We start from the raw sequence: 142,558 nt of genomic DNA on the forward strand, positions 1-142,558 counted from the left end.
CCTGCTTCAGATTTTGTGTCTCCCTCTCTCTCTGTCCCTCCCCCACTTGTGCTCTGTCTCTGTCAAAAATAAACAAACATTAAAAAAAAATTAAAAAAAAAAAAAAAAAGACAACGGGCAGGTAAAATACTTCACAAATGATCCAGCTAGGCCCACTGCCTGCGGCTTCAAGATTTTAATTTTCATTGGGGTGCCTGGGTGGCTCAGTCGGTTAAGCATCCGACTCCCAGTTTCAGCTCAGGTCATGATCTCACAGCTTGTGGGTTCGAGCCCCGCAATGGGCTCCGTGCTGGTCGTGTATACACAGCCACATATATACACCAATCAATGAATCCGTTTATACTACCTACAAACAGATCTTGGTAACCACAAGAATGCACTGTATTACACAAGTCATCAGTGGGGAAAGGGAAATTCATTTCATCAAATTTGGAGTTGGGAAAATCAATTCAGATCAAATCATAACATATACCCAAAGGTCAAATGGACTAAAAATCAACAGGTCAATACCACAAAACACTTATGGGCCTTTCCAATACAAAAATAAAATGAAACAATCTGTATTTTACATCCAGAACCCTACACCAAATCTTCCATTCCAACTAGGAACAAAGCCCTTTCCTCTAGAAGACTTTGCAAAAACTACCTCCAAATCACCATACTCGGGAAGTTTCTGCAGGATGTGCCCCACCAAAACTACTGTATAACCAATGCCATCAGAAAGAATGCATAGGAGCCAGGAAACAAGAGTCTCTATATCAAGGAGCGGCAAAGGGATACCCACAGATGTCACTTGCAAGCTAGCCCAGGGCGGCCAGTCTAATTGAAGCAGAGGACAAAGAGCACAGGGAGAGATGATTCCAGGAAAAATGAAAAACAGCTACGTGAGTAACTGGCAAATATTAATAGGCATGTGACACAACTCAGGCATTTAGAAATCATTAGTAATAGTCCATTTTTATGAAATATCCAGAATAGACAAATCATCCGTAGAGACGGGAAGCAGACAGGTGGTCGCCAGGGACTGGGGCAGAGGGGAGAAAGGGGAATGACTGCTCAACGGATATGGGGTTTCCTCAGGGGTGATAAAAATGTTCTGGAACCAGACAGTGGTGATGGTTGCACCGATGAGTTAATGTACAAAATGCCACTGAGCCGCACACATTAAAATGGTTAAAATGAAGTTTATGTTGGATTTTACTACACTAAGACAGAAAAAACATAGAGCCAATTAAGCAATAAGGACAATTATTAACTCCAGGAAAAACAAAAGTACGCACGACTTTAAGACAGGATTTATTGCCTTTTGCAGTCACAATTACATCATGACTACAGACTTAACCAAATGCTGTGCTATCAACAGAAACGAGGAATGGGGGGAATGAGAAGAGCTGATAAGAAGTTAATCCTAGGGGGCCTGGATGGCTCAGTTAGTAGAGCAGGCAACTCCTGATCTTGGGGTTGTGGGTTCGAGCCTCATGTTGGGTGTAGAGATGACTTAATAAAATCGTAAAAAATAAAAAAGTTATTCCTCACCTATTACACTGAGAACTCTGCAGACAACATCTCAAATGATTTACTGAAAAACAGCAGGAGGATCTTATTACTTAGGAAATGAGGTGGTCAGCAACCCTAGAAAATGTACAGGAGGTCATTCTGGTAAATTGGGGGGCATTTCAGGAAGTAAGAGGAACAGCCTGTGTTTCAAGCATTCTAGGTTCATTAAATTTTTAACTGTGTACAAGTATTCTTTTAAAAAAAAAAAAAAGCTTTTAAAAAAAGAAAAAGCAGAGGAAAAATTTATAACCTAACTTTCTCCCATCCAAGTACTAACCAGGCCCGACCCTGCTTAGCTTCTGAGATCAGACGAGATCGAGTGCATTCAGGGTGGTATGGCTGTAGACTATAACCTAACTTTCTACACTTAAATTGTTAAAACTATAAGAGATCAACAGATGTGGGGCACCTGGCTGGCTCAGGTGGCACAGCATGTGACTCTTGATCTCCGAGTTGTTAAGTTCAAGCCCCACGTTGTTTGTAGAGAGTACTGAAAAATAAAATCTTTAAAAAAGAAACCAAGTGGGTGCCTGGATGAGTCAGTCAGTTAAATGTCTGACTCTTGATTCTGGCTCAGGTCATGATCTCACCGTTTTGAGTTCGAGCACCACATTGGGCTCCGCACTGAGCGTGGAGCCCACTTGGGATTTTCACTCTCTCTCTCCCCCCGTCTCCAAGTAAATAAATAAAGATTTTTTTTTTTTTTAAATCAATAATTTGATTGCATGAAAAGTCCAAAACTTCAGTGCATCAGAATGTGTGAACATTTTCTGGAACTGAAAACTAAATGTCCTGGTACTTAATCTCATCATATATCCTCGTAAAAACCCATTAAGGTCAACAAACAGCAGGGAAAAAAAACAAACATGAGCAGTTACGTTCAAGAGGGGATAAATAGGAAAAGGGGAGAAAGCACAGTCATCACTGCAAATGTCTACACCTAGCACGCAGATATAATAACGTTACAGTGAAGGCAACAGGAGACAGATTTGTGAGTGTTAGGGAAGGGCAGAAGGGCAAGGAGGCACACCCCTCAGCCCCTTCAGCATTCCCAGGGACAACAAATGCCACCAAGAATGATCTGTGGTTACACAATAGGGAAGAGAGGAGTGAAAAAATTGCACCACATTGCCTTTGAGAAAACTGCCCCATCACCACCGCGTGTGGTCTTCATCACGAGTGCACCCCTCCCCAAAGGGAAGCCAGAACAATCGAGCATCCCGACGCCTGCCGGTGGAAACACAAGAGTCAGGATCGTAGGATCAGCCGTCGGGATGCTCTCTCCCCGGCCTGGAGAAGTACAGCAACACGCCAAGAAACAGGGTTCACGGCAGAGTGGGAGCTGGCACGCTAACCCCACCTCCTGTGTCCACACACAGGCGGGTGGGGAACCGGCAGTGCCACTACAGTAGCAGATGCAAGCAGTCATGAGGGGCTCCGTGGAAACGGTGATCACGAAACGCTGCAGGATTGCTAGCACCTGAAAAAATATGACCGTAACAACACACACGGATGGACACCTCCACTTGCTTGCGCCTGGGTGGCTCACTCGGTTAAACATCCGACTCTGGATTTCAGCTCAGGGCATGATCTCACAGTCTGTGGGGTCAAGCCCCACATCGGGCTCTGGGCTCCTAGTGCAGAGCCTGCTTGGGATTCTCTCTCCCTCTCTGCCCCTCCTCCTGCTTGCTCTCTCAAACATTAAAAAAAAAAAAAAGAAACACTAATAACCAACTTTTATTTCTTAGGTCAGTAAAAAAGAACAAAGGGGGCCAATTTAAGTGCAAATTTTTTTTTAATAAGCATTGTGACAAAAACATTTCCTTGTAACTGCTAGAAACATTATGTAGAAAAATTATGAATTGGTTTCAAAAAAAGCTTTCAGAATTCGTTTTACTCGGCTTCTACACCTAAGACGAGTGCCGCCAGTCACCCCAGCATGCTAGGAAATCGGCCACCATGTCATGGCTTTAACAGATACACAGGAGGATGGAGAGCCTCCTGAAATTCCTAACAGAAATTATAAACGTAAAAAACGTTAAGTGAAAACACTGATACAGCTTGTAATTTAGAACATTTGTTTAAAAATAATATGCTGGAAAAACCCAAGATATAAGAAAATATTTCAATCAAAAAATCACCTTGCAGAATTTTACAAAATAATAATGGCCCGTCAGTATATGATTCCTAAAAGTTTACCTCCCTACCTGCATGAGCCTTTGTTACTATTTCTTTTGTAATTTTAGGCACTATTGATTTTCCACTGAAGAACATGAACTGTCCACCTCTTTGATATACCCCTGACTTCTTCCGGCCAACAAGCTCTCAAGAGGTACACATCATCAGCATTTTGCTTAATACTCAAGGTTGACAACAGCGTGCATTGGTGAACACCAGTCACAGCTATGCCATCGGACATATTACGAATACCTTTCCCACCCTGATAAATTTATAACTGTCTGGTTTTCTCATTTGCTTATTACTTCTCTGGGTCATAACCCATTCTTTGCCAGTTGTCCAAATCTGTCCATACATCCTGATGCATCAAATTATCTACAAATGTTATCTTCTTGGAAGGCTTCCGCCCAGGTCCAAACTGGCAAGAGAGTACAGACTGCCAAGACGACAGGAGACCTTCAAGAGCCAACACGGACTCAACAGGAAACCTTGGGATGACCCACTCCAAAGACTCAGCTTCCTGAGAGGAGGAGGCAGATTCTCAGCCACAAACGAGTGAACGTTCCTCAGGTCACTACTACCACAGGCTGCCACACACACTGTAGTCATTCTCCCGGAACAAATCCAAGGGCAAGTGCACAAACATAATAGCTAAAGTCAACGGTCTAATGTTGCGTAAGAAACCCAGCACACTTTCATTAGACACAGGCACAGCCCTTGGCGGGTACAGGTTCTACGGCAGGAGCAAAACCTAGGTCCACCATGCACAGCTCTTTTGTGGGGACACAAGTGGACATGAGCAAGGCAAGCGGTAATGGCGATGAATAACGCTTAGTCGTTTCACACAAAGCAAGGCATTCCCCACGGATATTGCACTGTGCTCCTCGACATGCACGAACATCAACACACTCCCTTCAAACACCACTCTTCCCCGCACATGCTCAAGGGTAAGGTGAATCAATACTTACTACAGAAATCTTTACTCACACTCAGCCTACCAAGAAGACTTCCTTTTTCTTCTCCATTCTGTGTTTTTCCAAATTCCTACTATAGCATCTACTAGTTTCTTCTAAATTATAATATAAAATTTTTTTTAAAGCATGAACTACTAGCAACATAAAAATTCACCCAATCTGTCACTAAATATGGCTCATGTTGTGACATCTGTATTTTTATTTGTTTAAAGATAAGTCTCTTGACTTAGTTGGGGCCTCAGGGCTAAGAGATTAGCCAAGCATATTCAAAATAATGCATTTATTTATTCAGGGCAAATCTTAATTTTTCTTTGTCTTCAGAAAAAAGAGTTGCGAGAATGCCTGTGAGCTGTGATGTGATGCGATGTGATGTGAGCTGTGATGATTTACTGTCACCTTTACTGAAACTTGATTCCTTGAGCTAGAGGAAGGTCCTTACTGTAGTTGATGGTGCTAGAGGGGAAAAAAATATTAACAAATTACAAAAAGAGTAGTACACACATAATATAGACTATTTTATGCCATTAAGAAAATTTAGCCTATCTGTATATATTACAAGGTGAGATGTCCAAGATACAAGTTGGTGAAGAAAAACAAAATTAGGACAAAGTTAGTATAGATCCAGTGTTGGGGGAAAAAAAAAAGAGGGAGAGAAACACATTTGGGAAAACACCTATCAAACATGTTATTCATAGTCTTCAGGGCACAAGAATATGGGGAATATAATTTTCTTCGTTTATCTCTCAATAACTTGTACTGAACTAGAAGGAAAAACATAGATATTCTCATTCCAACAGAAATAAAATACAATGCAATATTTTAGAAAATAAATATCTTGCCTAGTAATTATATACCTAGATTTTCTCCTGAGAGGAACAATATCCCTATTAAATGGGTCCCGGGGCTCCTGGTGGCTCAGTCAGTCAGGCGTCCAACCCTTGGTTTCAGCTCAGGTCATGATCTCATGGCTTGTGGGTTCAAGCCCCGTGTCGGACTCTGTGCGGACAGCTCAGAGCCTAGAGCCTGGAGCCTGCTTTGGATTCTGTGTCTCCCTCTCTCTCTCTCTCTGCCCCTCCCCTATTCATGCTCCGTCTCTCTCTCAAAAATAAACAAACACTAAAAAACTTTTAAAGATAGTTATAGCCTTAGAAAGAAAGAAAGAAAGAAAGAAAGAAAGAGAAAGAAAGAACCAAAACTAAGTGAAGCAAACCAAAATTAAGTGAAGCTGTGCACAGAACAGGAAGTAGAAGAGCTTTTAATTTTAAAAGAGCATTCCAATCAACAGCTCGAAGCCCAAACCCATCCTCCCAAAGCCTGGTCTTACCAAGTAGATCTTCTCATGTACTGTTTCCAGGCATCGCTACCAGACTCGCGGCCGCCGCCAGTGTGCTTTTCTCCTCCTAGAGAAACACACAAGAAACTTGTATCTCTTGAGCAGTTTGTCTTTACTGGCTCCTACTCAGCAGCACAGAAAGATACCAAAAGAAGACCAGAGCTACCCAACCAGTGAGTTTACATTTAGCTCAGAGTATCTCCTCTACAAACAAAAAAGAGATCAAATAAACCAAATAAACAGGAAGAAAGAACTAGAAGGGGGGCGGGGGGGGAGGAATAAAGAGGAAACAAATTTGCCAAGAAGCAAAAGAAAACCAACCTTACCATGAGACAATGTGTTAAAATCGGAAACCTCTAGATGGTAGAAATAAAATTTTATTTTCTCATTTATGCTTAGCTATACATTATTATCTACAATATACATACTCTGCTTTTATAATATTTTAAATGCTATGGTAATATCCTTAGATTATAAGAAGTTAATGATTCCATACAAGAAAAGGATACTATGTAAAAGTGTGCCATCAAATCACAAGACATTAGGTCTTGATGTTGTGTTTAGTAATAGATACTAAATACTATACAGATACTAAACAGAGGAGAAAATAGTTAACAGAAGAGCTAAGAGAAAAATCTGAGGGGGCACCTGGCTGGCTCAGTCAGAAGAGCCTAAGACTCGTGATCTCGGGGTGGTAGGTTCAAGCCCCACACTGGATGTAGAGATTACTTAAAAAAAACAAACAAACAAACTCTGAGGTTATCTCCCATATGAAAAAACAAACAAACAAACAAACAAAAAGATGAAAAATAGGAGGAAAAAGATAACAAAATTAGACAAGTCTTCAAGAGCTAGTATTCAAGTAATAGTTCTAGTAATTAGCAAGAGAAAAATTGGGGTGCCTGGCTGGCTCAGTCAGTAAAGCTTGCGACCCCTGATCTTGGGGTTGTAAACTCAAGCCTCACGTTAGCTGTAGAGATTACTTAAAAATAAAATCTTTAAAAAAAAAAAAAAAAAAGGAAGGGAAAATAATTGTCAAAGAAACATTATCAAAACAAAACTAGTCAAAACTCCCCAGTACTGAAAATGAGCCCCAATATTCTAATGCTCATCACTGGCCCACGGCCAAGAAAATTTTTTACAGTGGTCTCCACCGACATAAAAAGTAGACCCCGAATTTTGTGATATGGGAAAAAAAAGAAAAGAGATCAGAAACCAAAGTGGACTGGGCTTTCCAACCACAATACCAAAAACCATAATGCCCATGGATAACAACGTCACAAATGTGAAGAAACATTACTGCCAACTACACAGGAAACGCACGGCTTGTGATCTTGCTGCATCTGGGAACCTGGCTGCTATACCTTTCCCAACACTATAAAACTTTCCCTAAAAGATACAAGTGTCTCACTGGGCCTCACCTATTTTCATACAACGGGGTTTATGTTAAACACCTGCTTTCCTTCAGGGAGTCTGGAATTTTGGTATAGGGAAAGGTTGGTATTTCGGAAAGGGTGCCTAGATGACCAGCCCCCAGTAAACGCTGTGGGCAATGAATCTCTAATGAGCTTTCCTGGTAGATGACATTTTAGGTATTTTGTCACAATCCACTGCTGGAAGAATTAAGCACATCCTGTGTTGACTCTGAGAGAGAGAGCACTCTTAGAAGCTTGGTTGGTTCCTCTGGTCTCCCCTTAATCTCTCCTGGCATGATAATGTCATGCCACACACACAGAGAAGGAGGGTTAAGAAGGTTCATCTATCCTAACAGAGGGTCAACACATAATGTCTAAAATTGAGGAAGAGTAAGCAGTTAAAACACTACTTTGACGCCTGGCTGGGTCAGCTGGTAGAGTATGTGACTCTGGATCTCAGGTTCAAGAGTTCAAGCCCCAAGATGGGTGGAGAGAGCGCTTAAAATAAATAAATAAAAATTAGGGGCACCTGGATGGCTCAGTTGATTGAGCATCTGACTTCAGCTCGGGTCATGATCTCAAGGTTGTTGAGTTCGAGCCCAATGTCGAACTTGCTGCTATCAGTACACAACGCGCTTTGGATCCTCTCTCTCCCTCTCTCTCTACCCCTCCCCCCTCCCGCTCTCTCAATCAAAAAAAAAAAAATTGATTAAAAATAAATAAAAACTTTTTTTTTAATTGAAGTAAATTCAAAGGTAAATTTATGTTTGGTTTTTTTCCCTCCAGTAATAATCTCAAAGTAGTTGCCTCTGGTAATGAAGGAGGAAAAGTGGGAGAACAGCTTTTTCCATCTAAAAATTAACTGTGGAGGGGAACCTGGGTGGCTCAGTTGGTTAAGCATCTGATTCTTGATCTCGACTCAGATCATGAGCTCAAGGTTCACGAGATCGAACCCATCTCAGGCTCTGTGCTGACAGCATGGGGCATGCTTGGGATTCTCTTTCTCAAAATAAATAAACGTTAAAACAAACAAAAAACTCAAGACTTAGAAAATACAAGCAGAACGCAGTGAAAAAACCAATTTAGGATTTTATCTAAAATAAAAGATAACATTGGACACTTAGCACACTGCTTAGCAATTAAAAACCAGAATTTTTCATGTGAAACTTGCTGGCTTATGCCTAAAGCCAAGGGTTCTTAATGCTGTCGGGGTCATGGACCATTTCCCCCCAAAAGAGATGCCATTTCAAGGGGTCACATATCTTAAGGGCCCTGGCTCTAATGGGATACTGCATTGGAGAAAAAAGTCAGACCCTGGACAAGAACTCTGCACATGACACATAAGCTCTCTCAAGCATGTAAGACCAGGTTCTTACCGAGTTCTATTATTCCAGTTTCTTAGTCAAACTTTTCTAAAAGCTACTACTGTTTTTCTTGTGCTCTCTTGATTGTGTCCCCACCCCAAATTCCCATACTGGAAGACGGAACTTCCAATACTTAGAATGTGGCTGTGTTTGACAAGAGAACCTTTAAGGAGGTAATTAAGGTTAAATGAGGTCATAAGGAAAAAAACCCATGAAGCCATAAAGGTGGGCCCCTAAAACAACAGGACTGGTGTCCTCAGAAAAAAGGAGGAGATAGCAGTGATACATGTGCCTCCACAGAGAAACAGCCACGTAAGGCCCACAAGCCAGGAAAGAGGCTTCAGGAGAAACCAACACTGCCGAAACCTTGACCTTGGTTGGACTCACAGCCTTCAAAACTGTGAGAAAATAAATTTCTGTTGTTTAAGCCACCCAGTCCATGGTATTTTGTTATGGCAACGCCAACATCTAATATACTGCCCCCAACGTGGAAAAGGATTCTTTACATACCAAATGCACCTCCAATTTCTGCCCCACTCGTTGGGATATTGACGTTTACAATGCCACAGTCTGATCCTTTCGGCCTGTGTGTAAAAAGGGAAGCATGGTTGAGAGCAACCCATTAGGAAATTAAGAAACAAAACAAACAACGGCTGTCTGGGGGGGCTCAGTCGGTTAAGTAGCCGACTTCAGCTCAGGTCATGATCTCCCAGTCCATGGGTTCAAGCCCCATATTGGACTCTGTGTTGACAGCCCAAAGCCTGGAGCATGCTTTGAATTCTGTGTCTCCCTCTCTCTCTGCACTTTCTCTGCTCAAGCTCTGTCTCTCTCGCTCTCTCTCAAAAATAAATAAACACTAAAAAATTAAAAAAAAAAAAAAAAAGAAGAAGAAACCCAACAAACAAAAAATACAAACCTCTAAGACTCTAGATGCTCAAATACTTATTTCAACTAGGATGGCTTCACTTTCTTTTTTATAAGTCCATTCACGAGACAAATTAGACTTACATAAGTTTTCAAAATAGACAAAGTTATACCCAAGCCAGCGGAAGATTCTGCCCAAATCCTTGGTAAAGATGCTACTTGAAAGTCCCTGTTTTACTTCATTATTCCATGCAAACACTTCTTCTTCACTCTAAGAGGACAGACAGTGGAATGATACAGAATCCAGGTCCAAGCTCACAATGGTACATTCATAAGACGTGTAACTTTAGTGCACAAAAGTAAACTAAACATTAACCTACTAATTCCGTTTCTCTGATACACAGCTTTGTGTGTTTTTCCCTTAATTGTGCTCTGAGAAACAGAGGAGTACATGCTTCCATTCAAGCTACTATGTAAGAATTAATTTACAGAGCTCCAATTATGCACAACCCACAGATCTAACTGCTTACAGTACACTTAGTTATTTAATCCTCATCCGATGATACAGGTTTTATATTATCCACGGTCTAAAGATTAGGCAAGAGACACTAAATAATTTGCTCAAGAATTTAGTCACACACACACACACTATAAAACATGAAATTATACCTCTAGTGACATCATGTAAACCAGTGATAAACCATTTAAGTTTTTTAAACATCATCTAACTATAAAAAGACACAATTCTCATTATTTTTTAACTGTTAATTACGGCACATTCCAATCTTGATTCAATCTCTTGGGATTACAGAGAGTGGACCTGGGAGGGGTGGCGGTCAGTTTTTGTCTAACCTTAGCCGAGAAGGGCATAGGTGCCTGTCTTTTATTCCCCACAGGCAGTTTTTTTTGCAGAGTAACTACCTAAAGCCTCCCTATAGGCTAACAGTGAAATTTCACATACTTTCATTGTCTTTACTCTTCTCATTTGTTTTTTCAACATTAAACTAGAGAAAAAGCAAACAGAATCCATTTTTACCTTGAATTTAAAGACATAAAGGATCGGAGCAAACGTTTCTGTGTGGGCAATGGACGCGTCGTGGGCCAGACCTGTCACAATGGTTGGTTCTACGTAATTTCCAGGGCGATCCATAACCTTCAGTAGAGAAGTAAAATCACAAGAATGAAAGCATTTTGTTTTCTGCTACTTTGGGTCATCAGATACAACCTTTGCCGTACTTGTGGAGGAAAATTTAAAAAAAAACAGACAAACACCATTTACAGGTGCATTATTTCCCAAAAATAACGTCATCACGAATGAAAACGTTCTCTGCCTCCTATCGCTCCTAAGTTAGTCAGTCAGATAAAAATAGAAAAAAGAAGGATGAGGTTACACTGAAACACCACTGTTACAGGTGGCTTTTTAAAAAACCTATACAATGTAAAAATACATCATCTATACTATCTGTGTTTTAAGACTGTAATGTGAGGGGTCCCTGGGTGGCTCAGGTATTTAAATGTCTGACCCTTGATTTCAGCTCAGATCATGACCTCACAGTTTGTGGGTTCGAGCCCCACACTGGGTTCTATGCTGACAGCATGAAACCTGCTTGGGATTCTCTCTCCCTCTCTCTCTCTCTCAAAATAAATGAATAAACATTAAAAAAAATTACAATAAATAAATAAATAAAGACAGTACTGTGTCCACCATCCCCAAATTCCTATACTGAAGCTTTAACTGGTACAGTGTGACTGAATTTGGAGACAGAACATCTATTTATTCATTTTTGAATGTTTTTTCTGAGAGAGAGAGAGAGAGAGAGAGAGAGAGAGAGAGAGAAAGCACGTGCGCGCACATGACTGGGGAGGAAGACAAAGAATCCAAAGCAGGCTCCAGGATCTGAGCTGTCAGCACAGAGCCTGACACAGGGCTCATTCCCACAAACTGCAAGATCATGACCTGAGCCAAAGTCCAACGCTTAACTGCCTGAGCCACCCAGGCACCCCTGGAAACAGAATCTCTACGCAAGTAATTAAAGTTCAAATGAGGTCACATGTGAGGGGCCCTAATCAGCCAGAACTGACATCCCTACAAGAGGAAGAGATACCAGAAACACAAAGGAAAAGCCATGTGAGCACACCAATATGGTGGCCATCTGCATGCCAAGAACACAGGCCTCACCAGAAACTCTGCCAGGACCTTGATTTTAGACTCAGCCCCCACAACTGTGTCAATTTCTGTCATTTAAATGACCCAGTCTGCCCTAGCAAACCAATATATACTGTACAAAAATCAAAAGCCCCAAGAGTATACTGTAGACACTCTCCTAACCAACCTCCATGGAACCAAATTACTAGTTCATGTCCAGTTAACTAATGCTTGCATTCGTTCTGTAAAATACTCTTGATGCCCATGGTTGGGTGGTCTAGACTCCACTGTGTTTGTATTATTCTTTGAGCTGTGTGTTTTCCAAGAGTCAATTGTATCAACTCCCAATCCCATGCATGGCAGCAGTATCTATTACTGTAACACCACATTGCATTACATAACTTACGTACATGTTACACAAAGAAAAAAAAAGTAACACGAGTAACAAAAAATACACAAATATACAAACACACCTCTATTTAACAAGGCATGTGTGTGTGTGTGTGTGTGTGTGTGTGTGTGTGTGTGCTCTGCTGTCAGCAGGGCCCGCTTCTGATCCTCTGTCCCCTCCTCTCTCTGCCCCTCCCCAGCTTGCACTCTCTCTCTCTCTCTCTCTCGCTCTCGCTCTCTCTCTCTCTCTCTCGCTCTCTCTCGAAAATAAGCAAACATGTAATGGGGTGCCTTGGTGGTTCAGTCAGTTAAGTGTCTGGCTTCAGCTCAGCTCGTGAACTTATGATTCATGAGTTCAAGCCCTGCATCGGGCTCTCTGCTGTCAGTGTGGAGCCTACTTCAGATCCTCTGTCTTCCTCTCTCTGTCCTTCCTCACTCCCGGGAACATGTGACTTACTTGCTCCCTCTCAAAAAATAAACATTAACAAAAAAATTTTATTTTTTATGTTTTTAAATGTTTTATTTATTGAGAGCAAGTGAGCAAGAGAGACAAAGTGTGAGTGGGGGAGGGGCAGAGAGACAGGGAGACACAGAATCAAAAGGAGGCTCCAAGGCTCCAAGCTGTCAGCACAGAGCCCGACACAGAGCTCAAACCCACAAACCATGAGATCATGACCTGAGCCACCCAGGTGCCTCTAACAAAAAAATTTTTTAATAAACATTTAAAAAAAAACAGAGGTATCAGTTCCCAAATACTAGGATACATATTTTTAACAGAGCTTTGTATTGTGCTATGAAAACCTTCTACCCTGTGTTTGTTGTTCTACACATGTCGCTGCGTGTCCCGACAGACGTTTCAAAGCTCTATGGGAAATGCAAAGTTGAAAGTTCCATGGGAAACGTGAGTTCAGAACTCGGCACCACTACAGTGACCATCATCAGGGCTAAGATTTATGTGATACAAAAATGGGAGTACACCATCAGTGGAAAAAAGAAACCCCGGAGTCAACCCAGTGACTAGACCAACACACTGCCCAACCAAACGGTCAACCAGTTATTTTTGTCGCCTTTATACCAAATTGCCTTATAACCGATTGGTTATCCAACAGTAACGTTTGTGGTGGAAACGCTTGCAGCCAAGAGATCTACAGCGAAACTGCTTCATATCCTTTGATTTCCTGCCTTAACTGACTTTTAAAAGTAACCACTAAATACAGATTCTGATTGCTCTGAATACAAAGTCTTGTACTGTCCCATGGAAAGGTCTCCCTTCCATACAAATTCCCAGGGACTCAATTCAACAGCCATCACGACTCGGAGTTTCTTGTGTGTCCTTCCAGAAGTGTTCCGTGCCTTTTATGCTGTCACTCATTGAAACACCTATTTCCCCCTTATGAAAAGATGGAGAAGGCAAAGTCAGTAGTTGGGGGACCCTCCGCCATCTGCGCAGAGCCCTGCTCATGCTGAAAGGAAAGGAAGCAAACGTCTGTCACTACTGAGCTGGGCTGTCATTACCTTGCCACCATAGACCACAGTGCCACCTTCTTTCTTTGCTTCTTCCACTGCTCCAAGAAACATGCTCACTGACTGTTTGGTGTGGAGTGGCCCGTAGAGGACATTAGCTGCAGAGAAAAAGGAATGTGTGTCATTTCACCCCAAAAGGCATCATTACTGTTAGAAAACCTTTCCCAGTGAACAGCCCCACCCCTTCAGACAGCCTCTCAGTGTAGACAAGGAGTCAGCAAACTCTTCTGGTAAAAGGCTAGACAGGAAATAGTCAACGTTCTGCATGACACAGGCCGTCTCTGCCACAGTAGTCACAGAAGACACTTAAACCAGGGGGTGGGACTGTGTCCTGCTTAAAGTTTCTCTACATAAGCAGGTAATGAAATCTGCCAATCCCTGGGTTAAAGGAATGGCTATCAATTAATCAGAGCGCCGCACCAAAAATATACGATCCGTTTATTCACGACCATGAGATCATGCTCTAAGAAGTTCACAGGCTCAGGAGCTGGTGTGGAACGGAACAGGGAAAAATAGATGCAGCCCTATATGGCTGCTGGAATCCAAACCATTAAAAGTGGCCAGGGGACAGAGGAAGAAGGGAGATCTAGGGAGGCCTCAGGGGAATCTTAGAGCACCAGTTACGGGAAAAGCGGGCTGAAGAGGACTCCAGCGGAAAGAGTAGCAGAACGGAGCGTGGACACTGGGAGCTCTACAAGAAAGATGGGAAAGCTGGAGCTCAGGGAGCAAGGGAGGAAATGGTACACAGCCAGTCAGGGGGTGGGCAGGGGAGGAGGCAGAGGTCACGTCATGAGAGACTGTGAGCCTGATCCAGAGAGACTTGGAAGGGATCCAGGTTTCAGCAGAAGAGCCATTAGAAGTCACTGGAGTGTATGAAGCAGGAAAATGAATTATTTCATCTAATTACATGTTTTAAAAAACCATTCTGGCTTCTCTGGAAGGCAGAAGTGGAAGCAGGCAGGTCAGGGAGGGCACACTCTTGCAGCCTTCCATGAGAATGGTGGTGGCTTGCACAAGGGTCATAAGAGTGCAGAGAGGGGCGCCTGGGTGGCTCGGTCAGGTCTGATCTCAGTAGTATCACTTTGGGTCAGGTCATGATCTCACAATTTGGGGGTTCGAGCCCCACATCTGGCTCTGTGCTGACGGCTTGGAGCCTGGAGCCGGCTTCTGATTCTGTGTCTCCCTCTCTCTGCACCTCCCCTGCTCGCACTCTGTCTCTCTCCGACTCTCAAAAACTAAATAAATGCTAATAAAAGAAAAAAAATTTTTTTTAAAAAGAGTGCAGAGAGAAGAAGCTCGTCAAAGTCATCCCATCTGAACATCATCTCCGAGACTCACCCACCAGCCTACATCAAGCACCCAGGATCCTAAGCTAGGAGCAGACTTGATGCCCCACGTGCCCGATAACCTGCTTCATATGCCCTCAGGCCTCAGAAAAGAAAAAACAAAAAGTCTGAGATAGAAACACTGGTAACACCAACTGTCAAAAAGGAATACCTTTGAAATCAACCAGATACTCACAGTCCCAAGGGTTCCCCACACGGATTTGTGCATAGGCCTTTTTAAGTCTATTTACAACTTCATCATGGATGCTCTCATGTAAAAACTAAGCGATAAAAGAAACATTCAAGGGAAGATTCAAATAAACACATAAATTTGTCAACAATGTGCGATTTTTATTAACAGTACTAATTTATAGTTCATACTAGTTCTTAGACACTGTGATCTCTGAAAACAAAAGCAAACAGAAGTATACGTTCTTTAATTATTTAATTCCTACTTTTAATAACTACATTAAGATAATAAATTTCCACTCGGCAGATGTTAAACAGAAATCATAAGCCTTGTCTTTACCAAGTTTCTAAGGACCTGTCTGGCCAAGCTTCACACAGCAATTATGCCTGTTTTTACTCTAAAGCATTCAACATCTTAATTACCAGAGAACCTCAAGTGTATCTGTCCCAGTTGTGGTGAACACATATTGGCAGCTGTTTGGTCTGCCTTGGTGTGGCTGTTGTGTAATAGCATGCTCTCGGCGGATTAGGTCTCCAGAGGGAGGACTCAACCAGGAGGACCGCCTTTGGACTCACACTAGGTAGGATGTGAGCTCCAAGCTTTGTTCCCACTGACAGGGGTGAACTGGTCCAGCCATCCATTCTCTGGGTCGGTTTTCATGTAGCAAATGGATTGGCAGTCATGGAGAGGTCCACAGTACTGGAATGGGTTTTTCTACACATCACTGTCCCTATGAAAACCAATCTGGGCAATGACTAATAGCATCCTTTAATGTTTAACACTACATGTAAAGCATGGACTTGTATACTTGCTCCAAGACACAAAGGAAAAGTAAAACTTAGCTGAATATACAAAGGCTTGACTTCCATGTCATTTCACATTTCACATATCATTAAAATTATAATCTTTTGGACGACCTGTTTCCTTCTTAGCATTAGTGTAATAAAGGTCTAAAGTAAATTCAACAAATTGTAAACATTCTATGAATATCGTATCTCAGATGTTTTTGGAGAACAACTATAGAAAAACAAAGGAAAGACAGATCTCCAACTGTTATAAAATAGAGAAAAAATGAGTATGAAAAGTTACAGAAAAAGTAGGCTTAATTTCCAGACCCGTTTTATTCTAATTTGGATTATGTTAACCTTGTAAAGAATTGGTTCATACTGAGGCTAAGAGTAAAAACACAAAGCCAGTTTCTCTGTAATTTAAATGTACAACTGTTTGAAATTTTTAATTACAAGAGGAAAACTCAACAATAATAATTTTTAAAATGTCAAATGTAGCCACACTTTGTACCTAATCAAAACTTGCTTGGTTGTAGTACTGAGTTTTCAGGACCATGAGAGCCATGAAAATCAGGCTGATACCCCACACAAAACCGAAATCCAGCTCAAATATAAGTACAGACATTAAACTTCCCAAACCCCATACGCTGATGCTAAATCACATCTCCCTCTGTGCACTTAATAATAATGTGTCCTATATATGTGTGCACAGACTATACATTCATCCAGAGACAACCCACCTTTGCTTTTCAATAAACCATGTCACATCAAGTCTAGAAATGTAAGACCAGACTTATGGGCCCCAAATTAGTATCTTTATGTTTTACTGAAGTGTTTTTATAACGAAGCCAAGGCTCTATATCCTTTAGCGAATAATTTTCGAACTCTTCAAACTTATAGCTGATTTTATTCTCCAAGTGACATTGGACTTTGTCCATATTGTTTGAGGTCTCCGTCCCCAGTCCAGCTCCACCACTTGTAGCTTGGGCACAATCCCTGGTTGATCAGCCTTGAGCACACAAGAGTGTATCAGGGCCACAGATGTGTTGTGTCTACAGGAACACACTTTTCCAGCAATACTTGTACACCACTTCCTAACAGCGCAACGTGTAACCAAGTGGGTTGTGAAGACAATGTCACGTGCCCAACCCGACACACTCACCAGGCGCCGTGCAGTGGTACATCTCTGGCCCGCTGTCCCCACGGCTGCGAAGAGAGCCGACGGAACGACCAAGCTGAGGTCTGCATCCTCAAAAGCTTGGAGAAACAAAACACACACCTGTCAGTGTCGCCATGTAGACGGGCTAACCGGTCGACCAGATGATGCCATCAGAAAGCTCAGGAAGAGAGTGTGTCAGCATTACCCCAGTGATGTAAGCATGTTCACACCACGAAGCCTCCATTAAGGCAGAATAACGAGCTCTATGGTCTTTACCTCAGTACAGTTGTCAGAGGAGATTAATAATGGTAGGCACCTGACAGGATTTTTGTGGGGCTTAAAGGAAATAAACTCATATGAAACAGCTGAGCACAGTCCCTGCAACTACCCAGGGCTCACTAAATGCTATTTGCAAATGAACACTCTCTAGATAAGAAGTCCAACCCGAACAAACCCATCGCCACATGCTTTTTAAACTTCTGGTGTTCACCACAACAATATAGGCATCTACACATGGTAACAAGGGCAATATACAAATTACCAGGTTTTGCCTTCTTATCACAAAGTCCATGCTTCTATTAAATCTCAATCCATCGATGTGCATTATCCACAAAAGGCTGATAACCTATTTTGTGCCCGACAACTGAAAATGAGAATTGGGTAAACTCCAAGCCTATGGGTTAAGTGATAAAATGCTTTAAGGAAGTGATCCTTCCCAATAAAAAAGCACTCAACCAAGATCTTGCTATAGACAAACTAATTTTTTAATATATAAAGGAATCAACAAGTCATGTAAGAGTTACTTACTTTAGAAAAACATGTGGCCAGTTTTCAGAAAGCAGAAGGAAAAACAAGAAATCATGACAAGCTACAAAGGCTCAGACACAGGCTCGAAGCCCCAGGTAACATTTCCCAGCATGAACACCTGTCCTTCCTAGTTATCTCTGCCTTCAAACCTTTGTGTCGTATCTCACAAGTGAAACTCTGAAACCTAAAATTAGGTCTTAGACGCACACAACAGAGGAGGGAAGAAAGTGTCCACCCAAGTTCTGTATGGTCACCATGGCTACCGAAGCTATTCTCAACAGCAAACAAATAAAGGGCGGCCTTACCAATGATGGCATTGTTTCCTCCAAGTTCTAACAAACTTCTCCCTTTAAAAATACACAAACACACGTTAATGCCCATTTCAGTACTTAGCGCACACTGACAGATGGCCTCAAATCACAGCCTATCTCAACTGTGTTTTCTTTTTTTTAAGTTTATTTAATTTGAGAGACAGAGAGAGAGAGACAGAGAGAGAGAGAGACAGAGAGAGAGAGAAGGGGAAGGGCAGAAAGACAGAGAGGGAGAGAGAGCATCCCAAGCAGGCTCCGTGATGTCAGCACAGAGCCTGGCGCGGGGCTCAATCTCACGAAACACAAGATCATGACCTGAGCCGAAACCAAGAGTTGGACACTTAACAGACTGAGCCACCCAGGCACCCGAGTTTATTTTCTGATTTAAACTGTAGCATAAGGGGGCACGTGGATGGCTCAGTCGGTTAACGTCTGACGTCAGCTAAGGTCATGGTTTCATGGTTCGTGAGTTTGAGCCCCACATCGGACACTCCACTTTCAGCGAGGAACCGCTATGGATTCCCTCCCTCCCTCTCAGCCCCTCACCCACTTGATCACTCTCTCTCAAAAATAAAAAACATGAAAAAAATTTTTTTAAACTCTATCATAAGGATTGCAATGATGTCAAATTTCTTGATTTTAATAACCTTATCATACATAGTTATATGGCACAGTGTCCTTCTTAAGAAATACACCAACACAATGTCTTCACCTTTCCCCAAAGGTTAAGAAACAACATGCACCCACAGTTTATGTGTGTGCGTGCTGCCAGAGAGAAAGAAAGTGATAAAACAAATGGGGAAACAAGTAAGTAGTGGGTGAATTTTGTTCAAGGGTATACAGGAATTTCTTGTGTTAGTCATGTAACTTTTCTCTAAATGTGAAATTATATCCCCTCCCCAACTCCACAAACATTTAGTGTAAAACGGAGCAGTCATTGTGGAAGACTGTGTAACTTTCCAAGAAATGAATCACAGGATTACCATATGCCTATCAATCCACTTCTGGGTACCTAACCAATTGAAGTGAAAACAGGAACTTGAACAGGTAAGAGGAGACCTATGCTCAGAGCTGCGCTGTTCGTAACAGCCACAAGGTGGAGACAAAAATAAAAACAAAAAACAGGAGCTACAAGGTAGCAGCAGCCCAAGTGTCTATCAATAAGTGCCCGAATCAGGGCGCCTTCGTGGCTCGGTCAGTTAAGCATCTAACTTCAGCTCAGGTCATCATCTTATGGTTTGCGAGTTTGAGCCCCACATCAGACTTGTGCCGATGGTTCGGAGCCTGGAGCCTGCTTTGGATTCTGTGTCTCCCTCTCTGTCTGCCCCTCCCCCTGCTCACGCTCTGTCTCTCTCTCCCTCAAAAATAAATAAACATTTAAAAAAAATTTTTTTAAATGAATGAATGAATCAACCAAATGTGGTAAATACATACAAGGGAATAACCTTCCGCCCTAAAAAGGAAGAAAATTCTGACACACGTTGCAACCTTTAAGACATGCTATGCCAGTCACAAAAGGACAAATATTGGGTGGTGATTCTACTTATAGGAGGTTCTTAGAAGAGTCAAATCCAGAAAAGAAAGAAAGGAGAATGATGGTTGCCAAGGGCTGGAAGAAGGCAGAAATACAGAGGTGGTTTTTAATGGGGATGATGTTGGGAAAACAAAAAAGGTCTGGAGATGGATGATGGTGATGGTTGCACAACAATGAACATGTACTTAATGCCATAGAAGTATACACTTAAAATGGTTAAAATGATACATTTTATATTATATACATAATACAAAATATATGTACATATATGTTTCTACACACACACAAACACACACATATTTTTTTACAATAAAAAAAGTTAAAAAATTATGTGCTCAGATGGCTCAGTCAGTTATGCATCCAACTCTTGATTTTGGCTCAGGTCATGATCTCACAGTTCATAGCATCAAGCCCCACATCGGGGTCTGCACTGATAGTGTGGAGCCTGCTTGAGATTCTCTCCTCCTCTGTCTCTGCCCCTACCCGGCTCATGCTGGCTCACTCTCTCTCTCACTCCCTCTCAAACTAAAGAAACTTTAAAACAAGTATGTGCTCACTGCAGGAAAAAATGTTTTAATCAGAAAGTATCAAACAGGCGAAAAGTCATGGCTCGTAAGCATAATGAAATCTCTCCTCATAATTGGGTATAGGGCCTTCAAATCTCTTCAATGTTCATTTCTATTTACTTGAGATTGTACAAACTAATTTGCTCTTACACCTTTTACCTAAGTTAAGAGCTGTTTAAAAAAAATCACTGCACAGTACTTCACCATGACGGCAGACTAAATTTTACTTAGCTACTGCTCTAGTGTTGGATATATTGGTTAATTTTTTTAATGTTTATTATTTATTTCTGAGATGGGGGAGGGGCAGAGAGAGAGAGGGACACAGAGAATCTCAAGCAGGCTCTGCGCTGTCTTCGAGGAGCCCGATTTGGGCTCGAACTCACAAACCCTGAGATCATGACCTGAGCCGAAATCAAGAACCAGAGGCTTAGCCAACTAACCACTCAGGCACCCCTGGATTGTGTTTTATATTGCTGAATTTTAATAGTCCTTTATTTATTCTAGATACCAATATGTTATCAGATAAAGGATTTGCAAATACCCTCTCCGATTCTGTAGGTTGTTCTGTCCATCTTTTTGATAGTACCCTTTGAAACACGAAAGTTTTTTTTTTTATTTTATTTTTTTAATTTTTTTTTATTGTTTATTTATTTTTGAGACACAGAGAGACACAGCATGAGTGGCGGAGGGGCAGAGAGAGAGGGAGACACAGAATCAGAGTCCAGACTCTGAGCTGTCAGCACAGAGCCCGACACGGGGCTCAAACTCACAAACCGTGAGATCATGACCTGAGCTGAAGTCGGTCGCTCAACTGACTGAGCCACCCAGGCGCCCCTGAAGCACGAAAGTTTTATTTTTGATGAAGTCTATCTAATGTTGGTTATGTTTTAAGGGTCATATCCTAGAAACCACTGCCTAATCCAAAGTCATAAAAACCTATTCCTATGTTTTCTTCTAAGAGTTTGATAGTTCTGGCTCTCACATTCAGGTCTTTGATACATTAGGAGTTAATTTTTGTGTACAAGAAGAGGTGGGGTCTACTTTCATATGTACATACTTGGATATCTAGTTGTCCCAGCACCATTTGTTAAAAAGACTAGTTTTTCCCTCCACTGAAATGTCCTGGCACCCTTATCAAAAATCAGTTAACCGTAACTCGAAGGGCTTATTTCTGGACTGTTATTCCACTCATTTTTATGTCTATCCTGATGCCAGTACATAGTCTTGAATTTTTTATATGGAATTTTTTATACTCAGTTGCAGTATTAGGACATATGGGTCCCCCTTTGGTATTTTTCAAGACTGTTTGGCTGCTTGGGGTCCTTTGCATTTCATCTGAATTTTAGGATCAGCCTGTCAATTCTGCAAAGAAGCTAGCTGACATTTGGAAAGGGATTGCAATGAATCTGTAGATTACTTGGACAGTATTGATCTTAGGCTACAATAATACTAAGGTTCCCAAACAGTAAAAATGGGATGTCTTTACATTGACTTAGGTGTTCTTTAATTACTTTCAATGATACTCTGTAGTAATTCCTGTGTGAAAGACTCCAACTTCCTTTGTTGTATTTATTATTTTTTAAAGATTTTATTTTTAAGTAATCACGTCCAATGTGGGGCCTGAACCCACAACCCTGAGATCAAGAGCTGCATGCTCTACTAACTGAGACAGCCAGGAGCCCCTGTTGAATTTATTCTTAAGTATTTTATTCTTTTTGACACTAGTGTAAATGTCTTCAGAATTTCATTTTGAGAATGCTTATGGTCAAAGTAAAGGAATGCAAGTGATCTTTGTATTGTATCTTGTATCCTGTAACCTTGCTGACCTTAGTTATTAGCTCTACTGGCTTGTAAACTTGCTGTTTAAAAGCAATGCCTTTGGCAGGCACCTGGGGGCTCAGTTAAGTGTTAGACTGTGGATTTCAGCTCAGGTCTTTTCTCACAGTTGGTGGGATCAAGCTCCGTGTTGGGCTCTGGGCTGACAGCATAGAGCCTGCTTGAGATTCTCTTTCTCTCTCTTTCTCAAAATAAATGTATGAATTTTAAAAAAATAAATAAATAAGCAAACAATGAAATGAAATGAAATGAAATGAAATGAAATGAAATGAAATGAAATGAAATGAAATGAAATGAAACGAAACGAAACGAAACGAAACGAAACGAAACGAAACGAAACGAAACAAAACGAAATGAAAACCAATGCCTGTGGGGGCACCTGGCTGGCTCAGTTTGGTAGAGCATGGGACTCTTGATCTTGGGTTTGTGAGTTCAAGCCCCACACTGTGGGTAGAGATTACTTTAAAAAATTAAATCTTTTTAATAAATAAATAATAAAACTGCCTTAATGAGCCATAAAGCATACAAGGCTGTGTGTATAAAACCCTTTTCAGTCATATATACGTAAAATGTAAACAAGAACAGATTTAAGTCTTCCGTTCCATACTTATTCTAGGTCCTGTACTCCCTGGCCCTGCTTGGAGCGTGAATTTTCTGTTTTTAATTTGCCAAACACTTCTGATAGAAATAAAGAAATGTATTTGATAGGATTTCACTATGGTAATTTAGGGGGAAAATGAAATCCTTCTGAAAATTATGCTATTAAATTTGCAATCTCCCCATTAATAGCTGTATCCCTCTGTTACCTGGATATTCAAATAAACATGGCTGCTGTCCCTTCAGAAGGGATCAGGGAGGAAAAACCCAACTTTTAGATTTCATATCCATCCCTGATGGAACTGCAATCCTCATTAAAAGGCAACACTTACCAAACCTCTCCTGCACCATAAGGGCCACCTGTTTTCCCACCTGTGTGCTCCCGGTGAAGGACAGCAGGTTCACCCGTTCATCTTTGGCCATTGCAGTGCTGCAGGGGAATAAACACAGTCACCCAAGGCAGAGAAACCCACCAACAGTGGCACCTGCTAGAACCAGGTCAGAACATTTCCTCATCATGAAAAGACACTCACTCAAAGATACAAATATGTCTATCCCAAGGATGCAAAGGAAAGTTTTCATGAAAATGAACTAGATGTTCACAGGCAGAGCCATACAGCACAATAGGCTAACCTGGTCAGGGAGCTCTCTGTAAACTGAAATCACCTTGAGGACATTGTTAAGGATGAAAGTCCTTCCTATACATTATGACCTTAGCACTTCCTTGATTAACATCCCAGTTATTCTGCAGACCCCTCAACTACTAATTCCTTTAAGAATTAAAAATGTGAAGGTTGCAGGAAAGCATCCTAAGTATCTCTCATGAAATCTCACTTAATAAAGACTGTGCTAGGATTTCCAGTTACCCCTAAGAAATATAAATCAGATACTATCGATCTGATCCACCTGGCTCCTGGTTCAGAGCTTCAAAGGACTCAGTATGGACCATGCAGGGTAGCCAGAGCATCAGACTTATGTTAAGGCTGGAACAGCTTGATGAGATTATGCATGGAGACTTCCCCAGGTTCAGCCCAGCAAACGTGAGCACGGATATGGATACTCAAAGTGGCTGTTACTAAATGCATGACTGCAAACACTACTCTATCTGAGCTAGCTCAAGACCAACGTGAAGGACTGATGTCCAAAGAAGAGGGGCGCCTGGGTGACACAGTTGGCTAAGCGTCCAACTCTTGAGTTTAACTCAGGTTACGATCTCATGGTTCATGGGTTCAACACCCACATCGGCCCTGCCCTGACAGTGCGGACCCTGCTTGGGAATCTGTCTCCCTCTCTCTCTGCTCCTCCCCCACTCATGATTCTTCTCTCTCTCTCAAAAATAAACATTAAAAAAAAAACAAAGTACAAAGCGCAAAAAAGACTAGGTCAAAGGATATATTATTCATTTTATAAATGACATTTAGATATTATTTCACTATCCACTCTATATGTGAAAGTTGTATTCTCTAACACGTTCCCATTTTTATAAAAAAGGACTGATTCATTCATTCATTCATTCAGTCAGTCAGTCATTCATTTTGAGACTGACCAGTAGGTGGAGTAGTATGGTAACAGTGATGGATGGAGATCAACATTTTAACCACACCAGTGTGGGCTGTGAGGCCTGACTCCTATGAAACCACACTTAATTAAAGTCTAATCCAGGGGCACCTGGCTGGCTCAGTGGGCAGAGCATGGGACTCTTGATCTTGGAGTTGTGAGTTCGAACCCCACGTTGGACATAAAGATTACTTAAATATAAAATCTTAAAATAAATACATAAACAAAGTCTAAGCCAGTAGTAACAACTTCAACTTCCATCATTGTTCAGGGCAATCAGAGTCAGTTCCCAGCTTAAAAACAGGCTCTGATGTTATGCTGAGTTAAAGAAACCAGACACAAAAGGCCACATGTTATATGATTCCATCTACATGAAATGTCCCAAACAGGCCCAACTATAGAGATAGAAAGTACAGGAGTGGTTGCCAGGGGGAAGAGGGAAGATGGTAAGTGAGTGCTAATACGTACAAAGTTCCTTCCTGGTGAAATGAAAATGTTCTCAAATAAGATAATGGTAATGGTTGCAAAACACTGTGAATATTCTAAAAACCACTCAACTATACCTTTCTAAAGAGAGAATTTCATGGTATGTGAATTATATAGCAATTTTCTTAAAACAATACATTTTTAAAATGAGGCTCTATTCCCAGGGGCCCCTTTTTTCGTTCAGCTCAAGAACCTAGACAATAGGATATGGGGGGAGGAATACACCAGACTCCAATTCCACAGCTTTGCTTTGTAAGCACCTTTATAAATCAAGTGTCAGGAAGCCATAGATGTCCCAATGTTCCAGCAGTTTCTTATTTTAGGCTGTAAACATCTTACACAAGTAGCTCTGGGTAATTAAAAAAAATAATTCTTACTCTTCTTCCAACAAAGACTAATGAAGACAAAGCCCAATAAGGTACGTAATAATAATAATTCCAAAAAACCACTCACACCTCCTCAGCTTTACTGGGTTTCATTATTGTAATAAAGATGATTCTGGATCACCTGGGTGGCTCAGTCAGCTAAGGGTCTGACTTCGGCTAAGGTCATGATCTCACAGATCATGAGTTTGAGGCCCGCGTCGGGCTCTGTACTGACAGCTCAGAGCCTGGAGCCTGCTTCGGATTCTGTGTCTCGCTCTCTCTCTCCCTGCTCCTCCCCCACTGGCATTCTGTGTCCCTCAAAAATAAATAAAGATTAAAAAAACTTTAAAAAAAAAGATGATTCGGATCAATCAACCCAGAGTCCTTCAACAGAAAAAGACGCAGGGCCCGTTGACCTACCCTATATCTGCTCCACCACAGGTCAAGGAACAAATAGCACCAGGCAGTTTGTTGTCTTCTAGAACCTTGGCTATTATCCTAAAAAAGGAAAAAGGAATTACTAAGAAAGAAAACAATTTCTAAGGGTTTTTCTAAAACTAGGAATAATTTCCAACTGCGTGACTTTCCTTTTCCAACTTTCTCCCTCACTCTGACCCCAAACATGCAGGCCTGCATTTCACCTCACATATTACAGATGAGGTTTTCCAACACTTAAAGGCAGAACTCTTCTCCCCCTAAAATCTTTAGAAGAAAAAAAAACATACAAAATAAATAAAAGATACAATGCAATGGTCAGGTAGTTCAACTGCTCACTGTTTTCTAACATTTTTCGGCCAAACTAGGAACACATATCTAGCTTAAGACGACAGAGCGATCACAGGACGTTTGTTTTTGGTTTTTGTTTTTGTCTCTTGCCACAAATCCATCAAAATGATGGCAAAGAAATAAAAAGATGCTTGGGATTCTGTGTCTCCCTCTCTCTTGCCCCTACGGTGTTCATGCTATGACTCTCACTCTCTCCTTCAAAAATAAACGCTTAAAAAATTTTAAAAAATAAAGAAAGAAAAAGGAAGAAAGGTAGTCCCCATCAGCAAATGACATCCCAACACATCTGTGCAAAGCGACAGCCAGCCAGAGAAGTGGTAAAGGAGGAAACTGAAAGAGGCCCCCAAAGCTAGTGTAGTTGCTGAGGAGGTACAGCAGAGGGAGCTACACCTGCCAACAGAACCTCAACAAGTTCACGACTAGTCTCCACTGGCTTCACACCAAATCCTTTACTAAAGAAATATCAGCACCCTCCAGACTAAAGCACTGTGGGCTAGCAGTTTTCTAACACTGAATAATACAACTTATTCTATGAATCAAAATGATAACTACAGTTCCATACACCTTAAATCTGATGAGGAGTTGTAAAAAATGGTAATTCTGGTTTCTCTTTCATTCATTTTGAGCTTCCTGAATACAGCCAAGACTATTCATCAATCCTCCTAACCTTCTGGCTACTTTCTAATTTCTAATTTGTTTAAATTTTTTTTTAAAAATCCAAATTAAAAAAACAAACACTTCCATAAAAAAAGGGACTGCTGTTAAACATAAATTCTTTAACTGTCCCCGAAGCTGTCCTTTATAGTGGTTTTCTTTTTTCCTGCCCACCAAGGATCATACATGCAGTTGTAATGTCTGAACCTAGATTTCAGGTCGTACAATTTCTTCCACAGACTCAGGGTATATACACTGTCTGCAGAAGGAGGCGGATTGTTTTTGAAGGGTCAGGATTTTGCTCTGTGTCTGTGGGTTTACAAAACCCTTTTCCCTATTGCATGAGCCTCTGACTTTGGGTTACGTCTCTCGTTCTGTTGCCCAGGTGACCTGGTCAATGTCAGGGCGTCACCAGTGCTACAGACACACAGCATGACTTACGATAGAAACGACCCCTGACTGGTGAACTCCATCTGGACTGGCATAAAAACGTGAGAACTGTAAACGGGAACCTCAGGCTTTCTGCTCTTCCCTGAGCACAGGGACTTTTGTAACTTCATGTCCCTTATGGGTACCTGAAAGCTGTGCCTATGGAATTTTTCTAAGACATTCTGCTTCTTGTGAGTCAGCAGGCTTGTAAGTCAGAGCAACCCCCACACCTTTCCAAAGCAGATCTCACCTCCGTACTCCTGCATAAAATGTTACAAAGACACAGAATAAAGAGAAATACTGGATGCTGTCCCTCCTGGCAAACTATGACCTTTCCTACATCTTTATGAATAGAAAAAGGGACAACGCGTAGCCAGTGTTCATCTAGGAATCTGAACGTTTAGCTGATTCTACAGCACCTTTAGTTAACTCCAGCAAAATCTAGCATCATTTTATTTACTGTCTTCTCTAACAGAATCGGCTAACATTCTCAATTACCTAAAATATCACCCACACTCCCATAGGAACATTTCAAATCCTTCAAACTATTTAGAGCAAATAAATGAGATCAAAGGAGCAATCACATAGAACATGTGAAACTATTATCAAAATAAATATTTTAAACCAGCTGATGGGGCATCTGGGTGCTCAGTCGGTTAAGTGTCCCACTCTTGATTACAGCTCAGGTCATGATCTCATGGTCGGGCCCTGTGTTGCCAGTGCAGAGCCTGCTTGGGATTCTCTCTCCCTCTCTCTCCCCCAAAATAAAAAAATGAACTTGAAAAAAAAAAAAAAAGCTGCCTAATAACAATCGGGAAGTCTGTTCACTCTGTCGACATTAACTGTTTTGGGTTTGTTTTTCAAGGTTTACTTTTAAAAACTGCCCAGGAATCTCATATTTATACATGTGATTTGTCTCATGTGTCGTGCAGATTAGAGTTGTCTTTGATACTTAATTATAATTTAAGTATAATTATAATCATAAATTTTAATTATTATAAATAAGTCAGTAGTTATTTAATTGTTAAATTTAATTATCTTGCCTTGGAGGATAGAGTTTCCTCAATATTATGTATTCCTTTCAAGTAAATACTAACACATACTACTCTCTCTTTCAGCCCACGTGTCAATTCCTAAGCCACTGTTCCTCGATGGACTTCTAACCTCAAGGACCCTCTTCCATAAAGATTCCACAGGCTTTCTACCAGCAATTCTTAAATCAGAGAAAGAAGACCATGCAGCCAAAGGAACAGCAAGAACGGTCACCACTCTACACGGGAAGACATCCCGTTCTATACAGACTCTAAATGCCACAAGGATAAACCAGTAATACTGATTTTATGACCTAATCAGAGTTGTCAAGTTCTCTAAAATGATTAAAAAAATTCTTGTCACCAAAAGATGAAATACATTTTAGATAGTGTCAGAAGAGTCAATAGAACAGTATAATAACCATTTCTTTGTTTTGCCAACCACCTATTAAACAAAAGCCAGGAAACTATCACCTGGGTAAAAATCAAAACCATGAACATGTTTAGAAGTTACTAAACACAGTCCGTAAATTGTAAGGATAGTTCCTTTCCACTGGATTTGGTGTTATTTCCCAAAAGACATAAAAGTTTTGAAGAGCCCAATTTCAATACTTTTATCAATATCTGCTTGTTTCCAAAGAGTTCAATTACATGGCTCTGCAAGAGCTCCATATACCGTAAAATGATGTAAAAGTTATTACAGGGGCAGCTGGATGCCTCAGTCAGTCAAGAAGCCGACTTCAGCTCAGGTCATGAACTGCCCATTGTGAGTTCAGGCCCTGTATTGGGCTCTGTGCTGTTAGCATGGAGTCTCCTTAGGATCCTTGGTCTCCCTGTCTCTCTGCCCCTCCCTTGCTAGATCCCCCCTCTCCCCACCTCGTACCCCTCCCCCCCACCGCCGCCTCTCTCTCTCTCCTTCTCAAACATTAAAAAAAAAAAAAATCTGATTACAAGCCAAGGAGAAAAAAAGGTTACCCAAGTTCCATGCTTAATAAATATGACCCTTCCACACTGGATTAAAAGCCAGTGCCTACCGATCACCTTTTCCGATTATTCGATACTCAGGAAAAGAAAGCCACACATACTTACTTTGTGACAGCTACACTAATGAGGGAAGTTGTTGGAGCTCCTTTCCTTGAGAGGATCAAAAAAAAAAAAAAAAAGCAACTTAATTTGGTGGAAATCATAAATACCTTTTATTGTCAAGCAGAAACAAGTCTTTCTGAGAAGTTCTGTCCAATTAAACCACAGAGCCTAATAAGTGATATCAACATTTGTCCTTGAGCTTTGCGTCTTTGGGAGCTCAGGTACTATAAAACTTTGAAAAACATAAAAATGGCACCAAGCAATTTTGAACCTGCTTGCTGCACTGATCACGGGAACTGTTACATTAACCTCTGTCAATGACGGAAATGGAAATCTATCAACATGAACTTTACAAGTTCCTTAGAAGGCTCAAGGGGCTGGAAAAAAACCACATGACTAGTCCTTATGGATTAAAACACTAAAAGGCATGGGTCCCTTTGGCAACATGGTGCCAAATCATCAATCTCCCACTGATGCCTGGCCTTTGTAGAGAGTCTGTGAAAGCATTCAACCGAACACAACATTAACGTAAGTTAATTACCAGTGGAACAGATGCCAAATGGGCAAAGACAACTGTCCTGGCTTTCCTAATCTAACTTCTCCCATTCAACACAGAAGTTAAAAACAAGCAACTGTTTTGTCATCTACAAAATACAGACATTCTCCCAACTAACATCTACTATCCCATATTTTCCAGAGAGGTAAAAGTTAATGTATCAATGGGCACAATGGTCAAGGGCTGCAGAATCACTTGGGAATTCAGTATGAAATTTTTACTGAATGGGAAAAAAGTCAAGTTTCACAAAGAGGATTGGGACTCTCCCCAAGTTCTTTTTTCTCCAACTTTCTAACTGGGTTTTCTATTTGCAGAATGTGGTATAAAGAATATATCCAGTCTTGGGTGCCTGAGTGGCTCAGTTGGTTAAGCGTCCAACTTCGGCTCAGGTCATGACATCACAGTTCGTGCGTTCAAGCCCCGCGCTGGGCTCTGTGCTGACAGCTCAGAGTCTGGAGCCTGCTCTGGATTCTGTCTCCCTCTTTGTCTGCCCCTCCTCACCCCCCATGCTGTCTTTCTCTCTCAAAAATAAATAAATGTTTAAAAAAAAAAAGAAAGGAAAGAAAAAGAACGAAGAAAGTAAGCAGGTCTTACCAAAGGCAGACATTCCCACAGATCATGGCAATGGCATTGTTCCAGCCATACACTGCCACAGGGAAGTTGAACGCAGTGATGATACCAACCAGGCCTACAGGATTCCACTGTTCAATGAGGGCATGGCCAGGTCCTGAGGACAGGGAAGGAGTGGACCGTGCTTAAGCATACTGATTTAATGCACGTGATGGTAATAATAACAAAGCCTGAAACCATTCATTTTCAGAACTAAGGTGCACGAGACCAAGAGGGGATTCCAGGTATCTCGCAGTGGTTCACTTTACACAGCTAATCGGCATACCATAAAAGCTGCTATTACCGCACTACCTTATAAACTATAAGGATACCATTATGCCTCTGAAGCTCACAGGAACTCCGTGTGGATCGGGGCAGCATCAGCACCATCCAGGAGACGAGGAAAGCTCAAAGAGGTGATGAGAGGTGCCCTGGGTGAGGTGAATGCAAAGGGCAGAACACAGGAGTTGTGACTCCTATTCTTTATATTGCCTGTAAAGCCCTTGGCCAGCCTCTCCATATGAAGACAACGACACTCACAAGGAACAAGAACAGTTCTAAGAATTACATACGCGTTAAATGAATGACCAGCACAAGGCTTCACATTCATACAGAAAAATGGGAACTACAAAGACACCATGTGTTCGCTATATACAAATTTTACATGTAACATCACCCACCGCCCCACAAAGGGCCTATTTTTTTTTAATGTTTACTTATTTATTTAAAGTTTACTTATTTATTTTTGAGAGAAAGCGTGAGCAGGGGAGGGACAGAGAGGGAAGAAGAGAGAGGGAGACAGAGAATCCCAAGCAGGCTCCACACTGTCAGCACAGAGCCCAAGGCTAGGCAGGGCTCAAACTCCCACAAAACATGAGATCATGACCCAAACCAAAAGCAAGAGTTGAACCAACTGAGCCACCCAGGCGCCTCAAAGGGCCTATTTTAATCAAAGGCAGATGGAGCAGTGAACTGGAGCAAAGAGGTGGACAGTTCACAAATGGAGTTAAAACCACACACCGACTGGAAGGTGATGCTCCCAGCCGTCCATCTTTCTGGCCACACTCACCCTGTGGGAACAGGGTGCCCAGGCGCTGCTGCCCTCCCTTTCCTCGACACACCTCAATCCTCCTCCCCTCCCTGAGATGATGTGCTGACACACTCTTCCTGGCAGGGCCTGCCTCCTCCTCTCCTGCCCTCCCCTCTTTGTCCTTCCCCCCACAGAGGCCAGTGCAGCCCTGATCACCTCCCTCCCCTGCTTACAACTCTGTGGTATCTGGATCACTACCGTAACTGCCCTCAGGACAAAGTCCGAATTCTTCAACAGGACAAGTGCCTTCCCGGGGCTCCCTCTCCACCCTGCCTCCCCGCTCAGATGGTGCCTGCAAGCTGTGTGCAACCAAGGCAGTTGCCCAAATAAGCCACATTCTCCCAGCTTTTTTTTTTTTTTTAATTTTTTTTTATTTTTGAGACAGAGAGAGACAGAGCATGAGCAGGGGAAGGGCAGAGAGAGGGGGAGACACAGAATCCGAAGCGGGCTCCAGGCTCTAAGCTGTCAGCACAGAGCCCCACGAGGGGCTCGAACCCACGAACCGTGAGATCATGACCTGAGCTAAAGTCAGACGCTCGACCAACTGAGCCACCCAGGCACCCCTCTCCCAGCTTATTTCATGTGGGCTTTGGCCCAGCGTTAAGACCATCCTGCCCCGCCCCTCTCACCCCTGAGGCCTTGCCTTGGATTACTGTCTCCCAGGGGCCTTTCCTGACCCCCGCAAGGCTGGCTCAGGGCCCCACCCTCCCCTGCACCCCACCACAGGACTTACCATGCTGTTACACTCCTCCCATTACTTGTCCATTACTTGCCTCCCACTCTAAAACATGAAGAATCTTCAACCTTATAAATTCCTTTAGGGCAAGGACAACGCCTTATTGATCAAGTATCACCTATCAGTTCACCTGGCACCTGCTAGACACTCAGTAAGCATCTACTACATCAATGAAGTCAAAGTTACCTGCAAAGCCTCTGTAGAGGTGAATAAATCTACTCTCCTCAAATATGTGTAAAACAACTGAAAAAGGTTTTAATTGGTGAGGCAGACATCTCAGCAGGTATAAATCAAAGAAGTTCCTGTTTGCAGATGTATATTTCTCCAAACTGGAAATTTACTAACTTTTCAAACTAGAAAAGCCTATTAAAAATCATCAATAAGGGGCACCTGGGTGGCTCAGTCAGCTAAGCATCCAATTCTTGGCTTTGTCTCAGGTCATGATCTCACAGTTCCTAAGGTTGAGCCCCATGTCGGGCTCTGCACTGTAAGCACAGAACATGCTTGGGATTCTCTGTCTCCTGCTCTCTCTGCCCCTCTCCTGCTCGTGCTTGCTCGCTCTCGCTCTCTCCCTCTCAAAGTAAACAAACAAACATAAAAAGAAAAAGAAACAGGGGTGCCTGGGTGGCTCAGCTGGTTAAGTGTCTAACTCTTGATTTCAGCTCAGGTCATGATCTCACACTTCATGAGTTTGAGCCCTGTGCTTGGGATTCTCTCTCTCCCTCTCTCTCTGCCCCTCTCCCACTCCCCACATCTCTCTCTCAAAACTTATAAATAAATATTTAAAAGAAACAAAGGAAAGACAGGGAGGGAGGAAGGACGACAATAGCAGCCATCAGTAATTCTGCTACACACAGACAACCACTAGGACTGCTTTGGCCAACTTCATTCCCAGGTACTTTCTACACAGACGGGCAGTCACCTGTTTCGCTCCATCAACAATGCAAACTTTCCAAATCACATAAACCCTTATCCTCACTGTTGAAACCTCCTCAGAGTACAAGGTCAGTCATTGCAACATAGTCATTTTCAGCAAAAAACTGAAAAAATACCCCACGTATCCATTATTTGGGAACTGGCTAAAATAATTAGTGTCCTGACAACCAACAGACTAATAAAAAAAGATGAAGGAAGTCCCCTCCTGGAATGATAAGCAACAATCTCTGAGACACCTTAAGTAAAAAGTAAGTATAGAACATATAGCTTGGTCATGTTTGTGTGCCAAAAGACACATATTTGCCCACCCAAAAACAAAAGCTCTAAAAAGATATACAAGAAACCAGAAACATTCACTACTTCCATGGGGATATCTGGGAGCATCCAGGAGGGTAAGAAAATAACTTTTCATCCTTTACCATTTCATTCTTTTTCAATTTTGTGATATAAATTTATCACCTCTTAAGAAAAAAAGAAAAAAAAAACCTAGAACAATTTAAAAGTAAACACAACTTTCCCATAAAAGTGTGCAGTTGTGGGAAACAATCTTCCCAAGTATGACTTTTAATATATGCTAATAGACTGGGACACCAGGGTGGCTCAATTAAGCATCTGACTTTTTTTTTTTTAAAGGAGAATGGTTATATTTATTTTTTTTATTTTTATTTTAATGTTTTTATTTATTTTTGAGACAGAGCATGAGCATGAGCAGGGGAGAGGCAGAGAGAGAGAGGGAGACACAGAATCCGAAGCAGGCTCCAGGCTCTGAGCTGTCAGCACAGAGCCTGACGTGGGGCTCGAACTCATGGACCGTGAGATCATGACCTGAGCTAAAGTCAGACGTTTAACCGACTGAGCCACCCAGGCGCCCCAAACGCCTGACTCTTCATTTCTGCTCAGGTCATGATCTCACAGTTTATGTGTTTGTGTCTCACATTGGGCTCTGTGCAGGAGCCTGCGTGTGATTCTCTCTCTCCCTCTCTCTCTGCCCCTCCTGTGCTCACACACTCTGTCAAAATAAATAAATAAAAAGAAAATAATATATACACACACACACACATATATACCAACAAACTACCAAAATTAGCCTAACCTTTGTCATATAAAATGGCACTCAGATCATTAAAAATATTTTTTTTTAATTAAAAAAAAAATTTTTTTTTTTAACGTTTATTTATTTTTGAGACAGAGAGAGACAGAGCATGAACGGGGGAGGGGCAGAGAGAGAGGGAGACACAGAATCGGAAACAGGCTCCAGGCTCTGAGCCATCAGCCCAGAGCCTGACGCGGGGCTCGAACTCACGGACCGCGAGATTGTGACCTGAGCCGAAGTCGGACGCTTAACCGACTGAGCCACCCAGGTGCCCCAAAAATATTTTTTAAATATTTATTCATTTGTAAGAGACAAGAGAGACTGAACACGGGTCGGGGAGGGGCAAAGAGAGGAGACACAGAACCCAAGGTAGGTCCCAGGCTATGAGCTGTTAGCACAGAGCCCAACACAGGGCTCAAACTCACAGACCACAAGATCATGACCAGAGCTGAAGTTGGACACCCAACCAACTGAGCCAACCAGCTGCCCTAGATCATTTCAAATGTTTCCTATTGACACTACAAGGAACATCTTTACATATAAACATTTGTCACATTTCAGGGAATTTACTCAAATTAGATTCTTGAAACTGGTATTAAATATTTCAGGCCGTTTGCATATATTTTTGAATTGTTTTCCTGATGGACTAGTGATTCATGTTACCAAAAGTCCCCATAAAAGAACAGCTGTCTCACCCATGGACTTGCAAAAACAGTCTAATCTTTAAAAATAGAAAATTTTAAGAAGGATCTTCATCTGATGTTCTCACCTATTGTAATTTACATTTGTTCATGCAGAGATTAAAGACATTTTCATATTTTTATGTGATATATGCAATTCCTCTTTTGCAAACTGTTCACAGCCAGCACGTTTTGGAGCTCTAAGAGTCAAAAACTCTTAGTTTAACTGACTTCATTGCTTACTTTCAGAAGGCAAGATGGGTCCTCCAATCATCCGTGATAAGCCAACAGCATAATCACAAATATCCACGTACTCTTGAACTTCTCCTACACCTTCCACTAAGATTTTCCCCATCTCCAAAGACACCTAAAAAACAAAAAGCCAAGAAGCATTTTTCCAACACAATTCACAGTTTAGTTACTAAATTTATGGGGTGAGGAGGTCGGGCAGGAAAGCAAACCATATTTTGGGTCTCTTTTGTGAAGGTAGTGATCTTAAAAAAGTCTGTTATTATCTTAACAATTTAAAAAACCAAAAATAGGGTGCCTGGGTGGCCGTCAGTTAAGTGTCCGACTTCGGCACAAGTCATGACCTCACAGTTCGTGGGTTCGAGTCCCACGTCAGGCTCTGTGCTAACAGCTCAGAGCCTGGAGTCTGCTTCGGATCCTGTGTCTCCCTCTCTCTCTACCCCTCCCCAAATCATGCACTGTCTCCCATTCTCTTTCAAAAATAAACATAAAAAAAAAAAAAAAAACCCAAGAACTGTCTTTATTTTTCTTCGTTCCTCTTGTCCATCTTTCCCCTAAAAAGATTTTAAATGTACGAATTGTTTTCCTTAAGCATCACAATCTTAAACACAGATGCACAATAGTCTTATGCCCCACTCAAAGGACTGTGTATTTACTACAAAAATACTTTACCAAACTTCCTAGTACTTGGATCTTCTCCCGCAAGGCATCCCCAATCTGTCTCACTACTTCTCCTCTCTTCGGAGCAGGAACCTAAGGAGAGAATGGAATCTTAGTGTCTGATTCAAAGTGTGAACCCACATCTGTAACACAGACCAATGTGCTGTGAGAGAACTAACTACAAACCCATCAGATGGCTTCCTAATCACATCAAGAACGTTGTTATCACACATCCCGTAAACGGATACCAAGAGACCCAGACAACATCCAGATGACTGGCTCCTGGAGAGCAAGGGACTGTGCCATATGCACAGAGAAATTCAGAGACTGAACACACCTCTGGAATGACTCTAGAAAAGGCTTAAAATACCTTAAACACCCCTAAACCTTTATGATACCCAGAAACGTTTTCTTATGGGTCAAACTGCACTACACCACAGAGCCTGCTTGGCATTCTCTCATTTCCTCCCCAAAACACATGCTCTCTCTCTCTCTTGCTGTCAAAATAAATAAAGTTAAAAAAAACTTTTTAAAACCCGTTCAGGAAAAGAAAGATCCTGAATTCACACACACCTGGGTAAATACACACATAAATTAAAGGTTTCTGGTCAAAAGTTTCACTGGCATTTAAAATAGTGCATGCACACAGTCAATCCTAATATAAATTGTGCACTTTATTAAATTATGATTTATCCAAATTGGCTCTCCAACTGTAACAAATGTATGGGGTTAACACAAGATGACGTTAAGAGGGAAACATGAAAAGTGTGATAAAGTACACGAACTCCCTACTTTCTGCTTATCTTTTTGTTGATGGTGGATCAGAATAAGCCACTCCAGACTATGCCACTTTGGCATGAGGATTATTTTGAGCAGAAGGCAAAGGCCAAACAGACTCAGGAAAAGCTTTCAACCCCTTTGTAAAGAACTTACAAAGGGGACCTATGCCAAGAAGTCTGTTATTATTTTCTATTATTTTTTATCTTTATTATTAACATGTATTATATTATTATCTTACTACTCTTATTATCAAAGTAAACTTTTGGGGCGCCTGGGTGGCTCAGTCAGTTGAGTGTCCGACTTCAGCTCAGGTCATGATCTCACAGTCCGTGGGTTCGAGCCCCGTGTCGGGCTCTGTGCTGACCGCTCAAAGCCTGGAGCCTGCTTCGGATTCTGTGTCTCCCTCTCTCTCTGCCCCTCCCCTGCTCGTGCTCTCTCTGTCTCGAAAATAAATAAAAACATTTTAAAAATTTAAATAAATAAACTTTTATTATTTATTTTATTTAGTTTTTTATAGTTTTTTTTAAATGTTTTTTATTTATTTTTGAGAGAGAGATAGAGACAGAACACAAGCAGGGGAGAGGCAGAGAGAGGGGAGCCAGAGAATCTGAAGCAGGCTCCAAGCTCCAAGCTGTGAGCACAGTGCCCGATGCGGGGCTCGAACTCACAAACCGCGAGATGATGACGTGAGCTGAAGTCAGACGCTTAACCCACTGAGCCACCCAGGCACCCCAATTTTATTTTATTTTTTAAGTAGGCTTCACACCCAGCACAGAGCCCAATGCCAAGCTTGTACTCAGGATCCTGAGATCGTGACCTGGGGTGAGATCAAGAGTTGGATGCTTAACCAAATGAGCCATCTAGGTGCCTCACCAAAGATAACTTTTACAAGGGCGACTGGGTGGCTCAGTTGGTTGAGCATCTGACTTCAGCTCAGGTCAGGATCTCACAGTTTGTGAGTTCGAGCCCCACCTCGGGCTCTTTGCTGATGGCTCAGAGCCCAGAGCCTCTTCAGATTCTGTGTCTCCCTCTCTTTCTGCCCCTCCCCCGCTCATGCTCTGTCTCACAAAAATAAATAAATGTAAAAAAATAAAAATTTTTAAAAAATTAAAAAAAAAGAGAACTTTTACAAAGAGAGACCTAGTGTATGGAAGGGAAAACATTTCTGTACTGAACATCTGCTCCTTTCACCTTCCTGTGAATTGCCTTCTTCCTCCATGAGGGCCCAGAGCTCTGGGTGTATATAAGCCTAGATGCCTGGCTAGTCTTGGGTCTCGATCTTGCTCACCATCATCATCCTTACCCGCCCCACATAGGAAATTAAATTTGTTTCTCTCCTGTTAGTGTTTTTTTTGTTGTTTTTTAAGTTTTTTTATTTTAAGAGAGAGAGAGAGACACAGAGAGTAAGCACATGCCAGGGAACGGGCAGAAAGAGAGGGGCCAGATCTCAGGAACCGAAGCATGAGATCATGACCTGAGCTGAAATCAAGGGTTGGTCATTTAACCTACTGAGACCCAGGGCCTCCTATTAATCTGTTTTATGTCCGGTATTAGACCAGCCACAATACACAAAAGTGAAAACAAAAAATTTTTCCTCCTCTATGATGTGGGAAACAAAGGCAGAAGGAAATGGCAGATCAAATTAAATATCCTTATAATCCGCAGCCCATTGATGAATACATGAGGCCAGGAGAGTAAAAAGCTTCTCCAGGAGCTTCCTAGGGTCTTAATGCTAATGCTTTGCTAGAGGGAAAACCGCCTTAGCTCAACAATAGCTAGGCCTCCAGTATCCCGACAGTCTTCTTTAGCATATGAAAATCTCACTGGAAACTTCCACTGGACTTTACCACCCCCACCCCCCCACTCCATAGTATATAACCAGTCTTTCCTCATGGTCCTGGGGCAGCTCTTTCTGCCCACAGGTCCTGTCCTTGTGCTTTAGTAAAATCACCTTTTTGCACCAGAGATGTCTTTAAGAATTTTCTTGGCCGTCGGGTCTGGACCCCGTGAACCCCATTATGACCTCAAAAAACCTCATCACTCTATACTACTATAAACTAAAACTGCTCTAAAAAATAAACTGTAATTAAATTTTTGTAAATAGCTTATGTACAGAGAAACAATGACTTTAAAAAATTATGCAGTAACTTTAAGCTTGTATTCAGTACGATGACAGGTCACAAACTTTTACACATGCCATGTACATAGGAAGTAGGTATAATAATCACAACTATGAAATACATAAAAGACTGGAAGGAGGGTCGCTTGGGGGGCTCAGCCAATTAAGCGTCTGACTTCACCTCAGGTATTGATCTCAGGGTTTCTGAGTCAGGCTCTGAGCTGACAGTGTAGAACCTGCTTGGTTCTTGCTCTCTCCTCTCTCTCTGCCCCTCTCCCACCGGTGCTTTCTCTTGCTCTCAAATAAACTTAAAACAAGCCAAAAAAAAAATATATATCGGGATGCCTGGGTGGCTTAGTCAGTTGAGTGTCTGACTTTGGCTCAGGTCATGATCTTGCGGTCTGCGAGTTTGAGCCCCGCATCGGGCTCTGTGCTGACAGCTCAGAGCCTGGAGCCTGCTTCGGATCCCATGTCTCCTTCTCTCTCTACTTCTCCCCTGCTCATACTTTGCCTCTCTCTCTCTCCCTGAAAAATAAAAAACAAAAAATAAAAAAAGCCTGGAAGGAAATGCACCAAAACATAACTCTAACAAACATTCTGTATCAAACTAGAAGAGGTAAGGGGATTAAATTTAATTATCTCATTTAATGCATTATCCATTTTTTTAGTAAGGAATAGATATTACCTTTATGATCAAAAAGAAAAAAAATTTAATGTATTTATTTGGAAAGATAGTGAATAGTGAAGGGGGGAGGGGCGGGGGATGGGAAGAGACATAATCTCAAGCAGGGTCTGGAAGATGTCAGCATGGAGTGGACACTGGGCTCGAACCCACAAACCATAAGATCATGACCTGAGCCGAAATCAAGAGTCCAATGCTCAACCAAATGAGCCACCCAGGAGCCCTCAAAATAATTATTTTTAAAACAATAAATTGGTACTGCTTTGGACACTCTTCTCTTAGGTACGGTGAACTTTAGTTACCACTGTATTTACTTTTGGAAGTGGTATTTCACTGCTCAAGGATATTGTGATAGCACATAATGGAACCCTGAGCCAATTTATAGTCCCATTTAAAGTCAAGATGTTTCTCCCGCTTTGCACAGAGGGGGTCCCCTGGCTGACAGCTAAGGAGCATCTAATTCAGGGCTCTCTGGGAGAGCCTGCCCCTCCCCAAGTCACCCTAGCAATCTTTGATTCAGAGAAAACACGGGCTCAGCAGCCTGCAACTTGGCAGCACTGGGATCTGTAACTCAGGTACAGAGGTTAGCAAAGGCCACGTTCTCCAGTAAGCAATTCCAATTAGTAACTCATTTAAACCTCACCAAAACTGCAGGAATGGAGGAGGAATTCTGGGTCTCCTCTATTAACAAGACAAAACAGAGGGGGGAGAGCTGGGTTAAACCATCCCCATATTCCTCCAGCCTCAGGCCTATAACCTTTGGTGGTAGATCAAAAGGGATATTCAGGGGGCACCTGGGTGGCTCAGTCGGTTAAGCAGCCGACTTCGGCTCAGGTCATGATCTCGCCGTCCGTGAGTTCGAGCCCCGCATCGGGCTCTGTGCTGACAGCTCAGAGCCTGGAGCCTGTTTCAGATTCTGTGTCTCCCTCTCTCTGACCCTCCCCTGTTCATGCTCTGTCTCTCTCTGTCTCAAAAATAAATAAACGTTAAAAAAAATTAAAAAAAAAAAAAAAAGGGATATTCAGGGTGGGAGAGGAGAGGGAGGACTGGGAAATCCAGGCCACCCCAGTTCTTCCCTCTCTTCTCCTCCAGAGCCTGGCCCTCACCTAGTGACAGCTCCCTGTGACCCAGCCCAGGCCAGTCACAGCCCCTAGAGCCACTCATATTACCCCTGGTGGAGACAGTGACGGAGGAGGCACAACTTGCTTCCAGGCCTAATCAGATGGTGGAGGAACTCAAGCCCCTGTCCTCTGAACCAGGAATATCTGAGACACTCCTTCCCACACTCCCACATCCCCACCTTGCATAAAGCTGGCAGGGGGAGTGGGAAGAAACAGCGATAAAAAGGGTGTTTTTCTAGCATACATATTCTTTTCTTTTTGTTCAATTAGAAATTTAAGAAATTTCAAAAAAATAAAAGAAATTTAAGAAACTTCATTTGGAAAAGAGTAATCAGAGCTGAAGTTTACACTACATCACTACAGACTTTTAATCCATTTTAAATCACCCATTTACTGAAAGCCAAATATGGAAAAGGCACAATCCCAGGTCTACAGCAGAGGAGATTATCACAACCCCCAAGGAACTCCCATTTTAGGGAGACGACTCCTCATCCGATTTCTCTATATCTCCCTGCAGTTACAACAGATCATGATGCTGTGACCTTCATACTCACCTCTGCCCAGATTCTCCATGCTTCCCTGGCTTTCTTCACAGTTTCTTCATAGTCAGCCACGCTGGCCTAAATTAACAATTAGGGGGGAGACCAACGGAAAAAGAAAAGGAAGCAATGATCCCCTTGTGAGAAGCTACAAGATTTTTGCAAAAGGACTGGAATCTCTCTGGGTGACCCTCAGATTCGTAGATTCCAATGATTTTCACAGCCTATGTATCCAAACACTCATGAGAACCCAGTAAGACAACTTCAAATTTAGTTGTGCTTTTTACAACATTGCTCTTTTTATATATATAAAATGCATTTGGTTTATTTCCTTCCATCAGCAGCATTTGAAAGGTTTTTTTTTTTTTTTTGCATTTCTTTTTTATTTTATTTTATGTTTAATTTACATCCAAATTAGTTAGCATATAGTGCAACAATGATTTCAGGAGTAGATTCCTTAATGTCCCTTACCCATTTAGCCCATCCCCCCCCACACCCTCTTCAGTAACCCTCTGTTTGTTCTCTATATTTATGAGTCTCTTATGTTTTGTCCCCCTCTACAACACTGCTTCTTTTTTTTTTTTTTTTTTTTAATTTTTTTTTTTTCAACGTTTTTTATTTATTTTTGGGACAGAGAGAGACAGAGCATGAACGGGGGAGGGGCAGAGAGAGAGGGAGACACAGAATCGGAAACAGGCTCCAGGCTCCGAGCCATCAGCCCAGAGCCTGACGCGGGGCTCGAACTCACGGACCGCGAGATCGTGACCTGGCTGAAGTCGGACGCTTAACCGACTGCGCCACCCAGGCGCCCCAACACTGCTTCTTGAAACAAGGTCCATTAGCCTCATCTGGGGACAACACCTGACATGTTATCAGAAATTCAGACACATGGGCTCCATCCCAGACTCCACAGGTCAGAACCTTCTTTCAAAGAGGAGAGGATTCTGAAAAATGGCCTTAAAGGGACACACCCTCACGACTTTTCCCTTCCACCTTTTCTAAGGCACCCGACCCAAAGAGTGGGCAGTCTCTCCCAGACACTCTTAAAAGTGAAATGAAAAAGAAACACATTATTCTCGGACTTTGAAATTTCATGTTGCTTTTTTTTTTTTTTTAACATTAATTTATTTTTTTTTTGTTCTTTGTTTTTTGTTTTTTATTTATTTTTGAGACAGAGAGAGACAGAGCATGAGCAGGGGAGGGGTAGAAAGAGAGGGAGACACAGAATCTGAAGCAGGCTCCAGGCTCTAAGCTGCCAGCACAGAGCCCGATGCGGGGCTCGAACTCACAGATCATGAGATCATGACCTGAGCTGAAGTCGGACGCTTAACCGACTGAGCCACCCAGGCGCCCCTAACATTAATTTATTTTTGAGACACAGAGACAGAGACAGAGCACAAGCAGGGTAGGGGCAGAAAGAGAATGAGACACAGAATCCGAAGCGGACTCCAGGCTCTGAACTGTCAGCACAGAGCCCAACTCAGGGCTCAAACTCAAACAAAAAAAACTTACCTGTCGGACTCTTGCTATTGGTTCATTGTTAGCAGGACAATAAGTCGTGATAACCTTAAAACAAAAACAAGATGACTTAGAAAATGCAATTCTTTCCAAACTGGCAGAAAAGATCAAATGGGGAAAAAAAAGAGGAGAAAGGGGGAAAAAAGATACTACACCCAAACTGGGAATTTTTACACCAACTTCTATGACAAATAGGCCACCTATAGAGCGTTCATTTTTGACCTAAACATTCAGAAGCACTTTTTGCAAAACCCACCCTTGCCTTCTGAACGTTAGGTTTAAAAGCAATAGCCTGACTTAATTACTTCGCCACTTTTTCTATTAATAACAGACAAAACTGACGAGTTTTACTTACTCTTCTCTCTTACTTTGCCCTGGTCAGAAGGTGAAATAGTCAACAATGGACAACTATGGGAAAGGGCTATGTCCACCCAAACTGCAGAGATTAGAAAGAAAAAAATCAAGACGTAGCTAAAAGATCTTCAGGAGAGATTAATGTATCGAGGAGCCTAATGATTCGATGCCACAGGAAAAACAGGTTCAAACTACCAACCGAAGAGGATTGGGGATTAGGGAAATAATTTAAAACACCTGCATTTCCTACAGTCACAGATAACCAAAAAGATGTTTCCTGTAACAAAGCAAGTTCATTATATCACACATAACAAACTTTGTGGCATGTTATGTAACTTTTTTTATGTTTAGTTTTTGTTTTGTTTTTTTAAGATTTATTCGTTTTTCAGAGACAGGGACAAAGCGTGAGTGGAGGAGGGGCAGAGACAGAGGGCGACACAGAATCCGAAGCAGGCTCCAGGCTCTGAGCTGTCAGCACAGAGCCAGAGGCGAACTCGAACTCACTAACGCCAGATCTTGATCTGGCCTCAGCCCAAGCCTGACGCTTAACCGAGCCAACCAGGCACCCCTATGTAGCATTATCTTATTAAACCTTTCTTTTGCATGAGGCTTTCAAAACATCTGATTGATAATAACCCTACCTTTCCATTGTATTCTAGAAAACGTTTTATTGAGCTTTAACTGGGTGCCAGTCATGCTGCCTGGCCACGAAAACAGAACAGGATTCCAGCAAGTCTGAGCTTGCAAACTCCAACAAAAGATTGCAGAAAAGACAGTGGAAAACTAAAGCAGCACATTACCTGGGGCGCGTGTCACATCAGAGGAGACAAACACAAAATTGAGGGAGTTTCCCACCGCTAAAGCGTGTGGCATTTCTCACTACCCATTGCAGAACTCTGCCGCTAAGGCTGTAAGCATGCATGCAAAGTTCAGGCCCTAGCAGCTCCCAAATGACACTGCTTCGCCACAGCATACAAAGACCGAGAAATCTAGGGGCATTTTTTAAGGCACGCTACACAAGGGCACTTCTGTGTGGTTTCAAAACCTCCCACCCAGTACAACGGTCCACAGCTGCAGCGGGGGGTCGGGTGGGGGCAGTGCCCGCGCGGCCTCCCGGAGCGCACTGAGGCCGCACAGATTCCCGGGACGCCCGCATACCTCTCCCCGGCCTCCCCAACTTCCATTATACACGCCCTCGTTTTCCTCGCGGAGCCCCAGCTCCTTCAGCCAAGCGTACTGGGCCTGATTGATGAGCAAAGTGGACATGAAGGCGGCAGGCCTGTTCCAAGCGTCCGAGAGCTTGCTTCCCCTCAAGAGGTGCGCACACAGCTGGCGGGGCACGCGCCACATAATGAGACCCGGACTCTCAGCGCGCCTGCGGCCGGGGGAGCGGCTGAAATAGCGCCCCGCCCCCCGCCCGGGAAAGCCTATTGGGCAGAACGGGCCCCGCCCCTGGAGCTCGCCCCTGCTGCGCCGCCCGGTCGGCCTGGGTCTTCCGGGAACGCGCGGAGCTCGCGCCCGCCTAGAACCGAGCGCGTGCCACAGGGAGGAAGCGAGAAGGCAGGCTAGTGCCATCTGGTGAAGGACGCCGGGAACGCGACTTCAGCTAGAAATGCACTTTTTTTTTTTTACATTCATTTGTTTTTGAGAGACTGAGTGAGACAGAGCACAAGCGAGAGAGGGGCAGAGAGAGGAGACACAGAATCCGAAGCAGGTTCCAGGCTCCGAGCAGAGCAAGCGTTCAGCACAGAGCCCCACGCGGGGCTCGAACCCACGAAGCGCGAGATCACGGCCTGAGCCGAAGTGGGTCACCCAACCGACTCAGGCGCCCCCCCCCCCCCCCCCCCCGTACCATTTCTTTTTTTTCTTTTTCTGTTGTTGTTGTTGTTGTTTTGAAATGCACATTCTGATTCGCTGGCCCTGGGGTCTGAAAGCCGCCGCGGTTTCTAATCAGCTCCCAAATGATGGTGGCTCTGTTGTCCGGGAGTAGCCAGAGGAGGTTTTTGATGGAGGGAGGCAGAGGGTTGTTTTCACTGCTTTGTTAAATTACAAATTAGAGTTTTCTAATTAATGAAAAGTGTTAAATGATGACACTTCTTTCTAAATACCCTGCCAGTGTATATTCTTGCTTTTGAAGAACGAAGACAATTTTGATCAATTCTCTTCATTCTCCATTTCTTCGATTTTCCGGCAATAGCCTTTCCACTCACTCTCCACCTCCCCGGCGCTTACCATCTCCCATCTTACTCCACAGTGACTGGGTCTACATTGTGTACGGAAAATACTAACTTCTCCAAGAGTTAAAAATAGGCATGCACTGTTGAATCAATTGAGTTAATAGTTCCCTCAGTGATTCCCAACCTACCTTTTCAAAATATTACTTCTGACTGGAGGTGGCCTTCCACATTGCAGCCAGACATACTAAGTCCCTTTGTTTCTATACAAGCCTGTTTTCTTCCCACCGTGCTTTTGCCCTTACTATTCTGCCCACCTGTAAAACTCTTCCTTCCATTTCTGCATTCAAGATTGACCTTTATCTGTTCCAACCTGTGGCTCAAATAATTTCAAAAATCACTCTGCATGTATCAAACAACTACCAGAAACTACAATGTAAGTGCTGCATATACACAAATGATGTTTCTGTTTGTAAATGTTACACTTGTACCTATTCAGGCAGGGATCATCTCTAACTGACCCTTGCAGAGCTCCACAATTCCCAGCATTGAACAGGCTCATGTGCGCTTACATGAATGAATGAACAAATGAATCCGTGAATACACGGTAGGAGTAGCAGGCATGGATACTTTGTCCAGCACTGGTAATCTATCAACAGCCCAGCTACTATCTTCATCTACCCCTAGGACTGAAGCACTAATTTCCTTCATTCTAACTCTCATTTTTTTTCTCAGTCATTTTAACCGAGAATTTAATTCTCCTCACTTTCTGGCTGAGATAGTAAGATTCCTTATACATGTATCCCAACACCCCAGTCTTCCTTTTCTTCTCCTCTATTTAATTCACAAGACATTCACAGATGTACTAAATTTTAAATTTTTTTTAAATGTTCATTTATTATTGAGAGATAGAGAGAGACACAGCATGAGCAGGCAAGGGGCAGAGAGAGGAGGAGACAGAATCTGAAGCAGGCTCCAGACTCCGAGCTGTCAACACAGAGCCTGACGCAAGACTTGAACTCACAAACCGCGAGATCATGACCTGAGTTGAAGTCGGACGCTTGACTGCCTGAGCCACCCAGGCGCCCCCAGATGTACTAAATTTTAGGAGCAATACGTAATGTTCTCAAGGAATGTCAGATTCTTTCTGTCCACTATGTCAAGTAGAGAAGTTCCTAACTGTCTCTCTAAACCAGTTCTAGGAAAAGAGACACCAGTAACTGCCTACATTGAAAACAGAGATTGCATCTCTCTTTTTTACCTCCATTTTTCAAAACTGACTTAGCCCTGCCCAATAGGAGGTCAGGAAAAATTATAAGCAATGAATTTTGATGGGGCAGAACAGGAAGAGACAATTAAATGAATCGTAAGAGTACATTTCATAGATGAAAGAGAATGAAATGAATCACATATGCAAGCATATATAAAAACTGCAAAGCCCTACAGAAATGTAAATGTACAGACTGAACTCAGGACACCTTGAAAGCATTCTGTAGTAGAAGTGGCCGTCTGCAAATGGCCAATCCTGCTTTCCAAATATCTTTTTGAAAGGCATTGTAGGATGGTGATTAAAACAAGGACTCTGGAGTCACATGAACAGTGCTTATGATGTCCTCAGTGAATGCTAGAAGTCTTCGTTTCCTCAAGGAGAGCTAGCCAGGAGGCAGAGGGATGTGACCTGAACATGAATGCTTGCCCCAAGGCAGCAATAAATTAGAGAAATCACCACCACTTGGGATACAATTTCAGTTTTGCAAACTCAAAACCTGATTTGTCAGAGCATTGGTGAGTGACACCGTTGCTCTGGGCAAACTCATTAATCAAGCTCACAAAGAAATGATGCTCCAACTAGAAAGCTGGCATATTATTTTTTGGGAAAATTATCTTCAGAAAGGACCAACAATTCACATCCTATGATCACTGCATTCTCTCCCAGGATACAAAACCTATTTATTTAACAAGCCCAGAATCAGAAGCGTTATTGATTAGCAATATGACGCCAGCATTTAATGGCATCAGGCTAAGATAGTTTCCCCAGTGTCCAAATTAAATGATAGATTCAATGCAGTCCCAATCACAATACCACATTTGGCTAGCAGATCTAAAGTTTAAATGGAAAGGATTGAACAATCCTGGGGAAAATGAACAAATTTACATTACCTAATTCTAACAATTATTATACAGTTGTACAATTATTATAAACCTAAGTAGTCAAGACAGTGTCACGTTGGTATAAAGATAGACATCAAGGTTAATGGAACAGAATAGAGAACCCAGAAATAGACTCTCATATATATAGTCAATTTTCAATGAAGGTGTCAAGGAAATTCAATGGGGAAAGGATAGTCTTTTCAACAAAAGGTGCTATATTAATTAGATATTCACCTGCCAAAAAAAAAAAAAAAAAAAAAGAACCTTGACTTTCACTTCATAATGTATACCATACTTAACCCCAAATGGGCCAGGGACCTAAAAGTAAGAACGAGAACTGTAAAACTTCTAGAGGAAAACAATGGAGAAAATCTTTAGAAAGTGACCTATTCTATGCATTTTATGATATTTAGCTGCAGCTCATACTACATAGGAAAATGTTAATTCTAGCATGAAATTTGACTCCTACCTCACACCATACACAAACAATTCCAGGGGGATTGTAATTTTAGGTAGGAAAGATAAAGCCATAAAGTTGTCTAAGAGTTAAGAGACCTGGAGTGAAGACTCAGCTCTTATACAACATGGCTGCAATCTCTTTTCATTGTCAAAATAAGGAATTGGACCAGGTGATTTCCAAATTCCTTTATAGGTTTAAAAAAATTTTTTTAATGTTTATTTATTTTTGAGAGAGACAGAGACAGAATGCGAGTGGGCTAGGGGCAGAGAGAGAGGGAGACACAGAATCCAAAGCAGACTCCAGGCTCTGAGCCATCCACACAGAGCCCGATGTGGGCCTCGAACTCATAGAGCTGTGAGATCATGACCTGAGCCGAAGTCAAACCCTCAACTGACTGAGCCACCCAGGTGCCCTGCTTTATAGGTTTTAAATTCACATTTCACAAATTTACATTCATTCCATTCCATACAGTCTAGACATTTATTCCAAGGAAATAATAAAACAAGTTTATAAAAGTATGTGTTAAATGCAAAATTGGCTACAGCCTAAATGGGTACCATCAGAGACTAAATAAATGATGGTATCTCCAAGCAAGGGAATACTAGGTAGACATTAAAAAGTATCCAGGATAAATTGCTGTATTTTCTTTTTTTAGTTTTTAAAATTTTTTTTAAGTTTATTTATGGGGGGGGGGGGGTAGAGGGGCAGAGAAAGAGGGAGAGTGAGAATCTGTAGCAGGCTCCATGCTGTCAGCACTGAGCTGTATGTGGGGCTCAATCTTACCAACTGGGAGATCATGACCTGATCCGAAATCAAGAGTAAGAGGCTTAACCCACTGAGCCACCCAAGCGCCCCTAAATTTTGTAAAGCTTTTTTAAAAGTACCATCTACCCCCTAACATGAAGTTGGAACTCACAATGCCAAGATCAAGAGTAGCATGCTTCAGCGTGGGGAGTGGCTCAGTCTGTTCAGCGACCCCTTAAGGGTTGAGGTCATGATCTCACAGCTGGTGGGTTCAAACCCAGTGTCTAGATCGGCCCCACCACTTGGGGAACTGAACACTGGAGAGAAACAACAGTAAATAAAACAGACATTCCAGGGGGGGAAGAAGAAAACAAAATGAAAACAAATACACATGGCTATTGATGTCATGAAGAAAAACAAACGTTTGTTCAAGAGTGAGAGCAGAGGATCTTGTTTTAGTTAAGGTGTTTGAAGGTGGCCTCCCTGAGAAGGCAGCATTTAATCAGAAAACTTAATCATGGAAGAGAACAACCTGCGCAAAGAATGGAAGTGTCAAGGGTCCGCAAGGCAGAGGCCACAGCAACTGCAATTGCCTTGAACCGTGAACAACAAAGGATGCTTGAGGGACAATGTGCACGGAGCCCAGCGCGCTTGGAGAGCTACCTCACGCACTGTCTGAAAGTCTCCCCAAGAAGCTACGAGAAGAGTGGATTGAGCAGGAGCAAGAATGGAAGCAAGACGCCTTGCGTGGAGCATCCTGGTGAGGGATGTGAGGCCAAGGTAGGAATCCCCGACGGCCGCTGTCCATGCACAACCTTATGTTTGCACGAAAACAAAGTTTGAGAGAAAACGTGCCAAACTGTTGGGGAAACAGGAGATTGATTTTCCACGGCGCGGCGCTAGTGGTGCACAGTTTGCAATGATTGTGCATATCCGCCAGCGTTGACCCAGGTATCCGGAGTAGGCCGCGCGCAAGGTCAAAACGGGAGCCGGCCCCTCGCGGGGGCGCCCGAGCAGCCGCCGCCGTCTGGACCTTCCCGCCGCCCCGCCGGAAGTGCTCTCCTGACCCGCCGCGCCACGCCGCGGGAAGATGGCGCAGGACGCCGGCGACATGGAAGATGGGCAGCTTTCGGACTCGGATTCCGACATGACGGTCGCACCCAGCGACAGGCCGCTGCAGGTGCCGGTGAGTGTGAAAGGCGGGCGGGTAATTCGGAACCGGGAGCGCGCAGCCCGGGCTGCGAGGAGGCACGGGCGGCGGTGTGGGTGAGGGGCGGGCGCGCAGAGCCCGGACTGCACAAGGGACGCGCGGCGGTGTGGCTGAGCGTCGGGCGGGCGTCCCCGGCCCGGCACGCGGGCCCTGGCGGCGGGGAGAGGCGCTGGGCGGGGACGCGACAGCGGGCAGTCCGAACCCTGGCGCGGCATTTCGTTGCCAGGCGGGATCGCGTGGCTTTTGGCCTCCTGGAGACTGGCGTGCGGCGGTCGCTTCGCCTGCCCTGCGGTGCTCTGGGTTTCCCGAATTTACGGAGTTTGCCTGCCGCGGCGCGAGTAGGTTGTCTCGGCCCGGCAGATGTTGCCGAAAATGTATGAGCTGGGGACAGCGGCCAGAAATAGCCTGTGGCACTCCTTTTCGCCTTGGGCAAGTAAGGAGACTGAGGACCGGGAATGAAATTCATCGTATGCACGGGGGCCTGGTTTTCCATAGTCCCAACCGACGCCGCTTCGCCGTGCAATAATGTGACACCAGGTTTTGTATTAACCTCCCCGTTTTTTAAATGGGAGTGTATTTTGATTGCCTGCTAAGTAGCAAGCACTTTGAGCGAGCTTTGTGCTAGGCTGCTTGCCTTCGAAAACTGGCGCCTCTACTGTGTGACCAGTGCCAAGGTATTTAGCCTCGTGCCCCAATTTGTGTAATGGGAATGATAAGAATACGCCGCTGATAGGGTATTTGTTAGGGATTTAGTGAGTCATACAGTGCACAGCAATGCCTGACGAATCTTAGATGCTTTAGTTACTTGAACAAGGGAAAACTGACTCCCCTTCCTGCCTGCCATTTCTTTTTTTTTTTTTTAATTTTTTCTAATGTTTATTTATTTTTGAGACAGAGACAGAGCATGAACGGGGGAGGGTCAGAGAGAGAGGGAGACACAGAATCTGAAGCAGGCTCCAGGCTCTGAGCTGTCAGCACAGAGCCCGACGCGGGGCTTGAACTCACGGACCGCGAGATCATGACCTGAGCCGAAGTCCGACGCTTAACCGACTGAGCCACCCAGGCGCCCCCTGCCTGCCATTTCTAGCACATACTTGTGTTTAGTACAAACACACAGTTGTTCCCTTTTGAATGATGTCTTAGGAAATTGATACAAAGGTTTCAGTTTTGGTTTTTGGTCTTTTCCAAGTTGTTTTACATAGATTGACCCATGACTCGGTAAGCTTAATAGAGTGAACTGTGCCGTTTTAGAAGTAGTCAGGGCTTCCTATGTGTAGGAGTTTACAATCCAATATCAAAAGAATATGGTCACAAAACCCTACAAAGGAAGTTTATTTATCTAAGCGCAAGAACGGCGTGTTTTGAAACAAAGAAAAATTCTGTCATAACTGTGTTCACCCTAAAATAAAACTTGTCAATTATTTTACCAGCAAAAATGGGATTTACTCTCAAACAGCAGAGAATCACAACTCTGACCAAGCGTTGCTAGGGCAAAACCGTAGGCAAGTGGGAATAATGAAGAGGAATGCTCCTTTATAGAGGAGGGGGAAGAGTTGGGAGGGAAAAAGCTGGGAGTTTAAAGTATAGTGGCTTTTCATTGGTTGAGTTGGGACAGTCTCTCAGTGTCTGGGCTGTTGCCAGGCTACAAGAAAAGCTTCCGCTTGCTGGGTTAGTAAGGTATAGGCATCTTTCTGTGTTAGGTGCAAGTTATGGTCTTTTCCTGATGATAGGGCAGGAGAACTCCCTCTTCTAGCCTGCTGACCCTAGTTTAGTGAGGTTTCCTTTTATTAATTTTCACAACTGGTACTAATAATTATGGTGTATGTCATTTTCGAACATTCTGACGATAACTGAAAATAGAGAAAATCTTCCAAAGTGGCAATTAAGAGCTTTGGTAAGTTTTTAGAAAAAAGCCTTAGAACTAAGTGCTGTATTAGCTTTACAAATAAGAATTTGTGGTTTTAAAATGGGAAGATTCCGTGTAGAACTTTAGAAAAGTAGGGACTGGATCGGTTTCAGAGATTCATTGACGATTGTTCTGCTTCACGGTGGTCCCGCTGAATCCCAAAATAACTTGTTTAAAACTGGGGCGTGCTGGGTGCAGCTGATGTGTTTCCTGCGAATTGATTGCATTTCTTTTCAGTTGCAGAAGACACTAGGTGGGGACAGCATAGTGAGGCCCTTCCAGGGTACTGCAACGCCTTGTGCACCAGTGTCACATTATCGGACTGTTAAAAGTGTGGATTCCAGTGAGGAGAGTTTCTCTGATTCCGATGATGATAGCTCCCTTTGGAAACGCAAGCGACAGAAATGTTTTAATCCTCCTCCCAAGCCAGAGCCTTTTCAGTTTGGCCAGAGCAGCCAGAAACTACCTGTTCCTGGAGGAAAGAAGGTTAACAACATATGGGGTGCTGTGCTACAAGAACAGAATCAAGATGCAGTGGCCACTGAACTTGGTATCTTGGGAATGGAGGGTACTATTGACAAAAGCAGACAGTCCGAAACTTACAATTATTTGCTTGCGAAGAAACTTAAGAGGGAATCTCAAGAACATACAAAAGAATTAGACAAAGAGCTAGATGACTATATGCACGGTGGCAAAAGAATGGAATCAAAGGAAGAGGAAAACGGGCAAGGTCATCTCAAACGAAAACGACCTGTCAGAGACCGACTAGGGGACAGACTAGAAATGAACTATAAAGGCCGGTATGAGATCACAGAGGATGATTCGCAAGAGAAAGTAGCTGATGAAATTTCTTTCAGGTGAGCATTAAAATTTAGCCTACAAATGAGTGCTTGGCCAACAATCTTCCGTTTATTGGAAATGAATCTAGGTACATTAAGAATGTTTCTTTTTAAGGTTGAAAAAATTTTTATTTATTTTGGGAGCGTGCGCGCGCGCGTGCGTGTGTGTGTGTGTATGTGTGTGTGTGTGTGTGTGTGTGTAAGTGATCAGGGGAGGGGCAGAGAGAGGGAGACAGTGGATCCCAAGCAGGCTCTGTGCTGTCAGTGCCCCATTCCAGGCTTGATTCCAGGAACTGTGAGAGTGTGACCTGAGCTGAAACCAAGAGTTCAGTGCTTAACCGACTGAGCCACCAAGGTGCCCCTCTTTTGAGATTTTTAAATTTGAAGGATGGACTCTGGGCTTACTTGGTTATAGGACTATATCTTGGTCGGGTAAATACATTTTTTTAACAAGCTCAAATTTTGTTTAGCTTTTTATTAGCTAAATTAAATTAGCTAAATTAATTAGCTAAATTAGCTTTTTATTAAATTTGGACAGGCCTGATAAAATAATTTTGCAAGCTTTTAGGAACTTTGAGCAGCTCTTCCCATTTAGTGCTTATCTTTTTAAAAGCTTATCTTTTCACATTGTGGGGTTTTGTTTTGTTCTTTAGCGGTTTTTTGTTTTTGTTTTTTTTTAGTTTTTTGTAATGTTTATTCATTTTTGAGAGACAAAGAGTGAGTAAGGGAGGGGCAGAGAGAGAGGGAGACACAGAACCCCACAGGTTCCAGGCTCCATGCTGTCAGTACAGAGCCCAACATGGGGCTCAAACCCACAAACCGTAATACCATGACCTGAGCTGAAGTCGAACACTTAACTGACTGAGTCACTCAGGCACTCCTGTTCTTTAGTGTTTTCAGATACTCATCACCTTTCTTTTATAATTTCATTGAGGCATATTGTACACATGATAAAATTCACCCATTTTGGGTGTTGATTTTTTAGCAAATTTATCAGTTTACAACAATAACCATAAACCACTTTTAAAACATTTCCATCACCCCAATTAGATCCATCATAACCATATGCCCATTTAAAGCTATTCTTTGTTCCTATCCCAAATAACTGCCAGTCTACTTTCTGTTGGCATAAATTTGCATTTTGTGGACATTTCATATTGTTGGACTCATACAGTGTATATTCTCTTGTGCTGGATTTATTTCACTTAATGTAATATTTTTGAGACTGTCCATGTTGTAGCAGGAATCAACACCTTTTTAATTTATATACATATACAAACATCCATATTGAATTGCTGTTCCAATTCTTAGCTATTATGAATAATGCTCTATGACCTTTGACATACAGATATTTGGAAACATTTTAATTTCTGTCGGGTAAATACCTAGAATAGAATTTCTTGGTGTATAGTAAATTGATATTTCATTTTTTTAACAAGCTCAAATTTTGTTTAGCTTTTTATTAGCTCTAAGTCGTTAATGAATAATGTCACTTGAAAACAGATATGGTTCAAGAGTAATATTGGTGGTAGGAAAACAAGTATTTACCTTCCAGGCAAGCCTGTCAGTGTTAGTACTGGATTTTTAACCTGCAGAGAAAGTTTGGAATTTGAGCGTTGGAAAGGAATTTAGAGATTTTTATAAACCAAAGACATCACTTTACAGATCAGGACACTGAGACCCAGTAGTTCATATGACTTCTCAAAGTCACGGTTGTGTCAGAGAGTCAGAACTAAACCTTGGTCCCTTTGTTCCTAGTCTAGTGCTCTTTCCACAGTAATACAGTGCCTCTTGCTGAGAAGGAGCAAGGAAGCCAGGTCTGGTTAGAGAACTGGTAGAACTCCCATATTAATCCTTTATCTCTATGGAGTATGGACTCTGACGTTAGAAGTGTTACTTAGGCTTCCTCTCTTTTTACCTCTCAGTAGTAGGATGAGGATAAGTACCTGTTTCATAAGGTTGTTGACACAATTAGCTGGTATAACGTCTACAAAATTTTTAGGATTGTGCGCATCCCATAATAAGTCAGTAAATATTAGCCATAGCCTTTGTTCTGAGGCAGAGAGACTAAGAGGAAGGTGCTATCCATTTTAAAGCTCCCAGACGTCTCTGGGACTTTTAGGCATAATAATTGAAAGCATAGTGTATGTTTTTTAATTGTTTTGAAAAGAATAGACTTACCTTCTTTTGCTTTTAGGCTTGCATTCCCTTTGCTGGATGGGCACATTTATTTTGAAACCACCATAATCCATGAAGGCAAAATGAGGAGGCAAGTTATGAGACTTGAGGTGGAACCTTGAGGTTACTGTCTTCTTGGGTAACCCAAGGTAGCAGCGTTTCCCTATCAGTGATTCTAAGGTTAAATATTGAATATTTCAAAACACAGATGTTAGCAGAATAGGATTTTGATCCTACTTGGGCACTAACCCAGGAGACTAAGGTAGATTTCTTCAACTTTCTACAACAAATAAAGAGGTTAATATTACTCTGTTTGTTCCTTATCAGGTTGCAGGAACCAAAGAAAGATCTGATAGCTCGAGTAGTGAGGATAATTGGGAACAAAAAGGCAATTGAACTTCTGATGGAAACAGCTGAAGTTGAACAAAACGGCGGCCTTTTCATAATGGTAAGACTAACTACTTTGTTGTTTCCATTTTATATTGTGTTTCATGTGATTATTTTACAAAATAAACTTATCTCTGATTCTTGGATCTCTTACTTACCAATTTATTGCCGTGTGTTTCAGATTTTAAAAAACTGAATTTAAAAATTCCATATCGTTGGTTTTTGCATTTATTACTTTTCTTACAAAAACCATCCATAAATTGTATCCTGTTAGTGTGTGGTCAACAACACATCTCTTACAGTGTTTGTTGAAAGTAGGGGCTAACATTTTTTTTTTAATGTTTTTTTAAGTTTATTTATTTTGAGAGAGAGCACAAGTAGGGGAGAAACACAGGGCGAGAGAGAATCCCAAGCAGGCTCTGCACTGTCAGCACAGAGCCCGACGCAGGGCTCAAACCCACGAACTGTGAGATCATGACCTGAGCCGAAGTTGGACACAACCAACTGAGCCACCCAGGCGCCCCTTTAATGTTTATTCATTTTTGAGAGACTGAGAGAGACAGAGTGCGAGCACGGGAGGGGCAGAGAGAAAAGGAGACACAGAATCTGAAGCAGGCTCCAGGCTCTGAGCTGTCAGCCTGGGGACCGTACCCACGAACGGTGAGATCATGACCTGAGCCAAAGTCTGACACTTAACTAACTGAGCCACCCAGGTGCCCCCGATATGGTATTTCTATTTTTAATTTTTTAAGGGACCTCCATGCTGGTTTTTATAGTGGCTGCACCATTCCCACCAACAGCGTACAAAAATCCCCCTTTCCCCGCGTTGTCACCAGCAGTTGTTATTTCTTATCTTTTTGATGCTAGCCATTCTGACAGGTATGAAGTGAGAAACACCACCATTTGAGAGTGGCAGAAAGACCACTATTTTTGCTTAGGCCAGATCACATGCAGTGGCAGTTTATCCTATATAATGGTTTTGGAGATAACATTTAATTCAGCTTTCACACTGGGAGACGATGAAGTCTGAATGGCTTCTTTCTTATTTGCCCTTCATGAATTTGAAAAGTAACATCACGTGAAAGTGAGTCAATATTATACTTTAGAAATAGGAAAGAAACCCATTAGAATAGATAGCAATGGCTAAGGAAATAGCCTGTGAGCATAGATTATAGAAGTTGACAACAAGACAAGTTATAATAGTCACGAAGAGCGCTTGGGTCGTTCAGTTGACCCAACATCTGACTCCTGGGTTCAGCCCAGGTCATGATTTCTAGGTTGATGAGTTCCAGCCCTGCATCGGGCTCTACGCTGGCAGCATGGAGCCTGTTGGGGATCCCCTGCTTGTGTTCTCTCTCTTTTTCTCTCTCAAAATAGATAAATAAACTTAAAAAAAAAAAAACAGTCATGAATGTATTGGCACCCCTTTTTGTGTCACTGCTAATAGCTGAACACAAAGTTATAGATTCATTAATATTTTACCAAAAAAAATTGTTTTAAGCATTTATTTATTATTGATAGAGATAGAGCGTGAGCATGGGAGGGATAGAGAGAGAGGAGAGACACAGAATCTGAAGCAGGCTCTGGACGCTGCTGATAGCACAGACACGGGCTTGAACTCACGAACCGTGAGATCATGACCTGAGCTGAAATCAAGAGTTGGACACCTGACTGACTGAGCTACCCAGGCACCTGGTACCTGTCTGTTTAAAAGACCCTTTGGCCATTCGTGGAAAGAGTGTATACAGTATCATATTTCTGCTTCTTTTTGTAGAATGGTAGTCGAAGAAGAACACCAGGTGGGGTCTTCCTGAATCTCCTGAAAAATACTCCTAGTATCAGCGAGGAACAAATTAAGGTAAATAAAAACTATAGTGCCCTTGACTTTTAAGACCCATCATAATTTGACTTCTCCTCAGCTTCTTTTAATTCCCATCACCTGTTTTGCCTTAAATTGACCAATTTTGTCATCGTCTCATTTCAAGTAAAACATGTGCCTTTATAAACTCTTCCTCTTCGTTTTCTTCCCTTGCTGAGCAGCGTCACAGTTTCCTTTATTGCCATTGTCCTGGTCGTTTAGCATGTGATTTTTTTTTCTAGCCTCCTTCAGCCTTTTACTGATGAAAGATTTCAAACATGGAGAATAGATGAAATAATAACGGGATGAATTTCCTGCACTTAAGATTCGGGGTTGTTAATATTTTGAGATTCTTACTTTACAGTTGTTCTTCTGTACCAGTTGGAAAAAAGTAACAAACATCATGACACTCAGCCCTAATTATTGTAGGAAGCAACTGTTAATAATAAGGACACTGTCTTACATTGTATCACCTAAGAGAAAGAAAAACAATTTCTTAGTATCAGGTATTGACCTGATTTGTCCCCAGAATGTATTTTCTGCCTTTTTTCCCTCCCTCAAACTCGGATCCCATCTAGATTTTCACATTTCATTTATTGTATCTCTTTCGCTCTCTTTAACTCCACATTTTCTTTCATGATTTAGACATTTTGAAGAGTCTGAGATGGTTGTATAATAGAATGTACCACATTGTGGTCATTGTCTCGTGGATTTGTTTCATTTCATTCCTCTGTCTCCATTAGTTCTTATGAACAAAAGCTAGCCTCTTCACTATTAATCATTTGTACGTTACTAGAATGTCCTCTTTGGGCGTTCTTCTGCAGTGTGAGTTTTTCATGGCTCAGCATTTATCTTTTAATTTGTTAATTAAGGAACGTGATTACATTTAGCAGATACAATCAAGATTAAGAACTTGCTTCTTGCATAGTAAAGAGGTGATGGACGTGGGCCACAGAGGGTGTATTGGATCAGCTTTGTGTTCTCTTTATTATAACTGGATAGCACATGTCACAGCATTGTGGTTTAGCCGTTTATAATGCTAATGATGACAGGTAAATAAAAGCCGCTTCTCTTGAGCTAACGCACCGTCAGCACAGAGCCAGACTTGGGACTCGATCCCAAGGAACCGTGAGATCATGTCCTGATCCGAGATCAAGATCTTGTCAGACGCTTAACCAACTGAGCCACCCAGGCGCCCCTCAATGTTACTTTGTTTCCCCTCTTTTCTGGCTGTCCACTTCCAGTCATTTTTTTAAAATCTGCTATTGAAATTGCTACAGGAAATGTTACTGTTACCGCACATTTGAAATCTCTTGTCCATACTGCCTTTTTTTCCTCCTGAAACAATGATAGATTTGTAACAATGTCATTTTCCTGAGGAACACGCCTACTGAGTAGTAGAGCGGGGCTTAACTGCTTGCGTTTTCCCTCCTCCCACACTGTAATCCCTGACAAAAGGTGTACACTGACAAGGAGCGTTCTTCTGAGGAACATTAAACATTGTTTCATAGCAGAATGTCCCTGTTTACAGAGAAATAGCAAGGTGAGATAAAAAGAATTCTCTAACATTCAAAATCTGGGTTTTAATCTTAATTTTGCCATTTAGTGATTACATGAATACAAACAGACCACTTACTTTCTCTCAGCCTTAATTTTGTCATCTATGAAGTGAGGACTGTAATAAGTGCCCTGCCTATTGAATAGAGCTCTGAAAGGATTAAAGAAAGTGGTATCTGGAGAAGATTCTTCTAGGTAACCAAACTTTGGACAGACAGTTTCCACAAGCAGAAGAGAAGAAAATAACATTTATTCACCATGTCTGCAGCACTGGGCCACTTATTTATAGGATTTAATCTGCACCCCGTTCTGTCAAAGTAGATGTTCCTGTGTTATGCACAGGACGAGTAATAAAAATGGTTAGCCTGGGATTGCACAGACTACTGACTTGAAACGGGTTTTTTTCACTGAATCACATGTCTTTGAAATTCAGTTCTAACTCATTGTGGAGAAAGAGATTTTAATGTTAGTAGGTTATGTTAAACTACCAGAAACATTGCGTTGTAACAACAAATGGTAGAAACATTTGGAATACCTAATAATTAAAGAATGTTGACCAAGAGGGACATTTTTTGAAGTTTCTTTATTTTAAGTAATCTCTGCACCCACTGTGGGGCTTGAACTGACAACCCTGAGATCAAGAGTTGCATGTTCTTCTAAGCCAGCCAGGCATACCCCAAGAGGGACATTTTTAAAAGAACTGCCCTTTAGCCTCTATTTTTGTGAAGCATTAAAAAACATTTTTTCCCCAACATTTAGTTTATTTTTTGAGAGGGAGAGAAAGAGCCTGCATCGGGGAGGGGCAGAGAGAGAGAGGGAGACACAGAATCGGAAGCAGGCTGCAGGCTCCAGGTTCCGGGCTGTCAGCACAGAGCCCCACACAGGGCTCAAACCCAAGAATGGCAAGATCATGACCTGAGCCGGAAGTTGGACGCCCAACCAGCTGAGCCCCCCAAAGCACCCCTTTTCACAGCATTTTTAAGAAAAGGAGAAAAATGCAGTATTATTCAAGTTTTTTGAAAGGCAAAGTACAAATTTATAATGAAAAAGAGGCATGGGACAATTAATTGATATGTAGAATAGCAAAAAGTTACCAATGATTTGGTCTACTCAAGGGGGTTTTAAATGTTTTGGCTTTTAAGGTTTTCCTTTGTTTTTCCAAATTTTATGCATGGTGCATGGCTTGAGTAGTTTTGTTATTAGAGGAAAAAACCTAAAGCAAATAGTATTTCATCATAGGTCATTTTAAGTGTCATCAAATGATAATGTTATAATTGTTCTTTGATCACTATAATGCTAACACTCAGTCTGTAGAATTCGGAAGGAAGCGGGAGCTGAATTGAGTGGGTCTTTTTGCCTTTTTAAAATTTGATTGTGTTTTGGTATGTGACGTACCATTTTGTTTTGGTTTGTAATTAAGTTTTGTTTTGGAAAGTATAAAGTTTGAGAGAAAAAAAAGAATGAGTAGTTAAAAATAAATTAATTTGCTATATATATATACATGCACACACACACACTTTTTTTTTAAATGTCTATTTATTTATTTTGAGACCGAGAACATGTGCACATGTAAATGAGCAGAGGAGGGACAGAGACAGAGGGGGAGAGAGAATCCCAAGCAAGCTCTGTGCTGTCAGCACAGAGCCCAATGCAGGGCTCGATCCCACAAACCATGAGACCATGACCTGAGCCAAAATCAGGACTCAAGACACTTAACTGACTGTGCCACCCGGGCACCCCTTAGTTGCTATATTTTTTAAAAGTTTGGCTGTAATGGTCTCCCTGTGCAAATAGCATACAGTTGAATTAATTAATTAATTACATATATGTAGGAAAAAACTGCCCTCAGATTATCTCTTGTCTGCATTTGTCATAACAACACTAACAACAGGTTACAACATTTCTTTGGGCCGTTTCCCAGTTTGTTCTATCACATTCATAACCCATGGAATGCAGTTCCTTTTAAAAAGCCTTGATGTATTTGGAGTGAAAAGGGCAACTTTATAATTTTACTGAGTGTTGCCAAGCATTGTACTACTTAGAATTGTTATCAACATGCTCAGATGTGCTTTCCCATGAAATGCAAATGCTTCTCCTTGCAGCTTCTCTTTCTCTCTCCGCTTGAAGGTAGACTCTTTAAAAGATTGTGAATTGTCCCTCTTCTGTGAAGGCAACACAATCGGTTTTAAGAATGTGAATTTGGAGAGCTACTAGATGAGCTAACTTTTTATACCTTCACCTGTTGGCTCTGCAGTCTTGTGCCTCACTTTCCTCCTCGGATTTTAATGTATGTGCTGCCGATGCGGGCACTCTCCCTTTCCTCGTCAGAAAAGGATAATACCCACTCCATGAGCTTCTGGTGAGAATGAACAGTTCTTAGCACCATGCCTGGCATGTAAATGTGCCTGTTCGGTAAATGGTTGCCAGCCTCATTTTCCTCTTGTCACTTTCTTGTGTCTTTCCTCCACTTAACACGCGTACCCTCCTTCTCCACCTCCAATCCCTTGTCCTTTCTCTAGCAAATACTTTTAGTCCTCCTGTCCACCAAAGCGTTCATCTTCTGAAGCTTTCCCTTGTCGCCTTAATTTGAGAGTTCCTTACTCCTTCCTCTGCTAATTCTGTGTGCTGCTTGTAACTACTTAGCATAAATTTTTGGAGAGGGCCCCCTTTATTTCACCGTCTTCCACAGTGGTTTTTATAAACAAGGAGGGATTTGTGATTTGTGCACTTGAAGAACATAATAGAGACTGACTTGGTTACAGCTTTTAATAATCCCTTCCCAGAAGATAATAGGGTGCCCATCCTACTTTCTGTTTTAAACCTTTGAACCCGCTCTGTCTTAGCAGTCATTTTTGGCCTTCTCTTCAGATCCCTGACCCACTTTTCTTTCTTTTGTACCCTCTGAATCTACGCTTCTCCATCTGTATCAAGGTTCCCAGAGGCTATTGTAACGTTTTTCCATGTAATAGTTTAATAAAATGCATTTTCCACTTCAGCTCTCATCTGCTGGCAGTTTTGCCTCTTGGAGGAGGTGAGGACGTTTGGCAATGCCTGGAGAAGTGTTTGGTTGTCACAGTTTGGGGATGGGTGGATATATGCTAGTGGGTAGAGGCCAGGCATGCTGCGGAACACCTTGCAGTGCGCGTGGCAATCTGCCACAGCGGTCGCCAAGGTGGAGGGCCCTGGACTAACAATCTCGTATTTTTGTGTTATAAAATCCCTTTTCTGTAACTTCTTGGAATATATCCCAGTGCTGACTATATTGTGTTTATGCCTTGTGGTCTAAGTTTTTGACAGATTTATGTGCCCACATTAATTACAGCGACATTTTTTAAGGAATGGATTTTTTCCATTGTGTAGGTTACGTGATCGTACTTAGTCACACATTTCAGGCGTTGCTTGGTTTCTTAGCATGCACAGTCACGTATGGTTATTATGACAATTTCAAAGTTAGTATACTTTATTTCAAAGACTTGTGTTTTTCTTGTGACACATTAGATTTTATTTAACTCCCGAAGGACGTGATTTTCCTGCTGTCTCGTCCCACGTAGGAAACCTGTAGCTATGATGGTATGTTATGGTTGAATGAGCGTGGGCCCCGGAGTGAACATGGGGTTGATCTGGAATTACAGCTTCATCCTCTGTCTGCAGTGGGGACTCCCCTACTGTCTTAGACTCTGTGCGTCATTTACGAGTCTAATAATATTTCCTTGTTTTTTGTGAGAGATGGGGATCACGAAGGGTCCGCCTTGTACCAAACATTTAATAAACGGTACTTCTTCTTAAGGTTGTTCCTTTATTGTAGGACATTTTCTACATTGAAAATCAAAAGGAGTATGAAAATAAAAAGGCTGCTAGGAAGAGAAGAACACAAGTGTTGGGGAAAAAGATGAAACAAGCTATTAAAAATCTAAATTTTCAAGAAGATGATGACACATCACGAGAAACTTTTGCAAGTGATACCAACGAGGCCCTGGCCTCTCTTGATGAGCCGCAGGAAGGCCACGGAGAGACCAAGTTGGATGCAGAGGAAGCCATCGAGGTCGATCATTCTCACGATTTGGACATCTTTTAGTACATTTTGAGGATTAAGCCTTTCTAGAATAACCTTGTAATAAGCCATTTCTACTGAGATTGCTTCGTTTTACTTTGCACTGATAAACCTAAAAATCTGGACAGAAAGAACTGTTTTCTTGTTGAAAATAATGTTGAATTTGTGGGAAGATGAATGTTATTGATAGACACATTTCTCATGTCAAAATATTTAAAAGTATATAGCAGAGATTTAATTTCTCAATCTGTTGCATGTGTTAGTTATTACTAGTTGATAATTACTTTTGTCTAGGTCATTGTAACATGCCATTCAAAAAGTTGTTTTCTTTTTTTGATTTATCTTTGTAGCGAATTATGATTGGTTTCAAAACATTCCGTAAAAAGATCTTAATAAGGCACATAAATTGTTAAACTGTTACAAATGCATTCAAATTTAGTTTTTTTGTGTTCTGAGAACTTTCAAGCAATTTTAAGGACAGACAAAATAGGTTTATACTCATCAGTATAAACTTATTTGTCAGGAAGTAAATTAACATCAGAAGCTTTTCAAAGAAGTATTCATTCTTAACTTTTTTTTGACTTCCTTTAAATTAACTCGATCTTACATTGAATACTGAATGTGATCCATACCTGTGTAATTACCATGTACATTTAAAAAATTCCCGGTGGTTGCCTGCCTAAGACTGCTTTACCTTATGTTAAGGAAATTGGGTATTAAAAATGTTACATCTGCCTGAAGTGTCAAATTACTCATTCTTATTGAAGGAAATAAAAGTAGTTAAGGTGTTCCAAGGGTTGACTTTAGTCTACAAAATAGATTAGGCAAAAATATGTAAGAAGCAATTGTAAACTCTTCTTTACAGATAGTACTTGACGTTTTTCTTTAGTTCCTGGAATACATAGTCATTGAAGTTGGATCTAAGGATACAAGTGGGAAAAGAAGAGGAAAATGGTTATTGGTTGCTTTTTATTCATAACGAACACAAAAATAAAACTAGATTTTGGGCAGTGACTTTTTTTTTTTTAAGATTTATTTATTTATGTAGTGTCTATACCCAGCATGGGGCTCAAACTCGGCGTTGTGAGTTCAAGAGACTCAGGCACCTCTCAGCCAGGTGCCCCTCAAGTGACTGTTTTTGAAACCTCAGACATGCTTTCATAAAATTGCTATAACCAAGGGAAGAAAAATATTTTAAATACGTAACTGAATATTGTTTCTGAGATTGTTTATGAGAGGTGATGTTAAAGGTATGTTACGTTGGGATAGGGCGCCGGAGTGGCTCAGTCATTTGAGCGTCGGACTCGATTTCGGCTCAGGGCGTGATCTCCCGGTTTGGGAATTCAAGCCCTGCATCGGGCTCTGTGCTGACAGTGTGGCGCCTTCTTGGGGTTCCCTGTCTCCCTCTCTCTCTGCCTCTTCACCCCTGCCTCAAAAATAAATAAATAAACATTAAAAATAATAAGAAACGTGTGATACTTTGGGAAAAATAACATCCAGTTAAGTGCTAGTTTATATGCCACACGTTCATGTAAATACTAATATTTCTAGTTACACTTGTTGACGAGCATTAACATTACAGTCTAGTTCATCTTCACTAAATGGACCATCCTGGTTCATTTTCACCAACAGTTGTTACCTTACTATCTGGAAACTGTACGGGTTTCTGGTATGGATTAAACCCTAACGTTAAATGCAAACCAACAGTTGAGGTGTTTAGTTTTTTAGAAATCCATTCCATATTATTATTATTTCATCTTGGATTCTTACCCTGTACTTCTGCCACAAGGTACTGAAGGTTCGAAAAAAACGAACAAACCTGTCAAAATAATTCTGCAAAATCTTTCCTTTTTAAAAAATATTTTTGGGAGAGCACAAGTGGGTAAGGGGGCAGAGAGAGGGGGACAGGATCAGAAGCAGGCTCTGCACTGACAGGGTGACAGCAGTGAGCCTGATGCGGGGCTCGAACTCACCAACAGTGAGATCATGACCTGAGTTGAAGTCGGACGCTCAACCGACTGAGCCACTCAGGTGCCCCACTGCAAAATCTTTCTGAAATGACCCAGCGAAGGATATCAATTGGTGTTCACTGGTACCTCTGTATAGAAACTGTGACTTCCTGGAATTCTACAAATACCCATTGCAGCCATACGCTGAGGGAATTGATGCCAAATGTTCAGCAGGATTTTTGACATGTCCCAGATCGGTTTATTCATTAGTGTGAAAGAACTGCCTTAACCTCACAAAAGAGATGCAATTCAGGTTCAGTATCATGGGTGGCAAGTTCAAGTTAGGGAACAAAGGTACCACATGGAGCCCTGTGAACTCCACCGAAAGCAGCCTCTGGAAAAAGAAGCCCCAAGATGGGGATACTGCTGTTGGCTGATGGCTCTAACAGCCCCATAAGCCTTCTTTTCATGTCCAGGTCACCCCAGGACTGAGTACATGTATGAAAAAGACTCTTACTGTGATCCTTCCTCTTTAAAATAGCATCTTGGGCCCCGGGTGGCTCGGTCAGTTCAGCCTCTTCAGCTCAGGGCATCATCTCGCGGTTCGTGGGTTTGAGCCCCGCGTTGAGCTCTGTGCTGACCGCGCGAAGCCTGCTTCGGAACTTCTGTCTGCCCCTCTCTTTGCCCCTCCCCTGCTTGTGTATTCTCTCCCTCTCAATAATAAACATTTAAAAAATAGTAATAATAAGTAAAATAGTATCGTGGCCACTACCTCAGTCGAGGATCTACCCATCCGCTCCTCGCTCACCTCAAAGCACCTGTTGTTGCTGCCTGGAGTCCTCACCATCAGCTCCCCGCGGAGATGTATATCCACGGCCAGATTCTCCTGAAAGAATTTCTCCACCTCTGTGTCTGCACCTCTGTGTCTGCTTTTGTTTATTTGTGCCTGATGATTCACACCACTGACGGTGAACACCTGCGTCCTGCTGGGGAAGGCGATATGCCCTCTGGAAAGTGCAGAGTTTGGGTGTTCGTCGAAGTCTTCTGCTCCCAGACCTGCTCCAGAAGCAAGACGACCTGGTCAGAATGGAGTGAGGGTCCTATTGGGGCACAAGCCAGGGTTTGGAGTCCTCTCCAACACTTCAACGTTGAGGGTTCTTTATATTTTTACCTATTAAAATTACTCTTCTCTGAACCTTTCTGCCCATTCAAATCTAGAAATGTCTAACCATCCAGAAGCTTCTGGCTGGCTCAGTTGGTAGAGAATGAAACTCTTGGTCCTGGGGTTGTGAGTTTGAGCCCCATGTTTGGTGAGGAGATTACTTTAAAAAAAAAAAAAAAAGAAAAAGAAAAAAGAGGGGTGCCTAGGTGGCCCAGTCGGTTAAGAGTCCGACTCTTCATTTCAGCTCAAGTCGTGATTTCATGGTTTGTGAGTTCGAGCCCCAGGTCCAGCTCTGCACTGACAGTGTGGAGCCTGCTTGGGATTCTCTCTCTCCTATTCTCTCTGCCCCTTCACCCACCCCTTCTCAAATTAAATGAATAAGAAAGAAATGTCTATCCAAACTATTGCCAGGTATATATTCAGTGAATACTCTCACCAAACTGGCCGTAATTCTTATGCTCAGGCTTTTTTTTTTTTTAATCTTTTTTTAACATTTATTTATTTTTGAGACAGAGACACAGAGCGTGAGCAGGGGAGGGGCACAGAGAGAGGGAGACCCAGACTCCGAAGCAGGCTCCAGGCTCTGAGCTGTCAGCACAGAGCCCGATGTCGGGCTCAAACTCACAAAGTGTGAGATGATGAGCTGAGCCGAAGTCAGATGCTTAACTGACTGAGCCACCCAGGTGCCACTCAGCCTAACTTCTTACTTGCTGGCTATGGGATCGATCATAATAACCTTCCACCTACTAATGACCCTCCACCTCTCTTGGTGATTTAAGTGTCATTCCTGTAAGACACAGTCGCTGTGATAAAATGAGTTTTTATAATTTCCAATATTCTGCAATATATCTCAGATCTTCAGGGGTAAAATGGCTTGAATTGGTTTGGATCAAAACATATTTGACTCCCACTCATAAAGTGTGTGTGTAAGCAGTTGGTAGCAAACATAAATGACACACAACCACCATGCATAAGTAAGAAAATAAGCTAAGGGCAAATAAAGAATGTGAACATGGAGGGCTTCTTTGTGAATAATAATGATACAGTCCAGAGTGTCGTCTAGAATGCGTGTGTCAAATTTGTACTATGTCCGGAAGCATCCTCATTTTTGAAAAATTGTTCATGATGGGAACGTTTTAGTCATGCAGCTATAACATGACTAAAAATGGCTGAAAACTCCGCATTCTTTTTTTTTTTTTTTGAAATGTCAAACATGTAATTCTTTAACTTTTTTTAAATGTTTTTATTTATTTTTGAAAGAAAGAGAAAGAGCATGGGCGGGGGAGGAGCAGAGAGAGGGGAGACACAGAATCTGAAGCAGGCTCCAGGCTCTGAGCTCTCAGCACAGAGCCCAATGCGGGGCTCGAACTCACAGATGGTGAGATCATGACCTGAGCCAAAGTCCGGACGCTCAACCGACTGAACCACCCAGGCGCCCCTGAAAACTCCACATTCTTAATCAACTGCTGATGTAACTGCTGTGGGTTGCTATGAAGTTAGCAAAACAGTGTGATGTCTGAGGCAGCAATGTCATCATAATTACATGAGTGAGTTAGTGAAGTTCTAGATGAGAATTCTGTCCCTCCTGGAGGTGATGGCTCCGGGCAAGGACACGTGTCCTATCTTACCTAAGATTGCCAACAGCTGCACTGATGAGAGTTCATATAAGCCTTCTAATGAGTGAGGACCTGGGCGTTCTGGATTGAGGGGGGTTTATTCCTTGTTTTGTTTGCAATCCCGGACCTACAAAGATAAGGACAAACATTTTGTGCTTCCTTTGGCATCTGTATGGAAGACTTTGCGTCTCAGAGGGAAACAATGTATGTGCAGGGAGAAAGCAAGTCTGACCTGAGTGTAAAGCAGATACTAAATTCAGAAGCTGGTTTTTGTGGCTGGTCAGAGACTTCTTGTAGGCCTGGGGAAAATCATTGAGTCTGCTGCCTTTTCCCTTACTACCAGGTTAAATGAAAACTGAGAGCAAATTGTAAAGGACAGAGTGAAGTTGGAGGCTCAGATATCCAGCCCGGATTCTGGCTCTTGGTGATACTTGGAGATTTAGTGGGTTCATTATTAGATGAGCCTCAAACAGTGCCATAGCTCTGTGTCCTGAAGCTATGGGGATCCACACATCATGGATGCAGCAAAAATGCTAAAACAATTATATTTAACTCACGAGATATCCTTCCTTCCTGCCTTCCCAATCTCCAGGTGTGCTCCAAATGCTGGGGTTCATTTGCCACGATTTTCAGTAAAGCACGGGATGATCCCAAGACGTTATGTTATGCCTTGGAAAGAAAATATGAAATTCAGGAACATGAATCTGAAGGTATTTTCCTATAAATGTTCATAATAAAAAAATTCATAGTTATAGTATAATTTAATATATCTATGAATAGACATATCTATAACTATACAAAAGCTATTTTTTAAGCTTATTTATTTATTTTGAGAGAGAGTGGGAGAGGGGCAGAGATGGAGAGAGAGAGAGAGAGAGAGAGAGAGAGAGGGAGAGAGAGAGAATCCCAAGCAGGCTCCACGCTGTCTGCACAGAGCCCAGCAAGGGACTCGAACTCACAAACCCTGAGATCATGACCTGAGCCAAAATCAGGAGTCAGACACTTAACCAATGGAACCACCCAGGCACCCCTACAAAAGCTATTTTTAAATTCATATTTATTTTTTCCAGCTTTATAGGGAATAATACAGAAATATACATTTTTTAAATGGACAGCGTGATGACTTAATAAACATACACACTGTGGAATCATTACCAGGCTCAAGATAATTAACACATTCATCACCTCACATAGTTAACTCTTTTTTTTCTCCTGGTGAACATAAGATCCACTCTCTGCAACTTTCAAGTATGCAATACTGTGTTATTAACAGTATTCAGTTACCATGCTGAAATGAGATCTTCAGACCTTCTTATTCTTATAAGGGAAAGTTTGTGCCCTTTGACTTGTGTCTCCCCAGTCCCCCTCCCTCCTGGCAACCACCATTCTCCTGTCTGGCAAAAACTATTTGATGTACTTTCATGTGAACTTGCAAGGAAGAGTTAAATAGCATTATCTATTCAAATAACCCAAAGATGAACTTAAAATAGATATTCCAAAAGATTTCAGAGCTCTCTGTCTACCTTTCTGTCCACATAATGCCAACTCACAGTTAAGAACGGACTTAATTAGGGGCGCCAGGGTGGCTCAATCGGTTGAGCATCCGACTTCAGCTCAGGTCCTGATCTCACTGTGCAGACAGCTCAGAGCCTGGAGCCTGCTTCCGATTCTGTGTCTCCCTCTCTCTCTCTCTGTCCCTCCCCCACTCAAGCGCTGTCTCTCTCTGTCTCTCAAAAACTAATAAACATTAAAGAAAATTAAGGGGCGCCTTGGTGGCTCAGTCAGTTAAGCGTCTGACTTTGGCTCAGGTCATGATCTCGTGGCTGTGGGTTCGAGCCCCGTGTCGGGCTCTGTGCTGACAGCTCAGAGCCTGGAGCCTGCTTCCGATTCTGTGTCTCCCTCTCTCTCTCTCTGTCCCTCCCCCACTCAAGTGCTGTCTCTCTCTGTCTCTCAAAAACTAATAAACATTAAAGAAAATTAAAAAAAAAAAAAAAGAATGGACCTAATTAATATTAATGAAGTATGTCATTAATATTAAAGCTGTGGTACAGAGCATGAATTTTTAAAGCTGTACTGCATATGTGGGTTGAGAGCTACAGGAACAGTTTGGCTAGATTTACAGATAAGACTCACTGCCCATTCACTGCTGCTATTCAGTATTTTCAAAGCATTTTCCAAATTCAGATGAGCTGATCACTTGTGAAAAGATAAGTTGTTTCTTTGAAGGGGAATAGAATCTATTGTAATAATCAGACTATAATAGGAGATTTCAAATTAGGATTCCTAGGGGCGCCTGGGTGGCTCAGTTAGTTAGGTGTCCAACTTCAGCTCAGGTCGGGATCTCTTGTGAGTTCGAGCCCCACGTTGGACTCTGTACAGACGGCTCAGAGCCTGGGGCCTGCTTCCGATTCTGTGTCTCCCTCTCTCTCTGCCTCTCCCCTACTCACACTCTCTCTCAAAAATAAATAAACATTTTAAAAAATGATCATTTTATATTTGGGAAAATTGAGTCTCACAGCAGGGCAAATGACTTGTACACGGTCATAAGCAGTGAGTAAGTAAGTACATAAGTAGTCAGCAGTCCACACTGCTCTTGTGGATGGTCCAGACACCAGCCAGAGAGCATGCTTTAAAAAAAAGGCGGGGATGTTAGGTTGCTCTGTCCCTTAGACCTTCCTCCTTAGTGGGGTTAGTTAGAAAAACTATCGGGGAATCTCCATCTTCATCTAATGAAATGCTGTTTGGTGTGAATTATAGCAGATTTTTCCCCCCTTAGCACGCAGAAGTGTGTGGGATCCACGCTGGCCCTTTCGAAGACTCTCTGTTTTTGAATCACAGCGAAAGGCTTTGTCATGGGGAAGATCGTAAAGTTGTCTTAAAGAAAGACCCACCAGAAATAAAAATTGCAGATATGCCTCTTCATTCACCGCTCTCCAAATACCAAAGCACTGTGATTTCCCACGGCGTCAGGAGGCGTCTGGTCTGATGAAAGAATAAAGTGCCGAGGTGTTTCAATCTCAATCTCTTCCTTTCCCCGTGAATGTTGAAGGCCATCGTACAATTGTATTTCACCTACAGGTTCCATTTGTTTAAAGGCTATAAGTCAGTTGTACACTTTATACATTACGAAAGCTTTTTTTTAATGTTTATTTATTTCTGAGAGAGGAAGAAAGCATGCGAACGAGGAAGGGGCAGAGAGAGAGGGAGACAGAGGATCCCAAGCGGGCTCTGTGCTGAGAGCAGAGAGCTCAATGTGGGGCTTGAACTCACGAACCGTGAGATCATGACCTGAGCTGAAGTCGGACCTTCTGACCCACCCAAGAGCCTGTCTACTTTATAAAGTCTTTTGAAAGGAGATAGGCTCTGGGAACATCTAAGATAAAGTGGGGAGGCAAGGCAAACTCTCCCTGAAATTAATTTCACGCCAAATAGTGAAGAACCCGAGGACGCATCCAATCCAACCATCTATCCTCACCGTGCTCCTCTTTGTCTTGTCCTCACCCCTTCGTTGTTCATCCCCTCCAAAACTCAGCCTCAGATGAGCCAAGCTGAAACAGAGTGGCAGGACGTGGGATTGTTTCGCCTACTTTTCTGACTGCCCCAACGCCATGTTCCTGCCCCACCTCGCCAACACATTTCCCCCCACCAAGTCTCTGAATCCTGGTAACTCATCACCATGGTAACTAGCAGTGTTTGGCAGATACCTCTTTGACACACCGCATGATTTTCTACCGGTTCACTGTATCTAAGTATCAATTTCCTATAGCAAAGAATGGATAAACATAATTTAAAAACGTAAAGACGACCATATGCAAATGGTACACCACTGTGGAAGACGGTATAGTGGTTTCTCAGGCAGTTAAACATAGAAGAATTACCTCATGATCCAGCATTTTCACCTCTGGGTATATGCCTAAAAGAACTGAAGGCAGGGGGGCACGCGGCTGGCCCAGTCTGTAGATCTTTCAACTCTTAATCTTGGGGTTGTGTGTTTGAGCCCCACATTGGGTGTAGAGATAACTTTAAAAAGTCTTAAAGGGGCGACTGAGTGGCTCAGTCAGTTATGCATCCGGCTTCGGCTCAGGTCATGATCTTGTGGTCTGTGAGTTCCAGCCCTGCATCAGGCTCTGCTTCGGATTGTGTATCTCTCTCTCTCTCTCTCTCTCTCTCTCTCTCTCTCTCTCTCTCTGCCCCTCTCTTGTTCACACTCTGTCTCTCTGTCTCTCAAAAATAAATGTTAAAAAGTTATTTTTAAGTCTTTAAAAAAAGAATTGGGATGCCTGGGTGGCTCAGTCGGTTAGGCGCCTGACTCTTGATTTTGGCTCAGGTCATTATCTCCTGGTTGGTGAGTTCGAGCCCTGCATCAGGCTCTGTGTTGACAGCTCAGAGCCTGGAACCTGCTTCGGATTATGTATCTTTCTCTCCCTCTCTCTCTCTCTATCTCTCTCTCTTTGCCCCTCTCTTGTTCACACTCTCTTTCTCTCTCTCTCTCAAAAATAAATAAATGTTAAAAAATTATTTTTAAGTCTTTAAAAAGAGAGAGATTTGGGATGCCTGGGTGGCTCAGTCAGTTAGGCGCCTGACTCTTGATTTTGGCTCAGGTCATTATCTCCTGGTTGGTGAGTTCGAGCCCCACATCAATCTCCACGCTGACAGTATGGAGCCTCCTTGGGATTCCCTCTATGCCCCCTCCCGTGTTCTCTCTCTCTCTCTCTCTCTCTCTCTCTTTCTCAAAATAAGCTAAATAAGTTAAAAAAAGAAAAAAAGAATTGAAAGCAGGGACTCAAACAGGTGTTTGTCTGTCAATGTTCATAGTAGTATTATTCACAGTAGCCAAAACAGGGAAACAATTTAAATGTCCACTAACAGATGAATATATAAATAAAATGCAGTATGTGCATGCAATGGAATATTACTCAGCCGCGAAATGTAGTAAAAGTTTGATACATACTACAACATGGAGGAATCTTGAAAATATGCTAATGAATAAGCCAGACACAAAAGGACAAACATTGCATAATTTCTCTTGTATGAGATACCTACATACCTGGAATAGTCAAATCCCTAGAGAAAGGAAGAAATAGCAGTCCCAAAGGCTACAGAGGAGGAGAGAATAGGGTCACTGTCTAATGAGTACAGAGTTTCAGTTTGACATGGTGAAAAAGTTCTGGAAGTGGATGGTTGCACAACAAGGTGAACGTAGTTACTGCCACTGAATTGTACATTTTACCGCAAACTTTTTAAAGATTTTCTTTTTACTTTATTGTTTAAAGTTTACTTACTCATTGCTAAATGTTTTTATTTTTATTTTTTAATGACTTTATTTGTTTTTGAGAGACAGCGTGGGCAGGGGAGGGGCAGAGAGAGAAGGGACAGAGGATCTGAAGTGGGCTGTGTGCTGAAAGCAGGGAGCCCAATGCGGGGCTTGAACCCGTGAACCATGAGATCGTGACCTGAGCTGAAGTCAGACGTTCAACTGACTGAGCTTATTTTTCATTGAGACACAGAGAGAGAACAAGCAGGACAGGAGCAGAGAGAGGAGAGAAAATCCCGAGCAGGATCCAATCTGACAACGTGGCTCAGTCCCACGAACCGTGAGATCCTGACCTAAGCCGAAATCAAGAGTTGGACGCTTAACTGACTGAGTCACTCAGACGTCCCAAGATTTTCTTTATGTTTTTCAGTAATCTCTACACCCAGTGTTGGGCTTGAACCCACCACCCTGAGATCAAGAGTCGCATGTTATTATGCCAAGTGAGCCAACCAGGTGCCCCGTACCTCAGTTTTTTTTAAAAAGATCATAGTGAGTCTAAACTATGCTTCATTCAGGCAGTGTTCATATCTGATTACCATTTGAAGGAAATTATCATAAAAAAGGATATACATGTCCACTTAGCACCAACTTAAAGATCAGTAAAGTAAATATATATATACATATAATAAAGATAAAGTAAATATATATATATATACCGGATATTAAAAAATTATTAAAGAAGAGAATTTAGGTGATACAAAAAACTCTAATACTTTAGGTGGACTGCCTTCCCTGAGATCTACAGAATGGGACAGAAGGCAAGAAGCTTGTATAGGATAAGGAATAAGAAACAAGGAGGGGGCGCCTGGGTGGCTGAGTCAGCTAAGCATCCGACTTCAGCTCAGGTCAGCTCAGGTCATGATCTCACAGTTTGTGAGTTTGAGGCCCGCGTTGGGCTCTATGCTGACAGCTCGGAGCCTGGAGCCTGCTTTGGATTCTCTGTCTCCCTCTGCCCCTCCGTCTCTCTCTGCCCCTCCCCTGCATGTGATCTCTCTGTCTCAAAAATAAATAAACATTAAAAAAAAAAAAGAATAAGAAATAAGGAAGTAAGTATATAATCCATGGTTGGCTTGGCCTTGAGGATTGGCCGGATATACTGTGTTTCTGTCCAGGAAGAGCATTTCCGTGTGCTGACATGACATCCTGGACAGGAGCAGTTCCATCCTGGACAAGAAATCTCTGGGATTTCCAAAGTCAAAAATGCCAGTTGATGTGTTTTTCACGTACTGAGAACATTGGTGATCATACTTGATCTTTACTAGTTAGCCTCCTGGCGGGCCAAAGGGCCACCAAGAGCAGGTCTGGCAGAGGAGAGTCCGGCAAAGAAATTGAGCAGCTGCTGGAATGTGGCCAGCACCCTGCTCACCATGCTGTGTGTGTGTCAGTGCACTGACTGGGGCCCTGGCGGTATAGACACCAGTATAAAAGTACTCACCAATGGGCGCGTGGGTGGCTCAGTGGGTTAAGCGTCCGACTTCCACTCAGGTCATGATTCACGGTTCGTGGGTTCAAGCCCCGTGTGGGGGCTCTATGCTGACAGCTCGGAGCCGGGAACCTGCTTCAGATTCTGAGTCTCCCTCTCTCTCTGCCCCTCCCCCACTCAGGCTCTGTCTCCCTCAAGTAAATAAACATTAAAAAAAAAAAAAAGAATATGGAAAAAGAAGTGTGATAAAACACTGAATGAAAAAACCCGGGTTTACCCAGTTTTGCGCATAAAAGAGAATGTACGTCACCGGAGAACACCGGAAGCCAGTGGATCAGAATGTTTGTAATGTAATTTCCGGATGGTCGAGTTATGAATGAGTCTTATTTACATCCTTATACCTTTATAAATTATCTGCATTTTATCATCAGAAAAGAAGGAAGAATTCTGCTCTTGCACACACTGCCCCCCATGTGTGGGATCACCCCTCTCTCTGCTCTGCTTGTCAGAATTCCTCACTTAATGCCATTGTCAACGCTTTTACTAAACCTTTTTTAGTAAAATGGATTTAGGAAATCCATCTTTTCCTTTGCCACTTCTTCCCACCCTAACTTTTTTCAGGTTAGTTCTCAGCCTAAGACTTCTGCTTCTTGACCAGAAGAGGTCTCCATTGCATTGCCCAAGAACAAAAATTTATTATTTTTAATTTAACTTAATTTAATTTTATATTCCACGTTTATTTATTTTTGAGAGAGAAAGAGAGAGGTAGAGAGCACGAGCAGGGGAGGGCAGAAAGAGAGGGGTACAGAACCTCTGATCTGATCTGATCTGATCTGAAGCAGGCTTTGCACTGAAAGCAGAGAGCTGGATATGGGGCTCGAACTCAAAACCATGAGATCATGACCTGAGCCAAAATCAAGAGCCAGATGCTTAACCAACTGAGCCAGCCAGGTGCCCCCAAAAAACAGTTTTTTAAAAAATATTTATTTAATTAAGGAAAATTTTGCCTTTACCTGTTGAAGATATGGTGTTACAGAAGTTCGAGAGAAAAGTTTTTCAGTGCCTCTGTACCTAACAAGTTATCCAACAGTATTTTATCAACAAAGGGGAGTTTGAACCCTTAGGACTACCCCCGTTAGTACCTAGCACTTTATAGAGTCACAAACGAATTTCATCTGATATGTAAAAAATTGAAAGTAGAAAAAGAGAAAACAAGGAAGAATGTACTTAAACAGGAAAACATAGCTTTTCGAGGGACAAATCAAAAACCATCAGTGAAGGGCTTCAGAGAGTATGGGCTTTATAGTTAGGCTGAATTGGGTAAAATTTTGACTCCACTGTTTACTGTGTGGCTTGAAGCAAGCTTCACATACCCAACGCCTCTCCCTCACTTTCCCATCTGGAAAATGGGGCTAGCGATAGCTAATTCAGAACGTGGTTGTGTATAGTCTATTACATAACATGTAAACCGCTTGGCATATTCTTAGGCCTGTGGATGGGCATATGGGTTAGGTTACCAGTCAAATTTTAGCCATACCATGGCTGACTTAGTTACAAAGTAGCTTTTTCGGAGAGGAAGAATATAGTGAATTCAGGAAATAGTAAGTAAGTCCTTGAAGATGAGAAGAGGAACATTTTTCTTTCTTTCTTTTAAAGTTAAAAACAATTTTTTGATATAATTTATTGTCAAATTGGCTTACATACAACACCCAGTGCTCATCCCAACAAGTGCCCTCCTCAGTGCACATCACCCATTTTCCCCTCTCCCCCACCCCCTCTATCCCCCCTCAGTTTGTTCTCTGTATTTTAAGCGTCTCTTATGGTTTGCCTCCCTCTCTCTCTGTAACTATTTTTCCCCTTTCCCTTCCCCCATGGTCTTCTGTTAAGTTTCTCAAGATCCACATATGAGTGAAAACATATGATACCTGTCCTTCTCTGACGTATTTCAATTTAAAGTTTATTTTAAGAGAGAGAATGTACGCATGCACAGAGGTGTGCACGTGAGTGAGTTGGGGAGGGGCAGAGAGGGAGAGAGCGAATCCCAAGCAGGCTCTGCACCATCAGCTCAGCGCTGGAAGCAGGGCTCGAACTCACCAACCACCAGATCATGACCTGAGCTGAAGTCCAACGCTGAGCCACCCAGGCACCCCAAAAATGGGAACATTTTTCCTCTGCCATTTTGGCTTCAAATATTCCTGCCTAAGAGAAAACCAAAAAATTGACATCTCTAATCTCTTTTACAGGCTAAGCTGGAATTTCTACTCCAAGCTGCCTGTTTCAAACAACTGTCTCGCTAAGAGTCTCGAATTCATCAGATGAGCTCATCTTCCCGCTCTTTTCTTCCTTTCCGACCTGCTTTTTTTTCCCTCCTGACTTGCATATCCCTAAAATTATCTACTGTTGGTAGATACCGTCAATTAATAATGCCCCATAGTCTCAGTTTTCTGGGTCTCAGAAATCACTTTGGACTTTTTGTGCTCCCTTCTCTGACAAAACCGTTCAATCACATCTGTCCTTGCAGGTGGACGGGGGTGGAGACACAGCTATCCCTGTAGGGAGCTACTCTTCTCCTTGCACCAAGTTATTTGTACTCTCCTGATCTGCTCTCTGCCCCCTCTCTCACCTTCCCCCATAGATATTTGGGGGCAGCTCAGCCCGTCTCGCATGCTGCTACTAGAGTAATTTTGCTAACGCCCTTTGTGCTACCTTCATTCTCCTGCTCAAAAATCATTCGTAGAAAGTTCCAGAGTCGGATGGTGGTGTTGGTTGCACGACCATGTGAATTACTCAATGCCACTGCAACTATACACTTTAACAGGGTTAAAATGGTAAGTTTTCTGATATGTCTGCTTTACCGCACATACACACATACACACACAAAAACCTGTCAATGATCCAAAGAGGAGAGCATAATGTTATATAAGGGCCATCACCATCCAAGCCCAGTCATCTTCATTAGGACGGTGTCTGGCATCCAGGACAGTGAAAGGGGCATTGGTGGTTATCTTACTGCCCATGACACGCATACTACCACCCCCACATGCTTGCCTTCACTGTGCTTTCTTTCTTTTTTTTTTTTTTTAATTTTTTATGTTTATTTATTTTTGAAGGAGAGAGAGAGAGCGTGAGTGGGGGAGGGGCAGAGAGAAGGAGACACAGAATCCCAAACAGGCTCCAGGTTCTGAGCTGTCAGCACAGAGCCTGACATGGAGCTCAAACCCATGAACCGTGAGATCACGACCTGAGCCAAAAGCAAACGCTTAACCGACTGAGCCACCCAGGCGCCCCCTCACTGTCCTTTCTTGGAGATCACTTCCCTCCATGGTCACTGGGCATGGCCTGTGCTTTGTCCTCAGTTTGGCCTCTTTTCCCCCACCTCAACCTCTTTAATATTACCATGCACTGATCTATGCATTCAAAGTACAGCTCAACCCTGTTTTGTCCACGAAGCGTTCAGTCTTCCATCTGTCATGTTGGGAGTAATCCTCCCTTTTTCTGGGCTCCCATGGCACTTTTATATTGCTATTCTGCCTGTATAAATCTTCTGAAATTCTGAGACCATTCCTTAATCCTCCTGATATTTCCCCTTGCTTTGACTTTGGTGCTTGGCACAGAGGAGACTTTTCAGTGAATGTTTATTGAAAGGCTGAGGCGAGAGACATAAGGAGGAATTGGAAAGGGCACCTGGGATCTTTGTAGAGCTTTGCACCATGCCTGACTCTAAGCACCCAATGCCCAATAACTGCCCCAATGTATTCAAAGTATGTGCTTTCATGCAATACATTTTATTTTGCTATTTTTTGGAATATTGGTTTTTTTCTGCTTCATCTCAGCCACGAAATTCCAAATAACGAAATTTCATGTTAATTGTGGGGCCAAAATGGAGTGGATTCACAGTTGATCTTCCTTAGATTCCCATAACACCTACTGTAGGAAAGGAATACTCTGTATTTCTCATTCTACATACACATTGGGTGCCCTGACAGTTCTTTACTATTGAATGGTCTAAGGACATAATTTGTAAGATAGTCAACTAATGTTGATGCAATTGTACACATCTATTCATCATTATCTTTTCAATAAACTGTTGCTGAACAATATTTTACCTTCCAGGAAAGTAACCTTGGAAGAATGTGTGCTTGTGCATAATATAACTTTGCCTCAGGCCAGAAGTTAGTATTATGTCTCGATCTCCATTGTAAAGATACAACTTCATTGTAAATGATTTGTCTGGGTTAATAGTGGACTCTGGACTTCCTAACTGTAGTGGAAAAGAGGACCTTTAAAAAAAATTTTTTTAATGTTTATTTATTTTTGAAAGAGAGAGGGACAGAGTGTGAGCAGGGGAGGCACAGAGAGAGAGGCAGACACAGAATCTGAAGCAGGCTCCAGGCTCTGAGCTGTCAGCACAGAGCCTGATACGGGGCTTGAACTCACAAGCTGTGAGATCATGACCTGAGCTGAAGTCAGATGCTTAACTGACTAAGCCACCCAGGCACCCCAAAGAGGACCGTTTTTACATAAGGAAAAAATTTAACTTACATGGCAAGAAAACAAAACCACAAAACAAAGAGCTTTGATCACAACTGAGGACTGGACCCTTTATCTAATACAAATGTGAATTCTTTATTTCAGAAAACAGTGTTTTTCTCACAAAGACCTTAAAATGTTCCAACCAGGGGTGCCTGGATGGCTCAGTTGGTTAGGTGTCCAACTCTTGATCTCAGCTTAGGTCTCGATCTCAGGGTCATGAGTTCAAGCCCCACAATGGGCTCTGCACTGGGCATGAACCCTGCTTAAAACAAAATATTCTAACCAACTATCATAACTTCAAAAGTGTAGTTCATTCTTTTAAAAAGGATTAATCACAAGTGAACTGGACTTACTCTTTTCACAGATGTTTTTGCTTTAAGTTTTAAGGAGAGAATAGGGGACACATGTTAACAACTGAATGTAGATGGAGTGCAGTAAGATTAAGTATGGTTAGTGTCTTTTATTCAGTTTCCCACATTCATTCATGCACTCTTGTTTTTGTTCATCAAACATTTATTGAGTATATATAAGGTGTCAGATACTTAATCTGGGAAATGAATTTCAAGTTTCTGGTTTATTTCTTTTTTTTTTAAATTTTTTTAAGGTTTATTTTTGAGAGAGAGAGGGAGAGAGACAGACAGACAGAGTGCAGGTTGGGAAGGGGCAGAGAAAGAGGGAGACACAGAATCTGAAGCAGGCTCCAGGCTCTGAGTTGTCAGCACAGAGCCCGACGTGGGGCTTGAACCCACGGACCGCGAGATCATGACCTGAGCCGAAGTCGGACACTTAACCGACTGAGCCACCCAGGCACCTCTCTGGTCTATTTCTATAAGGAATTTTATTCTGTAGTGGTTCTTGAAATTTAGTGTACATCAGAATTGCCTGGAAATTTTATTAAAGCACAGATTTATGGGCCCCACATCCAGAGATTCTAATTCAGTAGGTCTGAGATGGGGCCCAAGAATTTGCATTTATTTATACATTTATTTATTCATTTATTTATTTGCTTTTTTATTTTGAGAGAGAGAGAGAGAGAGAGAGAGAGAGAGAGAGAGAAAGCAGGGGAGGGACAGAGACAAAGACAGAATCCCAAGCAGGCTCCACAACATCAGGGCAGAGCCCGATGAGGGGCTCAATCTCACAAACTATGAGCTCATGACCTGAGCTGAGATTAAGGGTCAGACACTCAATGAACTGAGCCACGCAGGCAGCCCAAGAATTTGCATTTTTAACACACCGCCAGGTGAGGTTTATGTGTAGACCAGACTCTAAGTAACAGTGCATCTTTGTAGAAAGGGCTGCTATGCAAGAAGCCTACTGTGGTCAGTCCTTCCTTAAACGTGATAGTTTGTCCAAAGGTATTCAAAGCCACAGCCCCCACAGCTAATACAGACTTAGAGAATCTGGACTATGGGTAAGTCGTGTTCACTCCCTAGAAGCAGTGATGATGTTTCTGCTGCTGCTACTTCAGGGCATTTACCATCAGGAAGCATTCTGATGGATAGGTGTTAGTGCCATACGGTGTGTAAGTTATTGTCATTACCATCCCTTCCCAGAGAGTTCAGACCTGTCTTTTGAAAATAGGATGTACTAGGAACAGTGAGAGAAGAGCCATCCTTCCCCACCAGATATGGAGTGCTGAGTCTTGAGTAGTGGACCAGAAGCTGGTCACGGAGAGTATATTCTGGGGCAAACAGAGACAACATTGACTTGAAGAACTTGAAGGGAGCAAAGATGGCTTAAACTGGATATGAAAGCACTAACCATAAAGGGAATATTGAAATGTTGGACTTCATTAAAATTAAAAACTTATTTTCATGGGGCACCTGGGTGGCTCAGTGGGTTGAGTGTCCAACTTCAGCTCAGGTCATGATCTTGCGGTTCCTGAGGTCGAGCCCCACGTTGGGCTCTGTGCTGACAGCTCAGAGCCTGGAGCTGGCTTCGGATTCTGTGTCCTCCTCTTTCTCTGGCCCTCCCCCACTCATGCTCTGTCTCTCAAAAAATAAATAAATCGGTTTTAAAAAATTAAAAAAAAAAAACTTTTCATCATAAGACTCCATTAAGAGAGTGGACAAGGAGAGAGTCACAGATTGGTAGAAAATGAAATACATAAATCTGAAGACCTTCATTCAGAAAGTGTAAAGAGCTTCTTCAAATAATAGGAAACAGATGAGTGTAGGGAAGGACATTTTTAACTTTTTTCACGTATCTTCCCAGGTTCTTCTTCTGGGCCCCTGTAAAGTAGACTGACAAAGGACTGATTAAAAAGAGAAAAACAAACAGAAGTTTGTTACTACATGCAACATGCATACAAATGGGAGTATGCAGTGATGAGTAACTCAAAACAATGTTGGAACTTGAGTTTTATAGCATCTTAACAAAAGAATGACAATTTTCTAGAGAGTTGACAAAACAAAAGGGCTTTGAGCTTACAGAGGTTGCAGATTGAAGAGGGTGGTATTTGGAGAAACCATTGGTAGATAAGGGCCAATTTAAGCAAGATTTGTTATATAGAGGGGGTGCCTGGGTGGCTCAGTCTGTTAGCGTCCAACTCAGTTTGAGTCATGATTTCATGGTCTGTGGGTTCGAGCCCCGCCTCGGGCTCTGTGCTGACAGCTCAGAGCCTGGAGCCTGCTTCGGATTCTGTGTGTCCCTCTCTCTCTGCCCCACCCCCCTGGTTCTCTCTCTCTCTCTCTCTCTCAAAAATAAATAAACATTTAAAAAATTAAAAAAAAAAAGATTTGTTATATAGATTCCTCTGGGCTGATAAGGGTGTAGAGTTGTCTCTGATGATTAACTTCTGTTTTCCTTGGTAGAGATGGAAGTTGGGGACAACTTCACAAGTGGATTTCCTGCATTGCCTGGGTGGTTCAGTCGATTAAGCATCTGACTCTTGATTGTGGCTCAGGTCATGATCTCATGGTTTGTGGGATCCAGTCCAATGAGGCTCCACAGTGATAACATGGGATCCTGCTTGGGATTCTCTCTCTCCCTCTCTCTCTGTCCCTCCCCTCTTCATCCCCCCCTCAAATAAATAAATAAACTTAAAAAAAACACAACAAATGATTTCCTGTTTTAGGCAAGTAGTGGGAAGGCAGAGAGCTTTTCTTGTATCTGCATTTTTTCAATTGCCCTTAGCTCAAAATAATCCTTATGCCAAACTGACATATCTGGGAATGGCATATTCTGCTACCCTTAATTAGCAGTTCATTTTTTTAAATGGACCAAAGACAAACAGGTGTTAAACAAAAGGGAGTCTTCTCTGCTCTCTGGCAGCGTGAGGAAAAAGCATGCTCTTTATTCTCTACAATCTTCTTGTCTCCTCTGGCAAGTCTTGGGCAAATCACACGCACACACGCACGCACAGTCTCTCTTTTCTGTTAATACGTTTCTATTTTGACATTATCGAGGCTCACGAGAATTTGTAAAAATAGGACAAAGAGTTCCCATGCATTGTTTACTCGGCTTCCCCGATGATAGTATCTTATATAACCATAGTAATTGGTCAAAACCAGGAAAAAAATAGTGTTTTGTTAAGACACTATTCATTCAGGTGCAGAGATACAGAATTTATTTGGACTTCACCAGTTCTTACATGCACTCTTTTTTGGGGGGCAGGGAGGAGTATATAGCTCTGTGAAATGTTATCAAAAGTATAGATTCAACTCACCATCATGACCCACTAGCACGCAGGGCGGTTTCATTACCACAAAGAAACTCTCTCACGTCACCTATTGATAGTCACGTCTTTCCCCTGGATCTACTACTATTGATCTGTGTTCCAACACTATAATTTTGTCACTTCATGAATGTCATAGTAATAGAATCCTACAGTGTGCAACCCTTTGACATCGGCTTTTCTAGGTGGAATACTGTTGAGATCCATCCAATGTTTTGCACGTATCAGTAGTTTATTGTTCTTTACTGCTGAAGAGTATTCCACCATATGGATCTACCATATTTGTTTGTCCATTCTTCCAGTAACTGTCCTTTGACTTGCATGCTGGAGGGTCCCCAGAGCACTTACAAGTCCAGGGCTTCATTAGGAGGGACTCACAAAACTCAGTGTATAGTTATACTCACGGCTGTGATTTACTACAATAGAAAGACAGAAGCAACCAACATCAGCGAGGGGAGAAGGCACATGGTGTGAAGTCCAGGGACAGTTGGCATCAGCTTCCAGGAGTCTTCTTGCTGTGGAGTCACCTAGAACATGCTTGATTCCCCCCAGCAATGAGTTGTGAGTATTCTGTTCTTTGGTTGCTCGGAATAACAAACTTGTTCATCCTTTTGGTCTTCCTGGGGAGTTAAAATAATTATGGGCGACCACAGCAAGGCTCGTTGCCATCCTGATATTGGAAGGCAAAGATCATGGTTGCCCTGGAATCTTCCTAAACAATTGCATGTGCATTTTATCCTGATTGCTAGGTGACCAGTCCTTGACTCATGCTACCTTTCAGAGGAGAGAGAAGCTTTAGAGAGTGAAAGGAATCAGGACAAATTCCAGGAGTGTTACCCAAAATTGGGTTTGCCACTTGATGAGTGTAGAGCCAAAAGATACAATCTCAGCAAGGAATAGGAAAAGGAAGGGTTTGGGTTCACCAGTTAGTAAAGGAGAACACCAGATATCTTTCCCAAAGCAGCATCCCCCTGAACAACACAACTGGGGAAGTTTTAAGCTAAAGTTGCATATAGATTCACGAAGGAACTTGCACAATGGAGAATGCAGCATGGAAATGGGGCAAAAGGCATTTTAAGGTGTCTGAGTCCAGGTCAAGGTCACGGTTCTTACATTCTTTCACATGATGGCTGGCAGCCTAAAATGACGTTTTAAAAAAAAATTTTAATGCTTATTTAGTTTTGAGAGAGACACAGAGTGTGAGCAGAGGAGGAGCACAGAGCGAGGGAGACACAGAATCCAAAGCAGGCTCCAGGCACAGCACAGAGCCTGATGCGGGGCTTAAACCCATGAGCCATGAGATTATGACCTGAGCTGAAGTTGGACACTTAACCAACTGAGCCACCCCATGCCCCTAAAATGACTTGTCTCATTGCAAGAAAGCTTCTTTTTCTGGGCACCCCTAACTGTTTCTGCTTACAGGAGATGCAGAGGGTTTGAATCATGGGTGAGATGTGAGCAGATAAGTACTGGAAAGAAGTTTCTACATGTGGGGAAATATGAACAGAGGCAACAAGGAAGGAAAAAGCCATTGTGTTTGCAGGATGGTGAGAATATCCTGGGCAGAGCAGGAGTTTTCTCTTGGGAAATAAAAGAAGGTAATCATAGGAAAAGGGATTCAGCTTATTGAGGACTTTAAATCCTCAAACGAGTGAGTAAAATAGATTACTATGGAGAGTTATGTTAATGATCAAAATAGGGTTTTAGAAAAATGAATCTGTCAATAGTTCCAAGGATGGATGGGAGATTAAGAGAATAAGGACATTTGTTTGGAAATACATCCAGGTGAGAAGGCCCAGATTAGGATCAAAGCAATGTGCATGGAAAATAGAGGGCTCCCTCTCGATAGATTATTATTAGTGTGAATCATGTGCACAAGAGAGGCTTGTGCACGTGGAGACAGGATAGACCTGTACAGGAAGAGTTTCGTTGCCCTTAGTAGTTACCTTTATAAATGAGGTTGGTAAGGCAGTATTAGGGAGAGCCATTTTAACCTCCACAAAAAGTTGTAAAATTAAAAAAACAGATAATAACACAGAGAGGAAAACAGGTCATACAGAGAGGAAAAAAATCAACGTGTGGTATAGGAAGCAGCAAAAAGTGCTTTTTTTAATGGTAAAGTATTTTTTTAAAAGCCATGTAGTGTGACTAATCTGTTTTCCCTTTCAGAGACGGTTCATTTAAGTACAGCTTAATTAGGAAGGAATAGATAAGGCACCCAAGGTCAAGATCCGACCAGCTTTGTTACCTTATGAAAATTCATGAAGGGGGAGATATCTAAGATCTGATGCATTGGAAAAAAGGTCTGAGGTGATGTGTGAGTGTGCGTTTTTAATGAAAGCAGGAAAAACCTTTCTAACGGTGTCGCTAGCTCCGATTTCCTCATTGAGAATCACTCAGCTGTCACTTCTCCAGTTATTAAAAAGAAGTCATTCCTGGAGCGAGTTATTTATTTATCAGAAAACAAGTAAGTTACCACCACGCTTCAGAGATATGACGTGTCTCAAGGAAGCAGTAATCAGAGTAAAAACCCTTTGTCCAGCTGCTCTGGGAGATGTGCAAGCACCGTCTCTCCCTTCCCCGCGTCTGTCACCACACTCTGCTCACATGGGGCTTCTTTCTGTATTTCAAACATGCCAAGTTGGCCCCCATCTCAGAACTACCTGGGATGCTCTTCCCAAGAGCTTCACACGGCTCACTCCTTCTCATTATTCAGTTTTTAAAGAGACAATCCTCTGTTTCTTTTTCTTTCTTTCTTTCTTTCTTTCTTTGTTATTTATTTTGAGAGACAGAAACAGTGTGATTGGGGGAGGGGCAGAGAGAGAGAGGGAGAGAGGGAAAATCCCAAGCAGGCTCCACCCTGTCAGCATGGAGCCCCATAGGGGGCTCAAACTCACAAAACCGTGAGATCATGACCTGAGCCGAAATCAAGAATCGGATGCTTAACCGACTGAGCCATCTAGGCACCCCATAAAGTGACTCTCCTCTTCTTAGGGAGGTACAGTGGATGCTGTTGGGTGGTCTGCCCATATCCCTCTTAACGGGCTGTGTGTTCATCCCCCAGATGCTGTGGGTGTTGGCTGCTCAAGGCTCAGGGCTTTGTTCTTTTATGAAAGATTGCCCCTGGCTGACAGGAGCCTCCTCACCTAGTGGTGGTCCTGGAGACGATGGCTGAAGATTACATCCTCCCACCCAGGGGAGGGATGTGGCCAAGTGATGGAGGGACACCAGCCTCCTCACCTCTGGGTGGGACAGCTTTTTGGTGCAGTTCACGATTCAGGGCTTCCCATGGGATCAGGCTGAGACTAGACTCCTTCCTGAGGACGTGTAATTGCCAAACTTCATCCCCTGCTGTATGCTACTTTTCCCACTCTCCTTAAGATCACTGAAACGGGAATTCCCACCCTTGGCTCTGTTCACCGGGAACATAATCTAAGCTAGTTGGTGCAGAGGTGGAGTAGATCTAGAATTTGGGATTGGGAAAATCAACCACTAGATGGCAGTGTGAAACCCCATCATTGTCAGTGGGTAAAAAAACGTTAGCCTTTAACTTGCTGGAGCGGGGCCTTTGCTGAGATTTTTACCTGTAGCAACTGGGACAAAATACAGGTAGAAGAGAATGCGTTCAGTTGTGCAAGGATGCTTGCAAATATTTAACATGTTTGGGGAAAACAGGAGAGGCTTGGGACACAGGACTGCTTGTATTATTTTTGCAACTTCTGAGTCTGTAGTTATTTCAAAATCAAAAGTTAAAAATAAAAAGCAAGCAGGGCGCTGGGTGGCTCAGTTGGTTAAGAGTCCAACTCTTAGTTTCAGCTCAGGTCATGATCTCACGGTGTGTGAGTTCGAGCCCCACATCGGGCTCCGTGTTGATAGCACAGAGCCTGCTTGGGATTCTCTGTCTCCCTCTCTCTCTGCCCCTCCTCCACTCACTCTCTCTGCCTCTCTCTCAAAAATAAATAAATAAAACTTTCAAAAAAAATTTAAAAATAAAAATAAATTAAAAGCAAGGAAATAAACTGCCGTAATGTGAAAACAACACTGTATCCTAGGTGAAATGGTAGGGGTCAGTAGCATCCTCAAGGAGGTAAGAGATACGGAGACAATAGTTCCCACGTAACTGCCATGCAATTCAAGCTTGTCCCCTCCGAAAAGTAAATGAATTGTGGCCCATGACTTGGATTACCAGAAACTCAAGCAAATAGCAGCCCCAATCAAAGTTGCTTGACTGAATGTGGTACCTTTACTAAAACAAATTAATATAGCTTTTGGTATGTGGTGTGGCAAATACTTCTTTTCTATGCCCATCAGAAAGGTGGGTCAGAAAGAGTTGGCATTTAGAAGGAGTGGATCATAGTATACACCTGCAACTTTGCCTCAGGCCAATTTTATTGCACCTAGGCTCTGTCATAATGTAATCCAAAGGGACCTCGATCATGTGGATGGTCCACAGAATATCACACTGGTCAGTCATATCGATAGCGTGTTAAGTGAATCTGATAACAAGGAAATGGCAAGTGGTCGGGAATGCTGGCAAGACACAAGCCCTTCAGAGGCTGGAAGATAAAAACTAAAAAAGATGAAGAAGTCTGCCACAAAATAAACTTTTTTTTTTTTTTAAGCTTGATTATTTATTTTTAGAGAGGGAGTGAGAGCGAGTGGTGGAGGGGCAGAGAGAAGGAGAATCCCGAGCAGGCTCCACACTGTCAGCACAGACCCCGATGTGGGCCTCGAACTCATGGACTGTGAGATCATGACCTGAGCCAAAATCAAGTCAGTCGTTTCACCGACTGAGCTACCCAGGCGCCCCCACAAAGTAAACATTTTTAGAGGCATAGCCTTCTGGGGCTTACCAGGACGTCTTTTCTCTGCTGAAGGATAAGAAATTGCACCTTGTGCCTCTTGCCACTAAAAAAGGCACAGAACATACAGGCATTTTGGAGGCAGTATTTATCACATCTGGGAAACACTGCTCTGGTCTAGCACCAGTTTAACTGGGACTCAGAGCAGAAGAGAGCCCTGTCGTGGATCCAGGTTAGAGTATAAGAAACAGTGCTGCCTGGGCCATATGACCCAAAGGATTCTAGGGTATGAGGTTGATCCGTGGTAAATAAAAATGCTGTGTGAAATACTCAGGAAGCCCAAAGGTGACCGTTGCAGGGTACTCGGGAAAGGCCATGCCACCTGCAGCAGAGAACTACGCACTTCTCTGAGAAGCTTCAAATGGGAGCTTCTGACACACTGTTGGGACCCGGAAGAGACTCTTAATTACGAGACATCAGGCAATTACGCAATGAGAGCTGCCCACCCTGGGCAAAGCTTGTCCCAACATAAGACCGGGGACCCCAGCAGCATTCCATTATAAGAAGGAAACAGTGTGTGTTGAGACAGGACTCACGCAGGTCCCCAAATTGTAGGTAAGCTGTACCAACAAGTACTTCAGATGGCATACCTCTCGCTTCTCTTACGTGGACTTTTCCTTAAGCTCATAGCTTCTTGAAGTTTCCCCAAGACCAATGGATGGAGGAGGACAAATCCTCATCTTGGCATGTTAACACGGGTTGAAAATAGACAGCTACTACTACAGCCCATCTGGGCTAAAAGACGGGGGTGGAAACAAATTCTGCCAGCAGGTATCTGCTTTGGTGCTCCCGGTCACCTACTTTGTATGGAGAGAAAATGCCCCCCCCCCCCCAAAAGTTTATGTGGAAATTCACGGGCAGGGGCAAACGGCCTGGCGGGTCAGGTGGTGGCCCAGCAAAGAGCAAGATTAGAAAATCATGAAGGAGCACCTGGGTGGCTCAGCTGGTTAAGCCTCCAACTCTTGGTTTCAGCTCAGGTCCGTGATCTTGTGGTTTGTGGATTGGGGTCCTGCATTGGGCTCCACACTGACAGTGCAGAGCCTGCTTGGGATTTTCTCTCTCTCCTTCTCTCTGCCCTTCCCTCATTCATGCTCTCTCTAAATAAACAAACAAACTTAAAAAAAAAATCATGAAGAAGTAGGTCTAGAGGCAAGCATGTGAATGAATCAACGGGAGGGGGCGAGAAGTGCTAGCGAATGTTCACCAGATCTTATCTATTACAGACAAGGCAGTAACTGACCAAGCGACAGGAAGACTCACTCAGCAGATGCCAGAGAGCTTCCATCCTCAGCCACACAAGCCCTTGCACAACTGGCTTATGAACAGAGGAGCCGTGGTGGCAGCAGTGGGGTTTACGGGTGAGTTCAACAGCGTGGGCTGCCTCCCCTCAAGGCTGATCTAGCTATTGCCACTGCCACATATCCACCCACCAGGAATAAAGAGCACTGGAGCTCTCCACATGGTACAACCCCTTGAGAAAACCACCCAGCTACTTGGTGGCTAAAGGATCCTATCAGACCCCCTTCATGCTAGAAAGAACAACAATTCATCCTGCGCATAATTGTATTTATCATCAACTGTGGACCACGTGCTACAGTTGGGCGGTAGTATGTTCCAGAAAGCCTCCTTTTATAAGTAACCAGAATTCGTACGACCCAGAATCCTGCAGGACCTGCAACCAAACAGAGTGACATTAACATGGGGAACAATCGGCTCTGAGTGGTACAAAGGGTGGAGCGGAGCAGATGCTCCCGGTGTCTTGTTAAATCCCCTTTACAGCGGCATCTGGGTGGCTCAGTCGGTTGACTCTTGATTTCGGCTCAGGTTCTGATCCCACAGTTCATGGGTTTGGCACCTCCCCCCGCCCCCCCCCCCCCCCCACCCTGGGCTCTGTGCTCATGGTGTGAAGCCTGCTTGGGATTCTTTCTCTGTGCCCCTTCCCCTCCTGAGCGTACACACCGGTATTCTCTCTCTCCCCCTCTCTGCCCCTCCCCCTCCGCATGTGTGCATGCGCCCTCTCGTTTTCTCTCTTCTGCCCCTCCCCCTCCTGCACACACGTACTCTCTCTCTCTCTCTCTCAAAAAAAAAAAAAAAAAAAAAAGAACTTTAAATCCCCTTTACAGGCTGGAGTGCCAGTGTTGGCTGCTAATGCCTCACACCTATGCTCTGCCCCAAGACTTGCATTTGGCTGAAGGAAACTGTCTAAGTCACAGATGGCTGGGAGGTTAAGCCACTTCCCACCCAAGGTATTGCCTGGAGTCAATGACTTACTGACTGATGCAGAAATATAGGCCCAGACCTTTCACTTCAGGGAGGTTCTCTAAACATCTGTACTCCCACTTCTACAGTGCACAGAGGTGCTGTCCAGCCATGGACTACATTTCCCAGCCTGTCTTGCAACTAGACGGGGCCATATGAAGATTTATTTATTTATTTATTTATTTAGAGTGGGGGAGGGACAGAGAGAGAGAGAGGGACAGAGACAGAGAGAGAGAGATTCCCAAGTAGGCTCCGCGCTGACAGCACAGAGCCTGACCTGGGGCTGGAACCTACGCAGAAACCGTGAGATTATGACCTGAGCTGAAACCAAGAGTCGGGTGCCTGCCAGACTGAGACGCTCAGGTGCCCCCATATGAAGGGCTCTAACCGATGGAATGTGAGAGGAGGTAAGGCATATTCTCTCAAGACCAAGATTAAGATGTCTTTTCTGTTTCTTCTTTCCCTCATCCTCCTCCAGCACATAGATGACCCTACAGTAGGGAGGCCATCAGATCCAAGGAGTCTGGGTATCCGAGTTACCTTGTGGAAGACTGCCCCCAATTAGTCATACTTATATTGTTAAATGAGAAGTAAACTTTAATTCTGTTCAGCCATTAAACTTTGTGGGTTGTTTCATTATAGCAGCTGGCATTATTCTAATATACTCTTTACCTGTGAACTCTAAGGGGATTCCTGAAATACTAGGATGTTGAACTGGATGTTTCCAAGGTCAATTCTGATACAGATTCTCTGGTACATTTCCTTGAAAAATGGCTGCATGATGAGTTATTTCACTTGAGGTTTACTTTATTGAACAGTATCCCTTAATTATTCTGTAGTAAACATGGTAAGGTTCAAAATCACTGGATCAGATGAACTGGATTCCAGTTCCAAGCTCCTCTCCCAGCCTGTGACAGGATCCTGTAAAATATGGCTTTACCTCTCCAAACCTCAGTTTCATCATCTGAAAAATACAAATTAAATACTAAATGTACAATATGACCTCTTAGATCCCTTCTAGCGCTTATATTTACTGATCCTCTATATTGTATTAAAATCAAATCTCTTCAAGAAATATACAGCGTCAGCTTTTTATAAGCCGGGGGCGGAGTGGGAGCACAGGACTTTAGTGCATTAATACTGCATTAAACTTAACCTATAATAAACTTTTTAATCACAGAGTGTCTTTTATTATTGGACTTCAAAATTTGGAGATGAGTCAAAGACACTAGGTTCTTCGCTTTTGCCTCTAGGTAGTCAAGTTGTCTCAAATAGCTCAAATACTCCATTCAATTAAGGCATAATTGGGGAAGATTTGTTTCAGAGCAGGGGGAAACAGGGCCAAGTGAGTCCAATGGGAAATGGCCATATTTGGCAAGGCCGAGAAACACTCCAGGGCACTCGGCCATGACCGTGGCAATGACATATAGGCCCATGTTGAGAATTAATCCAACATTAAGCTTATAGGCTGAATGAAGATTTGTTTCCTTTATAAACAAATAGGCATGGCTATGTTCCAATAAGATTTTGTTTACAGGTTTCAGTAATCATTTTTTTAAAATATAACAAACCTAAAGAAAGTCATTTAGAAGGCACAAAATTATTAAAGAAAAATTTCCACAAGGAATTACAGATAAATCTTTTATCCTGGTAAATATAAAGTCTTCTAACATTCTGGGGGCACCTGGGTGGCTCAGTTGGCTAAGCGTCTGACTTTGGCTCACGTCATGATCTCATGGCTCTTGAGTTTGAGCCCTGTGCTTATAGCTCAGGGCCTGGAGCCAGCTTCAGAGTCTGTGTCTCCCTCTCTCTGCCCCTCTCCCACTCACACTCTGTGTCTCTCTTTCTCAAAAATAAATAAACATAAAAAAATAAAGTCTTCTGGGGTGGCTGGGTGGCTCAGGCGGTTAAGCATCCAACTCTCATGGTTTCATGGGTTCGAGCCGTGCATTGGGCTCTGCACTGACAGTGCGGAGTCTGCTTGGGATTCTCTCTCTCCCTCTCTCTCTACCCCTCCTCCCCCCACGCTGTCTCTGTCTCTCTCAAAATAAATAAATAAAACTTAAAAAGTCTTCTAACATTCTGTGTCTCTGAATCACATAGATTTTCTTTTTCTTTCTCTTCTTTTTTTTTTTTTTTTTTTTAATTTTTGTATTGGGCGGGGCATTTAACTAGTCTCTTGATGTTTGTGTAAGAAACTTAGGCCAAGCATATATAAGGAAGGTGTCAGAAAATATCTGGGGCTTTCTCTCACCTTTTATTAGACTGCCTTTGTCTTACCTTTTGCATAATATGCAGATTCTCATGCGGCTGATTTTCCCACAGGTGAGGATGAGGACCAATCCTCAGAGGTTGGAGGCTGGATTCAATTCATGCTTGGGATTACACTTTCCCCAAGAGGTAAATTGTGTCCCATTCTAGGGGTTCACTACGGCTCGAGCAATGACATTCCATGAAAACACTTAAAGGAAAAGAAAAGGCAGACGATCTTCTCAGCCTCTTTACCAAGGGTTTGGCACTACTCAACCCTCTACAGACCTGGCTTCCCTGTGTTGGGCTGTTTATTCCTTACACTCCTGTTACTAGTATAAAGGGCACAGCTATTTCCTTAAGCACCTGGACGTAAGGCATTGCTGGCTTTCTCCATTGAGGGCCTATGGAGTAATCACAAGTTTCAGTACATACAAATACACCACACCACTAAAGGACGTGTTGAAGGATCCAAGACCTGGTTCCATAAAGCTTCTAGAACATGCTTTAAGCATCACCTGGGCTTAAAATCTCAGCACCATCTGACCCCCACCCCCTTTTACCTTCTATAGCCAATCATGTGCAAGTTTACGATTATTCAACATACACAGGGTTTCTCATGTCATTCCATTCTAAGGCCACCATCACTGACCTCAGGCCCTGTCACTGACACGGTAGTGTGAGACTACAGTCTTTCAGCCCCATCTTAGACATACTGGCAGATGAAGCATTTAAAGCCCATTTCCCATCATATCAAGTTCTGCTCAATTCTTGACCATGGTTTCCTATTGCATTTGCACGTATAAATCCACACAACCCAACCCCAGAATCTCTTAAAACGAAGCTCAAATTTGCATTTTCCAGCCTTAATTTCCTAGTATCTATTTCACACATCCAACTCAAATATAACTAACTACCTGAGAAAACTTAAGCTTTCTTACATATGTGCCTTTTTTAATACTCTGCCTTGATTCTTCTTTGAAACTTTTCCCCTGTGAGTAGGGTCTGGGTTTGTTTTGTTTTTGCTTTTTGTTTTTTCCTACTGCTCCAAATGCAGAGCCATCATCCACATAGCTACTTTGCAGTACACTGTTGTGGAATCAAATTAGGAAATGGAATCCCTCAGGTACAATTCAAGACCCGTCCCATCATACATATCTGACAGACACTGTTCTATGGTAAAGGGTGTAAAATTGAACCCAACAGGAATAGGTTCCTGCCCTCATGGAGCTTAAATGGGAGGTGGCAGTGCTAGGGTATAAAGATATTAAATAAATACATAAATAAATAAGCAACATATTTAGAGTGTCATATGAGATGTGAACTATGGAGTAGGAAGGGGAATATCAGAGGAATATCAGAAGTGGTTGGAAAGGCGGCGGGGGGGGGGGGGTTGAAACATGGTGATCACAGAAGGTCCCACTGAGAAAGTGACATTTGAGCAAAATACTAAAAGGGGTGAAAATGAACTTGTGGCTGCTACTGAGCATTCTAAAGATAGTCACAAGGCCTGCAAAGGCCCTGAGGCAGGAACTTATAGTGTTCTAGTAATAAATAGCAAAGATTACAGAGTGAGTCAGGCACTGTGTGGGAGGAGACAAGGTTGGAGGGTCTTAGTAGACTAAAAGCCATTGGAAAGACTTTGGCTTTTACCCTAAACCAAATAGCTGGAGACAATGCAGGGCACTGAGTAGAGGGGGTCAGTGATCTCTGCTATATTTTTAAAAGATCTAACTACTTGAAAGTAAACTGTGCAGGCCAGGGTAGAAGCAGGGAAACCATTTAGGAGCCTTTGTGATAAACTATGATGGTGACTTGGACCAGCATAATGGTGAAGGTTTTGAAAAGAGGTCAGATTCTAGAGATTTTTTAAAAATAGAGCTCCTGGGGTGCCTGGGTGGCTCAGTCGATTAAGTGCCCAGCTTTAGATCAGGTCTTGATCTCACGGTTTGTGGGTTTGAGCCCCGCATCAGGCTCTGTGCTGATTGCTCAGAGCCTGGAACCTGCTTCGGATTATGTGTCTCCCTCTCTATGTGCCTCCCCCACTCGCACTGAGTGTCTCTCTCTCTCAAAAATAAATAAACATAAATAATTAAATAAGAATAAGAACTGCTGACGGGTTGAATGTGGGATGTGTTTATCTCTTTGTTTTTTTCTTTGCTCATTTGTTTTGTTTCTTATATTCCACATATGAATGAAATAGGTAGTATTTGTCTTACTCTGACTTACTTCTCAGCACCATACTATCTAGCCCCATCCACGTCATTGCAAACGGCAAGATTTCATTCTTTTTTATGTCTGAACAATATTTCATTGTATATATACACCACATCTTCTTTATCCATTAATCTGTCGATGGACACTTGGACTGTTTCTGTAGTGTGGCTATAGTAAATAATGCTACAAAAAAACATAAGGGTGTATATATCCCTTTGAATTAGTGTTTTTGGTTTGGGTAAATACCTAGTAGCACAACTACTAGGTTGTAGGGCAGTTCTATTTTTAACTTTTTTGTGGAATCTCCATACTGAGATTGGCTGCACTGGCTTGCATTCCCGCCAACAGGGCACAAAGGTACAAAGGTTTCCTTTTCTCCACATCTGGCCAATATCTGTTGTTTCCTGAGTCGTTAATTTTAGCCATTCTGACAGACGTGAGGTGATAGTTTATTGCAGTGTTTTTTGTTTTTGTTTTTGTTTTTTTTTTTAGAGAGGGAGAGGGTGCAAGTGAGTGAGGGGCAGAGAGAGAGAGGGAGAGAGAGAGAGAGAGAGAGAGAGAGAGAGAGAGAGAGAGAGAGAGAGAGAGAGAGAAACTGAAGCAGGGCTTAAGCTCACCCGGTGTAGGACTCATGAATGGTGAGAGCACGACCTGAGCCTAAGTTAGATGCTTAACCGACTGAGCCACCCAGGTGCCCCTCATTCCAGTTTTGATTCTCATTTCCCTGGTGGTAAGTGATGATGAGCATTTTTTCATGTGTCTGTTGGCCATCTGCCTGTCTTCTTTGGAGAAATTTTGGCGATAATGGCAAATAGTTTTGGTCTCATCCACAGTTTTAATGAGAATGTTCCTTGTTAGCACACCCTGGGTTTTATCTCAGAGGCTTTCTCAGAAACCATACACAAGTGATATTAAACTACATTTTAAAAATTAGCATGACAGAAACCACCAAAAGCAAAGTCATGGTTTGTCAAAGTGACAAACCATGAAATCGTATTTGTAGCTCATACTATAATACTGTTTCCTAATAGTCAAAGAGCTCCTACAAAAAGATGAGAAACAATGATAAAAACCCAAAAGAAAAATTAACAATGGATAAGAACAGACAGTTCATGAAAAAAGAGCCCCCTCTAGATGCTTTTTAAACGTAAGACAGTCAATATGACTCATAATAGCAAGTTAAAGCTATCATTAGATGATTTCCTCCTTACCAGATTGATAAAGATCAAGAACGTAAATAACTCAGAGAATAAACCTTCTCAGAATCAACTTCTATGAAGGGCAAATTTAGCAATATCAATCAATATTTTAAATGCGTATCTCTGACCAAGCAATTTGACTTCTGGCTCTGTATGTTAGACATGTAATCACATATTTATGAAAAGATACACACACAGAGTTGTATGTTACAGTGTGGCACGTATTAAAAAAAAATTGGACACAATTTCTATATGCAATAATAATAGAGTAATGGTTAAATAAATTGTGGTAACTCCATAGGAAGCATCCATTAAAAATAATAAGGCAGCCTTGCAAAACATACTATTAAGAGATAAATATATCATTAAAAGAAAAAAGCAAAGTGAAGAATGGTTTGTTTTTTAAGCTATCATATGCATGTATATTTATAACTACGTGAAATATCTCTGCAAGTACGTATGGCAAACTGATAAATATGATTGCCTTTGGAAAGCAAGTGGGTGGCTGGAGAATAATTGTGGGAAGGAGCTTTTTAAGCAACAATTTTATTTATTTATTTACTCATTTATGAGAGAAAGAGACCCAAAGCATATAAGTGGTGGGGAGAGGGGCATTGGGAGAGAGAGAGAGAGAGAAAGAGAGAGAGAGAGAGAGAGAGAGAGAGAGAGAGAGAGAGAGAGAGAGAGAGAGAGAGAGAATCCCAAGCAGGCTGCATGCTTAGCACAGAGCCCAACTTGGGGTGCCATCCCACAACCCTGGGATCATGACCGGAGCCGAAATCAAGAGTCAGACGCTCAACCGACCCAGCCACCCAGGTGGCCGTTTGCCAACAATTTTGGATGCGGTTTTCTGGAAATAGACACTGAGACAAAAATGAGTGCAGAAGGTTTACTAGGGAGTGCTCTCAGGAGAAACACCTGCCGGGGAGCAGAGAAGGCGGAGTCGACTAGAGGGAGATGACCCACCTTGTAAATTGCAGCCGAAGCATTGGCCTGTTCTGCAGTTGTGTGGGGGACTCCGGAGCTGGTTTAATTCTTCGGCATTGTCCCCAGCTGAGGCAAGGAAACCTCAGTATCCAGTCTTTGGCCCGGGGCTACCATCTGGGAGGGACGTAATCTTGGGAGAGGCAGCTCCCAGCAGCTGATGCCAATTGTTGTCAATGTTTCCAACAGCAGGGCTATGGGTTCCTGAGCCCTGAAGGGGGAATCGGGGAGGAAAACCTTTGAATTTGTTCCAGAATAACTAAATAGGATAACGTGGGTGGGGTAAGCAAGATGCCAGTACCCTACTCTGAAAGTACAGGAGGCTGGGATGGAAAGCCTCGTTTAAAATGGTCTTTGAAGGTAGGTAGCGTTCTAAGGAGATGAATCTGACGTTGGAGCTTCTGTCTCATCGCAGAGGGTCCTTAGGTTCCTTCAGCACCCCCATTCCCCTTCAGTTTTCAGCTTAATTCGTTTTTTTTAAGATTTTTATTTTTAATAATCTCTGTACCCAACATGGGGCTTGAAGTCACAACCTTGATATCAGGCATCACATGCTTTACCAACTGAGCTAGCCAGGCACTCCTAAACTTAATTCGTAATAATAAAGGTTTTGTTTAAATGCTGCATTATGACTTTTATTGCCAGATATATATATTTTTTATGTTTATTATTATTATTATTATTATTATTATTTTGAGAGAGAGAGAAACAGAGCGCAAGTCAGGGAGTGACAGAGAGAGGGAGACACAGAATCCGAAGCAGGCTCTAGGCTTCGAGCTGTCAGCACAGAGCCTGACACGGGGCTCCAACTCACAAACTGTGAGATCATGACCTGAGCTGAAGTCAGGTGCTTAACCGACTGAGCCACCTAGGCGCCACGCCAGATACTTTATCTGCCCAATATCTAAGCCCTTCATTTTCCCAGGTAATGCTTGGCATTGTCTGTGGTTTTAATCTTTCCAATGCATTATGTTCTCAGCACTTCCTGTTACAGGGTGTATTTATTTGCATTCAGTAAAACATGTTTAAACAACCAGCTTGGTCAACATTCTGCTGGTAATGCATTATATTTTTTAAAGTAACTGTTCTTCATGTATTTCTTTTTTTATTATTATTATTTTAATGCTTATTTTTGGGAGAGAGAGAGAGAGAGAGCGTGTATGAGTGGGGGAGGGGCAGAGACAGAGGGGGACAGAGGATCCAAAGCAGGCTCTGCAGTGACAGCAGTGAACCCGACGTGGGGCTCAAACCCACTAACCGTGAGATCACCACCTGAGCTGAAGTCGGATGCTCAACTGACAGAGCTACTCAGGCGCCCCTCATGTATTTCTGATTATAAAAGTAAAATGTGCGTATTGAAAATATTTTAGAAAAAAACCAGCAAAATAGAAAGAACAAAGACTACATGTAATCCGAGCTTCTAGAGACAAGTACTGTCAGTATATTGTGGCTTAGTCCTACAGATTTTATTCTACATATACAGGGCACAGGTGGATATCTTACAATCAGACGTAGCAAACAATTAAAATGTGACCCTTTTACTTTAATGTCTGGAGTAAACTGAAGTCTGTTGGTGACAGTCATTGTAAAATTACACGGCTTTAACTTATATTAAAAAAGAGCATCTTGTGAGGCACCCGGGTGATTCCATCAGTTGAGCGTCTGACTCTTGATTTTGGCTCAAGTCATGATCTCAGGGTTTCGTGAGATTGAGCTCCAGATCGGACTCTGTGCTGACAGTGCACAGCCTGCTTGAAATTCTCTCTCTCTCTCTCTCTCTCTCTCTCTGTCTCTCTCTCTCTCCCTCTCTCCCTCTCTCCCTCTCTCCCTCTGTCTCTGCCCCTCCCCAACCCTCTCTCTGTCTCTCAAAATAGATAAATGAACTTAAAAAACAAGGGCATCTTGTGAATCTAGGAAGTCACTGCTAGAATATTTTTTTCATAATTTACTCAGGCTATGAGGAGTTAACTTATTGATGCTACTAATCAATCCAGCTTTTGATCTCAGGGTCAAATACCCACGTGGACAAATAAGCCAGGGTTTACTAATTTGTTGGCAAGACCACAGCTTTGCAAATTAGAGGGCCTGATACAGACATCACATGATTGTATACAGATGCTATGGAAAAAGAAGTGTCAGATGAGATCTTCCAAATGAACCAAATATGTTTTTGTATGTCTTATTGTTGTTTAGCTTGCCACATTAATTACCCTTTCACATATTTTCTCTGAAGTGTTCATCCAGTTATTTTCTGAACAGATGGTCCCCTGAAGTTACCTCATTCAGGGCAGGGTAATTAAGCATGGAAATTATGTGATGAAATACGGCCCTATCTTTCCATAAGATATGCTACAAAGTCTGGCAGGCCGGTGAATTTAAACAAAGTGTCTCCAGGTATGTTGTTTTCAGCTGAGTGAAAGAGGCTCACAGCCAGGTAAAACAGGTTACAAAAAGAGTGGAAGCTGTTGTTCTTGTATTTCTGGTTATAAGGGAAGAACTTTCAGAGCTCACTGGCTAGCCAACTAACTACCTGAGGTTTGCACTCATAAACCCTGAGTGAATATGTCAGACTTTTCTGGGGCTTGGCCTTTCTGCATGAAACTTTTGGATTACAAGATAGCTGTGAAGCATTTACTGCTTTGGTATTTCTGATGTTTTGGTTTTTAAGTCAGGCACTTGGCAATTGCACTAAATCTTCAAGATGTAAAGTGTAGTCTAGTTGATGATCTATGCGGTGATGGTCAACATCCTCATAAGCTTTGGCCATCTGTTGAGATCTTTGTATCCCTCACAAGGATTGGAAGATTCAACACCAGTATTTATAGTGAGCGGGAACCAGGAATGCTAAACCTTCTGTAGGGTGTGAGAATGTCTCACAACAACTGAAAGTTACCTTCAGTTTGTATGATTTGCCTGTCTTCCACCAGCATCAACGCGCTACAAATATAAATCGATGGTAATTTGATATGTTTTAATAGTGAAGAGTTTGTTTTGTTTTGTTTTTTGTTTTTTGTTTTTTTGAGAGAGAGAGAGAGAGAGAGAGAAACAGAGCATGGTGGGGGTGGGCGAGGGGGACAAAGAGAGAGAGAGGGAGACACAGAGTTTGAAGCAGGTTCCAGGCTCTGAGCTGTCAGCACAGAGCCTGATGCGGGGCTCAAACTTGTGAACTGCGAGATCATGACCTAAGTCAAAGTTGGACACTTAACTGACTGAGCCACCCAGGCGCCCCAATAATGAAGAGTTTATTGTTGTTGTTGTTGTTTAATTTTTTTTTTTTACGTTTATTTATTTTTGAGACAGAGAGAGACAGAGCATGAACGGGGGAGGGGCAGAGAGAGAGGGAGACACAGAATCGGAAGCAGGCTCCAGGCTCTGAGCCATCAGCCCAGAGCCCGACGCGGGGCTCGAACTCACGGACCGCGAGATCGTGACCTGAGCCGAAGTTGGACGCTCAACGGACTGAGCCACCCAGGCGCCCCTGTTGTTGTTTTAAGAAAAGTTACAAAAAAATCCCTGTAATTTTGGAGAAGGTGGTATAGACAAGGAAACCCAAATGAATTAAAGACATAGTCTCTGAATAATTTACTAAGTCTGAGATTCCTCTGTATGTGATGCAGGATTATAAATACTAAAAAAAAAAAAAAAAAAAAAAAAAAAAAAAAAAAAAAAAATTGGCAGTAAATAAATTGGAAAGGGAGCTGTTAGTGCTGATTGAATAATTTCCCATTTTAAAAATGTATCTGTTATCACTGATGATATACAGTAAGCCTCCCGTTGTATCACTTGTAGTATTGTTGAAATTATTCAGTGGCATAAAAAAGTGTTTTGCGAATTCGCAGTTTTAGAAATCGGACAGCCCTGATGGGGTACATTAACACTATTCACGTCTTCATTTGGCAGGGATATGGTACCTTCTCATCTTCTCCACGAAGACAGTGTGTTGTCTTGGCATGTTATCATTAATTTATTTGAATCGCTTTCTCTTGTCATCTTCAAATATGAATCACATTTGTTCCTCTGCTGTTTAATTTTTCTGTTTTTCTCCCATGGAATATCTTCTGGTCCTGTTATATCTCAAATCCAATCCTTTTTTTTTTTTAATGTTTTTATTTCTTTTTGAGAGAGAGAGAGACAGTGTGAGGGAGGGGCAGAGAGAGAGAGGGAGACACCAAATCTGAAGCAGGCTCCAGGTTCTGAGCTGTCAGCACAGAACCGGATGCTGGACTGAAACCCACAAACTGGGAGATAATGACCTGCGCCAAAGTCAGATGCTTAAGTGACTGAGCCACCCACGTGCCCCTCAAATCCAATCCTTTTGATTACAATGCGTACAAGGATCTGACTGCTTCCTGTCTTGCAGTGTTTTACTACTATCCAAAGCGTGGTCCATTTTGTGGTCCAAAGTGTGGACATCAGTGAGAGCATCAGTCTCACTAGAAGCTCGATGGAATTGCAGAATCCACATCCCTCCCAGAGTTAATGAATCACAGTCTGCACTTTTGACAAGATTGCCAGGGCATTCCTAAGTGCATCTAACTTTTGAGAGGCACTGAAGTAATGGAGCCATACGCTATGGTTGATATATTGAAATACGGAACAATTACATAATATTTTATTACGAATTTTGTTACAGGCTGAGTTGTGTCCCCTCGGAATTCATATATTGAAGCCCTGACCTCCAGGACCCCAGAATGTGACTGTATTTGGAGACAGAACCTTTACAGAGGTAATTAAGCTAAAAGGAGGCCTTTCGGGTGGGGCTTAATCCAATCTGGGATCAAAACAGTGGTTTTGGCAAAAAAACCCACAACAGACACATCTTATCAGTGGAACAAAATAAACCTGCAAAAGCTTACATGGCCAAGGTAACCTAGGACAAAGGAGCCAAGAATATACAGTGGGGGAAAGGACTATCTATTCAACAGATAGTGTTGGGAAAACTGGACAGCCACATATAGAAGAATGAAACTGGAGGGGTGCCTGGGTGACTCAGTCGGTTATGTGTCTGACTCTTGATTTTGGTTCAGGTCATGATCTCGTGGGTAATGAGTTCAAGGCCCTCATTGGGCTCAGTGCTGGCAGTGCAGAGCCTGCTTGGGATTCTCTCTCTCTCTCTCTCTCTCTCTCTCTCTCTCTCTCTCTCCCTCTCTCCCTCTCTCTCTCTGCCCCTCCTGTGTGCTCTCTTTCTCTGTCTCAAAATAAATAAGATAAACTTAAAGAAGAAGAAGAAGAAGAAGAAGAAGAAGAAGAAGAATGAAAGTGGACCCCCTATCCTACACCATACACAAAAATAAACTCAAACTGGATTGAAGACTCAAACCCAAGATGTGAGACCATAAAACTCCTAGAAGAAAACAAATCTATGATTTGTTTATTTTTGAGAGAGAGAGAGAGAGAGAGAGCGCGAGAGCGAGAGTGAGGGAGGAGCAGAGAAAGAGGGAGGCACGGAATCTGAAGCAGGCTCCAGGCTCTGAGCTGTCAGCACAGAGCCCGATGCGGGGCTCGAAACCACGGACTGTGAGTTCATGACCTGAGCGGAAGTTGGACACTTAACCGACTGAGCCACCATGTGGCCCCAGTACATCCCTCTTGATTCAAGATATAAGAGAATGTGTTTTCTTTACATGTTTGGATGGAAGGGCCTTTCTTTTCTGATAATGTGTGTAAGTGTAGCTTTCCTGAATTGTGATTGCAGAGTGTGGCTTGAATTGCATCCACTGTTTGAACTCTGTTCAGGCTTTTTTGGGGACCCAGATATGGTTAGGGTTCAAAGGGCCCTTGAAATGCAGATATATTATCGACTTTAAGGGAACACGGTATACCGGGTTTTATTGCATCTGAGTCACAATGTCTTTCTTTTACATTTTAAAATCCCTGATTCGGATTCATCTTTCAATTTTTGGCATCTTATAATTCCTTTTGGCCAGATGGCACTTGTAATGTGGTTGCTATTGCTGGCACATGGACAAACGTGGTCACAGCTGTTTATATCATTACACTTCAGCTGAGTTATGTTTGCATTGCTGGCTCTATACATGTTGGGTTTAATTACCATTTTAAATATGGGCGAAAAGATTATAGTATATGTTTTGGCCCTGAAACTAAAGTTACTGGGCACAGAGCAAAGCTTGGAAATAAAGCTGAAAGGTATAAACTTGATATTAGCAGAGCAAATATTGTTGATGGAAGAATTGCTATAATTCCACATTTTCTTGCAAAAATAACCAAAGACTTGGTAGAACCTTCAAATAATAAATGACAGTGAGGTTTGAGTGGATGGATCTGTGTGACATTTTGTTCCTGAGATATGTGCAGGAGTATACTTGTTGCACACCAGAGAGAGCAAACGAATTTAGGAGAAATTGCCAAGTCCCTCAAAAGAGCGGAAATAAATTTCACAACACGCAGTTGATGTTCTTTTTCGTGCATTTTGCAGGCTACAATTAAGGCATTGTGTCACACTTTATTATATTTTCCAGTTCACTTATTTATTTTGAGAGAGAGAGAGAGAGAGAGAGAGAGAGAACGAGTAGGGGAGGGGCAGAGAGAGAGGGAGAGAGAGAATCTCAAGCAGGCTCCCGCACTATCATTGCAGAGCTCCTTGCAGGGCTTGATCTCTCTTGCGATCACGACCTGAGCAGAAGTCAAGAGTAGGACGCTTAACCGAACCGAGTCACCCAGGCGCCCCCTTGTGTCACACTTGTGAATGATAACATTCCTTCTCTCAGGGCTACCAAAAAAGTGATAGGTTTTACAGCTGATGACATCTTACATTCGAAGAAATGTGATAACATTGACCAGTTCTACCTTATCATGTTGTTTGTGTTGTCCATATCCTCACATCCTTTTTAAAAAGTCTATGTGATCTGCTCTGGACCCCGAGATGCAATTAAAGTCTCCTAAGGTAAGTGTATCTAATTCTGTTGTATCTTTTGTAATATCTGCTCTTTGACTATTGCCACTATGCTTTCAGAGCCTGTCTATCCCTGACTTTGTAAATCATATCAATTAATATTGTAAGTAGCACCACTTGGTCTCATTTTATGTGTGTTTGGCATGAATTCCTATTGCCTAATATTAAGATCCCAATTCCTGCTTTCTTTTAATCTGCATTTGCCCAGTTTACTTTTGCCCATTCTTTTATTTTCAACCTTTGTGAATCATTTTGTTTTAGGTGTATTTCTTTTACATACTATAAAGTTTAGTTTCTGCTTTGTGATCTAATCTGAAAATCTGTTTATTTCTAAAAGGTGCATAAGCACATTTTCATTTTTTTTTTTTGATGTAACAGGGATATTTGATTTTTAAAAAATTATTTATTTGTTTACTTATTTGCTCACTTATCTATTTTATTTTTCTTTTTTTATTAATTTTTTTTAACGTTTATTTATTTTTGAGACAGAGACAGAGCATGAATGGGGGAGGGTCAGAGAGAGAGGGAGACACAGAATCCGAAACAGGCTCCAGGCCCTGAGCGGTCACCACAGAGCCCGACACGGGGCTCGAACTCACGGACCACGAGATCATGACCTGAGCTGAAGTCAGATGCTTAACCGACTGAGCCACCCAGGCGCCCCTCACTTATTTATTTTAGAGGTGGGGGGAGTGCACAAGGAGGGAGAGGGGCAATGGGAGACAGAGAGAGAATCCTAAGCAGTTTTCACACTCAGTGCAGAGCCTGACATGGGGCTGGATCCTGAGATCCTGGGATCATGATCTGAGCTGAAGTCAAGAGTAAGATGCTCAACCAACAGAGACACCCATATTTGATCTTTTTTTAATGTCATTTTAAAAGATACTTCGGTTTGATAATTCTAAAATTCTTTTGTGATATAATTTTTATTCTTTTGATAATTCTGATTTTTTTTTTTTTTTGCATTTTTGGTGACTTCTTTTTTAAAGATTTTATTTTTAAGTAAGCTCTACACCCCACATGGGGCTCAGACTCACCACCCCAAGATCAAGAGTTGCATGTTCTACTGATTGAGCCAGCAGGCACTCCCATTTTTGTTGGCTTCTATAATTTAAAATGTTTACTTTAGGAAATATATCCTTTTGCAAATCATATATCTGATAAAGGGATTGTATCCAGAATTTGTTAAAAAATTCTCACAATTCAATACTAAAGACAAAAAAACCCAATTTAAAAATGGACAGAAGATTTGAATAAACACTTCCCTGAAGGAGATACGTGAATGGATAATAAAACATATGAAAAGATGCTCAAGTAGTTATTATTAGGCAAATGCAAATCAAACCCACAATGAGACAGTACTTTGTATTTTCTAAGTCCTGGCCTGAATGTTTGTAACCTTCCAAAATTTGTATGTTGAAGCCCTAACTTCCTATGTGACTGTATTTGGAGTCAGGACCCTTATGGAGGTAACTAAGTTAGTTGAAGTCATAAGGGCAGGACCCTAATCCAATAGGATTAGTGTTCTTATAAGAAGAAGAGAGACCATAGGTCTCTCTTTCTTCACACATACAAAGAAGAAGTCACGATGTTAGCACACAGCAAGATGGTGTCTCCCTACAAGCCAGGAATAGAGTCTCACCAGGAACCAAAGTGGCTGGCACCATGATCTTGGCTTCCCACCCTCTAGAACCATGAGAAATCTTTCCGTTATTTAAGCCATTTGGTCTGTGGGATTGCGTTATGGTGACCCGACCTAATACACTCTTGAATAGCTCTAATTGGAAAGATGAATCATTACACATATTGTTGAAGACATAGAGAAATTAAAATCCTCATACATTGCTGGTGGGACTGTAAAATGACGTAAGCTGCTTAGAAAACAGTCTGCCCATTCCTCAAAATGTTAAATATACACTTCCTTTAAGACTCAGTAATTCCCCTCCTAGGCAAGTCCCCAAAAGAAACATACGTGTGGAAAGCATATGTACTTATGAAACTTGTTCATGAACACTCATAACAGCATTATTCATGATAGTTAAAAAAACAGGAATAACTCAAATGTCCATCACCTGATGAATCCATAAACAAATGTGGTATGTGTGGACAATAAAATATTCATCAGTGAAAAGGAATGAAGTACGTGCTCTAACTTGGATGAACCTTGAAAATATGTTAAGTGAAATAAGCCAGACCCAAAAGGACAAATACTATAAGATTCCATTTATATGAGATAGCTAGAACAGTCAAATTCATAGAGAAAGAAAGTAGATTAGTGGTTACGAGGGGTCGCAGGAGAGCAAGGGGAGAGGTGGAAAATGGGGAGTGACTGCTAATGGGTATGGTCTTTTTGGAGTGACAAAAATGTTCCAATATTATATAGTGTTGATAGCACAACTCTGTGAAAACCAATGAACTGTATACTTTAAGTGGGTCAACATTCATGGTATATAAATTATATCTCAATGAAACTGCTAAAAACCAAAAAGAAAATTATAAATGTGTGTGTGTGTGTGTATACATGATTTTTTTAAAGTAACCTCTACCCCCAACATGGGGCTCAAACTCATGACCCTGAAATCAAGAGTGAAATGCTCTCACAGACAGAGCCAGCCAGGCACCCCAAAAGTTTTTTCCTAGTAAGACATGATTTAAAGTTCCCTGCATTTCAAACATGAGAAAATATATACAAATAATGTGTAAAACAGAGAAGACTATAATAATATCAGGCTATAATAATAGGCTATAAGGGAAAAAAAAGCATTATTTGAGTTAAAAAGGATCACTACATATTAATATGAGGCTCAATTAGGTAGAAGATATATACATGTTGTAAACTTTTATGAATTTACCAACATAGCACCAAATCTAGAAAGCAAAATTTATTAGCACTTTGAGAGGAAATGGGATAATTCCTTATCCCAGAAGGAGATTTTAATGTATCTCTCTCAGTAAATGATCCTTAAGCAGAAGAAAAAAAAAAAAAATCAGCAGGGGTATTAAAGATTTAAACAAGGGGCACCTGAGTGGCTTGATTGGTTGGGCGTCGGACTTCAGCTCAGGTCATGATCTCAGGATTCATGAGTTCAAGCCCCATGTAGGGCTCTGTGCTGAGAGCTCAGAGCCTGGAGCCTGCTTCGGATTCTGTGTCTCCCTTGCTCTCTGCCCCTCCCCCTGCTCATGCTCATGCTCTGTCTCTCTCTTAAAAATAAATAAACATTAAAAAAAAAAAAAGATTTAGACAACATGATTAACAAGCCAGATCTAATGGACATATAATCAGATACATTCCTGTCAAGCACATATGGAACATTTTTAAGATTTATTTATGTGGTAGGCCACAAAATATAGCACAGAACCATCCAAAAAAGGATCACAGTCTCTGTAACACTATAAATTTCACTGAAATATTTTAAAAACTAATAAATTTCTAGGTCCTGAGAGAGGAGGGAGAGGGAGAGCGAGAGGCTAAAACCGTGCCCTCAGGCTAAAACTCCTGAACTGTGAGATCACGACCTGCGCAGGTGCCCGCTGCCCGCCAATCAGTACTGCGGGGGCGGGCGCTCGCTCTCTCGCTCTCGCTCTCCCCCCTCTCTCTCTCTCTTCTCTCTCTCTCTCTCTCTCTCTCTCTCTCTCTCTCTCTCTCCCTCTCCATGATCTCACAGTTCAGGAGTTTTAGGCTGCGAGCACCGCTTGAGGAGAGAGCGAGAGCAAGGGTGGGGGGGGGGGTTCGGGGGTGGAGACGGGGGCGGGGGGGATCTTTCTACCCTCTCTCCCCTCTCTCGCTCACTCTTCCTCTCCTCTCTCTCTCTCCCTCTCCCTCTCATTCGAAGGGGGGTAGCGAGAGGGGGGTAGTGAGAGAGGGGGTAGAGACAGCGGGGGCGGCGGGGGGGGGGGAGAACGGGGGATCTCTTTCTCTCTTTGTCTCTCTGTCTCTCTCTGTGTGTGTACATGGGCAGGACAGATTAATAAGAAAGGAAAAAATTAGGAACCTGTTTCAAAGATTTCATGAAATAAATTTATGTAATAGATCAAGATGAAATACAGAAACAACATACAAATAAATTGAATTAGTAGGTTTAAAAGCTTTCCCTGCAAAATAAACCAAACAAGTTGGTCTGAATAATTTTACAAGCAAGTTTTACCAAAAATTCAAGTGTGAGCTAATGGCAATCTTATTATCAACCACAGATAAAGAATAAACCCTTCCCAAATCATTTTAATAAGCTAGCATAACTTGATACCAAAAGACATATAAAAGAAGAATACAATTTAACCTCACTCATTAACATAAAGATAATAAAAATGCCAAGCAAAGTATTTGCAAATGAATTCAGGAGTATATAACAAAGATAATATCTCGCAGTCCATTTGGGTTGAGTCCGGATTTGCAAGGTTGAGCCAACAGGGGACAATGTGTTAGAGTACTTCACCATATTGAAACATTTCAACATGTGCAGAAAATTTTTTCCAGATGCAATTCCAGATGAAAGGTAAAACAGTAAAGCTTTTAGAAGAAAAAATATGAGAATATCTTCTTGATCTTAGAAGAGGGAAAGAATTCTTAAACAGGATGTAAAATACACTAACCATAAAAGGAAAAATTATAAAATGGACTCTATTAATATTTGAGTTTTTAGTTCATCAAAAGATACCATTAAGAGATTATAAAAGCAATTCACAGAGTGAGAGAAGATATTCGGTAAACATGTATCTAATAAAGACTTATATCTAGAATATATAACTTCTACAGATCGATAGGAAAAAGGACAAATAATCCCAAAAGAAAATAGGGACATGATTTAAACAGTGACACCAAATAGGAGGATGTCTGAATAGACAACAAGCATATGAAAAGCCATTCAATTTTATTAGTAGTCAGGAAAATGCAAATTCAAACCACAGTAAGATACCATTAAAACTCACAAAAAAGGCTATCTTTTTTTTTTTTTTTTTGAGAGAGAGAGAGAGAGACAGAGAGAGAATGAATGGGGAAGAGGGGCAGAGAGAGAGAGAAAGAGAGAGAATCTTAAGCAATCTCCACGCTCAGCACAAAGCCCAATGTGGGTGCTTGATCCCATGACCTGAGGTGAAACCAAGAGTTGGATGCTCAACTGACTGAGCCACCCAGGCACCCCCACCAAAAGGGTAATATTAACAAGGCAGAAAATATCAAGTGTTGGCAAGGCTGTAGAGGAACTGGGATTCTCAGACAGTCCTGTCAAGAGTGTAAGTCAGTCCAACAACTCTGGGAAATGTTTGGCGATAACTATTCAGTCTGAACATAGTGCATCTCCTATACCAAAAATTTCACTCCTAAGTATATATGCAACAAAAATTCTTACATAAATCACCAAAAAACATGCACCAGAATTTTTATGGCGGCACTATTTGTGATAGTCCTCAAAAGGAAGCAATCCAAATGTCTTTCAACAGCAAAATGGAAAAAGCAAACTGTGGTATGTTTGCACCGTGGACAACCATACAGCAATGAAAAAGGATGAATCACTCATGTATTTTTTTCTCAGGAGGCTACCAGACAATGTGGCTTTAATTAAGGGACTAAACCAAGATAAAGACATAGGTTCTGAGAAAACAAGATTCCAATGCAATGGAAAGATGAAAGGATTCTCCAGAACAATGAAGGAGAGAGGTCCCAGAGCAAGAGCTGTTCACCAGGCCTGGAGGGCCACTGATTCCTACTGGAACCCCCTGGGAAGCTCCAGGAGGGATCGCTGCACAGGGAACTGACTAAATACCTAACGTATCTGATCTTACTGAGAAAAGAATTTCAAAACTGAGGGAAAGTTTAGGGTTGGCTATGGTCTGGATGTTTGTGTCCCCTCCCAAATTTATATGTTAAAATCCTAACTCCCAACGGTGATGGTATCAGTAGGTGGGGCCTTTGGGGTGATTAGGTCACGAGGCCTTCACGGATGGGATTAGTACCTTTATAAGGACAGACCCCACAGAGCTTCCCAGCCCCTTCAGCCACGTGAGGGTACAATGAGAAGTCTACAGTCTGGAAGAGGACCCGACTGGACCGTGCTGGCACTCTGATCTTGGACCTCCAGCCTTCAGAACTGTGAGAACTTTCTGCGGTTTATAAGCTACCCAGTCTGTGGGATTTTGTTCTAGCAGCGCGAATGCCGTAAGACAGGGGTGACCCAGTAAGAAGCTCTATAGGGAGAAGATTGAGCAAATGCGAGGGAAGTAATGATTAAATCTAGGGTTGAAAACTAGAGTTGAGGCAGGGAGATATGACATACAGAAAAGGGGAGATTCAGGTATACCACTTGGCTAGCATTTACATAGTCATAACAACGAAATACTGGACATTTATCTAAATACTTCGATAATGAGGGGCACCTGGGTGGCTCAGTCGGTTTAAACATCCGGCTCTTGATTTCTGCTCAGGTCATGATCTCACGGTTCATGGGATCCAGCTGTTTGTAGGGAGCCTGCTTGGGACTCTCTCTCTCCGCTCTCTCTGCCCCCTCCCCTTTCTCGCTCTCTCTCAAAATAAACAAATAAACATCAAAAAAATAAACACTTTTGTAATGTAACTCTATTTGGAGTCAAGAGGATGAAAAGTATGCTTGTTGCCAAATGCAGTGTATGTGTGTGTGTGTGGAGGCCGGGGGGGGGGGGGGGTGCAGTGTGTAAGAGAGAGGACAGAAAAACCAACCAAACCCATATTAATTCCTCACCACCCATAGTATGAAATCAGTAGGTAATGCCTAAAATAGGAAATTAAAGAAGTGGTAGTATAAACACATTATTTAGAGACTTGGAGGTAAGTATTGAAATAATGACAAAAAATAGTTCAAAGCTCTGGGAAATGGGAAATGGCGACAAGATGTGAGTAGGGTGACAGGTTGGAGGGTAAAACAGCTGAGATTAAAACATTTTTTTAATTTCTTTTTTTTTTTTAATAAGCCTATGGAATCATTTGACTCTTTATACCGTGTATATATAATTTTTGGTAAAAAAAAAAACAAAAGTGTGGGGGCGCCTGGATGGCTCAGTTGGTTGAGTGTCCGACTTTAGCTCAGGTCATGATCTCACAGTTTGTGGGTTTGAGCCCTGCATCAGGCTCGGTGCTGACAGCTCGGGGCCTGGAGCTTGCTTTGGGTTCTGTGTCTCCTTCCCTCTCTGCCCCTCCCCCACTCACGCTTTGTCTCACTCTGTTTCTCAAAAATAAATAAATGTAAAAAAAAAATTCTTTTTCAAAAGTGTGGTCAATTGTGTTGAATGACCACCACCCTCCCCCCCCCCCACACACAAAATAGGATAAAAAGTGATTATTTGGCAACGTGGGCTCTTTGATGACCCTGGAGAAGAACAATTTCCTTCTACAACAGAAATTAAGAATAGATCCAGATACCTGGTTGGCTCAGTCCGTAGATTATGTGGCTCTTGATCTCAGGGCTCTGAGTTCGAGCCCCGTGTTTGGTGTAGAGAATTTTTTTTTTTTTTATGTAGACAAGTATTTTATTGGTCAGGATTTATGATGAAAACAGCAAACTATTTAAAAATATTTAGTTTCATGCTGACTCTTGGGGAAGGTCAGGGACTGAGGCTTGCATGCCACACAGTCAAGAACAATATATAAAGAGAAGCTCTGTGCCACACATGGACTGCTCTCGGTGAAATCCACTGCCGACGCCATCTGCTGCTTGGCACATCCAAGGGCAGGGTAGAACCTGCATTAAAGCTACCCCAGGATGGGGCGCCTGGGTGGCTCGGTCGGTTAAGCGTCCAACTTCGGCTCAGGTCATGATCTCACGGTCCGTGGGTTCGAGCCCTGCGTCGGGCTCTGTGCTGACAGCTCAGAGCCTGGAGCCTGCTTCACATTCTGTGTCTCCCTCTCTCTCTGCCCCTTCCCTGCTCATGCTCTGTCTCTCTCTGTTTCAAAAATAAATAAATGTTAAAAAAAAAAAAAAAAGCTACCCCAGGTAACCAGATATCTCCACCACTATAGATTCCAGGAGATTTGGTTTCCTGTGTGAAGCTGCGACGTACAAAATACAATCTGCTGAGTGAAATTCTCATGGCAAAAGAATTGGGAAATATCTTTTTTTTTTAAATGAATTCAAACTATTTTTATTACTTTGTTAGTAAATATAACATCTTGCCCTTTAATTTATTATTTTTTAAAAATTTATATCCAAGTCATTTAGCATATACTGCAACAGTGATTTCAGGAGTCGATTCCTTAATGCCTCTTACCCATTTAGCCCATCCCCCCTCCCACAATCCCTCCAGTAACCCTCTGTTTGTTCTCCATATTGAAGAGTCTCTCATGGTTTGTCCCCCTCCCTGTTCTTGTATTATTTTTGCTTCCCTTCCCTTATGTTCATCTGTTCTGTGTCTTAAAGTCCTCATATGAGTGAAGTCATATTTGTCTTTCTCTGACTAATTTTGCTTAGCATAATACCCTCTAGTTTCATCCACATAGTTGCAAATGGCAAGATTTCATTCTTTTTGATTGCTGAGTAATACTCCAGTGTGTGTGTGTGTGTGTGTGTGTGTGTGTGTGTGTGTGTACCACATCTTTTTTTTTTAACATTTATTGATTTTTTTTTAAAGACAGAACATTTTTTTAAATTTTTTAATTAAAAAAAAAATTTTTTTTTAACGTTTATTTATTTTTGAGACAGAGAGAGACAGAGCATGAACAGGGGAGGAGCAGAGAGAGAGGGAGACACAGGATCTGAAACAGGCTCCAGGCTCTGAGCTGTCAGCACAGAGCCCGACGCGGGGCTCGAACCCACAGACCGTGAGATCATGACCTGAGCCAAAGTCGGATGCTTAACCCACCGAGCCACCCAGGTGCCCCTAACATTTATTGATTTTTGAGAGAGAGAGAGCACAACCTGGAGAGGGGCAAAGAGAGAGGGAGACAGAGACACAGAATCGGAAGGAAGCTCCAGGCTCTGAGCTGTCAGCACAGAGCCCAGTGCGGGGCTTGAACCCACAAGCTGCGAGATCATGACCTGAGCTGAGGTCAGACGCTTAACCAAGTCACTCAGACGTTCCTATACCACATCTTCTTTATCCATTCACCCATCGATGGACATTTGGGCTCTTTCCATACTTTGGCTATTGTTGATAGTGCTGCTATAAACATTGGGGTGCATGTGCCCCTTCGAAACAGCACACCTGTATCCCGTGGATAAATGCCTAGTAGTGCAATTGCTGGGTCGTAGGGTAGATCTATTTTTAATTTTTTGAGGAACCTCAATACCGTTTTCCAGAGTGGCTGTACCAGTTCCCATTCCCAGGTGTAGAGAGTTCTTAAAAATAAAATCTTTAAAAAAATATAATGGTAAATATTACAAACACTCAGCCAACATTACTTTTCCCAAGAATTGCACATATTTTCATTCAAGATGTATTTTTATTTTTATGGTTTTTCTCTCATCTCGCGTATATGCTGAACCTAGAAGAACTCCTCATGTAAATATTTTTAGTTTGTTGTTAATTGCAGGTTATCCACTGCCATTCTCTCTAAAGTCATTTGGAGGTAGAAAACTTCAAAAGATAAATAGTGTGTAATCTTGACAGCTTCCCGCCCACCCTGCTCTCACTGTAATTCTTCCCTTGCACCCGAGGGCTTTTCCCGGGTGAACTAGATATGAGTCATTCTTTGCTTTAAGAGATGGGTTCCATTATTGGCATCTTGAGGTTATAAAGCCACTGGTGAAGTCTAGGTGAAGACTGAAAAATTCAGATTCACATTTCCAGCTCCCCACCCTCCTCTCCCCACCCACCCCTCCTCACCTCCAACCAAGTTAAGGTTCCATAGGAAAGGATAGAAAGAGGAGAGAGACCACACAGGGAGAAGGGGGTGGAGAAAGGCCAGGAGAGCCAGTGTCTGTGGTGGGTCTGCTTCTTAGAGTCCATCTAGTCTCCAGTCAGGTAAGGATGTTTCTGCTGTGTTATTCCCGGAACACCACCCCCGCCTCTGGGAATTCCATCCAGAACTCTGGACTCTGGGAAAGGTGAAGAAGGAGAGCCAGTCGTGTCTGTAACTTTGGCCATCTGCACACCAGGGAGTAAAACAGTTGTCTTTTTGCAGGGTGACTACATTAACATGAATAGTTTTATTCTTTTATTCGGTATTTTTTTCAGTAAGTTTTCAAATGAAACACGTTGCCTTTCTTTACTTCTAGAAACATTAAATATTTTGGAGTACCTGGGTGGCTCAGTTGGTTAAGCGTCTGACTCAGACTCAGTCAGCTCAGTTCATGATCTCACGGTTTGTGAGTTCAAGTCCCGCATCAGGCTCTGTGCTGACAGCTCAGAGCCTGGAGCCTGCTTGGGATTCTGTGTCTCTCTATCTCTTTCTGCTCATACTCTGCTCGTACTCTGTCTCTCTCTCCTCAAAATGAATAAACATTAAAAAAAAAAGATTAGGGGCGCCTGGGTGGCTCAGTCGGTTAAGCCTCCGACTTCAACTCCGCGGTCTGTGAGTTCGAGCCCCGCGTCGGGCTCTGGGCTGATGGCTCGGAGCCTGGAGCCTGTTTCAGATTCTGTGTCTCCCTCTCTCTCTGCCCCTCCCCCGTTCATGCTCTGTCTCTCTCTGTCTCAAAAATAAATAAACGTTAAAAAAAAATTAAAAAAAAAAGATTAAATATTTCAAGATTATTAACACCAAAGTTGGTCAAATATATTCCATACTTTTCCCTTTATATAGCATTACATATTGAATAAGGCCATGAACCGCTGGAGGCCAAATGCGATTTATTAATTTATTTTAAATGTTTATTTATTTAATTAGAAAGAGAGTGAGCAGGGAAGGGGAAGAGAGAGAGGAGACAGAGAATCCCAAGCAGGCTCCACACTGTCAGCAGAGCTCAATGCAGGGCCTGCATCCACGAGCCGTGAGATCATGACCTGAACCGAAACCAAGAGCTGGACACTGAACCAACCGAGCCACCCAGGTGCCCCCGCCAAATGTGATTTAAAATACATACAATTCCAAAGAATGACGAAGTATGAAGTCATTTGTTTTGAACTAATAAACTAGTTTCAGCTGAATTATCTGTAAGAGTTTTTTTCTTTAATGACCCAAATATTGTTTTGGAAAAACCTAGAAACTCACACACTTGTCAGAACTTGACCAATCCCACTTGCTATGCTAGGCAGATAGGAAGCGAGCCGGCAGTCCCAAGCACAGTAATCTTGCACGGACACTCTGCTTGCGTAACATTGATTTCTGAGGCTTTAAGTACTTATCTAAACTAAACTTAGATAAAAGGGCAACGATCTAGTGCTTGAAAAATCCTTTAAGGGTGCCTAACAATCGCTAACACTTACTTTAGTTTTGATCTTTTTTCGAACCCTTGGAGACTGAAAAGCGAGTTATCATTTTATATTTTAAGAGTTGCGCTTGGGGCGCCTGGGTGGCTCAGTCGGTTGAGTGTCCGACTTCAGCTCAGGTCACGATCTCACCGTCTGTGAGTCCGAGCCTCGCGTCAGGCTCTGGGCTGACAGCTCAGAGCCTGGAGCCTGCTTCGGATTCTGTGTCTCCCTCTCTCTCTGCCCCTCCCCTGCTCGTGCTCTGTCTCTCTCTCAAAAATAAAGATTAAAAAAAAAAAGAAAAAAAAAAAAAAGAGTTGCGCTTTGTGACGGTAAAAGTAGCGGTTTCCCTGCAGTCTGAAAGAGGAGTCCTTAAGCTGCCTGCCAGTACTGGTGCATTTTCCTAAGAATCCACCGTTTTAGAAGTGGAATAGAAAAGATATTTCTAAACGAAAGCTAAATTTTATCAGAACACCCAAAAGTGCCTATAAATCCCGAGGCTGTTTCCACATCTGCATCGCAAAGCATGATGGCTAAAACATTAGGGGATCAGGCACCCTCTCTGGCATTTTAAGAGATACTAAATCATTCGTTTATGAAAAGATACAATGTGTGACTGAAAACATGAGACTGTCTTGAACCTGGAAACACGGATTTAATAATATTGGACGGACTATTGCTTTTGTTGCTGGAACTTACCCCTGAGGGCGTTTGAGTCTCACAAGAGTACAGCAGCTGCCTTGAGCAAAGCAAAAGCAGGGTTTAGAAACAACTCATGTGAAAATGATTTAGGGAATGTAGCCAGCCGTTCTAGCAATTTCCACCCATTTTGATGTTTTTACCAAAAAAAAAAAAAAAAAAAAGCAAGGCAGTGTGCTCTTGGTCTGCATTAATAGGAAAGCATAGTTGACAGTTGCTCCCTACTTCAGAAGTGTGACATTTAATTCTGGATGTGTCTTGTAAGCGAAAGAGACCGCTGTCAAATTCTCATGGAGAGAAATCAGGAGTGTGAAGGGTCTTGACACTTGTCACATGAGGAAGAGTTGCACAAACTAACTTGAGCGTGTGTAGCTTTGGAGAGAGTTGTCTCTCCGACTCTGGCTGCCTTTACTTTTTTTTTTTTTTATTAAAAAAATTTTTAACATTTATTCATTTTTTGAAAGAGAGAGAGAAACAGAGCCCAAGTGGTGAGGGACAGAGAGAGGGAGGGAGACACAGAATCCAAGGCTGGCTCCAGCCTCTGAGCTTTCAGCCTAGAGCCCAACGTGGGGCTTGAACTTACAAACCATGAGATCATGACCTGAGCCAAAGTCAGACACCCAACCAACTGAGCCACTTAGGCTTTTACATTTATAAGAGGTTTTATTTACATAAAAGCCCCTGCTTTTACAGTTATGAAAGGTGATTTGTGGAAGACTGTTTGATTAGACCTAGCCCATATTGCTTCTGGATGTGGAATCTTGACCAAAGTTTGAACCTTGCAGGGAGATACATTGTGGCAAAATTTTCAAAATACCATTTTATTAATGTTTCCCAAACACAGGATGAGGGGCTTGGGAAAAAAAAAAAAAAGTGGACCTCAGTCTTGAAATCTGTCGAAATAGGCTGGACAATTCTTGGCAAGGAGATTTAAATATTGGGTGGGCTGTTAATGAGACAATCTTTAAAGTCATCTCCAGCACCCAATATGAAGATTTCAGAACTTCACAGCAACAGTATAAATGTTCTGTTCTCTTCAAAATGTAACTGAGGTATCCTGCACGATAATTAAAAAAAAAATTTTTTAGCATTTTATTTATTTTTAAGGGATAGGAGAGAGAGAGAGAGAGAGAGAGAGAGAGAGAGAGAGAGAGAGCATGAACAAGGGAGGGACAGAGAGAGAGGGAGACACAGAATCCAAAGCAGACTCCAGGCTCTGAGCCAGATGCAGGGCTTGAACTCATGAGCCGAGAGATCATGACCTAAGCCAAAGGATCATGTCCTAAGCCAAAGTCTGGTGCTTAACCGACTGAGCCCCCCAGGTGCCCGTCCCATATGATAATTTTCAGTGCAAGGGATGCCTCTTACGTGCACATCCTCAGATGATCTGCAAGTTTAGTTTCTATCCCGTTTCCCCCATCCCCACACCCAATGTATTTAGGACACCTCTACCCTTCTCACTCCTGCCTTACGGACCATCTACATCTAAAGAAGTTGCTCTAAACGTTTATTTTGTTTTTGAGACAGAGAGCGTGAGCGGGGAGGGGCAGAGAGCGAGGTAGACACAGAATCTGAAGCAGGCTCCAGGCTCTGAGCTGTCAGTGCAGAGTCCTTGCAGGCCTCAGACCCATGAACCATGAGATCATGACCTGAGCCAAAGTTGGATGCTTAACAGACTGAGCCACCTAGGCACCCAGAAGTTGCTGTAGATCAGAAGGAGCCTCTATCCTGCTGTTGCTTCCTCCAGAAGGAGGAAGTCGGGTATCCATCTGAAACCTGTATAATCAAAGAAATTCTCTACTTACATCTGTCTGTCACGTGACATTGCTTGCCCTGTTCAAGGAAACATGGCTGAAATGGTCTCGCTAACACAGATCTGTCTCACCCTCTTGGCTGCTCTGCGAGGTACCGGCTCTTGTCTGTCACAGGGCCTGGACTACCACCCAGACAACCTTTTAGACCCAGTCATTGTAGCGAGCCCCCAGGGTGCAAGCTGGTTTGGTCTGTATGCCTCCAAAGCTTAACCTCTGTACGCTATAGTGGGCAGCCGGGAGAGAGACATAGTCGAGAAATGTGGAAAGACTTGATGCATTCCCATGAAGTTTGGCTCCTGAAAAGGACAAGGATTCCCATGTGATTTTACCAAACCAGCTTTGGAGAATGGGAGCCACTTTGATCCAAACGCCTAGTTTCCAAGTTTATTCTGGATTTACTAGCTAATGTGGGTATTGTAGCTTAACGATTAGGAGTGGGGGTTCTGACCTGGTCACAGAAAAGCATGATGGGAAAATATTTCCTGACTGGAGTGTTGCTTTTTAAATGTGAATTTTTATTTCCTTTTAGTTATTTTAAACTGTTTACACCTTTTTCTTGATCTTAAAGTTGTGTAGATTGTGGCTGGGGAGGGATGAAGGGTGATTGAGTCTAAGGATAATGAAATAATCAGTGACTGAAGCCATTTTCTCATCATCCTTTGTTCTGAGCATTCTTTGTACCCTTCAGATATCCATCTTTTTCATTTGAAACCCAGTCCTTCCCTTGAAAGATTTTATTGTGTAAAAAGTTCCACAGGTCAATAATTTAGAGGAAAATGAGTATTTGGTCCAAGAAAGGAAAAATAGTCAAGAATTTAGGACTTTTATTCTTTCTTTTGTAATTGTGTGAAGAAATGAAGGAAAAAAAAGCCATAAAAAGCAGAATTTTAATGTGAAGACTTTCTTTGCCATAACCATTAGTTTTCGAGGCAGTGTCAATTTAGCCTGTGTGCAGAGTCCACTTCTCACATCTTTCCTCAAGTATCTTCTATTTTTGTCATGAATTCCCTTTCAATCAACCATAGGTTATTTAATATACATTCTTACAAGGTGCCTGGGTGGCTCAGTCAATTAAGCGTCCGACTGTAGCTCAGGTCATGATCTTGTGGTTCCTGAGTTGGAGCCCCACGTCAGGCTCTGTGCTGACAGCTCAGAGCCTGGAGCCTGCCTCATATTCTGGATCTCCCTCTCTCTCTGCCCCTCCTCCATTCACACTCTGTCTCTCTCTAAAATAAATAAACATTAAAAAGCTTTATTTTTTTTATTTTTTTACTTTTTTTTAAGTTTTTTTTTTTAAATAAATTCTTACAACTTAATGGGGGAAAAAAAAAGCAGTGGGAGGTGCCCATCTGCCTGAATTCAGTCATTACTTCTTGAAGCCTCTGCTTCCTCATCCTTCCATTACGGATCATAATAGCATTTACCTCACTGGGCACTTGTGCAAATTAAATGAAGTGATCCACATAAGTAGAAGATTTTTAGAAAATAATGAGCCTTCAATAAATTGTGGTTATAAACCACATGCCTCTCAAGAAGGTCCAGGAGCTGAAAATCCTAAGATTCCCAAGTACAAGTGGGGAATACCCACACAGAATGCTTTATGCTAAAATCATAGAATAAGGTCGTGTAGGATAGTATAAACACAGTAATTTAGGGACTAGTCTTCTATAGTGACTAGTTATCTCCTTGTTCTTTAGAAATGTCTTTAGGATTATAGTTTTTCCTCATACCTCAGTGTATCTGTCCTCAGAAGCACTGACCTTACTTTTTTTTCCAACTTAACCCTTTAGACTACCCCAGGACCTTCTCTCTTATGATGAAAAGGCAAATTAAGGTAGAAAGCTAAAGAGACAGAGACAGAAAGGAGGAGGAAGAAGAGGAGGATGACAAGGAAGAGGTCCAAGAACTGGAGGGAAAGTGGGGGTGGACAAGAAGAAAGTAGAAAGAAGGGGAAGGAAAGTGAGGAGGTACAAGGAGAAGAAAAAGAAATTGGTTTCCTCCTTAAAAGAGACTGTCATCTCTTGTGGCCAGGTGCAAATTTTCTGCCCTTTACACACAAGTCTTTGTTCTCAGCCCTGATTGTTTTCTTAGGCTGAATCCCCAGAAGTAAACTGCTGAGAGAGGGAGTGAATATTTGTTAAACATTTTTGGACATATTATCAAGTTCCCCTGCTACAGCTCCTTTTGCCTGATTTCTGGAAATCTCTCCTTGACTGGATTCAGGCATTCTACTGGCCACTCAGTTTATGTTGCCCACACTTGTTTGCACGGTTTGGGTGATAGAAAAGTTGTTCCCTACCACCCTCTACTTAAAACAGACAGACAGACAGACAGACAGACAGACAGACACAACTAGAGACTTCTATGGTGGATGATCATAGAGATTACACTTGTTTTGTTGCTGGCATTAATGGGTTTCTGGTGTTTCACCATTAAATATAATGTTGGTGTTTGGTTTAAGATATACACTCTTAAAATCAGGTCAAGGTGATATTCATTTTGCTCTAGTGAAAATTCTTGGTTTTGAGGTTCTTTCCCATCAGAAACAGAATCAGGGTAACGTCCCAGAAGAACATTTTGGAAGGCTGTTTGATCACTCATGGAATCTCTGGGAAGGCTGAAGATCTAAATGTAATCTATAAAAACAAGAAAGACTGGTAATCATGAAACTGGGAATTCCCTTGAAGTTTTGGATTATTGCTTATGTCTTGGATATCTCATGGGAAGCATCCAGTAATCTCAGGCTTGCAAATCTGAAATCATCGGGTTCAACTACCTCTTCTGATAATTGAGTCTTTGCTACAAGGTTCCTACCAAGCGGTGACCCATCAGATATGTGTAAATGCCAGTAAAGGTCTTGCTAATTTTCTTTGACTTCCTGTAGCATTTACCCAATGTTTCTCTTTTTATCCCTTAGGTCATCAGAACAAACCTAATGCATTTTTTTTTCTCTGCCTACCTTGCTTTTTTACCATTTTTCATAAGACACAATCAGACTGATCTTTTAAAAATAAAATCAGGGGCGCCTGGGTAGCTCAGTCAGTTAAGCGGCTGACTTCGGCTCACATCATGATCTCACAGCTTGTGATTTCAAGCTCCCAATCGGGCTCTGTGTTGACAGCTCGGAGCCTGGAGCCTGCTTTGGATTCTGTGTCTCCCTCTCTGTCTCTGCCCCTCCCCTGCTCACACTCCGTGTCTCCCAAAAAATAAATAAACATTAAAAAATTTTAAAATTAAATTCAAAATTTCTCTTTTTCCCTTTTTAAAAAAATGTTTATTTTATTTTTCAGAGAGCACCAGTTGGGGAGGGGGACAGAGGATCTCAGGTGGGGTCTGCACTGACAACTGAGAGCCCGATGCGGGGTTCCAACTCACGAACTGTGAGATCACGACCTGAGCTGAGGTCTGACGCTCAACCCACTGAGCCACCCAGGTGCCCCTTGAACTTTACCTCATAAAAGATAAAAAGCTGGGAATCCAGACTGTAGCCAAAGTTGTTCCCCAAAACAAGTTAGGTTGAGATGTCTCTGCCACCCTTGGAGATTGTGCCACCTCTGCTGTCACCAGACTCAGTTCTAATTCACCCTTACTTCTCTGCATTACCACTCTTGAGGCAGAGTCCTGGGTGATCGGGTTTGGCTGGTGCTTGCACTGCGGCTCCCAGGGTCTCTTCGAGTGGTTCCCCATATCCCACCATGACGGACACAACTCCGTATCCCATAATCAGATGCTGATGCTGGATAGTCACAAATAGAAATGACGAAGTCTACTACCCATCTATTCTGACTTTATTAAAATATTTCCCCAGGAGTCGATAATGTTTACCCTTTCAGCATTTGAAACGACCATATGATTTTATGCTTCAGGCCTATTTCTATAGGAACTAAATTTGTAGATTGAGTTGAACCATCTTCCCGTTGTTGGGATAAAAGCCTCTTGGTTGTGATATTGTATTTTTTGAACATTTGAACATATGGTTGGATTCCATTGGCCGCTATTTTATTTAGGATTTTCATGGTCGGGGACATAGGTGTACATAATCCTTTTTAGGATTTGATATTGATATTTTGATTCATTATAAAATACTTTGGACAATTTTTCTATTTTTCTAATGTTTTATTTTTATTTGAGAGAGAAAGAGAGAGAGAGAGGCAGAGAGAGAGGGAGACACAGAATTCAAAGTAGGCTCCAGGCTCTGAGCTGTCGGCACAGAGCCCGACCCGGGGCTCATACTCACGAATAGTGAGATCATGAGTTGAGCTGAAGTCAAACACTCAACCAAATGAGCCACCCAAGTGCCCCTTCCCTCTCTATTTTTTGGAGCAGTTTAAACACTTGCAAATGTTTCTATATTATATACCATTTACTTCTTTTTTTTAAATTTATTTATTAATTTTGAGACAAAGAGAGAGCACAAGTGGGGGAGGGGCAGAGAGAGAGGGAGGGAGAAAATCCCAAGCAGGCTCCATGCTGTAAGCAAGAAGACGCCCAAGGCTGGATCCCACAAACTGTGAGATATCATGACTGGAGCCAAAATCAAGAGTTGGATGCTTAACTAACTGAGTCACCCAGGCATCCCACATTTTATGTACTTCTAAGTGTAATGTAGGGTATGTATGTAGTGTGTATTATGTATATTAATATTATATATTAGTTCATTTAATCTCTGCAACAACCATATGAAGTAAGTACCATTATTCCCATTTTGCACAAGAAAAAAATTGGCAGAGTGGTTAAGTAACTTGCCCAAGACTACAATGTTAATCAGCATCAGAATGATGTGTTCCTGAACCCTAGAAAACTTTTACCTGTGAAGTATATCCAGGAATGATATTAATACGAATAAGAAGCTCTTCAACAATTTAAAAAATAAAATCCCAGTACAGCGTCTCAAAGTATGGTTATCCGACCAGCAGCATCACTTAGATACTCAAAGTTTCTGAAACAGAAACTGTGGGGTGCGTCCAAACGATCTGTGTTTTAACAAGCCCTCCAGATGTTTCTGGTACAAGTTACAGTTGAAGAACCACGAAGCCAGAAATATTAACCATATTAGTCAAACATTCAGTGGAACATGGCTGAACCAAGAGGTAAGCGCAGATTCAAAGTGTAGGTTTGGAATCTTCCGGAATGTCTTTTGACGTTGCTTGCATAGCTCCTCTTCCTTTGGGGAATTGGTTCTCCCCCACAGCAGTACAATCGTGTGATTTTTGGTGGGGCTGCTAAACTGGGTCCCTGCTCCGTGGGCACAGAACATTCCAGACATTCCTAATATCCCATTTATCTGGCTTTAGTAAGCAAAGGCACGCAACCCAAGTCAGGCCAAGGAAAATCCCTTCTGGGCTTTACATTTAGAGTTAGATGGGAATGTGTTTTGCTTTTTGCATTTTGAAGAGGAGGGCAGATGACTGAGGGATATTGTCTGATGATTTGCCCACCTGCATAGAAGAGAATAGATCAGAACAGTGAAAAAAAAAAAAAAAAAAACAAAGTTGAGAGAGAAACCTGACAAGCTCATCTGAGACCCTGGATGTGTCATCCTGAAACCAGCCCTACCCTGAATTTACCAGTTACACAAGCCAATAAACTCTCGTATGCTCGGACTACTTTGAGTTGGTTTCTGTCACTAGCCACAGGAAGTGTGCTGGCTAATACGCTAGAGTCAGGGAGTATAGACACAGTGTTAACCTATTCCATATTGGAAATATTTTAATTTTCAAATCTACTACTATTTTGGTAATACCAAAGGTCTTATCTAAAATTACATTTTCGTACTACGTCATACCTTAAACATTGTGTAACTAGTTAAAGTAATTTGGCCTTTTTATGATGTTGGTCCATAAACTTGCATTTTTTTTTTTTTTTGAGCCCAAGCCATTATTTCCATCTGTCACCAGTAATCCATGACACTTTTGTTGCCTCGCAGCTGGCAGCTGCCACAGAAAATATCAATTCTAAACTGCCGCCTCCTTTGGGAGTTTGCTCACTTGGAAAGAAACTCAACAGGGCAAACCTTGGCAGCTCTCTTTCCTGCGTTTGGCTTAACCATAAGGAAAACCCTAACACATAGGAAGCACTCAATAATTATTTATTGAATAAATGAGATGAAACCCAGGAGACAATTAAAAAAAAAAAACAATGAGGATTTTATTTCAGCAGCTAAATTCAGCATCCATCCATGAATTTAGGGAATTTATTCAGTTTGGCAAATCTTAAGTACTGTGGGTGAAGTGTGTGGTTACAGTAACAGAGGTCAGATCCCGGAATGTTTAAGCCTTAGGCAGGCACAGCCGGGACACCTGAGTTGCACACACCCCCGCCCGTGGGCTTTGTCAGGTGGTAGGTGAGCTATGAACGTTCAGCCAGGGCTACTTATCTCTGACCCAACTTTACCTCCTCAGCTGTCCAAGTGGATTAGTGTATGTATTGTCTTGGCTCCTAGCCGAAGCTGGCTTAGATGTGTATTTCTGAAATGTTTATGGCCAGCGAGATTCCTGCCTGAGTGGTGCTAAGCACATTATTTTGCTGAGATATCCCTAATGGAATATGAATTCCCATGAAAAATAAGCTCAGGGAGACCTGTTCATTCCAGTAGGAATACTAGAAGAATCCCTTCATACATTGTGGTTTTGTGTTTCTGGCTTTTTTTTTTAATTGGCCTCGTTAAGAAGGAAATAATTAGTCTCCTGGTAGATTCATCTCCCCCCCCCCCCCCCCCTCCACAAGCAAACTCATTTAACCTGCAAATACAAGTGTCCTTCGGCTACCTGAGTCTAAAAAGTATATACTTTCAAGAATGAACCCTTCGGGGAAAAAAATCCATAAAATTGCAAATTTTGTATATTCCAGCTATAGCTTGCGAATCCTTTCTGGTCATTCTGGGCATTCATAGAACTGAAAAGTATGTCTCGTGGTTTGAATCAATAATCTATTTTTGAGGAATTTTGGTGAATTGATACTGTAAGAAGGTCACAACACCTTAAATAGTCTGCTTTTTTTGTTGTTCTGTTTCCTTTGGGTAATTCCTTTAAATATCCTAAGGTTCTGATGCTCAGCAGACTTGATGAAGTAACTAAGTCTCTCAATGTCTAGAAACGTGAAACGTATCCTATACTCTTTTGGAGTTTTTATTGAGTGACGTAGGTGTAATGATTCATATAGTAAACCCTCAATATCTGTAGTTAGTCCTAGTTCTTTACTCAAGCAGATTAGACAAGTGGCCATGTTAGAGGGATTTTCTGTAAATACCACACCAACACAACCAAACTCACGTAGCTCTCTGCTGACATTTATAACAAAAGATAATCCTGCAGATCTGTTTCTGCACATTGGATTTTTGTGTGAGGTTTGGAAGAACACAATTTCACCTCCCTTTAAGTGGTTGAGAAATAAACAGAATCACATTGCTTATTATGGAAACACACAAGTTCCAGTTTGCCAAAATAAAGTGTCTATGACACATACCTGGGAGGTTTTGGCATGCCCTAAAGACGCTGTTTGCCTTCTGTCATTATACATTTACCAAATGATTGTGAGTTTTGAATAATGCAGCGGGCACTCCCATTTGGGCATGGAAAGCTTTGGGAATGTAAACTAAAAAAACAAAAGTAGTATTTTATATTGATATGACTATTACAAGATAGAAGTCAGTTCCTTTTTAAAACCTAAAGTCACATAATACCAAGGATGATGATGGAAAAAAAGTTCAAAGTGTTTAAGAGCAAAAAAAAAACCCCCAAAAACCTTTAGGGGCACATGGGTGGGTCAGTCGGTTAAGCGTCTGACTTCACCCAGGTCATGATTTCACAGCTAGTGAGTTTGAGCCCTGCATTGGACTCTGTGCTGAGTCTGGAGCCTGCTTCAGATTCTGTCTCCTTGTCTCTCTGCCCCTCCTTGACTCATGTACTGTCTCTCTCTGTCAAATATAAACATTTAAAAATTAAAAAAAAAAAAAGAATAGCACTTACCTTAACATTTTTTTTAATAAATAAAACTATATAAAAAATATTTTTCAAAACCTGTTAGAAGTTGCTGACTCAATCGGCTCTCCTGAATAACTGAATCAAATCTGGGGCGTGGGGGATTGTCAAAGCCCTCTGCTTCCCTCTGCTCAGCCGTATTCTGTGTTTTGTGTCATTGACCCAAACCCTCTTTTAAACTTTCTTGTTCCTTCCATGTGTTCCGTTCTGGAAAAATCCAAACCATCCAGTCTGACCAAGCAACGCTCTATTAGTAGAATGTAAAGCTCCACCTTAGGCAGTAACTAAAGCCTCTGAAATTGTGGTTCCTCTGCCCTCTTAGACATTCCTTATTCTTACCTTCCCTGACCTGCCTCGGGCCAGTGGCTCACTCCGGACAATTCATTTTAGACACGTCTCCCTGGCTGGTGCTCCCTAGGATAGGTTGGAGCTGTGCACAGTGTCTGAAGGTGAGAGATGTTCTGGTCCCCAACCTGACCCCGAGGACCAGCAGGACCAGAAGGTCAGCCACTAGTGGTCGGCAGGCCAGTCCTGCCTGGCTCTTTTGGAAATTCCACCTCTGCTCTTAGTGGTTTCTGAATGAGCCCTTTCAGGCTCTCCGAGAGGGATAGATTCAGACCCTCCCTTGTGAATGGAAGGCCAAAGAAATCTCCGTATTTAACAACAACAAAAAACAAAATAAATAGAAATGTCTTTAAAATATTCTTAATGTGTCAGAAAGAGCTAAACACTATTCCAACTGGCGTTTAGTATAGGTTGATGAAACTCACTTAAAAATTGTTTAATCACTGAATTTCTTTATAATTTTTTATTCGCCACGCTCTTATAAAGCACCAAATGGCAAAAGGGACTTTGTCCTGTGCACCCACACCCTCATTATTCCTCTCCCCCAGTTTTTTAATATGATAAGGCCTTAGAAGTTATGTCATCCAAAGCAAACCTTCTTAGTAAGAGAAAATGCATTTTCTGCTCGTGGATGTGTCTACAAGCCAAGGAGAGAGACCTGAGAAGACACCAAACTTGCCAATACCTTAATTTCAGCTTCCTAGTCTCCAAACTATGAGAAAATAAGTGTCTGTTGTTGAAGCCACCTGATCTGTGGTGTTTTATTATGTCAGCTCTGGCAAGCTAGTACAGTATGTATACCAATAATTGGACTCCTATCTATGTAAACACGAGAACTGAAAGTGTATAACCACACAAAAAATGTGCACATAAATGTTCAAAGCAGCATTATTCATAACAGACCAAATCCCAAATATCCATCACGTGATGAATAGATAAAATGCGTCATCTATATACAAGGAAATATTATTCAGTAATTAAAAAGAATGTAATACCGGTAAGCATTACAACATGGATGAATCTTAAAAACAGTATGCTAAATGAAAGAAACAAGACGCGAAAAGACGCATATAGCATGATTCCATGTAAATGCAATGTCCAGAAAAGGCACAACTATGGTAACAGAAGGCCATTGTCAGAGACTGGAAATAGGAAGAAATGAAAAGTGATAGCTGATGAATTCTTTTAGGGGTGTTGAACACGGTTTGGAATTAGCAGTGATGGTTGCATCACTAAAACCCACTGAATTATACGTTTAAAAAGATAATTTTATGGCATGTGAGTTATATTGCAGTAAAAAATCCAAAATGTCTCATCTTATTATAAGTTTATTATAAATCTTATTTATTATTCATCCAATATGTCACACAGAAAGGAGGTAAATAGGCAAAGTTCAAAAACATGGTCAAATACAGGGTTTGTATTTTAGCAACAGGAAGCTCAACTTCTTTTTTTTTTTTTTCCCTTTTTATTGTGGTGTGAAATCAGAATTACAAATAAGTTTCAGCAATAGCACACAGATTCCCCACAAACATCTTTCACCCAGATTTCACAAATGTTAACATTGTATCGTATTTGTTTTATTCTTTTTTCTTTGCATTTATATATATAGTAGTATAATATAATGATAGCTAACATAAACAAAAATATAACATATATAACATACTGTATAATAATATTACACACACACACACACACACACACACACACACTTTTTCTAAATCGTTTGAGAATAAGTTGTAGATATGATGCCCCTTTATTCCTAACTACTTCAGTGTATATTTCCCAAAAATAAGAGCATTCTTTTCTTTTTTTTAATTTTTAATGTTTATTTATTTTCGAGAGAGAGACAGAGGATGAGCAGGGGAGGGGCAGAGAGAGAGGGAGACACAGAATCTGAAGCAGGCTCCAGGCTCTGAGCTGTCAGCACAGGGCCCGATGCGGGGCTTGAACATGAATTGTGAGATCATAACCTGAGTTGAAGTTGGACACTCAACCAACTGAGCCACCCAGGCACCCCACTTTTAGATAACTACAAAGTCAGGAAATTATCATTGATACAATATTACTGTCTAATCAACAGATGTTATTCAGATCTTTCTGATTATCTGCATAATGTCCTTTACAGTGAGAGAAGATCCTAGAACATGTACTGCCTTTGGTTCCATCTTTTCAGTCTCCATCAGTGGGGACACAGTTCCTCTGTCTTTTTCGTGTTTCCTTCGCGATTAAATTGAGATTAGGCATTTGTGGCGCAGAAGTCTCAGCGTATTATATCAGGAAGCACTTTATATCAATTCGTTATCTATCTGGTGACTTTAGCATTGATCCCTGGCTAGAGAGGTCTGCCAGTTTCCTCCACGGTAGGGTAACTACTTTTCCCTTGGTAGTGAAGAACATTGTAAGGAGTTACATATCACAAGCCACCTCATCTTCCGGGTGAGGGTGAGGGTGCTGAGGGGCTGTTTCTGCTCTCGCCAGCTTCCTTCTCCTCTGCACCGTCCCAGCCTTTGCCTGAGCTCTCTGCCCTGTGGGTGGGTCATCCTCAGGATCCAGCTGCTTCCCAGCCCTGATCACTAAGGACACTTCCTGGACTGTGTTGTGATTGGTCCTTTTCTAAATGCTTACACGATGGTCAGCAGGCTGCATACTTCTTGGGGGCAGGATTGGGTTGTACACACATTTGTGTCTTGGAATGTGTTAAAATGTGGGGTTTTTTTCGATGAAGGAGCTCCTAGGTGAGAAGAGATCCGGTGAAAATGATTTGCTTAGGTTTTAACGGTTTTGTCACTTCACTGGGCCTTTAGACTTAACTGGGTAAATGACATGTAAAAAGAAGCCCTTTTGAAAGATAAAAATAAAGATGTAAATCTGTCTTGCTTCAAAATCAAACAATTTACTTCTGGAAGAGACCTAGGTAACCAGATATTCCAATCCTGGTAATTTATAAGAGAAATTTGAGGCCTCCTGCACAGCTTAGTTAAGCGTCTGACTCTTGATTTCAGCTCAGGTCCTGATCTCATGGTTTGTGAGCTCGAGCTCTGAGTCGGGTTCTGTGGAATGGATGTGGAATCTTCTGTAGGGATGTGGAATCTGCTTGGGATTCTCTCTCTCTCTGTCACTCTCTCTGTGCCCTTTCCCAGCTCTCTCTCCCTCTCTCTCTCTCAAAATAAATAAACTTAAAAATATTTTTTAAAGATTCCCCAGGATGAAGGTGAGCTGGGACCAAAACTCAGATCCCTGCCCAGGACTCCTTCAGAGGGCTAAATTACTTTGAGTCTTGGTCTAGTGCTTACACACACAAAGTAGAGTGAACAAATTTCCTGACCTTGGCAAATTAAGTGTGCTCCATTCATTTCTTTTTATTGAGGTAAAATTCATATAACATAAAATTAACTATTAATCGTTTTATTTATTTATTTAATTATGTATTTATTTATTTATGTATTTATTTATTTTATTTGAGAGAGAGCGAGGGAGAGGGACAGAGGGAGAAAGAGAGAGAATCTCAAGCAGGTTCCACACTCAGTGCCGAGGCTGACACAGGGCTCCCTCCAAGTCCCTGAGATCATGACCTGAGCTGAAATCAAGTCAGTCAACCGACTTGAGCCACTTAGGTGCCCCACTATTAACCGTTTTAAAGTATACAATTCAACAGCTTTTGTCGCATTAGATTTTGTCGCATTTAAAAAGTTTTCATCTCACATGCGATATTCCGTGAGACCCCTCCTCTTAAACTCCAGACAGAGTTATTTTCAGAGGCAGGGTGGGTGAAAGTTTGTGCACAGAAGGATAAAATCAGTCCTTCCCGACTTCACCTCCTGTACCCCCCCCCCCGTCCCCCGACCCAAAAACTCCAGCGAGAGAGATGCTTAGTGAACTTTTTAGTGGAAACTTGCCAAAGGCAACAAATAAATCACTCCTTCAAGTGTCCTATATGATTGCCAAAGTTTTTGCGTCTTTTTATTTTCACTGTTATGCTTTGGGTACAAAACAAACAAACAAACAAAAATCAAAAATCAAAAAACGGGGCGAAAAAGTCCAGCAGCTGTGATGCCAATTTTGGTTTGACTCATCATCCCACTAAAAAGAACAAGGTCATGACTATTTAGGAACTCCTGCAGAGGTTGGGGTGGTGGGCTTGTCACGGGTCTGACTCTCACCCAACCTTTGCAGCCTGAGTGGCTCCACCTCTCACATGGGTCTTTCCCCACATTTCCAGCCCACTGTGCGTCCTCTATTCTGGAGCTTGCTTTGGGGGGCAACTCATCTGGCTTCGAGGCAAAGCCTTGAGTTTCTTGAGGGGTCTTTTTATAAACCTTGTTCGGTCTCTTCAATCTGACTGAAGACCCTTTATATATAAAATCTCTATGTTTTGTGCCTGGGTGGCTCAGTCGGTCTGTCCGACTTTGGCTCAGGTCATGATCCCGAGATTTTGAGCCCCGTGTGGGGCTCCGTGCTGACAGCTTGGAGCCTGGAGCCGGCTTCAGATTCGGTGTCTCCCTCTGGCTCTCTGCCCCTCCCCACTCGCACTCTGTCCCTCTTTCAAAAATAAACGTTAAAAAATTTGACATCTCTTTTGTATTTACTGCTTTTCTTTAATTTGAGAAATACGTGTTAAGATACATCTGAAGTTCTTTCCCCATGCGTGCCATTTGTCAGTCCCGTGTGGCACCTGAAGTTTAAATCCACATGGCTCTCCCTCCCTCCGAGGAGTAAATCTGAATAGGAAAGATAAATAAGATACATTTATTTGACAAATGTTTTTTTTGAGCTTGCCTGAGGGTGCGTGCAGGGATCCAAAGGCGAATTAGACAAGCTTTTGGCACTCAGGGACTTACAGTGTGGTGAGAATTGTTACTTTGGGCTCACAGTAGCGCTCATTCACTGAATTTAACTGAGCGATCCCTAGGAGATGTTTGAAATTCTCATTTAGATCAGGGGAAGTGTGGTCTTATAAGACATCCTCAGGAAAAGGTAAACCTAAGTATTATTTCAATGTCTTCTCTTATGAACAATTCCTTGAAGGATAAAAAAAACCAACACTAATTAATTGGTGGAAGGGGGTAGGAGTCAATAAAAGGATGTTTTAGTTACATACAGATTGGAACTCTAATCCAAATGAACACATCTAGGGGCACCTGGATGGCTCAGTTACTTAAGTGTCTGGCTCTTGATTTTAGCTCAGGTCATGATCTTAGGGTTGTGAGATCAAGAGGAAGTCATGAAAATAAAATATGAGGAAAGAACACATCATTTAATGTGTTCATCACTCTACTATGGAATATTAGCAAGGCTTGCCTTTAACCGTAATATGTGGTTATAGTATTAAAGTCAAAGTGTGGGTGGCACTGGGCTGCCCCCTTCTCTCTAAGAACTTCCCACCGAGCCCACAAGGGTAGATTCTTGATTCTTCTAAGTCTTGTTTCTGTTTTTTGGTGCTACCCTATCATCAAGGCTGACTGGTCCAGAGCTGAATCCTGAGGGAAGAAGGGACAGTCAGTTTCTCGTTGATCTAGAACCATTTGAGGCAGCAAGCACTTTATGCAGAAAATCTCTGCCTGTGTTTGTGCTCAGCGAGGTTCCCAGAGATGCTCTGTCTCTGCCCTCTCAAAGCCTGGTGTCCCTCTTTCCCTGCATTTAGCAGATGCTCCTGGGTTCTCCCACAAGTGCCTCCACCCTTTGGTTTTTTTGCTTAAACTCTCTCTGTCTTCTCCCCCCCCCAGCTCCCCCCCACCCCGGCCTTTTTTTTTGGTCACTTGCAACCAGAGGAAACTCAATTTAACATAAAACAACACACATGTCTAATGCGATGTTAGTTTAGTGCTAACGTGGAATTTATGGTTTATGGTAAAATGAAGATCACAGAGTCATGTTCTGCCTAATTCTGTCCTTTCTGGAGTACAAAAACTCTAAATAGCTACAACCGAAGTATTTAGAATTACTCGAAGGTGAAGTTGAAGCAGTGTGTTAGAAAATGATTTAAGGAATTTGTAAGAAAATGTGGGACCTGTTAAATACTAAACTTTTTTTTTTTTTTTTTTTGGTAAAGAATGTCTGTCTGTCTGTTAGACTTCCTTCCTTTTAGAAGCCCAGCATCACACGGGAGGCTATTTTGAACCGTCCCTGCAAGTTACCATTCAGTTTCTTCTAACCCAATAAGAGCCTTCTTTTTGATTAAGCACCAGATAAGAGTGTTATGCTGACCCACTCAGGATGTAAAAGTCCTAAGTCATTAGATGGCAGTGAGGTTTTAAAAACATTTGAACAGCAGGAAATAGAGCAGAACTCTCACCAACACATGCAGACTACAGTAGCAGCCGCAAAGTATGTGGTATCCTGTTCTGCCACTTTCGTTGGGCTGGATGATGTTGTCTCACAGACCCACTTGTCTCTGGAAGAACTTAATAGGTGCAAATTGTTTAGTATGGAGGAGGGCAGCGTAATTATCCCCAGGGACTCTACAACATCTCAAGTACAGATGAAAGCGACAATCTCGGTTTGGTCTAACACTCAGGGTGTTTCCCATTAAACTAAAATCTTAGTAAGCACCTCTGGTTTCTTCTTCATGATTTCTCTCATGAAAACAAACTGAACGGTTCTGTCCTTCCCTTTCTTTTGGAAACAGCAATATCTCGCTGTACCTGAAAATCTCCACTCAGATTTGTCTGATCTCTTTTGTGCCCCTAAAGAAACGGCCTAAAAGTGGGGGCAGTGTTGGTTAAGTTAGATGTGAGTGTTTTCTTTCCTTTTTTTTTTTTTTTTTTTTTTTGTGAGAATGAGAGAAAGAAAGAGGAGAGGGGAGGGGCAGAAAGAGAGGGGGATCTACACAGGGTTCAATCCCACGACCCTGGGATCATGACCGGAGCTGAAATCAAGAGGTGGACACTTAACTGACTGAGCCACCCAGGCGCCCTGGCTTCTGGTCTTGCATGTGTGTATCTGTGTAGACACGTGCATGTGTATTTTGATATCATCGTACCTTATCACATCCAAAAATTATGCTATCTACAGTCTTTCTAAATATGTAGATGGGAAACCATAATTAACCATGTCTAAATTATGTACATGTAATTATAACTGTTGGAGTCACTATTTTGGTATTCTTTCTTTGAAGTCCCATTTCTTTTTCTCACACTAATGTCCTAAGTCCCCATGACATATATTGGACATCATATATCTAATGAAAGAACCAAGGTGGAAAGACGGTGGAAATGCCGTTCTGAAAATCCAGAGAACCACTCGGTATGCCCGCGATGACCCGAGTAGACAAACACTTCATTACTAGGAAGGGGATTATGTCCGTCCCTCCTTATCCTCAGCCTGTGGTTCTGTCAGAAACTGCGAAATGTAAGCCAAGCATACTAGATTAGCTTTCTGCCTGGTTAATACATTATCTTCATTTCTAGAGAAGCATGTAAGCAAATGTGTCTCCCTCTTCCGGAACTTAATATATATGGATAGCCTGAAAATTCTCATTCCGGACTGCAACAAACATTTACATTTCATATGAATAAATGAAGATGTCATCTCTTGAGCTATTTATCTCCTTCTCATCCCCATAAACCAGGATTTTTCCAAAGGGTTTTGTAAAAAATAAACTCTTGGGGATCTTTTCCTTCTTTCCATTATTTAGGAATGGAAAAGGTACCTATCTTACTCTTTCTGTCAGCCTCAACCCACAGACTGTGAAAACACATCAGTCACTTAATTTACACTTCTAAAGGAAAACAAGACACACACACACACACACACACACACACACACACACATAACCTAACAAAGCAAACTCCATGGTTCTCAGATCATCGTACTTTTCTAAATAAAGTTTACGGGTTTGCATCTCAACTGCTATACTGAAATCCCTAAAACCCCAAGGTGACAAAGCAAAAGAAAGGGACCTGTGCTCTTGGAATCTGCAGCGTTCATGGGGGAACCTGGTCGTGGCTCTGCAAGGAACATTTCCACGTTCCCCAAGGAGCAAAGTTAACTTCTTGAGCAGCCCTTATTTCTGCCCCTTCTTCTTGAAATATGTCCCACAAAGGCATAGGAAGAGATTGTGGTTTGCAGTCAAGCAGGCCTGGATTCCGCTTGTTCCTCAGAACCTTGCCCGTGAGGCCTTGACCAGTTCTGTCCGCATATGCTCCTTCCTTAGATGGATATAGCTCCCAGGATGGTGGCAGAATGGTCAGCAATTGTGACTGTTCCTGGTGGAACAGAGATTACCAAAGTGACATCCTGAGAAATTTAACAGTGACTCTCCCTCATTCCACACAATCCTGAGACTTGAGTCATTTTTTCAGAAGATAGTAGCAGTGGGGAGGGCATCCTACCCCAGCATTCCTCATCTGTGTTGTGACACAGAGAAATGCCTTGTGATGTGAATGGGTTTTCTGTCTCAGGGAGGCTGGAGGGCCTCAGGCTGCCCAAGGGCAGGGCCTATTTTTCTTATCTTTTCACTCTGGTGTCCGTATCAATATTCTCATTTCCATGCCAGGTGTGGCTATGGTTGTGGGCCTGTAGGAAATGCTACACACAGCTCTTAGACTAGGGTAGACAACAGTCTGGAGAACAGTAGACAGTACTTATTCACGACGAATATCTGTAACCCCTGTGATTCAAAAATCCTTCTCAGGTCCATAAGGGGACACGTACGAAGGCAATTGCCATGGCAGGTGTGATACAGGTGCCCACCCCTGGGGGTGGGTGCTAGGCGTGGGAGGTGTCCACTGTGAAATCCAAAGTAACAGCTTAGATGTAGACACAGCAAGACCGTGCTCAGGGAATAAAGGAAGAAAGCAAATGAGATCTACAACATGATGTCACTTACACAAACTGAACATTCAGGAGTACAAAATAACTATACATTTTATAATAACACAGGAGACAAAATAATACACATTAAACACTCAGAACTGTTGTCTGTGGGAAGTGGGAATAGGAGGGGAGAATGAAGGAAAAAGGAAGGGATGGATGAATGGATGGATGGATAGGGAGATAGATTGGTAGATGGATGAACGAATGAAGGAGATAGATGGATGAATGAATGAATGAATGAATGAGTTGGGGCCCTGCGCAGAGGAATTGGGGATATGATGGCCTTAGCCCTTTGCTTTTGTATTCCTAAATAAAAAATAATTATCATTTTCTAGGTGTGTGACTTTTTTCTTTTTTTTGATGTTTATTTTTTTTTGAGAGAGAGACAGAGACAGAACATGAGTGGGGAAGGAGCAGAGAAAGAGGCAGGCACAAAATCCGAGGCAGGCTCCAAGCTCTGAGCTGTCAGCACAGACCCGTACACGGGGCTCAGACTCATGAATGGCCAGATCATGACCTCAGCCGAAGTCAGATGCTTAACTGACTAAGCCACCCAGGCACCCCTATCATTTTCTACGTGTGTAACTTTTGAAAACTTGGGAAGCAACTGTTCTGGGCAGTGCAAACATTTCCTTAGAAGCCCCCAAAAGTAGCAATTAATAGGAATTTAACAAAAGCTAGATGTCAAACTTGGAGAGAAAAAATGTGCACATAACCTGTTTTTCCCATTATAATTACAGAAGGATGATTTGTAAAGACAGGCCATTACACTGAATTAACATGTAAAGTCACTAAATATATTATATGTATAGTTTTAAAGAAATGCAAATGATATTGAAAGAAGATCATTAGGTAACCTAGGGGGTGTAAACTTGGAGGATTCACACCACTTCCTGAGAATTGTAGGGAATAGTAGGGGCAGTATTTTCCCTTAGCCCTGTTCTGCTTGCCTTACCCCTGCCAAAAATGAGAGCCTGTTAGACCCTTCTGATTTCCACACCCCCACCCCCACCCCCCACCCCCGTTCCCTGCCTGGTCAAAAGTATCTGGGAACTGTGTCTACAATGATTTTGAAACCAGTTTGGTTTGTCTTGAAGGTGGCTCTCCAGCTGGGCGCTAGGGAAGAAGGGGGTTGGGTAGGATTCAGAGAAACGCTGATAAGTGGGAAGGACTTTGCAGGTGTAGGGAGCAGCGTGATTGAGGGCATGGAGGTAGGAATGGGGAGGACCAACACAGGAGCCTGTCTAGACATGGAGAAACTGTGCCCTGATCCCTGCACAGCTGCGAGGTTCGCCAGGCCCAGGCCTCCCATTGCAGCTCAGACCCGACAGCTACAGGTGATCCCATGAGGGGAGCTGTCTTGTGCTGGGTGGGCCTGGAGCCAGTAGCTGCTCACTGAAATCTCATAGATTAAAATAAAAAGCCCATCACTGCCAAGGGTGGTTTTCATTTCCACTGGATACTTCTTAACTTCCCTCTGGCAGTGCTACCCATCTCTAGGTGAGAGCCTGTCTCTGCCAGGTTCTACTTATTTGTTCCCTTCTGGTTCTTTCTTTCTTTCTAAGATTTTATTTTTAAGTAATCTCCACACCCAGTGTGGGGTTCGAGCTCACAACCCCGAGATCAAAAGTTGCACACTCTACCGACTGAGCCAGCCAGTTAGGCGCCCCTGTTCCCTTCCATTTCTTTTCAAAAATGAACCTCTGATGTGTTTCAAAATTTTTTTTAACTTTATTTATTTTTGATAGAGAGAGACACAGAGCATGAGTGGGAGAGGGGCAGAGAGAGAGGGAGACACAGAATCTGAAGCAGGCTCCAGGCTCTGAGCTGTCAGCACAGAGCCCGACACGGGGCTCGAACTCATAAAGTGCCAAGATCCGTGACCTGAGCCCAAGTCGGCCGCTCAACCGACTGAGCCACCCAGGTGTGCCCCTCTGGTGTGTTTCAAACCTGGGGACGTTTGTGTTTCTGTGGTCTCTAATATACCCGTCTAATGTGCTGCAAAAGGAAGTGACTAGTTGTCAGACAGGAGGAGCAATTTCTCAGTTCCCAAAAGATTGCGATGCATAGCACCAAATGCCAATGGTTTAAATAAAAATCCTAAATACTCTGAATAATTTTCATCAGTTTTGTTGAGACATAACTCACGTACCATACAATTCACCCATCTAAAGTGTGTAATTCCAATGGTTTTTAGTGTATGTCATTTTTAATATTTTTAAATTGTGGTAAAAATATATATGACAAACTTTGGCGTTCTTTTCTGTTTTTTATTAAAATTCCAGTTAAAAACATACAGTGTACTATTAGTTTCGGGTGTAGAATTTAGTGGTTCATCACTTAAATATAATACCCAGTGCTCATCATAAGTACCCTCCTTAATTCCCATCCTCTTTTTCATCTATCCCCCCACCCTCCTCTGGTAACCATCAGTTTGTTTAAAGTTAAGAGCCTGTTTCTTGGTTTGCCTCTCTGTCTTTCTTTTCCCTTTGCTCATTTGTTGTTGTTGTTGTTTTTTTTTTTTTAATTTCACATCTGAGCTAGATCAGTGATGTTTGTCTCTCTCTCACCGACTTACTTTGCTTAGCGTAATATTCTCTAGCTCCATCCGTGTCATTGCAAATGGCAAGAGTTCATACGTTTTGATGGCTGAGTCGTATTCTATCGTATATGTATACCACAACTTCTTTACCCATTCGTCAGTCGATGGACATTTGGGCTCTTTCCAGTGTTTGGCTATGGTTAATAATGCTGCTGTAAACATCAAGGTGCATGTACCCCTTCGAATTAGTACTTTTGTATCCTTTGAGTAAATACTTACTAGTGTAATTGCTGGATCCGAGAGTAGTTTTGTTTTTAACTTTTTAAGGAACTTCCATGCTTACAAACCTTGGCATTTTAAGGATACAATTCAGGGCCATTAGTTACATTCGTGATGTTATTGCAATCCTCACCTCAATCTATTTCCAAACTCTTTCATCGCCCCCAAACATGACTCTATAGAATATCACTGTACTATAGTTAGGCATAGATGGAAAGAGTTTTGTTGGTAAAAGAGGGTGTTGGACATCATCATCCTCTGCTGGTGGATCCCCGTGGCAGGTATCCTGACCACCCCCTGCTGTCTGTTTGCACCTGGGTGGGGAGCTGGCAGCTTGGTGGTTCAATCCCATTGTTACCTCAGGCTCCCCGCTGCTTTGCTCATCTCCAAGCCTGAAGGTTGGTCAGCTGGAGAGTTTTGTTTTCTCTTTCGGAGGAGATCGGAGGAGGAGATCGCAGGGACTGAGGAAATGTCACCAGGCCTGTGGGCCAGAGGACTTCAGACATAAGCCTTGCATTTTGCACATGTTTGTGCAACCATGTCCTTCAACTCCATTCCCCACTCCTATGTCCGCCTCCCCCAGGCGGACTATTTTCATGTGTTTAGTATACTCTATTTTGTTTTATGTATTTTTGTTTTATGTAATTGTAGAATGCCTACAGTTATTTTGTACTGCATTTTTAACTGTGTAAGTTAGATATCTAAGTCTGGACCTAGATAAAGGGATAAGGTTTCCCTTCATTGTTTCTAGATTATCACTGAAACTGGCCTTTTCCCCACATACCCTCCCAGACACACCTCCTTGACTTACATGAAGGAAAAATATACACGTGTCTCTTTGCTGATACTCTGACCTTCAACTGGATGTCTTTTGTGTGCAGTATGTAGCTTCTAAGAGAAACTGTATTCCCTGGTTCCTGTCTTTTTAATTCTAAGTCACTATTCCAGAAGTTCTGTGTCCCTTTAGGGTTCCTGGTTGTAAGCACAGAGGCTGATTCTGACGGCAGAAAATGAAGGTACTGAAGACGTACCAATCGCTCACAGAATCGTGGGACGGCTAGGGGTCAAAAGAAGCTACATGCCAAGGGCTCCGGAACATGTCTGGGAAGGTCATCATTGCTGCCAAGAAAGAGTTGATGTTGTAGCTGCCGTCCCCCACCAACACTGTGTATAAGCTGATGCTCTGTCCCAGCTGCCTTCCGAAATTGGGTAGAACTACTAGAACAAATCTGCCACATTTCTATTGCTTTGGGTCAAATTCTGGGCCAGCGCATCTGCTTGGCCAAACCTAGGCCTGCAAAAGAAATGGCTGGCTGGCTTTTTTAGCATCTATAGAGTGGGAGGCAGACCCTGTGTCTTGCTGAGACTCCAATGGTGAGTTCTCCAAACATAAGAAGACAGTTCAGAGGGTGAGTGGGAAAAAAGTTACAGGTGTTCCCTACCGGCAGGAAACCTCTGGCGTTCTGTACGGGTCTGAGTCACAGCTTAATTTTACACAATTTCGAAGAATAATGTAGACTGGAGTTTGTCGGTCTCCCTTTCCTCCTGTTCTGAAAATGAAAAGATATCCTCGGGCACTTTCTTTTAGAAAGTTTGTTTATTGAGGCAGAAATTCTCACTGCAAAACTTCACGGTATTTTTTTTTTTCAAATTTACACTGTTGTGGTTGGAATATATCTATGTATTTCATAGGTGCAAGTGTTTTTCATAGTAAGCTTAACTGAAGCTTCTCTCCAAGATTCTAATCATCTTTTTATTCTGAGCTAATATTTACAGCTTTGTAATTCTTTTTTTTTTTTTTTTTACTTATTTTGAGAGAGAGAGAGGGAACGCATGTGCGTGGGCAAGCGGGGGAGGGGCAGAGAGCGAGGGAGAGAAAGAGAGAGAGAATCCCAAGCAGGCTCTGCACCAACAGTGTGGGGCTTGAACTCAAGGACCACAAGATCATGACCTGAGCTGTCATCAAGAGTTGGACCCTTAACTAACTGAGCCACCCAGGTGCCCCACCTTTGTAATTTTCAAAGTTTGTTTTCTATTGCCGTTCGTTTTTTAAGCTGGCACTGTTACTTTTTTTTTTTTTAAGTTTATTTATTTATTTTGAGAGAGAGGGAGCACAAACAGGGAAGGGGCAGAGAGAGAGGGAGAGAGAGGATCCCAAGCAGCTCTGAGCTGTCAATGAGGAGGCTCAATCCCATGAACTGTGAAATCACAACCTGAGCTGAAATCAAGAGTCAGATGTTTAACCGACTGAGTCACCTAGGCACTCCTAGATTTTCTTTTAAAAAGTGTATAGCTTATATTACTATAAGGTAGAAAAAGAGAAAAAATAAGTCATCGCAAGAACAAAATACAGAAAAAAAATATACTGTTGTTTTTGTAATGAAATCCTAGTAACCTAGTAACAAGGAGTTTTGTTAGTGAAACCTCAGTGTATTTAGATTGTTTTATGTCTCAGGTAAATAGGAAAATCATAATTCTTGTCTGTTAATAGCTAGTCTATATTTGATTACTAGTTGGAAGTTTCACTCTTTTTATTCTGTGAATTCTCAAAATGTTAGTTGACTTCACTGATACCCTATTTTTCTGGCATCTTTAATAAGTAATGGCCTTTGAGCTGTCATTGCTGCTTCATACCAAAGGTACCTCTCACCATTTCCTGTGGCTTTATGCTGAAAGGTACTATATTTACTTAATGATTTTATATCCTATTGCTGTCCCCCAAGTCCCAATCAAATCGGTGAGAGAGACTCAGTGTAGGAACTAGGTGCTTACCTTTCACGAGACAATTGTCAATTACAAAGCAGATTGGATTCCAGACCTAAAGATTGTCTTAGAGTAGATGTTTTCAGTAAGATAACAGGCACCAGTGAAAGAGAACACTGTTGGGGGGAAGGGGGAGGAGGTGATTTGTGCAATTTCCTTTAAAATTTTTAGAAATTCATGGTCTAGGGTGCTGCTGAAGCCTGTTCTTGTCTCTTGCTAGGATAGGCAAACGTCTGTGACCTCTCCAAGCCAGAGGATGCAGAAAGAAGCCAGAGCAGTAGGGGAAGGGAAGGCCAGCCAGATGGTGGAGGCATGGAAAGGAGGGTCAGAGTAAGGGTGAGGGTTGGGGTGCTAATTAGCTTTTCTTGCCTTGCCAGCAGTCTGTGGCAAGCAGATGACTGCACCCTTAATACTACCCTTTTTCTGGCCAGCAGGCAGCAGGGGTTGATACTGTGGTTACGCAGAGAGTGTGTGTTTTTTTTTTCCCTCTTCAAAACGTGGAAGTGGTGGAGAGACATACAAAGCGAAAATCTTGGTTTAAGTATTGTAAGATCTCAGGATAAGAGATCTTGTCTCTTTCCATCTTTTGCAAGATGCCCATTAACTGCGTGCCCATTCCTAGTTTGATAATATTAACTGGAAGCGATGTATTCTTTATATTATAAAAATCAATGTGAACCAAACTGTGCTTGGATATCTAAAAAACAATCAATAAAATGACAAAAACGGGCTATGAAATCTAAACGCAACTCAACCCTAGAGAGAGGTCGGCTTACAGATAATTATAAAAATATTCAGTAGAGCACATGTCAGAAGTACATTGGCCTTTCTTTACACACGCTGTCAGTTTCTGTGGGGTGGGAACTGTGTCTGATTATTTTGTAATGTCTCTAGAGCTGGCCATACTGGTATTCACCGAAAGTTTACAAAACGGAATAAGATTCTAGTAAGGCAGTCACTACACGTACTATGCAATATTTGTACGGTTATTGACTCTATGCCAAGATAAATATTAGTATGCATGACAATGGAAAACAGTTAACATTTTGAAAATGCAGTGTTGTTACAGGCACACATTTTTCTCAGTACTGGTATGATGTTTTATATGCTAAGTTGATGGGAAGCTTTTAAAGTTGGGAAGTAAAAATTCTAATTATCTGTTTTTGTAGAGGAAGGGAAGGGGATAAATATTTCCTTAGCACCGAATATGTACCAGATACACTGTGTGCACATTAATGTATTGAATTCTATCAACAACCCTGTAAGGCAGTTCTTTCTCTGGGTTTTACAAATGAGGAAATGGAGGTTCACAGATGTTAAGTAACTCGCTAGAGGTCACATAGTGTATGACTGTGCAGGATTCACACTTGGGTATTCCTGATTCTAAAGCCTGTGCTGTCCTGACTTTATGTTACCTGAACCCTAATAGATCTCCATTGGTCCCCCAAATATTTTCAGTTTTATTTGTCCAGTGATCAGTCAAATCGGCCTCTGAAGCATTCTCCGTGTTCTTTCTGTCCTCCAGTTCCAATGAAAGAAAGAGATTTGCCATTCAGGTCTTTGACTGGTCAGTCTCCTAACTCAGATCATTTGGGGAGCATTAAGAGACAAATGGGAAGTGAAATGGTGTGTTTCTGGTGATCTAGAACAGAGCACTAATTCTGATTATGACATACAGTGCTGTGATTCCCTTCCACCAAATTTCCAAACTGTCACATTCACTTGTACTTGTTAATATATGACACATGTATCTTATTCTTGTATTTGATTTTTGCCCTATTGGCTGAACGTCTTTTAGATGTAGCAACATGTCTGATATTAACCAGAGTCCACTTGGGGTGGGTTATGTATCTATGGTTCTCTTTCTCAATGCTTAGCATGCAACTCTCAATTTTTAAAATATGCATTTTTGATCAAGTAGTTCATTTCCTGCAATTTCTTCATCAACAATCGTAACCAAATTTGGAGGAAGCATTTGAGATGACATAGTAAACCTGAAACTGAAATAGGCCGTTGGTATTGAAAGAGAAAAAGCTTTCCATTATATGTTATTATTTATCACATAGCACTATTTTACCCATAATGGATAGTCATTTAAATAGATGTTAGGATCACATTCTTACTTTCAGACAAGAATAATAAAAAACTAAGTTTTCCGAATAGAATTCTTATAAAGTCTTCAAATAATTGTTTTGAGAAGTTTTATGAGTATCTCTTGACTCATGACTATGAAAGTCCTTTGCTCAAAGGAAGTATGCAGAAGTATCTCTTAGATAAGGTGGACTCATGAAGTATAAGAGAGTGGTGAAGGCCAGGGTCCTAAGAGCATCCTTATTGTATGTCTCTACTCCACTATGGATGCCCGTGGACAGGAAAGTAACAGTATTTCCTCATCTGCAGTGTCCCCCAAGGACATTCTTCTGCCTTAAAGAGTCTTACGATTTGGTTGAAATGACAAACCAAAAAGCAATATGCTAGGTTCCAAATGACTGCTGTAGGTGATAATGCCACAGGAGTTCATAGGAGGAATGACATTTTCAATATTTTAGGGTGAAGCAGACATTTTGGATTCATTTTACTTTTAAAAATAAAATTGCTGGGCTCACCCCCTGTGACTTGCCGTTTCCCTGTGACAGTTGAGACCTCTTTTCTCCATTCCTCACTTTGAGATCAACGCAGATGAAATCCCTTAAAGGAAGTGTAAATGACAAAAACGAAGAGGTTAAGATTAGAGAAGTGAAACCAATTTCTTTTGAATGACAACAGGTTTCTGAAAACCTCATGAGGGAGCTGATTCAAGTCACCTCAGGGTGATTTTTCCAAGTGAATGTTACAACGGAACTTGTCTACAGTCATGGTTGTCATGGCGGGTTGTCTGACCCAGTAGCTTCGGGTAGGTAATCGTGTACTTGCTTATATGGTTCTGCGTGTAACTCAAGAGCCCCAGCGAGACTAAGGGCAGGAGCTGTGTGCTATACTTTCTCTCTGTTGTCCACAACAGTGTCTCATAACTTTGAACTCTTTTTGAATAAACCTAAAATGCTCTCCTGCTCCCTCCAATCTAAAAAAGTCCCTTAGAAACAGAGGCTTTCTGTCTTTCTCCACCACAGCCATTTGGGAATCACAGTTTTTACAAAGCCTGTTTGGCCGAGAAAATTTAAGAC

General features: G+C 42.1%; 3 protein-coding genes and 1 long non-coding RNA gene across 9 annotated transcripts; 2 read left to right on the forward strand and 2 right to left on the reverse strand.

Moving 5' to 3' along the window:
- Positions 1-4,974: 4,974 nt before the first annotated feature.
- ALDH7A1 (aldehyde dehydrogenase 7 family member A1) lies at positions 4,975-44,345 on the reverse strand. Of its 2 annotated transcripts, XM_007087806.3 has the most exons (18): positions 44,133-44,345; positions 42,615-42,668; positions 41,118-41,183; positions 35,874-35,954; positions 35,196-35,319; positions 30,403-30,535; positions 29,256-29,300; positions 25,687-25,764; positions 23,191-23,288; positions 18,320-18,361; positions 17,211-17,305; positions 15,267-15,351; positions 13,737-13,843; positions 10,722-10,838; positions 9,859-9,956; positions 9,332-9,405; positions 6,034-6,109; positions 4,975-5,162 (listed from the first exon to the last, which is right to left on the reverse strand). In XM_007087806.3, exons 1-18 carry the CDS (start codon positions 44,322-44,324, stop codon positions 5,108-5,110), a joined length of 1,620 nt encoding a protein of 539 aa, XP_007087868.1. In that variant the 5' UTR covers positions 44,325-44,345; the 3' UTR covers positions 4,975-5,107. The 2 variants fall into 2 exon arrangements, with proteins under 2 accessions (XP_007087868.1, XP_042838902.1); XM_042982968.1 differs by lacking the exon at positions 4,975-5,162 and having other exon boundaries at positions 9,830-9,956.
- A 5,131-nt stretch (positions 44,346-49,476) lies between these two features.
- Positions 49,477-63,224, forward strand: PHAX (phosphorylated adaptor for RNA export). Of its 4 annotated transcripts, none has more exons than XM_042982983.1 (5): positions 49,477-49,689; positions 51,863-52,476; positions 54,964-55,084; positions 56,798-56,881; positions 62,244-63,224. In XM_042982983.1, the coding sequence occupies exons 1-5, from the start codon at positions 49,594-49,596 to the stop codon at positions 62,511-62,513; spliced, it is 1,185 nt and encodes a 394-aa protein (XP_042838917.1). In that variant the 5' UTR covers positions 49,477-49,593; the 3' UTR covers positions 62,514-63,224. The 4 variants fall into 4 exon arrangements, with proteins under 4 accessions (XP_042838917.1, XP_042838926.1, XP_042838934.1 ...); XM_042982992.1 differs by having other exon boundaries at positions 49,477-49,683; positions 51,857-52,476; XM_042983000.1 differs by having other exon boundaries at positions 49,477-49,683.
- A 3,926-nt stretch (positions 63,225-67,150) lies between these two features.
- Positions 67,151-70,231, forward strand: TEX43 (testis expressed 43). Of its 2 annotated transcripts, none has more exons than XM_007087805.2 (3): positions 67,151-67,280; positions 67,809-67,926; positions 69,993-70,231. In XM_007087805.2, the coding sequence occupies exons 1-3, from the start codon at positions 67,168-67,170 to the stop codon at positions 70,200-70,202; spliced, it is 441 nt and encodes a 146-aa protein (XP_007087867.1). In that variant the 5' UTR covers positions 67,151-67,167; the 3' UTR covers positions 70,203-70,231. The 2 variants fall into 2 exon arrangements, with proteins under 2 accessions (XP_007087867.1, XP_042814778.1); XM_042958844.1 differs by lacking the exon at positions 67,151-67,280 and adding an exon at positions 67,290-67,420.
- A 59,402-nt stretch (positions 70,232-129,633) lies between these two features.
- Positions 129,634-136,922, reverse strand: LOC122231271. Its single transcript, XR_006208461.1, has 3 exons — positions 136,765-136,922; positions 132,895-133,200; positions 129,634-129,714 (listed from the first exon to the last, which is right to left on the reverse strand). It is a non-coding gene; the product is annotated as an uncharacterized LOC122231271 (long non-coding RNA).
- Between the last annotated feature and the right edge of the window lie 5,636 nt (positions 136,923-142,558).

This window comes from Panthera tigris, chromosome A1 (genome assembly GCF_018350195.1).
Source record: "Panthera tigris isolate Pti1 chromosome A1, P.tigris_Pti1_mat1.1, whole genome shotgun sequence".
In the NCBI taxonomy this organism is placed as follows: Eukaryota; Metazoa; Chordata; class Mammalia; order Carnivora; family Felidae; genus Panthera; species Panthera tigris.

Bases quoted from the DNA above. Each gene is read 5' to 3' on its own strand.
- TEX43 (XM_007087805.2), top strand. From the start codon at position 67,168: ATGAGAATTCTGTCCCTCCTGGAGGTGATGGCTCCGGGCAAGGACACG. The intron at 67,281-67,808 runs GTGAGGACCTGG...CCCAATCTCCAG, and splicing joins TCATATAAGCCTTCTAATGA to GTGTGCTCCAAATGCTGGGG. The intron at 67,927-69,992 runs GTATTTTCCTAT...TTCCCCCCTTAG, and splicing joins TCAGGAACATGAATCTGAAG to CACGCAGAAGTGTGTGGGAT.
- ALDH7A1 (XM_007087806.3), bottom strand. From the start codon at position 44,324: ATGTGGCGCGTGCCCCGCCAGCTGTGTGCGCACCTCTTGAGGGGAAGC. The intron at 29,301-30,402 runs GTAAGACCTGCT...GATCCTCTCAAG, and splicing joins TGTGGGAATGTCTGCCTTTG to GAAAGGAGCTCCAACAACTT. The intron at 18,362-23,190 runs GTAAGTGTTGCC...GTATTTTTAAAG, and splicing joins TATGGTGCAGGAGAGGTTTG to GGAGAAGTTTGTTAGAACTT.
- PHAX (XM_042982979.1), top strand. From the start codon at position 49,594: ATGGCGCAGGACGCCGGCGACATGGAAGATGGGCAGCTTTCGGACTCG. The intron at 55,085-56,797 runs GTAAGACTAACT...TTCTTTTTGTAG, and splicing joins ACGGCGGCCTTTTCATAATG to AATGGTAGTCGAAGAAGAAC. The intron at 56,882-62,243 runs GTAAATAAAAAC...CCTTTATTGTAG, and splicing joins TCAGCGAGGAACAAATTAAG to GACATTTTCTACATTGAAAA.